This window comes from Piliocolobus tephrosceles, chromosome 11 (assembly GCF_002776525.5).
Source record: "Piliocolobus tephrosceles isolate RC106 chromosome 11, ASM277652v3, whole genome shotgun sequence".
Classification (NCBI taxonomy): Eukaryota; Metazoa; Chordata; class Mammalia; order Primates; family Cercopithecidae; genus Piliocolobus; species Piliocolobus tephrosceles.
Genome location: NC_045444.1, coordinates 123,597,767 through 123,741,398, shown reverse-complemented (window position 1 = coordinate 123,741,398; position 143,632 = coordinate 123,597,767). Strand labels below are relative to the sequence as shown.

General features: G+C 45.8%; 1 protein-coding gene across 4 annotated transcripts; it reads left to right on the top strand.

The window, feature by feature from the left end:
* Nucleotides 1-45,817: 45,817 nt before the first annotated feature.
* On the top strand, nucleotides 45,818-138,545 carry COL6A3 (collagen type VI alpha 3 chain). Of its 4 annotated transcripts, XM_023228725.1 has the most exons (44): nucleotides 45,818-46,074; nucleotides 64,324-64,444; nucleotides 65,969-66,586; nucleotides 72,959-73,561; nucleotides 79,974-80,558; nucleotides 82,244-82,843; nucleotides 84,140-84,712; nucleotides 86,398-87,006; nucleotides 89,090-89,695; nucleotides 92,224-92,838; nucleotides 94,100-94,699; nucleotides 95,350-95,687; nucleotides 96,978-97,056; nucleotides 98,028-98,173; nucleotides 99,824-99,916; nucleotides 100,480-100,533; nucleotides 101,490-101,561; nucleotides 102,267-102,293; nucleotides 102,405-102,449; nucleotides 102,567-102,620; nucleotides 103,072-103,134; nucleotides 103,776-103,841; nucleotides 104,267-104,320; nucleotides 107,026-107,061; nucleotides 108,563-108,625; nucleotides 109,403-109,465; nucleotides 110,797-110,859; nucleotides 111,781-111,843; nucleotides 113,333-113,383; nucleotides 113,612-113,647; nucleotides 114,134-114,196; nucleotides 115,447-115,509; nucleotides 117,122-117,154; nucleotides 117,240-117,276; nucleotides 117,382-117,393; nucleotides 117,491-117,984; nucleotides 120,021-120,117; nucleotides 121,031-121,729; nucleotides 123,358-123,460; nucleotides 125,986-126,377; nucleotides 127,647-127,910; nucleotides 128,969-129,067; nucleotides 136,834-136,998; nucleotides 137,743-138,545. In XM_023228725.1, the coding sequence occupies exons 2-44, from the start codon at nucleotides 64,354-64,356 to the stop codon at nucleotides 137,781-137,783; spliced, it is 9,528 nt and encodes a 3,175-aa protein (XP_023084493.1). In that variant the 5' UTR covers nucleotides 45,818-46,074; nucleotides 64,324-64,353; the 3' UTR covers nucleotides 137,784-138,545. The 4 variants fall into 4 exon arrangements, with proteins under 4 accessions (XP_023084493.1, XP_023084494.1, XP_023084495.1 ...); XM_023228726.1 differs by lacking the exon at nucleotides 65,969-66,586; XM_023228727.2 differs by lacking the exons at nucleotides 65,969-66,586; nucleotides 72,959-73,561; nucleotides 82,244-82,843 and having other exon boundaries at nucleotides 45,853-46,074; nucleotides 137,743-138,539.
* The last annotated feature ends 5,087 nt before the right edge of the window (nucleotides 138,546-143,632 follow it).

Here is a 143,632-nt window from a genome sequence, read left to right as displayed (position 1 = left end):
CTCAGAGCATGTAGAGTGGCCTCTGAAGTCCCCACCACTCCAAGAGCTGCCTGGTTCTTGCCCATTCTGACTCCTGGTCCTTCCATGCCTCCTTGGATTCAGGACATCCTCAGTTTGCTTAAGTTTTCTCAAGTTCATTGCTGTTGCTTGTACACAGAAGCCTTTAACTAGTTCAAGGTATAAGTCATTCATCGTGGATAGGGTGTGTGATGGGAGGTAGGGACACGGCTTGGAGGGTAGACAGAGGCTACGGATGAGAGGGTCTTCTCTGTCACACTTAAGGATTTGATGGTCAGTGTCATTGACAGAGTATTAATAATTTCCTCTCTCAAGAAACCAACAACTTGTAGGAATCATCATGTTATGCCAACGATGGAAATAGGAATAAGAACAACAGCAGCAACAATAACAACACCCACATTTAGCAAGCATGTACCATGAGTCCGGCATGCATATCATCTCATTTAATGGTCATAAGAACACCCTGAGGAAGCTACACTGACTCTGCTATTTCACAGGTGAGAAAAATGATATTCAGAGAAGTTGAGCTACACAAGTAATGCCCCACAGCTGCAAGTGATGGAGTCAGTGCCCAGTCCCAGGTCCGTTTGACGCCCATGTCCACACACTTCATGACTTGCTGTTTGCAGGCTTTTGATGCTGAGTCATTTCCTGTCTTTTGGTGAGTTAATCCCAGTCCCTTCCATCTTCACTGATAGGTCAAGTGGCTTTGTTACTCTTGGATTTCCCTCTGGGTTCTCCACCTTTGCTCTAATATAGCATCCTGAATTGGGCACAGTGTTGTGAAAAGAGCATACAAACTGACTTGCCCAATGTGGCCAATTTTGGCTCCCATAATGATGCTGTGTGTTCTCCTTCTTCACTAGGTGGGAACCAGCAGTTACGCAAGCAGCCTCCACCCTTCAGAGGAATGAATTCCTCTCCATTCCGGCCAATACCACAGAATACTCTGGAAAGAAGATGAGAGGTTGGTGTTCTGATGTTACTAAGCCCTCATTTTCTGGCTCAGTAATGCCCACTGACTTTTACAACCAGAAGGGCTCTGTACATGATGTATTCTGCAAACCCATCCTAGAGCAAGCAAGAAGGTGGGTTGGTTATGCTGTCCTCCACGGGAGGCTGTCCCAGTTTACACTCCCACCAACAGAGTATGGGAATCTCTGCATATGCTGGGTTCGTCCCGCAAAGGAAATAGATGAGGGAGCAGAGACAGTTAAGGCCAACCAAATAGTCACCCACTCCTCTAACTTCCAAGCCTTCCCCAAGTGGGGATCACATGGTTATTCTGGTCAATGGAATCTCAGTGGAAGTGACATGTCATTTCTGGGCAGAGGCATTTGAAAGGCATTGTACTTCCTCCAGTTCTCTCTCTCTCTTTTCCTCTGCCGTGATGCCTTTGGAGACCACAGGCTCCAAATGATGCTAGCTGTAAGATGGAGGAGGCCACTGGCCTGCCCAGGACTAACTTGATTGAGCATGGTAGCTGGTCTTCAAAGAGGGCCTCGATGAACCACGTCTCCTGATATTCACACCCTTGTGTCATGCCCTTTCCTGTTGAATCTGAGCTGGCCCTCTGATACCCTTGAACCAATGGAATATGGCAAAAGAGATGCTCTGCCAGTTATGGATCCAAGATGGATTCAAGCCCTAAGAAATCCTGGTAGCTTTTTCACTTTTGGGAGCCTTAATCTGCCTTATATGAAGTGTGGCTGAACTTACCAAGTTGGAAGAGAGGAGACCTGAGAGTACATGGAGAGAGAAGATCCTCAGCTATCTTAGTGTTCTCGCCATCCCTGTCAAGGTACCAAGTGTGTGAGTGAACCATCATGGATTTTTCAGCCCAGTTGAGGTCTTAAGGGACTGCATCACCAGCCAACATTCTGTGGAGCAGAAAGAACCACAGAGCAGAACCCGCCTAACCCACAGAATCCTGAGAGACAATAGAATGGTGGTTGTTTTGTCCCAGTAAATCTTATAATGTTTTGCCTATAGCAATAGACAACCAATGCAGTAAGAGAGTAGCTGGTGACATTTTGGCTACTATGACTTGGCGGTTTGTTGGAATAGTTAGTGTCTGCTTCCTTGAGGTAGCAGATGACTAGTGCATTATACCGATCAAGAGATAGCCTTGAGCTCAGGCAAAGGTGTAAAGACTGGGAGAATGTGCAGACACAACAGTTGTTCTCCTCATTGCCTGATTGAGTAGAAAAGGAGACTGAGAGCAGAGAAGTGACAGTGACTCTGAGAGTCCCAGCCTGTGACCATGAGAGGGTTCATGGTTTTAATGAGGGCTGGGGACCCAGGAACAGGAGTAAGTCTGCTTGAGGTAAGAAACTAGAAAAAGAAGGCATTCGAGTTTTGGATCTAAGGTGCTGATGGGCTCTCAGTAGGAAAGTAACCATCAGGTAGAGGGCATTTAACTTTGCTGCTCAGACGAGAGGCCAAGGCCGGACATAAGAGGGGAAGTGAGAGCTGAATCCATGAGAGAATGACACCCATGGAGAGAGTGGAGGGAAAGGGAGAAGGCAGAGGTATAGTCATGGAGAATGCCTTCATTGAATTGGCATCTGGGGAGCTAGCAATCAGGGAGGGAGACCAAAGAAGAGCGGAGACAAAGAGATAATTCCTCAGAGCCTGGGGTCAGAGAATTTCACTTAGTGAGCAGGAGTCAGTGGTATCAAAGCCTGTGGTAGTGCTAAGACGGGCACTGGCAGCAGAACCCCAGACTCAAGCCAGAGGCAATGGTGAGCAAAAAGTATTTGATCTTCATCTATCCATCTGCCTATCCCTTCATTTGTCCATTCATTCACCGATTCACCCACTTACCCATTCACCCATCCACCCATCCATCCACCCATTCACCCACCCAGTCATTCACCCATTCCCTCATCTACCCAGCCACTCATCCACCCATTCACCCACCCACTCATTCACCCACCCACCCATCCACCCATCCATCCACCCATTCACCCACCCCACTCATTCACCCATTCCCTCATCCACCCATTCACCCACCCACTCATTCACCCACCCACTCATTCACCCACCCACTCATTCACCCATTCACTCATCCACCCATCCATCCACCCATCCAACCCATCCACCCATTCACCCACTCATCCATCCATCTATCCATCCATCCATTCATATATCCATCCATCCATCCATCCATCCACCCACCCATCCATCAACCAATCTGTCCATCCGTCCACCTATCCATCTAATAAATCCTTGTCAGAGCCTGCCATGGGCCAGGAATGGGTATCGTATTAGGATGCAAAGTAGATGTGGTTCTGTCCTTTATTGAGAACATTTAATGGTTCCCCTCAAACCCTAATATGCCCAGATTTCATGATAAGTTCTCTCCTGCATATGAAAGGCAACAATAAAGATACTAACCACCATTTGTAGAGCACTTGTTTGGGACCAGCTGCCATTCCTTGTGTGTTATGTACATTGTACTACTTAATCCCCCCAATAACAGCAACATAAGGCGGAGACTATTTGGAGGTGAGGTGATTGAGAGTTGAGAGGTCTCAACTGAGGCCAAGACAGGGTGAGCATCTCATCAAAGCATGAGGTGGCCTTGGGAGTCACACTCATATTGTAGGTCTCCAAAGCTGATGGCCACTGACCCATGTTCTTGTGAGTGCCTTACGCCATCACCAGGCCCTCCTCACTGCCATTCACTGACAGGAGAAAGGGGCTCCCTTGCTCTGATATGGACATCAGAATTTAACTTCTCATGGAAGCAAAGCTATAGATGATGTTGAGGGGAACTGGAAAGGTGAAAACGGTAATGCATTTCAGATACTTTATTGAAGAAGGAGACATCTATGGGTTAACTTGGTGACCAATGAACATAGTTTCTATGGGAAAATGAGTTTCAAACTCCAAACAACTGACTTGGAAACACAGTCCTGGAACTCAGCCTGCATGTAAATCAGGGTCTGTCTGTAACTGTAAAAATTGTTTATTTTGAAAGTGGACCTAACTGGGCTTTCCTTTCCTCACTCTTGTTCTTTCTCTTACATTTTTTCTTTTCATTATGCTGTGCAAAGATCCCCAGACTTCCTCTTCTAGCTAATTGGCACTAACCACATTGTCCCCTAGCTGAGTATACATTTTTGTAAATACCCCCTAGAGGTTCATTTCATCGTGATGGAAAATGTAATTCTGTTTTCCTAAGTGACGGGATATGTTTATCCAGGGACTCCAAGTGGGCTCGGGTGGTGGGGCCAGATGGCTCCAGATGTCCTCAGTGTAACCCGAGGAGTTGAGCCCAAAGGCCCTCCCTGAGCCGCATGATGTGCAGCGAGGGCCAGTGTAGATGGAGCTGTCCACATGGCCCACATGGTTCTGCTCTGTGGAGGCCTGAGATGGTGTTGTAGGCGGGGGAGGGCTTGCTCTCGCTGGAGCAGTGGTGGGGCCCTCCCAGCCAGATGTGAGTCATGCCTATTTTTAGCATGCCACTCACCCAGGTGGGCCCGGCGCCACCCAACTGCTCTCCAGATTCTGTGTCTCTATTTCCAGAGTCGGATGGCTAGACCAGTCAGGGATTTGGTGGCATTTTCCGGCCAATCCTTCTGTACGTGTGACTCTCAGCAGGGTTGGCAATGGAAAGAAGGAAAATTAGCCATTTTGGGAACTGGTGACATTATGAGAGTGACATTTGTTTTATGGCTGTCAGGGCTTAGTAAGCCAGGGGCTGGAGTAGGGATGAGAAGTAGCTGTGCACTTGCCACCACTCCAACTCATCTACAGGGACAGAGGTGACTGACTGGTTACGATGCTCTTTCTCCCCTGTGCATGAATGCAGCTTCGGAAAGTGCCATGGTCAATTAGACATGTCTGTCTCTGGGGGTGGTGAGGAAATCCCCATGGCCATGCACTGCTAATGTGCCATCCTGGGTTGATGGGTGTTGAGACATGACTTACTTATTGTGTAGAATTTACTAATCTCTACCTTCTTGGCAGCGGTTTGTTAGTGTGGACAGAATACCTTAATTTTAATTTGGGGCTCCTTAGAAGCAGACCAAGACAAGAATTTGAGTTCAAGTTTACTTGGGCGGTGATCCCAGGAGGACCTGAAAGTGGGCCAGTGAGACAGGGTGTGCAGACAGGCAGGTGGCCACTGTGGCCTGCTAGGGTTCAGTCTCATTGTGGACCTTGTGGGGACTGAGTAGAGCATGGCTGAGAGTTGTCCCTCCCTAGGGCTGAGGAAGTAGGAGCCCCCATCTCCAGCCTGTCACTGAGTGAGGCTATCATGGTTGAATAGCATCCTGGTGCTTTTGTCCTGTCTGCCTGGGGGCCATGCATGCCTCTGTGTCCAAAGAGAGCTCTCAGACTGAGCTGCAAGGGAGCTGGTAGGAAGCTAGGGAGAGGAGTTCTGGGTTCTGGGTGGGATACAAGAGTGTCTGCTATGGAAGACCATTCATGACAGTGTCATGAAGTGGAGAGAGCACCCACTCTGGACTGCAAGAACTGGTTCATACCTCTGCCTCACTGTGCCATGGTAGATAAGCCACTCAACCTCTCTGGCAGCTGTAATCCCTGCTCTGTGACCTCAAGGGGCTGCTGCGAAAATGTTACCAAAGCAAACTTGGGGTCTGCTCGCCCAGGGCAGTAAGGACAAATATCCACACTGAGGTTTTGCAGTGGGAGAACAGAGGGCGTTTATTTGCAGGATGCCAAGCAAGGAGAATCAGACGCTTACACTTAAGACCCTAGGTCCTCAGTGGCTTACAAGCAAGGGCTTTTAAAGGCAGGGGTAAATTTCAGGAAAGCAGAAGTTACAGGCAAAATTGTAAATCAATACATGGAGGTTGATATGGTTTGGCTGTGTCCCCACCCAAATCTCATCTTGAAATGTAGATCCCACAATTCCCACATGTTGTGGGAGGGACCTGGTGGGATGTAATTGAATCATGGAGGTGGGTCTTTCCTGTGCTCTTCTCATGGATAGTGAATAAATCTCATGAGATCTGATGGTTTTATAAAGGAGAGTTTCCCTGCACAAGTTCTCTCTTTTTGCCTGCCACCATCCATGTAAGATGTGGCTTTGCTCCTCCTTGCCTTCCACCATGATTGTGAGGCCTCCCAACCATGTGGAACTGTGAGTTCATTAAACCTCTCTCCTTTATAAATTACTCAGTCTCAGGTATGTGTTTAACAGTAGTGTGAGAATGGACTAATACAGAGGTTATACATTGGTTTAACCTAAAAAGACGATTATCTTGAAACCTGGGAGCTTACAGTTCCTATAGGTGCATTCAAAAACTCCCTTATTTGCAATTGGTTAAGGAAGTGAAGCTTTGCCTAAAACCTTGGGGTCAGCAGAAAGAAACATTAAGATCTGGCCTGTGGTCATGATTTTCTCCAGGTCTCTGTGGACAGAGTTCAGTCCTCAGCTCCCCCCTTATCTGAGGCTGCATGCCAGCAGATGGATTCCGTGGGGGATTTGGGTTTCTGAAAAACAACTCAGAGACCTATGTTAAGATGCTGTCTTGATAGGAATCACACACCTTGTGGCTCTAACTTCCTTGGTTATTGTTTTAAGTTGTTGTTACCTTCTTACTCATCAGGTTGCTTATTTACTTCTGAGGACCAGCTAGGTGCCTGCAAATTCCTTTGAAGGAACTCAAGATTTTCTTTTATTTCCATGCTTGGAGACATCTGGCAGACCCCTAAGAGGGGTCCCTGCTCTGTCTCAAGAATGAAATGAGGTAATGTCTATGAAAATGCTTTGTTAATTTTAGAGATCTCTGTAAACATCTGTGTGAAGATAAATTTTGACTGCCTGTTTAACTCCAGGGAAATGCTAATTGTGATCTCTCACTTCCCACCTGCCACACAGGTGGCACATGGCCCAGCCTGGCCCAATGGAGTGTTCCCTCTTCCCGACTGCAGTGGTCGGCTCAAGAGGAGCACGTGACCCATGCCGGGCCAACCAGGGTCTCCCCTGGGATTGATATGTGGGTCCTGGGAGACAGAAGACCTCTGTCCTTGCCCAAGGAGGCTGTAAGTGTGGGGTTGTTGGTGGTCACTGTGTCACACTGGGGAGGCTTCCCTGGAGAATAAATCAAGGAGAGCCATGCAGGGCTGACTGGCAGAGAGAAAGACAGAGAAAGAGAGAGAGAGAGAGAGAAAGAGAGAGAACCCTGGCACAACCTTTACTGGGTCCCTGGACCCAGCTGTCACCAAATCTGGCACCATTCTCGAACTGTCCTGCTAGGTGAGTCTTTTTGCTTTCATCCATTGGAGCTGGGGTTTCTGGGATTCGTGGCAGGAACCCTGTTAACTGAGGATAGAGGCATTTGGAAGTGATGGGGAGCCTGCTGCGCAGGTGCTGGGTTATATTGGCTGCTATTGAGGGATCTCGAGGCAGGTACTGCCTGGCCTGCATCAGGTGTGGAATGGCAAGGGGCCCCACATTGACCAAATTTGCCCCAGGCGCAGTGGGGTTGCCTTTGCAACTTGTTGACCAGGATTCTGCCCCCCTACCCCATCCCTGAGGGGCCATATCTACTTGGCACCTGACCTACCAGTGGGCAGGTTCCTTAAGGCCCTTCCCCTTTCCCTGCAGGGCCTTAAGGTTACTCAGGCTTGCTGGTGTCTGTGATTCACTCCCAGTTCTGGGGAAGAACTAGTGCCCGCTGATGACTTAAGAGGCAGCCTCTCTCTGGGGATGCATTCGCAGCTTTGTTGTAGAATCTGGTATTCTCACATTTTCCTCCCCAAGTAACTCCAGCTGGGGAGGACAGTGAATGAGCAGCCCAGACACCAGGGGTCAGGCTTTGGGCTGGGTGAAATATCTCCACTGTCTTCACATTCATCCTTAACAAGCAAGTGAAATTTGCTTTCTATGACATAATCTATCACCATTTTACTTACCATCAAATAATGTTTTCAATGACTGTAGTCTGCCACCCTCTGCTTGGAGTTTAGCAACATTCCAGAGCGACGGGCGAGATTGAGCCTGTGATCTCTCACCCTTCCTAGTTCTGCTGGAGTACGAGGACCCTAGTGCCACAAGCAGGGCCCATGTGAAAGGGCTAAGCTGGGGTGGGGTCCCCGTGCCCTGGACGGTGTGTCCTGCCTCCCACTCCCTGCCCGGGCCTTTCCTTTCTCGTCTCCCACTGCCATCTGATGTGCCCTCCTTCCCTCTCCTCTCGGAGGACACGCTCCCCCTGGGGCCGCCCCAGGCACCAGCATCTCCCTCAGGATACCCTGGTTTTCCTAAGGAGCCCTTACCCACGTTCCCTCTGCCGCTGTCATGGGCGTTGAGCTGTGGCCTGGCCATCTTTGGGGCCCAAGTTCCTGGGGAAAGGAAGGATGCAAGGTGTTGAAGGCACCTCTGTCCCCGCAGCACAGAGCAGCCTGCCTGGCAAATATGTGGTAGGTGCTCACTAAGTGAGGCTGAGCACCACTCCCTGCAGGCCACCTCCCTCTCCGCTTCTCTGTGTGGGACTGGTTTTCCTGTGTGATCCGAGAGGAAGCGGTTTGGAAAGGCCTTAGGGGAGTGAACCTCCCCGAGCATGGCCAGCAGGAACTGGGGTGCTCAGGGGGAGATGGAACCAGCCACATGAACTTGCCATTAACTCTCGGGAAGAGGTGGGGGTGGTGCAGTCCAACAGCCTTGAGTGCACTAAGTGTTTGCAGTGATGGTTCCCAGCTGTTTTTCATTTTCGCAGGGGACTGAAGAGGAAATGGGTCTCAGCTGCAGCAGGAAGGGTCTTGCATTTAAAAAGTGAGGGACATGCTGTCACTCCAGAGACAGATCCTGGATGAGGCCCAAAATACAGAGATGCATCTTTAGGGCCATATGATGTGGGCTCTGGAGAGAGGGTCAGGAGCCCCAGGGGTGCCGGGAGGAGCATGGTGCCTTATCCTCCTGCGCAAGTGAAGGAAAATCAGCTCCTTCTTCCTCCCCACATGCCTCCCCGACTGGACCAGCAGAGAGGGCCTGCGTGGTGAGGGGGTGGTGATAGCAGGACATGCTTGTTTGGGCAGAGGTTTGGCCAATTCCTTTTTTTGTTATGGAGGGCTTGTGTGTGCCTCCAAGGAGCTGCAGCGGCCCCGGTGGGACTGGATGACGCCAGAAGAAACAGCTGTCGACTTGCTAAGGGTTCATCGGGGCTCAGGGGAGCTCAGGTTTTCCTCTGCGATGTGTGCTATAGAACTGCGTGCATCCTCGCATAGCGTGGGGAGCTAAGCGCTCCACAGGTTCCTCGTGTCATTCTCCGCAGCTCTGTGTGCTGCACACCAACTTTGATGCAAATTTGCCCAACTGATTTTTGACAAAGGTGCAAAAGTCATCTTGTCAACAAATGGCGACGGAGCTCACGGCCATCTGCCGGCAAAAGAATAAATGGGCAGTCTTATACATTAACTCAACCAGAATCATGAACTCAAATGCCAGGCATAAAGCCATGAAGCGCTTAGGAAAAGCACGGGAAAGAATCTTTGGGAACCAGGAGGAGGTGAAGAGTTCTTGGACTTGGAATCGAAAGCACAGCCCATAAAGTGAAAAAGTGATAAAGTGGGCTTCGTCAAAATTAATGGTTTTTGCTCTGGAAAGACGCTGTTTAAAAATAATGAACAGCTTTAGAGAAGGAGAAAACATTTGCAGACGGCAGATCCAACAAAGGACTGGTATCCAGAACATGGAAAGAACTCTCCATGCAGAATGTCAGTGGAGTGACCTCCCCAGAGGGCTGGGATGCCAGGCACTGCCCCTTCCTCTAGAACTTTCTTCAGTGAAGGAAACATTTGCTGGCCCTGTTCACTATGGTGGCCACCAGCCACACATGCCTCTCATCCCCGGTCACTGAGATTCGTCTAAGGGTGGGCACGTGGTGCAGGCTGGCCTCTCACAGCACCTCCTTTTGCTGCCCTGTGGCCTTGGCCTGAGACCCAGGGTGGGGGAGGTTAGTGCCCACCTGGCTGGGCATCACCACCTCCTGTGTAGCTTGTGTGTCAGGCCGGGCATCCCAGTGCCTTGTACTGTTGGCCTCACTGCTGTGCTGTTGTGCACAGTTGGGGTGGATGAAGCTGAACTGAGGAAAGGGTGAGGCGTGTGTGGGTGTTGAAAAGGTGTTCGGCTCCTCGTCTGTCAGATGTGGGCTTCGTCACTCCCTCTGTAGAATGAGGAACGGGCTTGCTGGCCAGTCAGTCAACCCCTGACCCGTGATTACAGCCAGACCCTGGACACCCCCTAGGGCCTGTTCAATGGTCGTTTATGCTTTTTCTCAACACCACGATGCCTGCTTTAAGAAAATGTTTTTGGCAAAAATGTATTGAGTATACAGGCTGTATGAAAAACTGCCTGAATTTGTTGGACTTGGGGATTTGGAAAGTTACCATGTTATCCGCTGGAGATCAGAACCCAGATGGCCACCTCCACATCACATTGTCATGTGGTACACAGCCATCATGCACTGTGGGCTTGGCTGGGGAGCTCCTGCCTCCCTGGACCTGCCTTTCCCTTGCTGGTGCCTCAACATGGGAGTTGGAGCTGTGCGCCTGGACCAGGGTTGGACCTTGTCCTTACTGCCCATGAGCCTGAGGCCTCTTCTCACACTCAGAGTGATAGCTGCAAGCTGGTTCCACTTTCCCACCTCATCTTCTAGAACTTTCTGTGTCATTTCTCTAGTCAGTCCTCCCTGGACTCAGCCTCCCCTCACACTTCCTCTGCCCCTCCCACTTGATTTTGTCCTAGCTCTTCTCACTTTAACACAACAGGCTCTCTCTTATGTATCTGAATCCCTTTCTAGAGTGGAACCTCCCTGAGGGCAGGAGCCTTAGCCTGTCTCCTGTCTCCCAGGGCATCAGAGAGCAGCATCCAACATGGGGAAGCTTCTCAACACATGCTTGGTGAATAAACGATCAAATGGAATGCCATGCACATGACACCATGCAGTCATTTTTGGCACAAGAAGAACCAGTTGGATCCGTATCAGAAAGCAGGCAGGACGGTGTGTTCCCTTGGCTGGAGAGCTCGAGAGCAGCCAGTGCTCTAGTGAGTGACACACTAGACTGGCAGGGTTTGCAGGAGTTGGTGTCATTTATGCAAACAGCATCAGCAGCAGCAGCAGCAGGAGATGGACAAAAACCGTTAACGGCCTTTTCAATAAACGAACAAGAAGACCCTTGGACCGCACTTCCTTCTGAGCTGACTTCTGTAAACACACGCCGGTCAAGCCCAACTCCCTGCTCCCAGTGGGGGCGTTTCAGCCTGGCTTCTGCCAAACAGGAAACACTTGGACTTCCTGAAAATGCTTTTCTTATCTTTGACCAAAGTGCTAACTTAGAGGATCTTGATGTGGACATTGGGCAGTTTGGGGAGCTGTCAAGAATTCCACGGAGGTCCCCAGCACACGGGGCGTCTCTCCAGGCCCAGGTGCTGGAGAAAGGAGAGGGCACAGCATGCTCCCTGGCTGGGTCTGAGGGAGGATGGAACCAGCATGGCCCTCCGGGGAGTGGGGAGGGGAAAGGAGCATGGTCGGGGGAGGCACTTGGAGAAGGCGAGGCCACAGATCAGACTTGCCCTCACCCTGCTGTTGTGGGCAGAGAAATAACAAGAAACAGTTGAATAAATAAAGCTTTCCACTCAAAATGGACCACAGACATGTTTTTCCACTTTTTTATTCTTTTTTTTTTTTTTTAAGAATGAAGAGAAATCTCCCCATCTGGGCATTCTGAAGGGGAATTTTATTTTCCTTCTTTTCTGAGTGACCTCTTCCAGCTTGGTAAAAAACCTGCTCAGATCAGGAAATATTAAGAACTGGTGGGTCTGCTTGTGCTCAGAACCTTCCAGATGTGAGGGAAGGGCTACCTGAGCCTGGGCCTTTGTAGAGAGATGGGCTGGAGTCACTGTGGCCCAGCTGCTGGGCTTCTGCCCTTCCTCTTCACCTGAATTCTAACGCGTCGGAGAGTCGGGGGTTGCTGGTGATGGATGAAGCTGTGATGGGGACCCTGAGCACCTGGACTCAGCTCCCCTTCCCATTTTCTCAAGCCCTTCCCTGGGCAGGGCTGGAAATACTTTACTAAAATGGCCCCTCTGCCAGCCCAGAGAGATCCACGTTTGCACCCTGTCTTGGAAATACTTTCTGGATTAGATGTGGGTCTTAAGCCCCTTGTCTCAGTACCCTCCTTGAGGAAGGACACCTGAAGGTCACAGCCTTACGTGTTCGGCCCCCCGAGGAACTGGGACACAGCCTGGCAAGGAGCAGCTTGGGGAGCTGCTGCCTTTGGTGATGTTGCCCCACAAGCCCAGTGTACTGTCCTCTGGTCCTGCCTAGTCTTGAACCCCTCACTCAGCTTCATTCCCTGCCCAGGCAAATGGCACTAGGGACAGCGACACGCAGAAGTTCCAGGTAACAGGACAACTGGCTGTCCTCAGGGGAGGGGTGGGCCCCTAGAGGGCAGGGAGAGTGAACGTCTTCTGGAGCCATGGTGCGGGGGAGGACTGGGGCGTCCACCTCTGCCATGCCTGTGAGAGTGCAGGAGAGGTCGAGGGCTTGGGGTCTGATTCTTGTCACTTTTGAAGGGCAGGGATCTGCCCTATTTTGTCTCAGGCTGTGTTCTCAGGGCTGAGAACAGCTCAGGACTCAAGGAATAAATGGGCAAAGAAAGAAAGTCCCAGCACCTCTAGATCCAAAGTCTCGACTGAAAGAAAGCTGTGTGGATTAAAGAAAACACCTTTGGAATCTCCAGATGTGGCTTGGACTTGGGCAATACTTTCTACTGAGTCGTTGGATTCCAGGCCAATCTCTTGACTTTTCCAGCCTCAACTGCTTTACTGGAAAACCTGGGAACGGGCGATGGAGCACACTGTGGAAGGGGTGGCTGTGGGAGAGTATAGAAAGCAGCCTGGTGGGTTGGGTGGGTTGCTTTTCCCTGGGGAAGCCCTAGCTGGAGTATTTATTACACGAGCAGGTTCCTCACACACCATGCTCAAATTACCCAGGCCGCTGCCATTTCTCCTTCTTTGAAAGACACTTATTTCTTGGTGAGAAAGATGGTATACACACGTCTCTGCCAGGAGAGCCTGGGAAGCAGTGTCTCTGGGAAAAATCTGGGAGGTCCACAAAACCCACCTGAAGCAAGAGAGGCAAGAGCAGTGAAGGACCAGAGAGGCCTTAGAGCATTGCCGACAAGGTCCAGGGGAACCCTGGCCACTGCCGCACTCTGCTCTATCAAATGCTGAAAGTTAAACCGGCCACATGAGCGAGTCAGTGGCCACCAGCATGGAAGCATCCTCTTGTTCTCATTGATATGGGAGCATCCTCTTGTTCTCATTGATTGGTAACCTGGTTCTTTCATTTTCATTTCATTTCCAGAAACAGGCTGTCTCCCCTCTGGAACAATAAATACACTGAAGTGTCATGAAAAGGTCTTTGAACTTTGTTATAGTTACTAGCACATGCATTTGAATTTTTTTCTTAGTTGTTCATCAACTAAAATTAGCTATTCATCAAAACCATAATGTAATGCTGTCTTCGTAGTAAACCTTCTCAGGGGTTGTCTCTGATGACAATGGTTTCGGTTTTTCCTAATTAATCTGTTCCAAATATTTGTCTTTGTAGTTTGCTCTAGAGTGAAGAGGGCTGCTATGGTCAGAATGTTTGTGTTCCCCCAAATTCTTGTGTTGAAATTCTAACTCCGTCTACAAAGAACTCAAACAAATTTACAAGAAAAAACAACCGCATTAAAGAGTGGACGAAGGATATGAAAGACACTTCTCAAAAGAAGACATATGCAGCCAAGAGACACATGAAAAAATGCTTGTCATCACTGGCCATCAGAGAAATGCAAATCAAAATCTCAATGAGATACCATCTCACACCAGTTAGAATGGTGATCATTAAAAAGTCAGGAAACAACAGGTGCTGGAGAGGATGTGGAGAAATAGGAACACTTTTACACTGTTGGTGGGACTGTAAACTAGTTCAACCATTGTGGAAGACAGTGTGGTGATTCCTCAAGGATCTAGAACTAGAAATGCCACTGTACCCAGCCATTCCATTACTGGGTATCTACCCAAAGGATTATAAATCATGGTGCTATAAAGACACATGCACATGTATGCTTATTGCAGCACTATTCACAATAACAAAGACTTGGAACCAACCCAAATGTCCATCAATGATAGACTGGATTAAGAAAATGTGGCACATATATACCATGGAATACTATGCAACCATAAAAAAGGATGAGTTCATGTCCTTTGTAGGGACATGGATGCAGTTGGAAACCACCATTCTCAGTAGACTATTGCAGGGACAAAAAGCCAAACACTGCATGTTCTCACTCATAGGTGGGAACTGAACAATGAGAACACCTGGACACAGGATGGGAAACATCACACACTGGGGCCTGTCGTGGGGTGGTGGGAGTGGGGAGGGATAGCATTAGGAGATACACCCAATGTAAATGACAAGTTAATGGGTGCAGCACACCAACATGGCACATGTATACATATGTAACAAACCTGCATGGTGTGCACATGTACCCTAGAACTTAAAGTATAATAATAATAAAAGAAATTCTAACTCCCAAGGTGATGGTATAGGAGGTGGGGTCTTTGGGAAGGGGATTAGGTCATGAGGGCGGAATCCTCATGAATGGGATGAGTGTCCTTATGAAATGGGAGTTCGTTCAGCCCGTCTACCTTGTGAGGACACAGCCGGGAGGCGCCATCTATAAACGAGAACGCGGGCCCTCACCACACCCCAGGTGCTGGTGCCTTGATCCTGGATTTCCACCCCCAAGAACTGGGATGCACAGATGTCTGTGGTTTATGGGCCACCCAATTTATGGCATTTTGTTAGAACAGCCTGAAATAAGGGCTCTGTTTGTACAACACTATAAAGTGAAAGCACCTTGATAGCTAGGTTTGAAGACTCCTTGGTGTCTTTGGCAGTTAATGTGCATTGATGTTAAACTTTCATCTGCAAAAGTTGAATTCTACATTGTTAGCAAAAAGGATGGTTGCTTGACTCGATATTAAACCTCTTTGTCCCGCCTCTCTGATTAGGAAATGTTTTTATTTAGAAAGCCTAACACAGGCATGAAAATCACGCCAGGCCCGTTCCTCCTCCAACAGGGGACTCTGGCTGGGGGACTTCCCTTCTTGGAACTGTGCCAGAATCTGAGGCTCCTCCAACCAGGTCCTCAGGATTGGGAGTTGCTCGGTATGTGGAAAAAATGCAGTTTTCTTCTCAAAAAACGTGATCCATGTGGTGGTCATCGGTGAGCATTCACTGAAGCCCTGAGGAGGGCAGGACTGGAGTCAGTGTTGGGGCCGACCAGGCTCTCTCCGTCCTGCTCTGTCACTCTTGCTTTGCTAGTTTATCCCACGAAGACGCCGTGCTCCCTGCCGTTTAAGCCTTTGCTGTGTGAGGCCCTCCCATGAACCCTACCAGGGTAGGGGTGGCGATGCCCCAGGCCATGCAGGAGGGATCAGGCAAGGCCACATTCCACAGGAAGCCTGGTGCCCAGAGAGCTGCCCAGCAAGGTGGAGCCGGCGGGAGCTGCTGCAGCTGGTGGGACCCGGAAACCAAGTCCAGGGAGAGTGCGAGCCAATTCTCACCCAGCCATACCTGCCTGCCATGGGGCCGTTGGGCCTACCCAGGTCGAGAGGCTTTTGTAAGCCGACCCATCCCTCAGGAGCTCTTTCCGTCATGGGGCACCTGAGTCAGCGCTGCCTACGGCAAGCCTGGGTGGGAGGGCCCAGATGCAGCATCCACATTTATTGTGGGTGAGTGACCCTGGGGCTCTGTTCTTTGTGGCCACTTGCACTTATGCCAGTGTCCCCGCCCTAGGGCTTCTGCACCTGAGCATGGCGCCAGGCGAGCTGGGGACTCTGCCCAGTGCCAGAGCCTGTGCCTCCCTGGGCTGAGAGGTCCTCCCCACCCAGACTCCTGTGGGGGTACATAGCTACTCCCACACAATAGCATAGATTTTGTTTCTCTGCAAAAAAGGAAAACCACAATTGCTGGTGCTGGTGTGTGGAAAGAGATGAACGTAAGAAGAGTTTAAAAATCGGCTAGTTCTTTGACAGAAAATTGCTTTATGAATCACTTTAATCTTGAATGCATTGATTATCATCTGAAGGCGCCGCGCAAGTGTTCACTGAAGTTGTGTTTCATGTGATGCAATGAATTATAGGCTATATAATTACACGCAAATGTTTGGGATTCAAGAAAAGTATCAGATGCAACACTTTAGATGCCCAGGGTGGAAAGCATCTAACTTTTTATGTGTGAGTTTTCCTTTTCCCGAAGGGACCATGGGCCCCTTGTGGGGGGGAATTATTTTCTTTTCTTTTATTTATGTATTTATTTATTTTTTATTATACTTTAAGTTCTAGGGTACATGTGCACAACATGCAGGTTTGTTACATATGTATACGTGTGCCATGTTGGTGTGCTGCACCCATTAACTCATCATTTACATTAGTTATATCTCCTAATGCTATCCCTCCCCACTCCCACCACCCCACAACAGGCCCCGGTGTGTGATGTTCCCCTTCCTGTGTCCCAAGTGTTCTCATTGTTCAATTCCCACCTATGAGTGAGAACATGCAGTGTTTGATTTTCTGTTCTTGCAATAGTTTGCTGAGAATGATGTCTTCCAGCTGCATCCATGTCCCTACAAAGGATATGAACTCATCCTTTTTCATGACTGCATAGTATTCCATGGTGTATGTGTGCCACATTTTCTTAATCCATCTGTCATTGATGGCATTGATGGAAATTTAGGTTGGTTCCAAGTCTTTGTTATTGTGAATAGTGCTGCAAAAAACATATGTGTACATATGTCTTTATAGCACCATGATTTATAATCCTTTGGGTATATACCCAGTAATGGGATGGCTGGGTCCAGTGGCATTTCTAGTTCTAGATCCTTGAGGACTCGCCACACTGCCTTCCGCAACGGTTGAACCAGTTTACAGTCCCACCAACGGTGTAAAAGTGTTCCTATTTCTCCACATCCTCTCCAGCACCTGCTGTTTCATGACTTTTTAATGATCTAACTGGTGGTGGGGGGAATTATTTTCTATGTCTTTGTGTCTTCACACTGTGCCTGACCCAGTGCTGAATATTTAGAGGTGCTTAATAAATGCTTATTAAGCGATTAATTTAGAAGCTACATGAGCCTTGGTTTTTGCTCTGCCTTCAGCGTTGTAGGGGAGTGTTGGGATAGACAAAATGGACCCCCAGAAATCAACTTAAGAACACCTGGTACACTGCCACATTAACAGTTGTAAAATATACCTGTGTTTCCCTATGCTATGGCGTGTCCCAGCCGCAATGATTTTCTTCCCACTCCACCAGCTCTGCTTCCTCCCAACCTTTCTCTCCCAGGTGCCCCAGATTCCCCAAGGCTGCTACTCTCTGTATACATTTGGATGTGTGGGCTGGAGACTGAGCAGAGAGTCCAGGTGTCCTCTGGCTCCTTTGGTCTGTTCTTCAGGTGGGCATTGAGGCCCCCACTGGATACTGTCCCCTTTTTCACCAGTGCAGCCCTCTCCTGCGGACACTGTCGTCAGTGTTGACCACACTGGCTGCCTCTGGCTGGAGACCCAGAATAGTGCTGCTGTCTCTGGAGTCCCCAGGTGCCCCAGCCAAGTGGCCTTTCTAAGAGAAAAGGGATGGCGCCTCCTCTTTGGCTTTGGTATCTGTGATTTGTCGATAATGGATGATTGTTCCCGTGGGGTGTGGTGACCCAGCCTGAGGAGATAGCCCGGAGACGGTGAGGGGCGGTACAGAGGGAGGAGGAAGTGATGGGCACAGGAGCTCCGAGGGGCCTGTGGAAGGGGTGGGGCAGGAGAGCTGCCGGGAGGCAGGCAGGCTGGGCAGCAGGCTCAAGAAGGTCTGGGAGTTAAGAGTATTCTCCCCTGGGCAGTTCTGAGAGACACAAGCGTGGACATTCCTGCTGTTTTCAATCATGTTTAGGCAGCTGGACTGTTTCTTTGGATGGGACTGTGTGTGGTATGGGGTGCAAGAGGAGGCTCCCAATCCTGTTTCAGGAGGACAACTGACTTTGAGTGTAGCTGTGCCTCAGGGGCTGGATCTTTGGAGGGAGCCAAGGGCAGGGTCAAGAGGAAAGAGGTAGGAAACAATGAGAAAAGATAACAATTTGTAAACTTCACCATTGCACAGTCTTAGAAATATAAACAATTTGGCTTGATTTCCAAAACATGACCTGAGAGAATTTAAGAAAGTCATGCTCAAGCTTTAAGGCACGATGATAAAGACTTCACGTCGAGATGACAGATGGCTCAGTAGCTGTATCTAGTCTGTCTGCAGCTGCATTAAATGCAGTCAAGAAGTTTTTAAGTTATAAACCCACAGAAAATAAAGAGATGGGAGAGGATCCTTCAAACAATGAGTGGGCCAGGCGCGGGGGGCTCACGCCTGTAAGTCCAGCACTTTGGGAGGCTGAGGTGGGAGGATTGCTTGAGCCCAGGAGTTTGAGACCAGCATAGGCAACATGGTGAGACCCTATATCAACAAAAAATACAGAAGTTAGCCGGGTGTGGTGGTGTGTGCCTGTGGTCTCAGCTACTCAGGAGGCTGAGACAGAAGGATTGCTTGAGCCCAGTAGTTTGAGGCTGCAGTAAGCTATGATAATGCCTCTGTACTCAGCCTGGATGACAGAGCATGGTCCTGTCTCAAAACAAAAACAAAACAAAAAAACAACCAACTCCCAACTCCCCACTACCCCTTCAAAAAAAACCATGATGAGCAATTTCAACAAATATTGGGAAAGTGGAGAGCAGAGGAGGGCGTTTTGTGGAGGTGCCTCATATGAACACTCGCAGGGGGCAGAGGCCTGCAGAGCCCAGAGATGCCCAGAATTCAGAGTGCCAGGTGTGGAGAAGGCTGTGGGCCTGCAACATGGGCACCACCCCATTCTCCTGTCCCTGGGGTACCTGGCATTTATGTACTCTTTCTCCCCAGCCCCTGACTATCCCACCTTCCCCTGCAAATTCAACCAACCAACCAATCAACCAACCAGTCCAACCAACCAACTAAGCATTCTGTTCTAAGGAAATTTAATGGGTTATTTTGGGAGGTCTAGAGGTTATTTTGGAAGGCACCGGTATTCCAGAGCCAAGCCCTGTGCAGTTTGACATTTAGTGACCCCTCCCCTGGACCCTGGTCCTGGGATCCTGAGCTGTTGTTTGCACCAGTGCCATCACCTGAAGTGAGATCTACCAGCTATCGGCCCCTTTCCCAGGCAGCTTCTATTACCTGCTCGAATAAATGAGTGGACAGTCAGGGACTGCCAGACACTTAAACTGGCAATGTGAAGGAGAACAGAGGAAAACACTCAGAAAGAAATGCAGAGGAAACGAGCATAGGGGCTGACGTGCCAGCCGTGGAGGTGGGCCACTCCGATCTCCTTCCAAGGGAGCCTGCAGCTCATGGGCAGCTCTGGCTGGGTGCCTTCAGGCACCGCCCGGCTTCTGAGTCAAGGTCACATGCTCCGCCAGCAGCCCCCAGCCAAAGATGGAGAACAGCGGTGGTACAAGGGCCACCCATACCCAGCTGTGTGTGACTTCTCTGAGGATGTGGTTGCACCAGAGCTCCCTGATGGGCTGGCGGAGCCTTTTCCTACCATCACAGTCCTCCTTCCTCTCTCTCCTTACATAGGTGTCACACCTGCATCAATATCTAAAGATGTTGTTCTTGCTTTTGTTTGCAGAGGACCCAAGAATCGGGTTTAGGAGCGGGAGGGAGACTATCCTAAATGGTGTAGGGCTATGGATAGTCCCCGGCACAAGATAGTGGCCCAGCAGTAACAATTTTAATGGCGGTGACTTGGACAAATGTCCCACTCAAGAGGGAAAGCCCTGACAAGTGTGATGATTCGATCTTTTGAAACATACAGAGGCAGCAGTGCACATGAGGATGGTGAAAATGGCTGGCTATTACTGCATTGCATTTCATTCTGCATTCACTTCCCAGATATGTAATTGAGGTCAATGTATTTGGCAGTGAGTTCAGCACCCATGCTGGATCCTTGGAGTGTGGAGTAAGAGCAATTGTGATGAGGAAGACCAAGCAGAGCACTCTGAAGTTCCACTCCCCACCCCCCATGACAGTGAATCACAATTCTACACTCTGGAAGGAAGGAGGATGGATCAGGGTCAGCCTTGAAGATTTTAAGAGTGCAGGATTGGTGGTCAGACCCACCACATCACATAGCTGAGTGTGCCTGGGGCAGTCCATTTTCACATGGAAATGGCACAGCTGGGATGGAGCCTGAACATGACCAGAGGGCACAAGTGAGCTATACAAGCAGTGGTTCCAGACGACCACATCCCCTGCCACGCTGGGCCAGTGCCCTCCCCCGGCTAGGACCAACAGCCCTGTGAGTGGGTCTGATAGGCTCTGCCAGAGGAGAAACAAAAAGTTGAAGCCTGGTTTACAGATGGTTCAGCTCAGAATCTGGAGGCAGGCTAGAAAGGCTCCTTCTCCCTTTGATCTTAATCATCACAGGCTTTTCTGCCAACACATCTCATTCTCTCTCACTCTGTCTTGTCTGCTTTGCAGATGACCCAACTCTCCTTCCCTCCCCCCACACATACACACAACCAGCAAGAACAACAATAAAAAAGAAATCACACAAATCCTCAAACCCCATCTGACTGAGCAACTTAGATGAATTTTGTAAAAAGATGATTTATGAAGCATGAATAGAGGGCTGTGAGAATAGAACAGTCACCACAAGAAGGTACAGTGAAATTAAAAGTGTGGGAAAAATATCAGCACAAGTGTTGGAAGATAAGTAGGAGAAATCTTCCAGAAAATAGTACAAAAAGACCAAGAAATAAAGAATACAGGAGAAAAGCCACAAAGGCTCAAGCCAGAAGCTCTGATGTTTGACTATCCGCAGTTTGAGAGACGACAATGGAGGGGCAGCTGCTCTCTCTCCCTGACGTGGCACTCGCACTTCCCTGCTCCTCTCCCGGATCTCTCTCCAGGAAGGGCCCTGTGACCCTTCTGGTGGGTAAATGTTGAAAGGTTACTGGGCAGGGGCAGCCCCGTCTTTCTTCTTCTTCAGAGGGAACTGCCTCCTACTAGGAGCATTTTCTACTCTGTCCACCTGTCAGGAGGTCTGCTGTTTCCCCAGTGCCACTGAAACTGGGTGGATGGGTCAGCCCAGTTCTGGATCTGTGTGATTTCTGGATCGGTCTCATTTCTGGAACTATGACATTTCTGGAGCTGTGCAATTTCGGGACCTGTCTTATTTCTGGAGTTGTGTCATTTCTGGAGCTATCTCTTTTCTGGAGCTGTCTTGTTTCTGAAGCTGGCCAGTTTCTAGAGGTGTGCAGTTTCTGGAGCTGCCCTGTTTCTGGAGCTGTCTTATTTCTGGAGTTGTGTCATTTCTTAAGCTGTCGTGTTTCTGGAGCTGTCTTATTTCTGGAGCTGTCCTGTTTCTGAATCTGTCTCATTTGGCTTTTGCCATGAGGCACATCCTCCAACTTGGTCTCCCCCAGTAATATAGGTGATGTTTTCTATCTCCCATCTGGCACTTCCTTGTTTTTCAATTTGTTTTTAATTTGTCCTCCCGTGCCTCAAAAAGACAACAAGCAAGGCCAGGGAGAATGGAGGGGAAGACATTCCCAATGACAGAAAGAGAGTGTGACAAAGATCACTCATGAAGAAATAAATACTAGGCTTCCCAGAAACTTCACCAGTAGCACTAGATGCTAGAAGCCAATGGAGCGAGTTCTAAAGGAAAAGGACTTTAGTTTATGACACCTTAAACTGTCGCTCAAGTGTGAGGGAATAACAAAGATGTTTTTACGCATGGAAGAGCTAAGCAAGTTTACCTCTCATGCATCTTCCCATGGGAGGTGAATGGAGGACATTCTCCCAAAAGAGAAGAGACTAAATCAAGAAAGAGCCAGACCTGACTTTTAGCAGTTGGTGCATTTAATTGTAAGAGCACCATATTCTCTGCAAGGATGGTGGCAGTGGGGCACAGGCTGGAGGGAAGGGCTGAGAGGAAGTCTCTGGGAAAGGAGGAAAGAGTAAAAGAGATAAAGCAATTGAGATCCTGGAGGGTCTTGAAAAGATATAAGGCAATTAGCAGAGTGCAAAAAGGACTCACATCCAGAGACAATTTCTTTTTAGTTACGTTGTTGGCCTTCCAGAGAAGGAAATGCAACACCAGCACTCTACTCAGCTGTGCGGTGACACACATTTACATTGTGTGTGATATCTCTGTGTAGTGGTGACAGGTTTTTAACATTTAGATTCAATTTTTGAATAATTTACTCCATATGGAAACAGCATTGAATGTTAATATGACCAAATTTTTAAAAATAATAAAATAAGAGCAATGATTCCACAAAGTAGAGTGGTGGAAGGTGCTGAGTAGGGGCAGAGGGAAGATGAGGGCATCATGTCTTGTTATAACATGCGATTCAAGAGGCATAGCAAGAGTTAGCGGTGGGCTGTTTTAGGCCCTTTCTTTTTCCTTATCTTTTCTTTTCTTTTTCTTTTTCTTTTTTTTTGAGTCAGGCTCTTGCTTGGTCATCCAAGCTGGAGTGCAGTTGTCCAATCAAGGCTTACTGCAGCCTTGACCTCCTGGGCTCAAGAGATCCTCCCACTTTGGCCTCCCAAAGTTCTGGAATTACAGGTGTGAGCCACCTTGCCTGGCCACCCTTTCAATCTATTAATGCAAGTCATTCAATTCTGGGAAGTTTTCTTGTGTTATTTCTTTCATAATTTCTTCTCTCCATTTTGAGGCTTCTGGGATAGATCAGTCCTTTAATGGTCTTATCTTTTCCCCTCCATTGTAAATTCCTTTTATTTTTGTTCCACCTTCTTGGAGATTTTCTCAACATTATTGTCTATCCTTTTTGCAATTTTTTTTTTTGATATGGAGTCTTGCTCTGTTACCCAGACTGGAGTGCAGTGGAGTGATCTGGGCTCACTGCAACCTCTGCCTCCCAGGTTCAAAGAATTCTCCTTGCCTCAGCCTCCTAAGTAGCTGGGATTACAGGCTCCCACCACCACACCTGGCTAATTTTTGTATTTTCGAGTAGAGACAGGGTTTTGCCATTTTGGCCAGGTTGGTCTTGAATTCCTGACCTCAGGTGATCCGCCCACCTTGGCTTCCCAAAGTGCTGGGGTTACAGGTGTGAGCCACCGTGCCTGGCCTATTTTTTTGGTTTTGATCCTTGTATTTTTAACTAAAGTGGCAGTTCAATATTCTGCCTTTAAAGAAATTAAAATAACATCTTGCTCTTGTTTTAAGAATGCATTATTTTTTCTTTCTTTGAGGTTATAAAATATAGTGGTTTTTGAGGGTTTATTCTGCTCTCTTTATTGCTTACTTTAACTCCTCCCCCTCCCCATTTGTTGATTGTCCTTGGTCTTTGACTTCTATGCCAGGTACATATGTAAATTTGGGGCCTCAGGATGATGGTGGGAGGGTTTCTAAACATGAGTAACTCGGGCTTTACTGCAGGGTGACCTGCAGGCCAGCTGGGTTGTTCATTAGGAACCCCCAGTGGTCAATCTCTGTGGCTGTTTTCTGTGGAGCAGTTTGGTTTCTGTAGAAAAGGACTCTGACTGCCAGCTGGGTTGGGGCAAGGGCTACTGGTGGTCTGGGTGAGGCAGCAGGACTGGGAATTTCCATGCTCAGCATGCACAATTTCCTTGCCTGCTAGGTTTCAGTCCAGCCACTCTTTTCTCCCAGTGTGCCTGTAAGTTTGGTTCCTTTGGTTCACTTTCCTTAGAGAATAAACCTCCTGTCTCAGCAGGAGTGGGTGGGTGTGGAACCCAGGCCAGAGGGCTCCTTGTACAGATGTTTACACCATGCGCTATTTCCAGCAACCCCCGCTCCTCGCCACCTGGGTGGAGGATCCACAGGCTACAGTACCTGTCACCTGCAGTTCCCAAGCCTTCCTGGATTTGCTTCTCATTGTTCTCTCTTCTACCGGCCTTAAGTCCCACCCTCTCTGGCCCTGCTGTAAATTTCCCATTCATTTACCTGCTTCCTGCTTTCATGTTGTGAATTGGGGTTATAAATATCATTTGCATCCCTATATCCCTGTTCTCCTTGCTAAAACGTGCTTTTTGAGAAAAGTTGGGAGTGGGAAAGCTTCTACTCCAGTATCTTAAAACTAGGACTCCCCGGTGTATTTTTTTAAATTAGAAATTTAAAAATAAAATGTAACAGGGCATTCATTCTCTGCACTCATGCCTGCTTTGAAGGGGTTTATCATGCAGCCTGGCCCCAAAGTTTAAGTACAGCAGCTCCTTTCTTCCTCAAATCCAGGCACGAAGTGGCCTGCGGGGCTGTGGGGCTGTCTCCCCTGGGTTCGGGAACAGTTAGATCTGAGAGGCTCAGCGTGGATGGGGACCTTGATGGGTGCACATTGTGGATGGATGGTTGGCAGACACCATCTGGAGCTGGCAGCCTGCAAGTCACTCTGGCAATGACCGATGCCTTAACAAGCTCTCCTGATGGGCGCAGCATCCACCAGGCTCCCGGGTCCCCAAAAGCTGTTCTGTGGAGTGGCCTTTCTCTGGTCCACTGACCGTGGCTGACTCTGGGGCTGCCCACAGAAATGGGCTCAGGTGCTTAGGTCACTCCCAGCCAGTGCCGCTTCTCTGACCCTCCCCATGTCCCAGTTGAGCTCCTGTCCTCACTGGGCAAGGTGCCATGGGACCCCTTCTAAGGGTGACACCCTCTCTTAGTTTCCTGTGGCTGCCGTAACAAATCACCACGAACTTGACTGCTTAGAACAACAGAAATGTATTTTCTCACAGTTTTAAGGTCCAAAAGTGTGAGATCCAGGTGTGGGCAGGGCTGTGCTCCCTCCAGAGGCTCTGGAGGAGAATCCTTCCTGCCTCTTCTGGCTCTGGTGGCTCTGGTGTTCCTTGGCCCCAATTTCTCCATTTTCACAGGGCCTTCCCCTCCTGATCCCCTTGCAAGTCCTCTCTCTTCCCGCTCTGTAAGGACACTATTTGTGGATTTAGGGCCCACCCAGGCAGTCCAGGATAATCTCATCTCAACTGTTTTTTTTTTTTTTTTTGAGATAAAGTCTCACTTTATTGCCCAGGCTGGTGCAGTGGCATGATCTTGGCTCACTGCAACCTCCTCCTCCCAGGTTCAAGTGAATCTTGTGCCTCAGCCTCCCAAGTAGCTAGGATTACAGGCGTATGCCACCACGCCCGGCTAGTTATTTGTGTTTTTAGTAGAGACGGGGTTTTACCTTGTTGGCCAGGCTGGTCTCAAACTCCTGACCTCAGGTGATCCACCCACCTTCGCCTCCCAAAGTGCTGGTATTACCGGCGTGAGCCACCGCACCTGGCCTTAAAATTCTTAATTATACCTACAATGACCCATTTTCCAAATATGGCTATATTCTAAGGTTCAGGGGTTAGAACATGGATGTACCTTTCTGGGGTCACCATTCAACGCATGGCACCCTCTAAACTCCTGACACATCCTCCTTTCGGCCTAATCCCTGCGGAAGGCGCTTTCTGCAGAGTCTCACTGATGCCTGTGAGGGAGGCAGCCACCTTGCTGGATCTCCAGGGGCCCATTCTGCTCCTGGGCACTCACAGGTGGGATAGTCAACGGTACAAAGGGGTGGCTTCTTCATTTGCGTTCATTTAGCAGATGTTTACCCTCCATGTGGCACAGAGCAGGTGCAGAGTGGTGGAGCAGCTTCTCTTCAACGTGTATCTGTTTTTCCCGTAGGATGGTGCTGCTGCCTGAATCCATCTTCAGGCTCATAAACCCTCTGCTGGACCCTGCACTTGGCCCCTCCTGGGGCTGGTCTTCCTCTGGGGTTGACCAGCTGTGTGGCATGGCCACACTCCCCTCACCCCATGAACGACTCTTTAAATACCCAGTCCCTGGTGACAAAACAAGAATTCAATGCCCCTCCTGGGTGAGCATTTCAACAGGGCAGAGCTGTACTCCAAAGAAGAGGCCAGCATGATAATTTGCAGCGGTGTGTAAAGTGAGACGGGATCATTTTGGTGGGGTGGAGGGGGGGTGTGTATGTACTACTGAAGTTGAGGTAATAAAAATGCACACGAACCCTTAAAAGGAATAGTAAAAATAGATGAGCAAAGACAGAGCAGAAACTAGATAAAGGAAAGGGGTTGGGGGAGAGTATACCAGAAACACTGTGTTTGTCCTCAGAAGTGCTAACATTTTCTGTTTGGAGCCTGTTGCCTAGTGAAATTCCACAACCGGGGCGTCATTCCTGCTGCGTGCAGGCTTCTCCAGAAGCCTCATGAGACCAAGGGCTTCTACTATTTTAATATATGGGTCAATGGAAAACAGTTGGAAATCTGGTAGTTGGTTAAAATTTCACTGGCCAGGCCCTTGTTTGAATAGACACATTTATAATTCAGTTAATGCTCTAGTAAAATTACACCAAGAGGTAGCTAGAAAATTTAAGGATTTTTTTTTTTTTTTAATTTTGGATGAGAGGAGAAGAGGAGGGGTCAGAAATGTCCAGCTGGGAAGGCACTGAAAGACCCTGTGGCTCACCCCTCCTTTGTTGGTGAGCCAGGGGACAGAACTGAGACCTGTCCTCAGGTCTTCTGGCTCCAGCTCCTGTCCCACTTCCCTGGCAGAGGTCGCGACTCTGCAAATGTGTTTTGCTTCAGAGAAAAAATTTGCTCCGACATTTAAAACTTCAAGTCTCACAAAAAAGGTGGAATTTCTAGCTCCTCTGAAAATGTTGGAAGTTCTACTGGCTGTGACGCTGTCCCTGTAAGGGTGGGCCAGCACAGCCATGTGGAAGCCAGGGGATGACCGCCCGCCTGCCCTGGGGCCCTGTGGGATTCGAGTCCTATGGTGGCAGAGGAAAGTTGCTCACCCTTAGTTCAGCTGCACCTCACCCAGCCAAGACGGCCCCTATAGGTCCTAAAGGGGCAAGGGATGCAGCCAGGGAAGCTTCTTGCAGACTCTCAGGTCTCTGAAGTCATTGTTGACTCCCAGGGGCCTGACCCCCATGTGCACGCCTTCGTTTATTATCTCCCAGGGTGATGTGGCAGCACGTGGGGCATGAGGAAGGAGGGTTCAGGAGTACCCCTGAATATGGCCATTACTGGCATTGTGAGCCCCTCCCACCATTTCCTACCACCCCTACTCGCTTTCTAGCCGCACGGAAATGTTTGTGGTTCTCTGCATCCACCACACGGTTCCAGGGCCCACGTCGTGGCTCTCACAGTCCCCTCGGCTGGGATGTCCTGCCCCCTCATGGCTGCTCCATTTGAATAACTCCTACACATCCTTCCAGACCCAGATCAAGTGTCTTCTTCTCCAGGAAGGCTTTTATGACCCCAGCTGAGCAGACTGAATTAGACCTTCAGGGGGGGAGCTGGGGAAAGGGTGGGGGCTGGTGGGGGAGGGGAGCTGGCAGTTTCAATAAGCACCCCCAGGTGGCTCTGACAGGCAGCCAGGCTTGCCAGCACTGCTCTGTTCAAAGCATCCTACAAAGGCCGTGCTTATTTATTTACTTTTGTAAACTTCATCAGTTCTTCCAATTTTTACCCTGAAAGTGATCCTTCAACCTCAGCCTCTGGGTAAGACACCCCGAAATGGACATGCCTAATGTGAAACATAGGTGCTTGATTGAGTTGGGCTATGATCGTCTGCAGAAGGTTGAGTAAAAGGGTGTCCAGTGTCTTATTTGTAGCTCAGAGAGACAACCTGCTGGCTACAGTGGTGAGAACTGATGTCTCCTCCAGGTGCTTTTGATGGGCCAGGTATGTTCCAATTCCTTTAAGTGTTATGCACATGTGCACTCTGCACTGTACGCTTACGTGCAAGTGTGACTATTATCCTTATTTTACAGAGAAAGACAGTGAGACCTGGGGAGGTTGAGTACTTGGCACCAGGTTACTCATCACACCTGATTTGATCCAGACCCTTTGGCTTACACATGTCTTAGGTCTGGCTCCCTGGAAACAGTGCCTGAGCAAATTCTCAGTGCAAGTGACTGATCAAGGGATGCCCATGCTGTGGGAGAAGGTAGTACAGGAGGGAGGGGAGCAGGAGAGGTTGGGGAGAAAGTGGGGCAAGGGGTGTGCAGGGGAAGTGCAGCTGAGCCGGCTCTCATGGAGCTCAGGAGCATTCACTGGGTTTGCCCCATAGTGCTTGGCACCCTTGCCTCTGCCAGTCTTTGGCTTTGGACCTTCCCTGGAGGGGGACATACTTCTTGGGACCGCTGGGGAGGGGCTGCTGTTGCTCAGGAATGGTTCTCCAGGGAAGGCTACCTGTGCAAGTGCTTAGTAGCACCTGCAGCAACTGGGAGATGGGCTCTCCCATGGACAAAGAATCCTAGGGGCTGGAGGGGGAGTAACCAATGATATGGCTGTCACAGCCCTCATCCTTAGCTATGATACAGAGTGCAGAGCTGTAAGCCATCCCGGCAGCTCTCAGCCTGGCCCAGACAATTCTTGAAAGGGAATGTTCCTGGGCTTTTTTCCCCTGTGATCCAGAATCTCCACTATGGTTGCCATCAATAGACACGATTACCAGGCACCTCTCTCGGGCGGTACCTGGATGGGCTTCCTTCCTTGGGAGTCTGAAGGTGGCAAAAGGGTGCAGAGGATATCCTAAGAGTTCAAAGTCCTTTGCCTGCATTGAGAGTCACACACAGGCGTCTGTGTTCTGCACCTTTAGCCCGTGGCACAGTCTGGCACATGGTAGCTCTCAGGGACAGCTTAGTGGCATGAATGAATGAGTGAAGCAATGATGCCATCAACCTTATTACCACCAAGTTCCTGGACATGCTGCTCTCCAGAAGGCCTACTGGGCAAATTCAAGGCCTCGTTATCTTTTCCTTCACCATCTCTCTAAGAAACGGGCTTGCAGCCCACTCGCCACCCCTCCCAGAGTTTGGTTGGCAGATTTGATGCAGGTCTTGGGTGTCTGTGCAAGTGATCATGTGTGTTTCCTGGGGATGCAGACTGCCAACGTGCAGGTGAGAAGCCACGGGGTAGTTCTCCAATGCCCAGTGACCCTACTCCGGGCTGGAGAGGTGAGTCGAGAAGACAGCGAGGTAGGGATGCTCATGCATGGTTACTGTTACTGTTTACAGCTTCTCGGCCATTCGTGGCTGCAGCCAGTGGAAAAAGGACTTCACCATTGCTTATAAACCATGAATCAGTGGCCGCCTTTGCTAACAGCTTCCTTGGTGAGTATCTCATTCACTTTGCCCCTGAGGGAGGATTGGGGGGTAGCTGGAACAAGGTGCGTCTGTGCCATTTCCTGTGAACGGTTGCCTGGCAGTCGTCTGCTCATCAACCCCAACGCAGCGCTCTGACCCCTCCCGGTCTGTGGCTGAGGTGGGTGGGTGGGAGGTGAGCCTGGCTCCTCTGCTCGCCTGCCTCCCTACTTACTCACTGCCATGTCATCTACCCGGGCCTGTCCCTGCCCACTTGCCGATGGCATCCTGGACCTGGGACAGCCTGGCAGGGAGCCCATGTTTCCGTTCCTCCCTTTCCCTTCCCCAGAACCTTGTTTATCTACCCCAGAGAGCCAGTATTCCCTCCTACAGGGGCTCATCCTCCCGCAGTGCTGTGGTCAGCAGGGGGCTGGACATAGAGAGGGGAAAGCTTATGTCCTGTCTGCGAGAGGCACATGGTCTTATCACAGTGTGCACAAGTGACGACACAGGGGTCGGGCACACTCCTGCTGCCAGCCCTGTTGCAGGAGGGCATCACTCTGTCTGGGGTGTCAAGGACGGCTGCACAGTGGAAGTGACTGTTAAGTGTCTAGGTGGAGAAGAGGGAGAGGATGTTCCAGGCAAAGAGAACAGTATGAATGGCTGTGAAGTTCCAAAGCTCTTTGTTACATGTGCTAAAACATTCTGAGGTCTTCAAGTCTCTTCTACTTACTCCTCTCAACCAATCTCCATGATAACCCTGGGAGGCCAGAAAGATGAGGACATTATTGTCATTTCACCACCGAAACATTGGAGGTCAGATGGAGTAGCCAACAATCCACATCCTCTCCTTCAGACCAGTGACAGACCCCAGCCTGCAGTGTTCCCCCAACTTCTCCATTGCTGGGTCAATGCACAAGATGCATGATTTCATTTCATTTTATTCCATTTCACTTCATCTCATCTCACTTTATTCCCCTTGCTTCCTGCTCCCCAGCTCTAGGCAACTACTGACCTTTCTGTCTTTATAGGTTTGCCTATTCAAACATTGCATAGGAATGAAATTATAGAACACATGATATTTTGTGACTGACTTCTTTCACTTGGCATGTTTCTGAGGTTCATCCATGTTGTAGCATGTATCAATACTTCATTCTTTTTAATAGATGATTAATAATCCATTGCATGGATATAACACATTTTGTTCATCACTTGATGGACATTTGGGTTGTTTCTACTTTTTGCCTATTATGAATAATGCTACTAAAATAAACATTTTTTTTTGGTTTTGCTTTTGTGTGGACATTTGTTTCCAATCCTTTTGAGTGTATACCTAGGAGTGGAATTGTTGGATCATAGGATAGCTCTATGTTGATCCTTTGGAGGAACTGCCAGAATGTTTTTTGAGGTGACTGCACCATTTTACATTCCCACCACCAGTGTGTGGTACTTCCACTTTCTCTGTATTCTCATTAATACTTGTTATCTAAGTCATCCTAGTGAATTGGAAGTGGTAGTTCTTTGTGGTTTTGATTTGCCGTTCTCTGATGACTGGTGACACTGGGCATCTTTTCATACACTTTTTGGCCATTTGTATATCTCCTTTGGAGAAATGTCTGTTTAGGCACTTTGCCCATTTTACAAATTGGGTTTTTTTTTTTTTTTTGGGTTGTGGGAACTTATGATATATTCTAGATACAAATCTCTCATGAGATATGTGATTTGCAAATATTTTTTCCCATTCTGTGGGGTATCTTTTCACTTTCTTAAAAGTGTCTTTTGAAACACAATAGTTTTAAAATTTGATGAAGTCCAATTTTTCTATTTTTACATTTGTTGCTTTTTTTGTGTGTCATATCTAAAAAAAAAAAAAAAAATCCATTGGCTAATCTAAGGTTGTGAAGATTTACCCCTATATTTATTTCTAGGAGTTTTATAGTTTTAGTTCTTATGGCTAGGTTTTTTTTTTTGTTGTTTTTTGTTGTTTTCTTTGACAGGATCTTGCTCCATGGTCCAGACTGGAGTGCAGTGGTGTGATCACAGTGCAGCTTCAACCTCCTGGGCTCCAGTTCCTCCCGCCTTAGCCTCCTGAGTAGCTGAAACCACAGGTGTGTGCTACCATGCATGGCTAATTTTTAAAAGTCTTTTGTAGAGATGTGGTCTCACTATGTTGCCCAGGCTGGTCTCGAACTTTTGGGCTCAAGTGATCCTCCCACCTTGGCCCCCAAAAGTATTAGGATTGTAGAAATGAGCCACTGCATCAAGCCACATTTAGGTCTTGGATTCATTTTGAGTTAATTTTTGTATATGATGTGAGGTAGGGATCAAAGTTCATTCTTTTGGATGTGGATATCTAGTTTTCCCAAGAATGATTGAAAAGACAACTGTCTCCTTTGGAGTTGTTTCAGTGCCCTTGTTGAACATAAATGTAAAGGTTTACTTATCAATTAAACATAAATGTAAGAGTCTATTGCTGGGACTTGTTGGATTCATTAATCTATATGTCTATCCTTATGTAAGTCCCATATGCTCTTGATTCCTGTTGGTTTGTAGTAAGTTTTGGAATCAGAAAGAGTGAGTCCTTCAGCTCTATTCTACTTTTACGTGATATTCTGGGTACCTTGCAAATTTTAGAATAGGTTTGTCAAGTTCTACAAATAAGTTAGCTCTTTTTTTCCTTGTTATAGATCCAAATTTCTGACATCCTGATCATCTTAAGCCCAAGGAATAAGCTCAGAATGGCAATGGAAGAAGTGTTAAGAATGTCAGATGCTAGGTCAGGTACAGTGGCTCATGCCTGTAATCCCAGCACTTTGGGTGGCTCAGGGGGGTGGATCACTTGAGCTCAGGAGTTTGAGACCAGTCTGGTCGACATGGTGAAACCCCGTCTCTACTAAAAATACAAAAAAATTAGCTGGGTGTGGTGACCCATCCCTGTAGTCCCAGCTACTCGAGAGGCTGAGGCAGGGGAATTGCTTGAATCCAGGAAGTGTAGGCTGCAGTGAGCCGAGATTGGCCCACTGCACTCCAGCCTGGGTGACAGAGTGAGATTTTGTCTAAAAAAAAAAAAGTCAGATGCTATAGAGACAGAGGCATGGGAAGCATAGTGAAGTGGTGAGGGAGTGGTGCAAGGTGAGGGACTCCAATGAGCATGGGCCCCGCCTCCTGTTTGGGTGCCTCCTTTCTGGGTCATAAGTGGATTCAGGGCACCAACAATCCCAAGAGTCCCATAGGGCTGCTCAGCAGGCTTTGCAAAAAATTCTCACCAAGCTAGGGACACATCTGGGTTCATTTGGGGCTAATAGGATAAAAGAATTTTGCCCTCAACCCTGTCTTTATTCTGCCTGTAACTTTCAAATCTGAAACTTGAGTTTCATATGTGTTTAGTATCTTGGAGACTTGTGATCTCAAGCAACTGTATAGAAGCTTCAACTGTTTGCATCTTGGATATGGGCTGAGGGCTGGAAAGCCAACAAGGACAAAAGGGCCAAAGAAGCCTATTTCTTTCCCCATGAACATTGCAGGGATGTGACTCAGTGTCTCTTCGGTGATGTGCATCACATGAGGGAAAAAACAAGGCTGATTTACCATATGGAAGAAGCCTTATTATAGTGTGTCTTCTACCAAAGATCAAAATAGTTAAAAAAAAAAAAAAAAAAAGTAAAAGCATTTCGAGGCTGAAAATAGGCAGAATAGGGAAAAAGTCAAGGTTCTCCTCAGGAAGTTTGTGGTTAAGGGTTAGAGAGTATGCAGCAGCCCACATGGAGAACCACAGAAAGATTAGAAGGTCATCAAGAGAGCCGGGACTGGCAGGGTTGGGAGCTGGAGGCTGAGGCTCTGCAGTGGATCTGCAGCTAGACCTTCCTGTGACAGTCATGGTCTCTTCTTGCCTCAGTTTCCTCATCTGTAAGATGAAGATTTGCACTAGATGCTCTCTAAGGAGGCTTTCAATGATGAAATTTTTGAATTCTATGGATTGACACATTTTGGTGTGACATGACGCTCTTCCGTTGCACCAGTGATTCAAAGAGACTCATGGGAAAGAGGAGGCTCAGGACACTCATCAGACAGAAGACTGAGTAGAGAACTCAGCACTTGCTTCCTTTGCCACCTGCCAACATCCAATCGAATTGTGAGGAGAAATGGTTTTTGTTGGCAAAGCATTTGTTCAATGCTAGGAATTGAGGAAGTTTGATTTTCTCCAGCTCCTTTACAGAATAATCCCAGTAAATGCCCTGATATTTTAAGAGGAGGGAGAGGGATAGAGAGTTGAGAAAGAGTTATGAATGGAGGAAGGATGCACAATGACTGCTTGGGGCTGTGGGGCTCTCTGCCCAGGCCCATCTGAATCTCAAGGACCTTTATGACTGAACTCTAGGTCTATTCGAAGTCTGTCTTCATCTTCCCTGCTTGGGAGTTTGTGCAGGGCTCAGCTGTCTGGGTTCAAATCTCAGTTTTATCACTTATTAGAACAGTGAGCTTGGTGAGATTTCTTAACTACTCCAAGCCTCATTTTCCTCATCTGCAGATGTCAGTGGTGACAAGGGTGTCTCATGGTGTTTGGTGAGGTTAGAGAAGGCAAAGCACGTGATGTCCCCAGCATTGAGCCTGCACTCAGTGCTAATCATTGCCACTTGAGGGAGATGGTGGGGGCCCCCACAGAATGCACAGAGCCCATAGCAGATGAGGCTTCCTGACCTTGGGGCCACTTTCTAGAGAGTGGGGCTCCTCCATGATGATGAGTCAGGGAGGCACCTGGTGGCAGAGAAGTAGTTGGCATTGTTGGGTAGTGAAGAACACCAACACTAAAACTGAACCTGAAACCAGAAACAAGACCCAAAACTCAGCTTGCCTGCTGTCCTGCCATTAACCAAGCAGATCAGAGGGGACAGAACTGCATCTTTTGAAAAGACTTGCAGCCATGCAGGAACTTTAGGGACTGGGATGGATAGCCACCTTGGAGGAGATGAGGGTAGGACTTCATATCAAAGGGTTGAACTGAAGCCATCCCAGAATGGCTGAGGGGCCACTGTGCTTGCTCTACACGATCTTTCACAGCCAGAGTAGAGACACTACTGGAACCCAGTGGTAAGGCATGTGGAAGGGGCTGCTTGGCACAACGTCATAGACATCTGGAAGAACAAGTGTGGGGACTGACATTAACACTAATGAGGCATGAATTGGGGATTTTCAGCTGCTGAGTCCTAACTCCCTTGGAGCTATGTAATGTCCGTATCTGAGAAGTGGGAGTGAACAACAATGATTCCTTGGCCTGCCCACCATTCAGGACTCATAAAGCTCATCCCTAATGTCCATCTTCAGAAGAATGAGGGCCAGTGAGACATGACCTGGCCTCGCATCTCTGAAGGGTGGTTCTTGGAGCAAGCATGGCCTTGCTCTCCTCCCCTTCCACAGGGATGGCTGTGACTTTTGTATACTCTGGCTCATTTCTGTTTTGAACTTGTTAAATTTTATCAACAGCTACCTACAGAAGATTTGTTCATTATACCTTTTCTTGGCCACCATATTTTTTTAATGGTAAGTTAAATCAAAAGAAGTCTTAAATGGTATTGTGATATGTAGACTCTTTGGAAAGTTATTATGAAGTAGAGTGTCAGGTGATATGTGAAAAAACTAGTAGAATCATTTCTTTCTTGCCCTCTCTTCCTTCCTTTCCTTCCTCTCTCTCTCTTTCTCTTTTTCTTTCTCTCTCTCTTTCTTTCTTCTTTTAGATGGAGTTCCATTCTTGTTGCCTAGGCTGGAGTGCAATGGCACGATCTCTGCTCACTGCAACCTCAGCCTCCCAGGTTCAAGTAATTCTACTGCCTCAGGCTCCCAAGTAGCTGGGATTGTAGGCATGTGCCACCACATCTGGCCAATAATGTTTGTTTTTTAGTAGAGACGGGGTTTCATCAAGTTGGTCAGGCTGGTCTTGAACACCTGACCTCAGGTGATCCACCCACCTTGGCCTCTCAAAGTGCTGGGATTACAGGGATGAGCCACTGCACCAGGCCCAAGTAGAATCATTTCTTTTAGAAAATAAGGGCTTTTACTAGACTTTTAGATTTAACTAGAAGTTTCAAAGAGCTCAATCCAGATCTTGGGGTGCAGATTAAAAGTGAAGAGTAGAATTAGACCTTAAGAGGCACAAGACTGAATGTATTTTAGGAAAAGAGAGGATGTGGAAAAAGAAGATCCTTATATTTGAGGAAACTGTCTTCCACCATCTTTGCAGTACACAACTGTTGCCATGGTACTACTAACCTCGTCTGTTAGTGAGCTCTGCTGTGATAACAAACAACCCCCAAATCTCAATGGCTTTGAACATTGAACATTTCTTTCTTCCTTATGTTGCACAAAAAGCGGCTATGGATTCACCAACAGCTGGGCTGGTGCAGCTGGACTCCAGGAATCCAGTATTCTGGAAAAACAGCTCCTATTTTGTATGTACTCATTTTGTAGCATGTAGAAAGGAGAGTTAGGGAGTTGCAGAAATTTTTAATGCATTTCTCATATATCACATTTTCTCAAGTTCCATTGGGTCAAGCTAGTCACACAGTCAAGGCTGGCAGTGCGATGAAGAATTAAAATCAGGGCCGGGCGTGGTGGCTCATGCCTGTAATCCCAGCACTTTGGGAGGCTGAGGCAGGTTGGAGGGTGGATCACCTGAGCTCAGGAGTTCGAGACCAGACTGACCAACATGGAGAAACCCCATCTCAACTGAAAATACAAAATTAGCCGGGCATGGTGGCACATGCCTGTAATCCCAGCTACTTGGGAGGCTAATGCATGAGAATCGCTTGAATCTGGGAGATGGAGGTTGCAATGAGCCAAGATCGCGCCATTGCACTCCAGCTTGGGCAACAAGAGTGAAACTCTGTCTCAAAAAAAAAAAAAAAAAAAAAAAAAAGACTTAAAATCTGCATAAAGGTGGGTTCGGTAAATCAATGATGATTAAAGGGAATGTATAATCTTCTACCAGGCAGGAGCCGCATATTAGAGGAACAATCATACCCTCCGCCACACCCAGCAGGTTGTCCTCTCTTTCCTGTAAACGGGGAAAAGCCACAGATACTGGAAATTTCAGATTGGCTTCGCATGGTGGATGGGACGCTCACCAGCCTGAATCCCTACAATTAATATAGTGCCTACTCTGTAAAAGGTGTGTTGAAAGAGTTAAAGAATCATGGAACACAGACACAGTTGAGATGATCATGCGTCCTGTTCTTTAGTAGTTGTTTTATTTGTACTGTCTCAGATTTTAAAACACAAAAGCTGCAGTTAATTTCATTCACAAAATATGGTACGTCTGGTGAGCAAGTCTCCAAATTATCTTTTGGATTTCTTTCCTAGCAGGAAAATTTCCCGGGAACACAGAATGGCTGTTCATTTAGGATTAATGAAAAGCAGATATTTATAGTTTAGTCTTCAGAACCTTCCCTAACTAAGCCCCGTGTCTTAAAAGAATGATGAAAAACACCCTTGGAAGGCATATTGGCATGGCATAGCTAAAACTTCCAGTACATGTAAGTACCAGGAATGACCTGTGAACAGCATGGGTCTCCTTGACAAGCAGTTCTAGTCCATAGGCAGTGTCCCAAGCCACTCCACAGTCTCTTCAAATTACCAAGGATGGGATTTGCTTATCAGTTTGTGATGAGGTTGGAGTTGTTTCAGAAAACACAATCTATCTGTTTTACTTATGACTAAGGGACTCAGTAGAATAAGAACAGATGAGAAAAAGGCATTTTAAAAGAAAGTTCTTCTTGCTTTGGCTTCCTATAGGGCAAATCCTTAAAACCGAGACATCAAGACAGAAAAATATGCACACAATTTCCTTCTACTGCTGTTTTGAAGGGTATGGTGGATTTCAAGAACGTGCCAACCCTTTGCTTTTTTTTATTTCTGTTTTAAAATGGTAAAAAGGACATATGTATATAAATTTATGTCAGAAAATTTTAAACTTTAAGCCCAAAATTCTCTCTCTCCAAATTGTAAAGTAGTGTTTGGGAACAAATAAACTTGATGCTGTTGCTGGGACCCTTTCCCCCAATTTCCATCCTTTGATCATCTTCAGAAATTTTGAAAACGAATTATTTGACAGGGAGCTACATTGTAAAAAATTTTTGTCTTGATTTTCTCTTTCTTTTCAAAAGGGATTAAAAAAAAAAAAAAAAAAAAAACCACAATCCAGCAACCCTCTGTCTTTCCCGAAGCCACTTTCAATTCTTTTCACTCTTTCTTCTGTCATTTTCCTCCCTGTGAAATGCTTATCCTGCTCATCTCAGCTTCTCCAGTTATAAATATCTCTGACTTCCTTCTATGGGAATGAGCGTTTCCTTGTCTTATGTCAGCCATTCCTCTCTCCCTGATAATTGTATCACAAATATTGTTTAAAGAATTCTTCAGTGTTTACATGATCACGAGAGCTAAAACGACCTCTTCTTTGGTTTGTTTGCTTGTGTGTGTGTGTGTGTGTGTGTGTGTGTGTGTGTGTGTAGAGAGAGAGAGAGAGAGAGAGAGACAGAAAGGGAGAGAGAGACTTCCAGCCTCCAGAACAGTAAGAAAATAAGTTTCTATTGTTCTAGGTGACCCTGTTTATAGCACGTTGTTAACAGCAGTCCTAGCAAACTAACACAGAGATTGTGTGTGCCCACTGCTGCCCAGGATGCTGGCCAATGGGGTGGGGGCTCGGCGGGAAGTACTTTCCTGAACCCCCTCCACTTCCGGAGAAGCACTTTCCCGGACCCCCTCCACTTCCAGGGAAGCACTTTCCTGAACCCCTCTCCACTTCTGCGCCTGCTGTAGGTCTCCCCAGGCCCTGTTCTCTGCTTGTTGTCCCCGGGTCTGGAGCTTCTCTGGTTTAATTGCTCTTGAAATTAATCCCAGGGTGAGGAGAGAAGAGTGGTCAACGTGGGGTGGGGACCTAGGGACTTAAGTCCTCCCTACTGAAACTCCCAACTCATCCCTGTGTTTTCAGCCTCAGCTCAGTCTTGGATAATAACGGGAGCCTCCAGTTCCTGAGCGATCTGTTATCCCTGCAGATCGGATTTCCAGTTTGCTCGTTCTTCAGGGATTCCTTCCAGGTGGAAGTGAGGGCGCCCTCTCCTGGCGTCCCCAGCATCCGCCCGTCCCTTCCCAGCCGGCCCCGTAACCCCGGTTCTCCACAAGTCTGCAATGAGATCCTTGAGGTCCACGCCTGCTTCATCTTGGCATCACCTCCACTTCCTAGGGCAGGGCTTCCCCACACAATAGCCCCTCAGTCACATTTGTTGAATAAGTGAAGGAATGAAGGAGTTGAGATGACTTTGAAGCTAAAATGAGTAGACATCTGACTTTGTGCCTAAGAGAAAATTCTTCCTAAGGCTAAGATTGTTAAATAAAGGAACTGGTCCACCCATCCTTTACACATGGAAATTTATATTTCAAACTGAAAAAAGCCAAATTGGCACTTTGGTTTCGTCCTATAATTATAAAACCAAACATCTCCTTGCTAAAATTTTTGAATTCCAACTGCAAAAAGTTTCTTGGATCATCTCACATTTGGGTTTGACATCCTTAAAATTAATCAGCTGAGCATAGTTTATAGCTCACAAAAATCTAGGGAAAATGCTATTTTTTTTTTTTTTTTTTTTTTTTTTTTGAGACAGAGTCTTGCTCTGTCGCCCAGGCTGGAGTGCAGTGGTGCAATCTCGGCTCACTGCAACCTCCACCTCCAGGGTTGAAGCGATTCTCCTGCCTCAGCCCTCCTGAATAGCTGGGATTACAGGTGCGTGCCACCACACCTGGCTAATTTTTTTTTTGTATTTTTAGTAGAGAAGGGGTTTCACCACATTGGTCAGGATGGTCTCGAACTCCTGATCTCATGATCTGCCCGCCTCGGCCTCCCAAAGTGCTGGGATTACAGACATGAGCCACCGCACCTGGCTAGGAAAATGCTATATATTTTAAATGGGCAGTTTTACACTGATTTTTCCTAGAGCCACCTAAAAGCTGGCACATTGTCTTTAATGCAATTTTCTCATCCTCCCCAAATGTCTGGGTTCACATGTCCCCCCAAAATTAATCATTCAAGATGAACATAAAATTATTTGTTAGACTTTTCTTCACAAGAATGTTTATTTTCATAAAGTGTTTCCCATACACTCAAAGACTCACTTTAGGATCCCCAGTCCTTGCCCATGTCTCCCTGGGTTGATGCTTTAGGAAACATATTTGACGTCTACTTTGTATTTCAGACTTTTGTGCTACTGAGAGGCAAAGACTTCCCTTCCTGCCTGTTTTACTTATTTATTTATTTTTTTGAGACTGAGTTTTGCTCTTGTTGCCCAGGCTGGAGTGCAATGGCATGATCTCGGCTCACTGTAACATCAACCTCCTGGATTCAAGCAATTCTCCTGCCTCAGCCTCCCGAGAAGCTGGGATTACAGGCTCCTGCCCCTACACCCAGCAAATTTTTGTATTTTTAGCAAAGATGGAGTTTCACCATCTTTTAGCAAAGATGGAGTTTCATCTTGGCCAGGCTGGTCTTGAACTCCTGACCTCAGGCGATCCACCCATCTTGGTCTCCCAATCCTGCCTGTTTTGATGAGAAAAGTGTTTTTAAGAAAAGTCAAGGAAAATCTAGAATAGCTACACTTTTACCACAGCAGAAGAAATGGTGGAATTACAGTGGGAATAAGTGTAATGGCTTGACTGATCCGCTAGTCCAGGACTTATTTCAGAAATGTGTCTTCTTTGAACAGATTGTATTAGTGCATCAGGCAGGACTTCTTTGGTTGTAAGTGTTGGGAACTTAACTTGAACTAGTATAGAAAGGATATCTGGAATCAGGAAGCCGATTGCATCCTCTTTCTCTCCTCTCCACTTCTCTCTGCTTTGCTGTCCTTGGCTGGCTTCCTTCAAATGGTAGCAAATATGGCAGCTCCTGGTATTATCAGAGAGGGCTCGAGACTGGCTGGCTCTAAGATGTAAGCAGGCAGACCTGGGGATGAGCTCACTAACTCTGGATCACCCGGTAGAGGAGATGCCAGAAGGTTCTCCTGGAAGATGGTAGCTCTCATTTGAACCCCTGGTCAAAGTAGGGGATGGGCATTCCTGAAATAAGAGAAGTGTTGGTCTAGACACATGGCCCAACAGCTCTCTGTGCATGGCTGGCACTACGTTTTCCTTCATAGCCTGGTATGTTTTAGTAGCATAAAGTGAAGTGCTATTTGGTTTTTCTCTCAGAAATTGCGGAAACAGCATCATTTGTGCAGTAGACTGGAGTAGGAAACATTCACACCAACATGTCCATATGAAGTGCTTAGGGAATGGGGAGGGGCAGCTGGTCCATCCTTGTTCCTGAGCCTGTTTCTGGGTGGGGCTGAATCTAGAGGTGGGAGCTTTGAAATGTGCAAATTGGGGCAGGGAAAGAAGTTGAGGCTGGAAATGAGGCAGAGATGAATACAGTTGATGCAGCCCAGATCCCTGGGGGGTTATTGCTGGATGATTCTGGACATTATTGAGCACAGCTACCACTCACTCTGCAGAGGAGAAAACCGAGTTGCAGGAACCTTAGTTGATGTGCCCAAAACCTGTGGTGAGTTAGCAGCAAAGAAGGCACTAAGGCCTCATTCCCAGAGATCTGCTCAACTTTCCACTCTTAAAACAGGCACAGGGATGGAATGAAAAACCCCAGTTGCCCTCTGGCTGTGGGGTCATTGGAAGCCTCAAGTCCTCTTCCTTGGTTGGGCTTCTAATCCTTCTTGTCTTGAAACAGGCCTAGTTGCCTCAGTGGAGCATTTTACTTTATGCTGATTTTGGAATCTCACATACCTCCTCTTCAATAAGAGGACACTCCAGCCTCACTGCAACAAGCAAATCTATTAACATGATCACAGATCCATCACTGGGAGCTGGTTGGGAGGGTGAGAAGAGTGGACTTGAGCTGGCCCTCCAGGAATAACTCCCAGGACATCCCAGCAAGAACCCTCTGGTCTATTCTGGGAGGTGGGGAAACAGGAGCCTGTACTGGAGAGACTGAACTTAGGAATGCACTGCACAGCTGCAATCCAGGGTTTAGAGGATAAAGATGGAGGCACCCTTCAGCAACTGTCTGGATGCTGGGATGTGGGGTGTGGCAGATGCTGCTGCTGTGGCTGCAACTTCCCTTTGAGTCCCAGAGACTGTGATGGAATTCGGATGCTGAGTCTGCTACACTGTCTGCCACTACCTCTTAACATTCAGGAAAATGGAGTCTTCATATTGGCTTCTCTATGACTGCGTGTATGTTCAAGTTCCTACAAGCAGAGCCTGAGATGGGGTGCTGTGCCAGTGATTACTGAGGGAGAGCTCCCAGGGGAAACCTAGAAGGAAGGCAGGAAGGAGGATAAGGGCAGGAGAAGAAGCCAGGCAAGGGGTGGGTTCTGAGAAGTCAGGCTGGTCCCATGGGAGTGCTCTGCAGTGGGAATCCTCTTGCCAAGTTTTTCTGGCCCAGAGGCAATGGAGTGGAGTGTCGTATCCCACATTAGACATCATTGGCTGTGGGCCACCCCAAGGGAGATGGGCTATAACCCTGTACTAGTTATCAACTGCTGTGTAACAAATTGTCACAAACTTAGCAACTTACAACAACATGCATTTAATATCTTGGGTCAGGAGTTCGGGCCTGGCTTCGCTGGGTCCTCTGCTGGAGTCTCAGAGGCTAAAACCTCAATTTGGGAGAATACATTTCTTTGTGAAACAGGGAATATTTTCAAAGCTCACGTAGATGTTGGCAGAAGTCAGGCCCTTGTGGTTGTTGAGTTGGGGTTCCTGCTTCCTTGCTTGTTAGGAGCTGCTCTCAGCTCCCAGAGGCCCCCACATTTCCTTGCCATTGGCCCTCACAGGATGGCAGCTCACTTTGTCAAGACCAGTGTCTTAGTCCATTTGGATGGCTGTAACAAAATATCATAAACTTGGCTTAAACAACAGAAACTGATTTCTCATGTTTGGGAGTTTGAGAAGCTCACGATCAAAGTGCCTGCAGATTCAGTGTCTGGAGAGGTCCTGCTTCCGGGCTCATGCGCAGCACCTTCCCTCTGTGTCCTCGCATGGTGGGAGGATGGAGTGGTCTCTGAATGTCCTCTTTTATAAGGCACTGATCCCATTCATCAGTGGAATGATGATCTTCTCCTCTATGACCTAATAACCTCCCAAAGGCCCGATCTCCCAATACCATCACTTTGGGGGTTAGAATTTCAACACATGGATTTTTGGGGGCCCTGACATCCAGACCCCAGCAGTCAGCAAGATAATCTCTCCCTGCCGTTTCCTAGGACAGAGTCTTCTGTGATCCCTGGATGACTTCCCGTGACCCAACTGTAACCTAATCTAGGGAGGGACACCATTCATCTTTGTCATGTTCAAAGGCTGGAATCAGGGCTCAGCTTCCATTCGCACTCAAGAGGAGGGGATTACACAAGGGCTTGACTCCTGGGGGTCATCTTAGAATTCCACCCACCCTACATACCCCAATGTCTCCAGAAGAGACAATTCCCAGCATCCGTGAACAGTCTCCCAGGAAAGGGCACGGGAGTGAACCACTAGCATTTGACTCTCATATGAAGGGGTTCTTGCAGAGGCACTCATGGGACCTTCCACACTATCCTTGCCCATGGGAGAAAGGCCAGCCAAAGTCACAGAAAATCACCATCCCTCAGGCCACCTTCCAGCCTGAGTATCTGGGTGGGGAAGCCTTATCCCCATCAGGGCCACAGCCACAAGGGGGCTTGGGAAATGGAGTTCTGAACTTGCTAACTTGTATAGTTAAGGAAAAGATATGGGAAGAAAATGGGAAGAGGTGCCAAGGGCCAGTTCAAGCCTGCAGTGAAGGGGAAACAGAATTGAGAGATTCCATGACTTAATGAGGTCCCACTGACGGCCTGGCCTAGATCCAGGACTCGGGCCATTTAGGGCAGCTCCAACTTTTGAGGTTGTTTTCCTCCTGGGATTGGGTGGCAGAGAGGAACTGGAAATGTAAGTGGAAATCCACATACTGGTGACTAAGGAAGAAAGCTGCCATAGAATCCAAATTCTCTCTTGTTAGCACGAGGGAGGATTACCACGAGTTTCTGGAAGTTTCTAGAGCCATGGGCAGTGCTGAAGAGGATCTGGATCATCAATGATTAGGTGCAGCTAAATATTAAAGATTATGGTTTCCTACTGAATGAGAGCTTTTATTTCTTTAAATCTTGTTCTAAATGATTTCTTGCCCTTGCTATTTAAATACAGCCATCCGTTGGTATCCATGGGGGATTGATTCCAGGATCCTCCATGGAGACCCAAATCCACAGAGGCCCAAATCCCTGAAATAAGGTGGTATAGTATTTGCACATAACCTACGCATATCCTCCTGTGTACTTCAAGCCATCTCTAGATTACTTATAATACCTAATACAGTGTAAATGCCATGTAAACAGTTGTTATACTATGTCATTTAGAGAATGGTGGCAAGGAAAAACATCTGTACATGTTCAGTACATATACAATCATCCACTTTGGAAAACCATTTTTGAACCACAGTTGGTTAAATCCATGGATGCAGAACCCATGGATACAAGGTCGACTGTAATAGAAACTTTCAATACCAAGGAATGCATGTGCCTAGTGATTTTGCGAAAAAGAGTGTATTTGTACTTGCAAGAAACCGTGGAGTGGAAACACCTAAAATGTGCTTGTTCAGTTAACTTCAGTTTGCTGAGCTGCTTGGAGCACAGGGTTGTAATCAAAGGTTGTCTTCTTTGCAGCAGACGATGTTCTGGGAGAAATAGTCCTCCCTAGTGCTGAACTTGCAGACTCTAACCACGGGGGTGGCAGCAAGTATCCCAGGTCTCTGTAGGGGCCTGAGTCCATGCCTGCACTGTGTAGAGAAGATGAGGGCAGAGAACTGGATGCCCCTGGAGGGGAGTGTTATCCTTCTACATGGCACGCAGGCAGCGCGGTTCTATACTCGGAGCCTCTGCTCAGAAGCCCATAATTCATGTTCCATCCTTGTTCCCTACCCCAGTGCTCTGCAAGTGAGCCCTTCAGTGCAGTGATGGGTTGGGTCCCGTTATGGGAGAGGAAGGGAGCCCTGGAGCTGCAGAGGGGAGCAGGCATTCTCTCTGGGGTACTGCCTTCTTTCTTCCCTAAATTGGAGGGAGATAATCCATGGGAAGGAGTTAATGATTTCTTCACTCTTCAAACTTGGTCCAGAAGGATCTCAAAGTCCAAAAGACCCTTTGGGATGTCTCTTGATATTTCACATTAATGGACTTTTCATAAGGACCACCTGATGGGAGAGCAGTGAGAAGTTTGGGGACAGCCAAGGCTGGAGTTGTCATTTGAGCTCTGATACTAATGCAGACCGGACAATGACAATGTCACTTACTCTCTCGGAAATCTCTTTCTTTCTTTCTTTTCTTTCTTTTCCTTCCTTCCTTCCTTCCTTCCTTCCTTCCTTCCTTCCTTCCTTCCTTCCTTCCTTCCTCTCTCTCTCTCTCTTCTCTTTCCTTTCCTTTCCTTTCCTTTCCTTTCCCTTTCCCTTTCTCTCTTTTCTGGAGTCTCACTCTATTGCCCAGGCTGGAGTGCAGTGGTGCCATCTTGGCTCACTGCAATCTCCACCTCCTGGGTTCAAGTGATTGTCCTGCCTCGGCCTCCCAAATAGCTGGGACTACAAGCGCCTGCCAGCACGCCTGGCTAATTTTTATATTTTTAGTAGAGACGGAGTTTCACCATGTTGGCCAGGCTGGTCTCCAACTCCTGACCTTGTGATCTGCCTGCCTCGGTCTCCCAAAGTGCTGGGATTACAGGCATAAGCCACCGTGCCCAGCCTGTTTCTTTCATCTGTAAAATGGGGCCACAATTTCACCTAATAAAAAAAAGACATCTTTCTATTTAAAAGGGCTCAGGGCATTGATGTTTGTGATAAAGGAGAGAATGTGTATTGAAGTGTTTTGAAATGTACAAAGCTTTCTAGAAACAGAAGTTCTTATTCAAGAATTTTCCTGAATCTTTGGCAAGATAACCATTTTCATTACCCCGTCTGTGCCTAGAATGGGCCTATAAGCTCCACAATCAGAATCATTAGATATAGAAACTAAAAGAAATGTAGTCTCCTTTTTTTGCCTTTTCATTGGTGAACAGAGCTTTGGTTAACGGAAAACCAAGACGATTTTAATTGCTGGTTTTTCTATTTGAAAGGGGAGGTTATTAGTAGAAGTCTCAATTCAGAAACTTCAAGAAGAAATGGGAGGGTGTGGTGAGGGTAAGGGGGGGACTGCATTTCCTGTTTTCCTTTCAGATGGTGTTGGAAAACATTGCAGGAAAACCATGGATACCCATGAAGAAATTCCAAAATTTATTCTTTTTGACGCCAAGGGCCCAGCCCAAAAGGTGACGAGTAGGAGTGGTCAATTTTTTTTAAGAGTTGGGGCTTGCGGGAGTCCAGCTAAACGCTTGTAGGATGAAGACAGAATTCAGAGGGTGACATCAGCCCGAGCAGGGGCCAGAAGAAACAGAGTGGAGGAGTCTGGTTTCATTTACAGTTTGGGTCAGTTCTGCAGTGAGGAGGGGGAGAGGAGGGGTCAGGGACGGAGGAGGAGGAGGAGGAGGAGCTGGAGGAAGCCCTGACTGGTATCCCTGGCCCCAGTCCAGTTTGGAGCTCAGTCTTCCACCAAAGGCTGTTCAGTTCTCCTGGGCTCCAGCCTCCTGCAAGGACTGCAAGAGTTTTCTTCCGCAGGTCTGAGTCTCCACTTCTGTGGTGGAGAAAGACTGCAAAAAGGAAAAGAGACACAGTGACTGGGAAAAATATGCATCCTATTCAAACCTAATTGAGTCGAGGAGCCCAGGGACACACACGCCTTCAGGTTTGCTCAGGGGTGAGTGTGATTTCTGTTCTGTTTTTCCAGGTTCGGGGCTAGAAGGAAATGCTCTCAACCTGAAGTGACCGTTTCTAGGTAGCTTTAGTGGCTCTTATGTTCACGCTGTTCGCCAGTTTTCTGTACGTGTTTTAGGTCTCTGGAAGATTCTGCTGATTTTTCTTTCTCGCCTTGTGGCAGTGGGGTTTCCTTAACTTGGTTAAGGTTGTGCTTGCCTAAGAGCGTGAGCGCTTTTCCACCACGCGTCTGTGGCTGCTACGCGCGCCCTGTGCATTCTGGGCGGCAGCGTGTTTTGGCCCACGATTTATTTAAGTTACCACCGCCTTCTAAAACTCATTTGGGATCCGCTTAGTTTGCAGAAGCGTCTTTGCCGGGGACTAGCAGAGCTCCCTGCCGAGCGGCTCTGCTGGGAGATGTGTTCTGAGCTCTCGGGGTGGTGACACTAGGTTAGGATGCAACAACCTGCGTGGGTTTTCAGCCCAGGGCCGCCCACGGGAAGGTGCTGGTGGAGCACATTGGCTGCTTTCACGAGATTGGAGTGACTCTGGTGCCCAGGATGGGGGCCAAGTAAAGGGTCCCTCAGTCATTGCCATCAGGCTTCTGTCTTTTCAGGATACCGATGTCTCTGTTGGAGACTTTGTCCCTTGGGGTTGCTTAAAGGAGTTGCAGGGGTCAGAGAAGAAGAAGGAATTTGGCATTTGGGCAGCATGCTGAGTGTCTAAGGCAAGGCCCCTGGGGCTGCAGGGCCAGCCCATGCTGCACAGAGGTGAGGCCAGTGCCAAGCTGGGAGGCCCCGAGGGCTGTTCCCTGGCCCAGAGGATGCAGGGTGGGGCTCGAGTCCTCTCTTGCTGAGGATGGAACACGTTCACTGACAGTGGCCAGCCTGTTTGGGGAACCTGTTTCAAGGGGCCTACTATGTTCGAAAATGAATGGGGATTGAAGTATGGGTGGAGTCACTGGGAGGGACTAGGCGGTGGTTGAAGAAAAATCTGCTTCCACAGGAAGCCCCAGGAGCCAGTTTCGTGGCTGGTGCAGACCCCAGGAGCAAAGTCCTCTGAGCGCAGGGGAGTCTGCTGCACGGGATGGGGGAGCAGGGCTGTGGCCCCGGCTGACCAGCTTCTCTCCCCACACACAGCTCACCCCGATGAGGACCACAGGGTGCTAGAGCTGCAGGGTGCTCAGAGCTCACAGAGATGGTGGATGATTAACCTGGGATCCCCCGGCTCCCCAGGGTCCCATTCTTAACACTGTAAAACACTGAACCAAAATGGTTTTAAAATTGAAGTTACATTGCTCCTAAGCAAAACTATATTGAAAACTGAGTGGGTGGTCGTTGATGACATTACTGGGACTTCTGAGGTTTTTGTTGGGCTAAAGATAATGGAAGAGATTTTTGGTCAGAAGCCACTGATGTAGTCGTTTCCTGGTTTTCAAAATGAGCAACCAGGGGCTCTGAGATGTGGAATTCCTTGCCTAGGCCACGGTGCGAGTGTCTGAGATGGCAGTGAAATCCTTCCCCATTGCAGGAGAGCAGACAAGCCAGCGACAGAGGATCCCAAATAACTCATATCTAGTTGGGAAAACTACTTGGTGCTCACTGAGACTCTATCAATGAACTGAGAAAGAAGTGAGGTGGACTGTGAGAGGGCGCATCGGCTCTGTGACCAGAATCCGGGGCTGGCCGCCCTGCTCAGGCCACCTCCTGGGGGTGGAGGGCCCCGAGGGAGGGGACTTGGATGCTCTTCTTTCTGAAGTGGGCTGTAGCTGAGGATGAAAGCCTGGGGTGGGGAGGCGGGGCTTTGACAGAGATCAGGATCTAGGAACGGCTGCCCGTCTGGACGTCTTTGTTTAGGCGAGGGTTTCTTGTAACCCAGAGGTTTACTTCTCTCCTTTCCTCACGCATGGTTGACAGAAGCCAGGAAGCAGACACCGAGTGGAGAGGAGGGCTTGGGAAGGAATTCCATGTTGGGGTGAAGTGAGGCTGTCCTGTCTTTTCCTATCCAGGCACTGGAGGGTGTGGCCACAGCACCTTTCTGGGAGGTGGCTGGGGAAGCCTCTAGAATGTTAGCCCTTGGCCCCGCTCTTCCCCTGCTTGGCAGGGAGCGTGTTCCACCCCACCAGGGTTGTGGCCCACAGGTGAGGAGATGTGTGGCAAATGTCCAAACATGGGGTCTGAGTGGTATTTTTGATACAAGGTAGGCATCTTTCTGAAAAATTGTCTTCACTTCGCACTTCATTTTATTTCTAAAGCGTTCAGGACTCAGCAAATTGCACTGACTTTATCATAAGTGCCTTTTGTGATTTCCTATCCTAGAACTTAATACGTCCCCGATGAGAAAGTAGGAAGAAGCTCCTCTCTTCAGTCGATTGTTGATTTGTGGTTCCAACGAGGCTGCTCATCCTGACCTTAGTTTCAGGGACGGAACCCATAGACGCGGATGCCTAAAGCCGGCTTGAAACAAGACCGCCTTCTTTGGAAGCTTTGGAAGCTGGCGGTGACTTTTTGCCAGCGAGGCTTCATTTGTTTCCTTGCTCAGAGTGTTTAGACAACTGGATCAAGCGTAGGCTTCATCAGCGGTTGATATCACCTCCCACTTTTATGTGAAATTCCATGTTTAGGATTTAAAATTCACCGGCAAGTCATGAATACTATTGCGTGACACTTCCTTGCAGGCACAGTAGCAACTTTAGCAAAAATTTTTATTTGAAAGTTCAGTTTTGTCACTACTCTTTTTGGAAGAAGCTGAAAATCTAGTATCTCTCGGGGAAGAATCGCAGGTGGTTTCCATCTGACGGGGATGTTGTGTACCAGGCAGCTTTTTCGCCCTGACTTAAGGGAGCAAATTTTCACGGCGTCCTGGCTGCGGCAAGCAGGCAGTAAAAACACACTGCTGCTACATAAATAGCTGACGATTTGAGAAGGGACCTGACATTTAAAGAAAATCCTATTAGCTCTAGCTAAGGAAATGAAAGCCACAACCATCCAAATTTTAAAGCAGGGGAGCTTTAAAGTTTCCTGCTAATTCAGACAGCTATGAACTAGACAAGAATGGTTATCTTCATTCTCGCATTTCTAGATACAGCGTCTCCGCTTCCACTGTAAAACTTCGGTGGAATTCAGTGTAAAAATTCAGTGCAAAGAAAGGACGATCCTACTCTTTAAATAAAAGACGTTGCTTGCCGCATCTAATGTGTGGTTACGAATGTCTTATTTGCAGGGAGTATTCCACAGGTCATGATTTTGCAGAGATATTCCCTTCAAGAATTCACTTTGTTAATTTTGAAAAATATAATTTTAATACATTCTGGTCTTATAGTCCATTTTGGGAAGGAGATGAAATTTTGAGGGCTGGGCACTGTGGCTCATCTCTGTAATCCCAGTATTTTGGAAGACTGAGGCGGGTGGATCGCTTGAGCCCAGGAGTTTGAGACAAGCCTGGGCAACATACGGAGACTTTGTCTTTACAAAAATAATTTAAACAATTAACCAGGCATGGTGGCACGCGCCTGTGATCTCAGCTATGAGGTTGAGCCTGGGAGGTTGAGGCTGCAGTGAACCGTGACTACGCCACTGCACTGCACTTCAGAGCCTGGGCGACAGAACAAGACCCTGACTCAAAAAAAAAAAAAAAAAAAAAAAGAAATTTTGAGTTAGCACGTTCATCCTGGTCTAGCTGTTTTTGAAAAGGCAGTTTGGTTTTCTTTCCTCTAGAGGGAGGTATATCTCTGCAAGCTCCAGAAAAATCTCTGAAGTGGTGCCTGGATTCTCCCAGGGTGGGGTTTCAGGGTTTGCAGTGACTCAGTGATGACCATCTCAACAGAGCTTGTGGGCAACTTTAGGACTGACATTTCCATACATGATTATCATTATTATATTTATTGTGGCTGTTCATAGTAACTGAAGTGGACACACATTAGAGCTTTGCTTTTCTTCTCTGTGCGGGTGTAAGTGTATTGAGATGAAATTGTGCCATGAAAGGAGGCAATCTTTGTTCTCAAACAATTGCATTACAAGGGTATTCAGCAACTAAAACATTTTATAGGAAGCATTTTACCCATATCTAATCACAGAGGTTTAAATGAACAGTCAGGTGCTTGGGAACCAAAGTAAGTTTGCATATTCATGCCATTGTGGGTCCCTGTAGAATTACTGCATTTTAGAACTGTGAGGGTGTTCATGACATGTCCTTTGATACTTTCCCCAATGGACAATGGGTTTTAACATACTTTTAAAAATTCACACAAGCTGTAATTGTGCATGTCTCATCTTAAATATTTATTAATACAAATATAAATTACTGATGCTCAGATTTATGTTTGTTAGCTTGAGATAACCAGTGTTAAGACCCTGAGGGAGATAATTCTAGCTCAGAGCAAAAATAATAATAATTATAAAAACAAAACAAAACAAAAAAAACCTAACCCTTTGGTTGGTCTTTGTGTTATCATGTTTACTTAAGTTTAACAAGACCTATTGTGCATCACGGCCTTGAGCGCCGAGGTTCAGGGAGTGGATAAAAATGACCAAGACATGGCCCCCTCTCTTCTGGTTGGCAAACATATAATTTCTGTTTGGCTAATTGAAATATCAAAAAAACGATCACCTTGGTGGACGGTTTCTCCACGCGTTTTATGCTTCAGATGAAGACAGAGAGCTCAGAAATGTATGCCCAGCGACAGGGCCACAGAGCTAGTAGCAGAAGTGTCTGATGTTTCCAATATGCAGACATCTTGGACTCTGGACATTTCAAGGGGGACAAGCCTTGAAGAGTGTATTTTCGGGTGCCGTGTGGAGAAAAGTACTCTTGCCATTCCCAGTCTTCCTTGGAGTAACCTCTTTTAAGTTGATTCAGCAGAGGAGTAACTGTTGTTTAAAAAAATCTGGAAAGAAAAAGGAGAGAAGAAAAAAACAAATACGAAAAGTTCTGCCAAACCCTCTCCCAAAGGCAAACTGTTAGTCTTGTAGGGGTCTGGCAGCATTTAGCACAGTATGATCCTACTGCTCTCCTGAAGTTTAAAACTCATGAAATACAGAGAAACGTTTGACAATGTGAGTGGCCACGGATAAGTGCAATGGGAAATGTTTCTGTAAAACCCCCGGTGTGTACTATACGTTAAATTTTCAGGAACCCAGAGCATCAGGAATTGGCCACTGGAAGGAAGAGCTCATGGCTCGGTTTAATTTCAAAATTAAAAATTGAACAGCAGCTGGAGTTGACTCAGATCTCAAGGGAAACCATTCCAGGAAACTGGTTTTTCACTTCTGGAATCTTCATTAGTTGATTCAGCAGCCCAGGGCCGGTACCCAGAGTTAGCGCCAAGTCAGCTAAACCCACAGCTGGCCCGGCGGTGCACCAGGGTGCTCTGTTTCTAATTGGGGCTGCAGAAAACCCATCACTCCTCAGAGCCCAAGGCAACAGATGGAAGAGAGCAGTTGCAGGACTTTGGCCTGTTTGAGCAACAGACAAGGAGCATTCTTTTACACAAAAGGGAGGCTGGGAGAGATCGGCAGACCATTGCTGACAGAGGCAGTAAGGAAGTAGAATTTCCCAGGTTATTGCAATAAATCCAGCATGGATGATATTTTATCAGATGTTCCAGCTTGATTTTTGAAAAGGTTTCTATGTTCAAGAATAATTTTCTCTTCTCTATTTGATTAGGAATTAGACTAGAAAACAAACAAAATACCTAACTTTTCTTTTTACAATGGGAGCACCTTTCAGCCATTTTAACCATTTACGATGGAACACCACAGTTTTGGAAAGGTCAGTAGCACCCAAGTTCATTGCCAAGAAGGAAAGAGACAGGAATAAGTGCCAAGCTCCAATTTGGATCCAGCAGCGTCATGTGGCAAGGGGTTGGAATGGAGTGGGCATTTGTGCAATATTTCTTGAAGCATTTTCTAACGCACTCTCTTCTTTAACGTTGAAATGGAACTAGTCTCTGCTTGATGTTTATAATTAGCAGTGTAAGTGCAGACAAAATCTCGTCTGGCTGCCATATATTTCAGAATGTGGAATGTGTTTTACATTTGCCTGGTGGTGTCTAGCTTTTCAAATCACACCAGATATGGAACTTTCTGCTTCATGGTTATTATCTTGAATGCTAGGAATATGTTTTAAAGTAACTTTTTCAAATATCTGGGCAATTAATCTGGAGTTTCTTAATTGCCTTTGTAATGGGAAGGAGACCCACCCCTGAGGAGCTTGGCTGAAGCCTGGCCGGAGGTCGGCATGTTCTTACAGGCGCTGTCATTCACAGAGTGGGGCATTGCTAGGGGATGTCCAGGCCCTCTCTTTCTGCATTGCTTTGTTATAATCCACGAGTTGCAGGACAGGTGTTGCTTTGTTAGATTTTTCCGGGAAGAGCCGAAGATCTCAAATTGGCTACTCCAAATCTAACAAGGACCACAGTAGGTGACAAAATACCCCAGTAGGTAACAAAGGAGGTCTAGTTACCCTGCCTGATGAGAAAAGTTTTAAAATGTTGCTATCACAGGACACACATTCAGTTTGGGTCAAACAGATCACTGTTCTAGAGTATTTTCATAGAATAGAAATTTGAAGGCCAGGTGTGGTGGCTCATGCCTGTAATCCCAGCACTTTGGGAGGCTGGGACAGGAGGATCCCTTGAGCCCAAGAGTTTGAGACCCACCTGGGCAATATAGCGAGACCTTGTTTCTACCAAAATTCAAAAAAAAAATTAGCCAGGCATGGTGGCACACACCTGTAGTCCTAGCTGCTTGGGAGGCTGAGGTGGGAGGATTGCTTGATCTCAGGAAGTTGAGGCTGCAGTAAGCTCTGATCATGCCACTGTATTCTAACCTGGACAACAGACCTATACTCTGTCTCAAAAAAAAAAAAAAAAAAAAAAAAAGAAAAGAAAAAAGTAAAAAAGAAATATGAAATCCAAGTTGTTAAATAAACAGGAAAAAACCAAATTTTGATGTATTTCTTGGAGCTGTTCCAAAACACTTACTTTTGAGGATTCTCCTTTGGGTCTTTCAAACAGCAAGAGCATATTAAATTCCACTCTCCTCCTACCCTAACTGCAGGACTTAATAAATCCTTTCTTAGCTTCCTCCCTGAGGTAAAGAATGGGGACTCCTTTCCCAGGATTCAGGCAAAACAAGAAAGAGTGAGAAAAAGAGAAAGAAATGGGCATTCCTTCTCACAGTCTAGGAACGGGTGTGGCAAAGGCAAGGGTGGATGAATGCCTCAAATTTACTGAAATTTGACTTTTTATTTCACAGCCAGTGTGCACAGCTCTCCCACTGTGGTCTTTGACTATTTCTAGTGCTCCCATTTTAACCATGACAATTAGGAACTAATAGAAGTCCCAGAACTTGATAGGAGGGACAGACTGATTTTAAAAAGCAATGCTTGGAGAAAACCAAAAAAATGACTTCAAAATGGAGCTCTGGATTTATTTGAGTCTTTGTTTTAAAATTATTTCCTTGTGTGCATGTGTGTGTCTCTTTCTTAAAAAAGATTTCCAGACATGGAAAATGAAAAAGGTTTTGAGTAGGCTGAATGAAAACTAATTTACAGAATTGCAAGATAGCTTGGGAAATCATATTCATTGGAATATGATTGAACATGATTTCAGGTTGAAGGGCCATGTAGGGCAACCTTTGTAATGAAAGGTATCCTTTTAAATTTCAAAGGGATAGAAACTAGATGGGAAAAGGCACCTCAAATCCTTTTTAGAATGAGGCAGAGTAAACAAAAAGATGAATAATCCTAAATAGAAAGATGAGAATGAAAATGTGATGAATGTCTCTTATTGAATCTGTTGCCTTTAGGACACAGAATCTGGGATGAAGGAACAGACCCCTTCCAGCCCAAGGGTCTCAAGTAGCCAATTCTGAGTCTTTTTCATATTTGAAAGAATGATAGCACACAGCCGAATTCTATTGACATAGAATCTGTGGTGTGTCATCACCAAGGAAGTCTATTTCTTCCCTAAAAGACATGCGGAGTTTCCTTGAGATCTGGGTCAAATCTGGCACAGCCTCTAGGGTTTCCTGGGGTTCTTCCCACGAGCTTTGGAAATGCTAACTTGGGTTAGGTTTCTGGTTCTACCTTGTTTTATCTAGGTAGCTTTGAACAATCACTTTGGCTTGCTGGGGTTTCAATTTCTCAGCTCTAAAATGGAGGGAAATCAGCCATTGGGCAATGGGGAGGAGGATGTGAAGTTCCACCCACAAGACAGAAGCCCAGGAAGCGTTACTAGTGCTCTCCTCTCTCCTTCCTCGGGGAGGGTGGTGTTGGCCAGTGAGCGGGGATGGCTGCCTCATTCCTCCTCCTTGAAGTGGGCGGGTGGTCATTTGGAGAGATGGTGTTTGACATCTTTTAATAATCTAAATGAAAAAGTTCTCCAAAATTTGCTGCCAGGGAATTTCGTTTTTTATAAATGGAGACTCCAGGACATGATAAACAATAGAAGAGAGTTAATTGCAAATGAAAATATCAGCAAATATTCAACAACTGGGCTAGGAGCCCACGAGCCACAAGACCTGCTTCCCGCATGATGGCAGGAAAGTGTGTGGGGCCAAAGGCGTTTTTCCCACCTGGGAATTCAGCTCAGCTGAACCACATGAGTTCTGAGTCATCAGTGGAGCCTGGATAACACATTGTCCTACAGGCATCATCTCCTGTCCTTTTCAGGACTGGAAGGGCTCCTTTCCTTCTCTTCCCTCCCCTCCTCTTCCCTCAATATCTGGATATATTCTGGATAAAATAATTCCTGTGCACAGTGTATTTGTCCCATTACTTTGTGTCCCAATGGGAAGTATCTCCATTGAGGGGGTTACTCTTCTAAAGATTCATATCTTGAAAATAAAAACCTTTACATATGATTTTCAATGAACTAAAGGTTTGTTTTACTCACAGAATTGTTGAAGTAAGTGAGTGACGTCTTAGAAAGGCTTCCCAGATTTTATTTTGTAACTATTCAGATTGTATTGAGCATTCTAGAAGACGAGAAAGGTAGTTTTGGAATTGCTCCAGAGTGAGCCCACTCAATGCTTTGTATGTGACAGAAACAGTGGATTCAAAGGTGTTCACTGTGTGAGGGATGGGAATGGTGAAGAAAACTATTAGCAAAACCTGCTCAAGGCATAATTCATTTGTGCTCTTTGTCAATGCTACCTGCAGAGGAGTCTTCCCATCCCAGACTCAACAGTGAGGGGACAGCTCTCATCTTATCACATGTCCTATTTTCTCCACCTGGATTACAAAGCCGAATGCTTTACAAAGAGCTTCTCTTGTGTTCTTATTCACAAACAAGATTACCGCTTAAAATCATGCCTCTTGAACATGGATTAAACATTTAAAATAATCGAACTGGATCTTCCTGAAGATTTGCATTAAAATTTTTAATTGAAGCAGTGATGCTTAAACTTTGTGGGGTGAGGAGTGGCACAACTGCCTTTTAGAATCACATACAAACATGGACGCTTATCCCCAGAAAAACCCTCATCCACAGATGCAATTTTGCACTCAACTGTGGGAGGATCATAGACTCTTTGAATCTGTTGATCCCATATTAAAACATTGATCTAGACCAATTACAGTAATACAGTTTGTTTTGGAAAGAACAGGCCATTTACCTGGAAAGAATCTAGCAGGAAGTTTATATCTTTGCTAACAAAAATTGACTCTCAAGTTTGATAGAAAGAATCAAGAATAGCACATATGAAATGTACTTTTATATTATTCTAAAGTGTATATCATTATTTAATTGAGGTCATACAAAAAATTAGATATTGCAATTTTTGTGTGTGTGTTTTTTTTTAAGAAACACTCAGGAATGGGTCTAACAGACTGTTGGGAAGAAAGGTAGAGCTTGGTGGAAAGGTCTGGAAGGTTCCCAGGGTTGCATGGGCTTGAGGGATTCCTAGAGAGTGAAGGGGCAAAGATGGGGCTGTAGCACAGTGGGGGTAGGGTCATCCTAAGTGGAGGGAGGAGAATGGGCAGTCCAGCTTGTCAGGGGTCCCTGAGCCCTGCTGTGCTGGGACTATGCTAAAACTTGGGAGCATTGTCAAACCACAGCATAAGCACTGGAGACTGCTCTTCTACATTGTGTTAACATATATCCATGTCCAAAAGGCAGTGACCATTGCAAGGCAAAAAAATCAGGCTGAGCTTCTGCAATGCTGCCATTATCACCAATCATTGCTGTCACTTTGCTGCAGAAAGAAATGTGTTCTGTTGATGGCTGGCCTCCTGAGCATCATTAGAACAGCATTCCTTTCTCACTGTTGATATATTTCCAAGAGACCACTGTATTGACAGGTGGTTCTGTTTTAGCTGCTGAGATCACGCCTTCAAGTTCTCAGAATCTGAATCACAGGGTAGATTTGTTTCAACACAGGTGGTACTTTTTGTTGATTTTTTTTTGGAAATCCAAAGCCACATGGGTCCTGGTGTTCATTCCCTTGTTTATGGCTTCATCTGTCTCCATCTCACCAATTTTTCGCAGGTCAGGCTTAGGGCCCACACTGTGTTCCATCTTCCTCATAGCTGGGCCACACGATTTGGACTCCAGCTTCTCCCTCTGGGCCTGACCTCAGTCAGGAGGAATTCCATGGCAAATCCATGGGACTGAGCTTCAGGTTTCCTTTGCACCCACTTAGCTCCTGTCCTTGACTGGCAGTCTCAATAACTCCCTGTGGCTCTCCCTCTACTTTTGCTAAGTGCTCCATCTGGACACTAGTCCGCTGCTCCATTCATGGCAAAGTTACATCACTCATCAGCCAGACAGACTCCCCTCTGCTATCAATCTTCAGATGGCAAGGCTGAGAACATTAGATCATCCTCATCCCTGATTTCATTAGTTATATGGGGAAAATGGAATTCCTGTGCGACACAACAGACAACCATAAAGACTTGCAGAGCCCATGGGGGCACCTGTGGGGAGAGGAAGGTTAAGATAGAGATACAAAAGCTCAGGCCTTGGGTGGAGCCAATTCCAAAGCTCAGAGGATACTAGTCAGGGCAGAAGCCATATTTGCACCGGGTCTGAATGTTAATATTAGATTCTTTCCCACTTTCATGAGACTCTGATCTTCTTTGCCAAACCCTAACATTTTGCATGACATATATTCTTTCCTTCTTTTCTTTCCAAATCTTATTTAGAACTAAGGGCAAACATCGTGTTATTTGAATACAGTGGCATGTAGACACACTCTAGGATGTTTAGTTGTGTTATTTTCTCCTTTTAGCTCTTAAACTCTATCACACCTCAGAAAAGAGGCTGCAATTACATCATTCCTATTAAATTGATGGCTACATTTTAGGGGTAGTTACCCATACTTTTAAAACCTGGCAAATGATATTTCCTGTCCTCATTTCTATTTTAATTGTGGTAAAAACCATATAACCTGAAACTTACTATCTTGACTATATTTAAGTGTACAGTACAGCAGTGTTAACTATACGCACCTTGTGGTACAACAGATATCTACAACTTTTTGATCTTGCAAAACAGAAGCTCTATACTTATGGAACAGTAACTACAACTGCCCCCCACCTCACAGCCCCTGGCCAACACCATTCTAAGTTCTTTTTCTAAGACTTTGGCTACTTTAAATACTTTCACATAAATGGAATTATACAGTAACGTATTTGTCTTTTAGTGACTGACTTGTTTCACTCAGCGTAATATCCTCAAGATTCATCCATGTTGTAGATAAAAGGATTTCCTTCTTTTATAAGGCTGACTAATATTCCTTGTATGTGGCATGTATAAGACTTAGTATAATACAGTAGGCTATGCACGTGGCTCACGCCTGTAATCCCAGCACTTAGGAAGGCTAAGGTGGAAGGATCTCTTGAGCCCAGGAGTTCAAGACCAGCCTGGGTGACATGGCAATATCCTGTCTCTACTAAAAATACAATCCTGTCTCTACTAACAATACTACAGCTGGGTGTGGTGGTGTGTGCCTGTAGTCCCATTTACTCAGGAGGCTGAGAAGGAAGGATTGCTTGGGCCTGGGAGGTTGAGGCTGCAGTGAGCTGTGATCATGTCACTGCTCTCCAGTCTGGGTGACAGAGTGAGACTCTGTCTCAAAAAAAAAAAAAAAAAAGAGAAAAAGAAATAAAGAAAATTACAGCATAAGTGGTGTAATAACAGTGCAAAGTCCTAGGAGAACTGTAGGAATAGCAGTTAATGAATTTAACAAATATTTATTACACACCTACAATGATACAGACAGGCATTTTGCCATACTCTATGCTCAGAGTGTGGCTGAGCTTCAGAATCCTGGAATACTCTTTGTTTGTGATAAAGCAGACTTGGGAATCTATAATCAATTTCATAATTGCAAAATTCCATTGTGTGTGTATATATACATACATACATATATACACACACACACACACACACACACACTTAACCAAGGAAGAAAAAAACCTGTGCACTAAAAACTATAAAATACTGTGGAAATAAATTAATTTCTTTATTCATCTCATCTATTGATGGACATTAAGTTGTTTCCACCTTTTGGATATTACAAATAATGCTGAAATGAACATGGGTGTGCAAATATATCTTTGAGATCCTGTTTTCATTTCTTTTGGATATACCCAAAAGCGGGATAGGCAAATTATATGATAATTCTGTTTTTAGTTTTCTGAGGAACATTTATACAATGGAGGCTATCCTTTCTCCATTGTGTGGCTTTATTGAAGCTCAGAGATCATATATATGAGGTTTTATTTCTGGGCTCTCTATTCTGTTCCATTGGTTCATATGTCTGTCTTTAAGTCAGCATCATATTGTTTTCATTACTGTCATTTTGTAATATCTTTTGAAATTGTAAGTATGAGGTCTCAAGCTCTGCTATTTTCCACCCCCTCATTATTGCTTTGGCTATTTAGGGTCCTTTGAGAGTCCATATGAATTTTAGTATTTTTTTTTTTTCTGCAAAAGATGCCATTGGGATTTTGATAGATATTGCACTGAATCTGTAGATTGCCTTGGGTAGTATGAACATTTTAACAATATTAAGTCTTCAAATCCATGAACATGGGATGCTTTTCCATTTGTTTGTGTCTCTATTAATTTTTTTCAACAGTGTTTTATAGTTTTCAGTGCACAGGTTTTTGCTTCCTTGGTTAAGTTTATTTCTGAGTTATTTTATTATTTTTCATGGTATTATAATGTGATTATTTCTTAATCTCCTTTTTGGATAGTTCGTTGTTAGTGAATAGAAATGCAAATGATTTTTGTTTATTAATTTTATATCCTGCAACTGTGCTGAGTTCATTTATTAGTCCTAATAGTTTTTAAAAATATTTGGAGTATTTAGGATTTCATACATTTAAGATCATGTCATCTATGAACAGAGTTAATTATACTTCTTCCTTCCAATTTGGATGCATTTTATTTATTTTTCTTGCCTAATTGCTCTGGTAAGGACTTCCAGTACTATGTTAAATAGGAGTAGTAAGAGAGAACATACTTGCCTTTTTCCTGCTCTGAGAGGGACAGCTTTCAGTTTTTCACCATTAAGTATGATGCTAGCTGTGTGTGTTTAATATATGTTCTTTATAGTATTAAAGTCATTTTCTTCTATTCATAGTTTGTTGAGTGTTTTTATTTCAAATCATGAAAGGGTGTTGAATTTTGTCCAAAGCGTTTTCTGCATTAATTGAGATGATAATGTTTTTCCCCTTCATTCTGTTAATGTGGCATATCACATTGATTGGTTTTCATACATTGAAACATCCTTGCATTCTAGAACTAAATTCCACTTGGTTATAGCATATAATCCTTTTAATGTGCTGTTGATTTGGTCAGCTGGTATTTTGCTGAGAATTCTTGCATCAGTGTTCAACAGGGATATTGGTCTGTATTTTTCTTTTCTTGTCATGTCTTTGATTTTGGTTTCAGGATAATACTGGCCTTATAAAAATGAGTTTGGAAGTGTTCCTTCCTCTTTAATTTTTTTGAGAAAAGTTTGAGAAGGATTAGTGTTAATTCTTCCTTAAGTGTTTGGTAGAATTTTCCAAGAGTGACATCTGGTCCTGGGCTTTTTTTTTTTTTTTTTTTTTTTGAGGCGGAGTCTCACTCTGTCGCCTGGGCTGGAGTACTGTGGCCGGATCTCAGCTCACTGCAAGCTCCGCCTCCCGGGTTCATGCCATTCTCCTGCCTCAGCCTCCCGAGTAGCTGGGACTACAGGCGCCCGCCACCACGCCCGGCTAGTTTTTTGTATTTTTTAGTATAGACGGGGTTCCACTGTGTTAGCCAGGATGGTCTCGATCTCCTGACCTCGTGATCCGCCCGTCTCGGCCTCCCAATTTTTTTTTTTTTTGTGGAAGATTTTTGATTACTGATTCAACCCTGTACTAGTTTTAAGTCTGTTCAGAAAATTTTTTTATTGCTTCATGATTCAGTCTTGGTGGATTGTATATTTCAAGCAAATATCTAGTTTTTTTTTCTAGCTTATCCAGTTTCTTGGTGTGTTATTGTCCTCCCTTCTTACAGATCTCATGGAGTCTCATCAGTCTTTCCAAAGTCTTATATAAACAGTTTCACGTGCCTGATTTGCTCTCATTTCCCCTTGCTTTCTTCAGGGAATTGTCAAATTATTTCTGATGCACGGGATATAAAACCAATTTAGAAGCATTTGGGGTTTTAGAATTATAAGATGAAAAAAGTCACATTTCAAAATCTGACATATGCTTGATAACCAAAAAGATGTTTTTGATTTTCATTCACACTGATGCTGAATGCCTTTACATGCTGTAATCTGTGAAACAGACTTCTTTTTTTTATTTATTTTATTTTTTATTATTTATTTATTTATTATTTTTTAATTATTATACTTTAAGTTCTAGGGTACATGTGCATAACGTGCAGGTTTGTTACATATGTATACTTGTGCCATGTTGGTGTGCTGCACCCATCAACTCGTCAGCACCCATCAATTCATCATTTATATCAGGTATAACTCCCCAATGCAATCCCTCCCCCCTCCCCCCTCCCCATGATAGGCCCCAGTGTGTGATGTTCCCCTTCCCGAGTCCAAGTGATCTCATTGTTCAGTTCCCACCTATGAGTGAGAACATGCGGTGTTTGGTTTTCTGTTCTTGTGACAGTTTGCTAAGAATGATGGTTTCCAGCTGCATCCCATGTCCCTACAAAGGACACAAACTCATCCTTTTTTATGGCTGCATAATATTCCATGGTGTATATGTGCCACATTTTCTTAATCCAGTCTGTCACTGATGGACATTTGGGTTGATTCCAAGTCTTTGCTATTGTGAATAGTGCCGCAATAAACATACGTGTGCATGTGTCTTTATAGCAGCATGATTTATGATCCTTTGGGTATATACCCAGTAATGGGATGGCTGGGTCATATGGTACATCTAGTTCTAGATCCTTGAGGAATCGCCATACTGTTTTCCATAATGGTTGAACTAGTTTACAATCCCACCAACAGTGTAAAAGTGTTCCTATTTCTCCACATCCTCTCCAGCTAACCTTCAAACCCTAACAGTGAAATGATGATGATAACTCAGTCTCCCTAGATTATATGTATTTGAGTTTATTAAATCAAATGGAATTTCTAATTTAACTGTAGTCTACACTATATCATTTCCAATATCAAATAGTACTTCCTGAAACTCAGTGTAAGAAAAAAATGACAGTATTAACTAGTGTCATGAAAGTTCATGCTGATAATGAGATTGAGTCTGGTCCTTCCCCTGGGCTTCTCTGGGGAAATGTCAATTGTCTACCCATTCTAATTCTCTCACTTGGTGACAGGGAGGTGGCGAGCTCCACCATCAAGGGACATGGGTCCCGCTTACAGTTAATGGAGTCCAAGAGAACAGATATTTGCAAGCCCAGTGACCTGGGCTCAGTGGAGGCCTGGGCAGGTGGAGATGCCTTTGGTTGCTGCTTCAGAGGAGTAATCACTTAGCAAAATTAGATGCATGGAGAGGAGTAGTCGATGGAATATGTTTGGGGAATTCTGGGTGAAATCAAGTACAGCAGGTTTCTTTATTTTTCAGAACTGCTATACATTAATGTATACTGTCACTGTTCCAGAAGGAAGCTTGGTATTCAGCACTTTCCAAACTGTGTTGTTCATGGAACGCCTGTTTTTCCCCTTAGAACATCTAATGGAATGGGTGTTCCATGGAATGTGCTTTGGAAAATGCTGATGAAACCTAAGTTGTTGGAGAATGGTAGTTAGAGTTCACTTGCCATCCATTCTGCGTCGGACATTTACTGAGCAGCCTGCCACACTCCTCACAGAAGGCTGGAAGAGAGGCATGGCTATCATTGTTCTTTGTTGTAGAGGAGGAAATGGAAGCTTTGAGCAAGTATACCACCTGCCTGAGGTAGGGTGTGGTGGATCCAGGATCCAGATTTATCTGATTCCAAGCACCTTATCTTTCCCTAACATCACTGGCTCCTTTTCTGATTCCTAAAAAGTCCAAGTTCAGGCTAGCAACATCAAAGCATCAAACTGAGCGTGGGGCCCTTCAGGGCACAGGGTCCTGTGGGCAGCCCTGGCTGTGGTCTAAGAAAAAGTTAAGGGAAACCAGAATCCTGCATCAAGGAGAGGAGAAAAAAGGTGCTGTCTTGGCAAGGGGACTTCAGCCTAGACAGAAAGACCTAGGGTAGCTCTCTAGAGGGGTCTTAAGGGAGACCCCAGCCCCCAAGCTGATCTCTTAGATTGGAGATTGGAGAGTGAAGAGGCTGTCACAAAATCTTGTGGTAGGAAGAGAAGGTGTTGGCAGGGGAAAGGTCTGATAACGCACCTACTGAGCTCATGTCAACATAAACTTGGCTGGTGGGGCATCATGTGTGCGGCCCCCAGAGGCCCGTGGGTATGGGAGACTGTGCAACAGAGCAGTTAGCCTCCAGGTCTGCCTTCACAGTCTTACTAATTAAATCACCCTGGGCTCATTCCATTGTGAGATTGGAGGTTGGCATACGGCAGACTTTCTGTGGAGGAAAAGTGCTAAATATTAATAGAGAATACGGACAAGGCTTGACATGGTCCCAGCTGTGTGGTTGGGTTGCGTTTGGTGTGATTTGGGCAAAGCCCGTTCTCTCTCTAAACTGAAGCTTTCCTCTGATGTTCTTTTAAACACAACTTACAAACTTAAGCTGGGTGTCAAAACCTGACACCTTTTGTGCCTGTGAGTGCCTTTACTCCTGACCCATTTCCATTCTGCTCTTTGCTTAGGAATATGCTATGTCCAAATTGCTGCCCACGTCACTTTGGGTGGAAAAAAAGGTTTAATTGCATAGCTTTTAGCTGTGCCAAAGTAATAGTCACTGGATTCAAAAATTCTCATTTATATGTTTAATCAAAACTATCTTTCATAATGGATAAAATTTTCATTCATTTGTAATTTGAGAAAGAAAGAGAGTATTTTCAGATTGTGGAGAAACTACTATGGAATGCTTACTTTCTGAAAATGTAACTGTGTTCTTTGAACTATGTTTAAGAATGTCCAGAGAGGACAGTGAGCAGTCATTACATGTGATCTATATTCTGCTAACAGGAAGAGATCTGAGGTCACCTTAGACAGAGAGCTCTTCACTTCTCATTTACCTATTCTTTACTTCCCTCCCACTATCCCTCCTCTCTTTCTTTCTTTTTTCCTTCCTTCCTTCCTTTCTTCCTCTCTCTCCTTTCTTTCTCTTTCTTTCTTTCTTTCTTCCTTCCTTTCTTTCTTTCTTTCTTTCTTTCTTTCTTTCTTTCTCTCTCTCTCTCTCTCTCTCTTTTCTTTCTCCTTCTCTCCTCTTCTTCTGGTTCTGTTTCTTTCTCTTTTCCTTCCTTCCTTCCTTGCTTCCTTCCTTCCTTCCTTCTTCCTTCCTTCCCTCCCTCCCTTTCTCCTTCTTTTCCTTCACTTCTTCATTCCTTCCCTTCCCTTAACTTTCTTCTCTTCTCCTTTCCCTTCCTTTCCCTTTTTCTTTTCCTTCCTTCCTTCCTTCCTTCCTTCCTTCCTTCCTTCCTTCCTTCCTTTTATATATGCATATATGTGCACATGTATGCATCTATATCTATTTTTGTCTATCTGTCTATCTATCGATTGATCGATCATCTATCTATCTATTTATCATCCATCCTTTTGCTGCTGGTTCAAAGAATGAATCAGATACAAAGTCCTCTTGGAAGTCTAAAAAAAGACGTGGAAATCATGGGATTTTGATGGGTTTTGCACAATGAGATCCAAAAACTGATCATTCCCTTTGCCCTATTTTCTCTTTTAGGTTCGTATTTGGTGCTTAGACAAATTCAAAATGAGGAAACATCGGCACTTGCCCTTAGTGGCCGTCTTTTGCCTCTTTCTCTCAGGCTTTCCCACAACTCATGCCCAGCAGCAGCAAGCAGGTAAGAGCCAGAAACGTCCCTGATTTTGTAAAAAGAAATAGCATTCTTTGATTTTAGATCTTAGACATCATGCACTGACATGGAGCTTAGATATGATTTTAAGGTAGCTAAGCCATTTATTATAGGAGAGTCAGATAGGATAGTTATAGGATTTATAGAGCTTTTCAGATACTCTTTATCCAGTGAGAGATGACCTATTTTTATTAAAATTTGGGTTTGGTGTCTTGGAATTAGCTTAAAAATGATTTGTTTTTACACTGGATGTGAACGGAAAGTTTGTATCTCAAATGTTTTACCACCTGAAGGGACTTTCCACATTTCTGGCATTGGCTGGTCTCTGAGCACATCACCTAGGGAGAAGTCAATGATTGAAAGTAAAAACTATTTTCCCTGAAAAAAACAAAGATCACCCTCTCTCTCTAACTCCGGATGCAGAAAGGCATTTTCATCTAGGATCATTGGATCTTTAAGATTTCTGTTTCCCAAAACAAATTAAAAACATTGATTCTAATTAGCTCCATTAGGAATTTGATTTCAGGGTTTTAGAAAAGTGGGAAATGCTTCATGCATTGCAAGCTGAAAAGGACTGAGGTGGGTCTCCCTCTCCTTGACCCAGAGAGCTGGGCCTCTGAGGGATTCCTCCTGCAGGCCAGGTTGCTCTTAGGTGGGGGGAAGTCTAGTGTCACTTCAATGGAAGAAGAACGTGGGTTGGGGCATCAGGTCAGCCCGAGGTAAGTAGAGTCCAGGAACAAGCCTGGCTCACAGCTGCAGGAGGGCACCTCCTGGGGCGGGCCACTGACAGCCTGATACCCTGAGCTCCTACCCTTGAGGGAGAACTGGGTTCATCTGGAAACGAGATAGATAATGTTTGACATCTATGAATACTTTTCTGGCTCTGAAAAATATGCAGTAACTAATTAGAGTACCTTTTGTTCATGCTCAAAAATCTGGAAAAAATAAGTCTTTTCCCTTCTCTACATTTACACAGGTCCTCCTCTCTTAAAGAACATGTATTTGTTATATTTATTTTTCATGCAAATTACCCAAAGCATTGGGGGTTAGTGAATGGAAAATAGCAATTTTTACTTTTTCTTTTTGTCAAGGCCCAGTTTCATATTCCAAATGAAAGAATGAATTTATAAAATGATGGTTGGTTGTCTGTGATAAGACTTCCTTGTGGTTTAATCAGGTGGGTCTTGGGGCTCAAACTGCCACAGGGAATCAGGCTTGAGTTAAAGACAGCCCAGGAAATTGTTTCTTCAATCTGGAGCATGCTACTGGTCCATTCATGGTGGTCTCTGAGTATGGAACTTGGGCTAGTGACTGGGCACCAGTAGCTCTTGAGTGCATGGGCCCAGGTCCCTGGTTCCCAGGTAAGTGAGTCTACCTTCCTGTATTACCAGTGAGGTGTGAAGTGTGTAGTTACAGTACAGTGTAAACCAAATTTGTTTAGGAAGGCTTTGCACTGATAGGAAGTAATTGCTTACATAGTAGAAAAATCTAAACCAATGTCTTTTTTTAAAGATGTCAAAAATGGTGCCGCTGCTGATATAATATTTCTAGTGGATTCCTCTTGGACCATTGGAGAGGAACATTTCCAACTTGTTCGACAGTTTCTATATGATGTTGTAAAATCCTTAGCTGTGGGAGAAAATGATTTCCATTTTGCTCTGGTCCAGTTCAACGGAAACCCACATACCGAGTTCCTGTTAAATACGTATCGTACTAAACAAGAAGTCCTTTCTCATATTTCCAACATGTCTTATATTGGGGGAACCAATCAGACTGGAAAAGGATTAGAATACGTAATGCAAAACCACCTCACCAAGGCTGCTGGAAGCCGGGCCGGTGACGGAGTCCCTCAGGTTATCGTAGTGTTAACTGATGGACACGCGAAGCATGGCCTTGCTCTGCCCTCAGCGGAACTTAAGTCTGCTGATGTTAACGTGTTTGCAATTGGAGTTGAGGATGCAGATGAAGGAGCATTAAAAGAAATAGCAAGTGAACCAGTCAATATGCATGTGTTCAACCTAGAGAATTTTACCTCACTTCATGACATAGTAGGAAACTTAGTGTCCTATGTGCATTCATCTGTGAGTCCAGAGAGGGCTGGGGACACGGAAACCCTTAAAGACATCACAGGTAATGGCAATGCCACCGAGCTACGCCGTGCCCTGCTGTTCTTGGGAGATGAGCTTGGCAACTGCTGGCCTTAAAGCAACAGCTTGGATGGCGTGCGGGCCAGGGAAGAGATGAATGTTCACAGGTTTAAAAACAAAGGTTTAATTTGGAATATTCTTCCGTAGTCTTCTCCCCAAGTAGGGCATTCACCTACATACAAGAAGAGTCTTTTTCTAAACAACTAATATTTTCACTCTAAAAAACCCCACATTCTAACATCATGATCCCACAAAGCACTCTGCCTTCCTTAGAAAAGAAAGCCTCAGAGTGGTGAGATGTGCATCTGATCAAACCCCTCTATCTGGTGTTGGGATCTGTTTCATTTAAGGAAAGCTCCCTGTTGGACAGTGCATGAACTGAGAGGGGAGCGAGGGCATCTGTTTTTGTGTCTGGTGGACTAGCAGAGAGCTCCTCTCTTCTACTCCATGAAGTTAATTTAAGAGTGTTGGTAGAATCGGAATTGCAAGAAACCTCAGCTATGATCCAGTCTAGATCAATTTGGAAGAAATTGAGTCCTGGATGATTAGTGACAGCCAGAGCTGGAGGCTGTGCATTTGGGCTGTAGGTCTGGTCTTCTTACTTGTCCTCCATGTGGTAATCATGGCTGTGCCCACAGCGACTCTTCTAATTCTAATGGCATTGATGAGAGCCACTCTGGAAGTATTGAGAGCACGTGGACATTGCATTGATGTGTCACGTGCTGTTGCATGTACAGAGACCGTTGGCTGACAAGTTATTTAACCAGTTAAGTCCATTAGCTCTCCTTCCAGGGCTAAGTGCCTAAATGGCCAGTGGGAAGGAATTTGACAAGTAAAATTTCAGACTATACCATATCACAGCAACTGTGATGAGTGCTCAGAGTTCACCCACTAGTGATGGACAGAGCAGAGGGCCCTCCCCTTGTTAGAAAATCAGTCCATGCAGCCATTTGATAGCTGGTAGTAGAGAATTCTGGGTGGAATGAGCAGGAAATGAGAGAGGAATCCAAGGGGAGAGTTGAGCTCCAGAAAGGAGACACACATGTTCTCTGAGATGGAGGGAAGGGATGAGAAAAGGGGCTGTGTTTCCAAGATATTCAGGTGGAAAAGAGGCACATTGAGAGAGAGTTCAAGTTGAGTTGACAGCCATCATCTCAATAAAGGAGGGGAGCAGTGGGGCTTAGAGTCTTGGAGGGATTGAAGTTATTTTTGATTAACTGCTACAGGGATGTGAAGAGGGGTCACAAAACATTCAGGAAGCAATTGCTGATTTGCAGTGGTGTCCAGTTGCTATCAGAGATTATGAGTCAGTGGGCATCTCCATTAATGTGGATCCCTGCCTTTCTGCAGATGTCTCAGGCACTCCCAGGGTCAAAAGGGTTCCCAGAACTGGAACTTGCAAAGAGGGAACAATAGAGAGGACAGAAGAAAATTTTCTCAGTAAGGAAATCCAGAGTGGTAGCTAGTAAATTCCTAAAATAGCCTGCCATGGTGTCCTGGCAGCGTGGGGAGCTAATGAGAACTAGAATCGGCCAGGAGACCTCTGAAGAGCCAGAGGATGAGAGGCCGGGGCTTGGAAGGAGAGCCCTGGAGACAGCTGAGTATGCAAGTCAGAGACACTGCTGGTGTGTAGACAGGGAGACCTCCAAGGGCCAATCTCAGGGCTGGAGGAGTTTCCAGTGGTGCTCAGTGTAGTCCTCAGATGTATAGGAACTGTAGACAGCCAGCCACTGCAGAAACCAGAGAGGCTGGTGCTCACAAGCGTTGTCCATACAGTCCTTAAAGTCTGGAGATGACCACAGAGACTGCAATGTGGATGCAGGCTGAACATGATGTAACTAAATCACGTAGGAAGGTTAGAGACTCTTCTGTGTATTTAGTAGGCATGAGGAAGTGGATAATTCTTTGAATCAGAAAAGAATGAGTGGGCAACCACATGGCATAGGGGAACTGATCATAGGAAGCAAGATTTATGAACAGACTTTTCTCCTACACTTTTAAAAATGGTTACCACCAAGACAGCCATTGAGACAGGAGGTAGGAGGTCAGGTGACTGATGGAGAGTCAGTCTCTTGTGAATACACAGGGATGGTGGGGCAAGAAAAAGAGATTTGAGGCTTGGAGGCACACATCACTCTATAGGACCACATGGGAGGGACAGCAGAAGAGCTGCAAGATTGCAATCAGAATAATGGAGCAGTTGTAGAGAAGCAGTACCAGAGGTCAGTTTTTCATAACAAGGATTCAGAAAGCAGGAGCTGAAGAGAGATGACCTGACATCAGCAGAAAGGAACCAGCTGTCTTGGGCAGGCAGAGCTTGGTGAAGAAGAGGGTTTCAGAACTAGTCAGCCCCAGGGTGTTTCAGCAGTTTGTTCATAAAATGGTTTTCCCAGTGGTTACCCCTGATTTCAGCTTTAACAGGGCTGGCAGTGCTGATGCCCTTACCCAGTGGGTCTACTTCTCAATAGGAAGGAGTGAGAGGCAGTTCAAACACTGAAAAGTGTTCCCTGCTTCCAAATGACAGGCCTCCCCCCTGGCATTACCACACAGGCATCAGTCCTGCCAAATGACAGGAAAAGGTGGGTGTCCCCAAGAGCACCCCAAACCACTCCAGTTACCAGGAAATGACAAGAGGGTATCTACAATGAACTGCACTGCTTGTTACCATAGTATCAATATCATTAATTCCCTGATCCATCACATTTTGGAGTATAAGGATAATAACAAAGACCTGTCAAAAAACAGTGAAAGGGGCTCATGCCTATAATCCCAACACTTTGGGAGGCTGAGGCAGGTGGATCATCTGAGGTCAGGAGTTTGAGACCAGCTTGGCCAACATGGTGAAACCCCGTCTCTATTGAAAATACAAAAATTAGCCAGGTGTGGTGGTGGGCACCTGTAATCTCAGCTACTCGGGAGGCTGAGGCAGGAGAATCGCTTGAATCCGGGAGGCGGAGGTTGCAGTGAGCCAAGATCATGACACTGCGCTCCAGCCTGCGTGACAAGAGTGAAACTCTGTCTAAAACAAACAAACAAACAGTGAAAGGGACCAGTAGAGAAATGGAACATCTTTTATTGACATTTTGTTATACTCACAAAAATAGCTGGGTTTGCCTTTATGTTTAACCATTATGTAATGGACAAACAATAAGATTACCATCATGAATGTTAAATGAAACTACCAACATCGTGTGTTTCCACACAGATGATAAAACCTTTGTTTTTATGCCAAGAAAGCATCTCTGTCTTCTAGTGTCCAAGCCACTGGCAGCACCAGGGCAGAAAATTAATCTGTTCATGTCTCTTTTCTAATTAACATCACTCTGCAATTCCTCCTAGTACCACGTCCCACTGCATGTTCCACGGCAAAAACATAGAATAATCATCCTAGGAAGAATAGTACATCTCTGCTTATAGTTTTTGGAAAGGCAGTTAGAAGGGCATTATAGAAATTGCAGTTAATTAGGGCTGCTCTTCTTACTACCTGTCTGCTAGGTAACTTCCCCATAGAGCGTTCTTGATTATAAAACACACATATGTGTAAAATTTGAACAATCACCACAGTTGTCAATGAACTCTACTGAAATAATCAATCTCTAATGGTTGTGTTTTAAAAAATCCCTCTATCATTCTTAAAAAAAATGAATATACCTGAGCTACAAAACCTTTATTTTTAAACAAAAGCTAAAGGTGACAGGGAGGATTTTGGTATCAGCTTTCTTTCCTCTGTGAAGGATGAAGAATTTTTAAAATTGTAAAATATATCTACAATTTTGTGTTTTGCATAGGAAATAAGAATGTGAACTTGTTTTTCTTAATGAAAGGAGGCATCACATGAGCTAAGAAAGGCATTGTGCCCACACCAGTGAGTTCAGGAAAAGAGCTTCCAGGGATGTCGAAGGAAACTGTGAATTTTCCTTGGACACTGTAAAACTTTTCCATAGAAAACACCATAGAGGCTGTGATACACAAAGCCTAGAAGCAGAAAACCAGACAACTTTAAAGCTTTCAAATTGTGCATAGATCTGATTCCTCGTAACATTAACATTGGTCATTGGTCCGCCTTGCTGTACACAAGCACACATGGCCCCTGTGTGCCCTTGAGGCTTCAGCTCTCCTAAATAACAAAGCATGCCCTTGTATGTCCCATTATTGTGTGTGTAAGAGGATAATGTTGTTATTCAGTGATGACAAATTATCCAACGTGTTTCTATGACCGGTCACTGTAGATGTTCAGTCTTTTAGAAGAGAATGTTCAAGGATTTTCCCTCAGGGTTCATTTATCTTACTTGCACGATTATAAATTTCAACCCAAAAGTAAGTTACAAATGGAGAAGAAATAGTGTTATCCTGTGGACTTAGGGATCATTTAAAAAAACTTGACTGTATTCATCATATTTAATCCTTCTTTTAAATGTTTTGATATGCTGAGGAAGTGGCAAACCCTCCCATGTCCTTTGAGGTCATTGGTTTAGGCCTGGGAAATGTTGAGGAATTTTGTGGGATTTGTGGAGCCTCTGTATTATACAATGATGTAGGCCATTTCTATGGCTTTCTGTGTAATTCACAACCCCTGGCACCACACCCTCTTGAAGATCCTTCAGGAATCGTATATTTTGGCTGAACAGTGGCAAATGCTTTGGGCTCTAATCAAGGGCCCAGTCTTATATAAAACTTTTGTGTGGCAATCACTAAAAACACAAGATCCAATTACTGTAGCACAGCAATGATCCTACTCATTATATCTTATAAGAAGGATTGTGATAGCAATGTTGCCTGGTTAATGTATTTCCCTGTGCAAAGAATTAATCTGCAAATATATTGTCAGGAACTTTTGTGTATATTAGGAAGGGAAGAGAGCAGTTCCAACCCTGGCAATCTCTGTTTCAGTTCACACAATGAGAAGAGTTCGGATAAGAATGTAGCGGAACTCCTCAATTTGGGAACTCCTCACTCCCAAAGAGAGACAAGCTTTGGATCATTTTCTACAGTGAGAACAGAAACAATTTTATTGGCACAAGGAAACATTAATTTTAAATATAAAATGTTCACTGTCATTGAAAATTCAGAGATCAGAGTAATGGTCTTACCTGTAATATTACCGTCATTTAAAAATGATACCCTGAGTGTATCTTTCTGGAATCCCAGAATATAAATAGATAAGCTCACATATAAATCTCTTCTTCTCCCTAACACATACTTATCAAAAACATCGACTAGAATAATTGTGCTCTTCCTTGAGTTTAAATCAGCCAAATTTAAACATTCGAACTAAGGCTGTGAAATCTCTGGCCCTGGGTTTTAGATTTCTTGATCCCTATTCCTCCCTCAGGGCTGTTGTACATCCCCGTTCTCAGTATCAGGATAGGAATTCTCTGTTCGCCATTATGGGGGAGAAAACAGGTCTTGGTCAGCTGTTTTTCTGTCCCTTGTGTAACCCCAGGCTAATTCTGATTGGGGTTTATTTGATGCTCATGGTCATTCTAGGTAACTAGTTTAGGATGTCATAAAAACAAGGTTGGATAATTATGTCATGACTGGTTTAATATCATTCTGCTTAACATTGTTCTGCATTAGGTGACTGAATATAGAGGCAATGACAAAATAAATGAACAAAACATCCTGCCTGATCCCAGACCTGCATTTGAGTTTTATACAACTAAACATCATTTGAGAAAAAAAAAAAAAAACACACAAAAATTTCATCAAAGTGATTTTTACATGAAAACTTTAAATGTAGTTTGAGTTCTGATTCACCAAGTTGCATGTACAAGGTCATTTTGGCTTTTAAAGAAAAGAAGAAACAATAGTTGCTTAAGGCATCGAGCAACATACTGGGCTGAGGAATCACCAAATCGTGACTGTTTTGTAGCTGTGGATTTGTATAAAAATTTTTTCTAATCATTTGAGAAGGCAGGGGAAATGACCAAAAATTAGAAATCATCTCTAAAGTTTTCTTAACCTACTCATTGATTTTCCCTGGTAGGTTTGGTAGCGGACAATTCATGCAACTACATTTCCCAACAAATTTAGTGGAAATTTCTAGACTATGCACCCAAGATTCTCCCCTCAGAAAAATGAATATGATGTTTGGAAATTTAACTATGAGGGCGGCACAAATGAAAAATTGCTATAAAGGTCCCTTTTTTACACCATGATTCCTAAGAGGTTGCCTCTTATCCATTCAGAATGCAGAACTGAAAGAGAATTTCACATTCCTTCATCAACATGTGTTTTGTTTGCCCATATTTCGTGTTTCTTATTGGTTTCCAAAGAAACATGTCAGAACACTGAATAATGCATGTGGTCACTTGTTCTAATGCTTTCACATTTTTTGCATTTCTTTCTTTTAAAGCACAAGACTCTGCTGATATTATTTTCCTTATTGATGGATCAAACAACACCGGAAGTGTCAATTTCGCAGTCATTCTCGACTTCCTTGTAAATCTCCTTGAGAAACTCCCAATTGGAACTCAGCAGATCCGAGTGGGGGTGGTCCAGTTTAGCGATGAGCCCAGAACCATGTTCTCCTTGGACACCTACTCCACCAAGGCCCAGGTTCTGGGTGCAGTGAAAGCCCTCGGGTTTGCTGGTGGGGAGTTGGCCAATATCGGCCTTGCCCTTGATTTCGTGGTGGAGAACCACTTCACCCGGGCAGGGGGCAGCCGTGTGGAGGAAGGGGTTCCCCAGGTGCTGGTCCTCATAAGTGCCGGGCCTTCTAGTGACGAGATTCGCTACGGGGTGGTAGCACTGAAGCAGGCTAGCGTGTTCTCATTCGGCCTCGGAGCCCAGGCCGCCTCCAGGGCAGAGCTTCAGCACATAGCTACCGATGACAACTTGGTGTTTACTGTCCCGGAATTCCATAGCTTTGGGGACCTCCAGGAGAAATTACTGCCGTACATTGTTGGCGTGGCCCAAAGGCACATTGTCTTGAAACCGCCAACCATTGTCACACAAGGTATGTATCCTCTTCTCACCATCTGTGTGGGAGTGGGGTGTTGTGTGTGTTGGTTTTCGTAGACGTAAGGTGGGCACCAGCATGATTCGCCACAGGAGAAGCTGTAAGTACCCACAGTCCAGTCCCTCCCTGATGAGCTGGGTCCTGGATGTCATGTTTGTGATTGTTGCAGTGTGCGGAAAAACTAAAGACCAATGAGTGAGTGAAAGCTCTTCTGAGAGTATGAGTTGCTGAGAAAGTGTGCTTTTAAGGCTAATTCAACAAACCTGTTGCTTTGAGATTATTAAACATCACCATATTAACTACTTATAATCCAGTCTTTCTAAAAATGGGCTTGAGGGGCTCATTAAAGTTCTGAGAAAGTTACTCCAGGACCATGGCATTGGGCTCTAAAAGTCAGTGTTAGAAGTGTGCTCAGAGACAGTGTCTTTCCAAAAGCAGATGGAGTGAGGGTGTCTCCTCAAAGTCCTTTTGTGCTAGGGTGCTGAGAGTTACACTTCTGAAGGTAAGAAATAACAGTGCAATCACTTGATGGAATATTTATGAAGTTTTTTTTTGTTTTCCATTGCTTGTCAAGTGTAGGAGTAATTCTTTTGAGTGGCAATATTAGGATACAGGCTCAAATGGAGGGCCTTTGGCAAAACAGCCAATTGGAGTGGTTTAAAAAACAAACAAACAAACAAAAAACACAACCAAGTCACATAACAAATACGCACTTAACAAACATAGGAGGTGTGGTGGGGGCATCAGGATACATAGCCTGCTCCACCTTTTGAACTGTTTTCTGAGACATCAGTCACTTTTCAGACCTATCAATTTCATTACCTAGGTGAGGCCAATAGGATGCCATTTGGTAAATGAGGGACACAGTGGCCCCCAACAGTTTCCAGAAACACCCAACTCACTTCCAGTGTTGCTTATACACTGGGATGCTCTAACAAGATCAGTCCTTGAATATAAGACCTTGTTCTTCATTGTCCTTTGAGAGTATGGGCTCAATGAAAATTGGTGAATGGATACCAAGGCTCCTATGAGACTCTGATAATCATCTGCAACAAATCATCTAAATTTTCTTGGGTGAAATAACACACTGTCACAGCTCTTATATGCTAACTTTATAAATAAAGTCTGGGTCTATAGGATAAATATTGTAATAAGATACTGCTTCACCCATTGTATCAGTTACAATTGATAAAGGGAGGTTTTCCTTTGATAAAGGAGTGACAATAATTTAAAAATAACCCTTTTGGAGACTATACTGTTGTATGAAATTAAGAGTAGAACATTTTAAAGTCTTGATGAAAAACATCACTATCTATTTAAGGAACTGACATCTACTTAATAGTGCCTTGCTAATCATTAGCTCTAGTTGCTGCATTCATGTAAAGACAGCATCACCACATTTCCTTGCAAGGGTTACAAAATTCACCCTGAGTTATCTCAAACTTGCTTCAGATGAATTTAAACCGTGGCTTTTGTTGTAATAAAAATTGCAGGTAGAAAGCTCAGGCAATGGCATCTGTACTTAATCTGTACATTGGAACTGTGATCTGGTGATGTAGCAAGAAAAGCGTATGTGAGCCTTGCCTTCTGGAGAAGCCTGTGCCTAGCATTTATTTAAGTTTGAAAGGCCAATTCCGTGTGGCTTAGCTTTTGCTGCATACAGTTTTCCAGCTTTTCCTCTCACTTTATGGGACCACAAAATTGGCCCGAATTCTTCAGATGAGCTAATAGGGAGACTAGAATTTTGAGCATAATGTTCTGAGTGCAAATGGAGATTGAGAAGCAATGGAAACACAGCGTGCAGGACTGCCTGCCCAGTGCCTGGAGCTGCTCACGCTCATTCCATCATGGTGCCGTTGTGTGACTCTGGCAGTTAAGAAAATAGTCAAGTGAAAATTTACGACCTGCTGAGGTTTCTCTGAGCTTGCATACTTTTGGTGTGCATCCTGAAGTATAGAAGCCCAGAGATTTCCCTATGTTTTGCAAACACCGAGGATGCGACATGGCTGTAGATGGGAAAGCTGGTCTCTGGTCCTGGGTCTTATGTCGTGTGATCCTGCGCAGGTCAAACTTATTTCAAACTTAAATAAATGCAACTTCTCTGGATTTTGATTTCTTGAATTTATGACAAAGGAGGTGCACCAGATGAAGACATGTCTGTACCAGGAGAAGTTTCAACTTTTTAATGAAAATGGGCAGAACATGACCCTTGTTTCAGTTTTTCGCTATAGCTAAGTAGAGTTTCAACCCCTTAATTACGAACATCATGTTTAATATCAGCGATTAACTTGTAAATATTCAACAAATATCCTTGACTATCTGTCATGTGTCAGACACTATGCCAAGCACTGGAGATATGGTGCTGTTTAATGAGACAGATGTGGCTGCTCGTCTGTTACAGGATAATGGGGAAAGAGATAATAATATAAACTAGTGTCCAGGCAAAATATTCTGAGCATGATAAGTTGCAGTGGGGCACTCAACAGGGCTGTGATAGGAAGACTGGGGAAGAGAATTTTAGATCAGGTGGATGGAAGGCCCTGAGAAGGCATGGGACCCAAGGCAGACGAGCACGTGGAGAGCAGGGGAAGACTGCTCCAGGCAGAAGGAAGAGCAAGAGGGGTGACTCTGCAACACAAAGGTGCTTGGTCTCTTCCTAGAACTGTCAGAAAGCAGTGTAGCTGGAGCACACTGGACAGGGAGCCTGACGGGGAGCCAGGTTCAGGCTCCCTGGATGCGTGGAAGCTGGAGAAGCAGCTGCTATAGGAGGATGAGAAGCCACAGGGAGCAGGGCCTGTAGGTTGGGAGCCAATGGCAGAGGCAGATAGGATGTGGGTTAGGGGTAGGGGCAGGGGCTCTCCTCTGAGGGCTTCTATTTTCTCAGAGACAGATGAGGAGGCCTTGGCACGGTGGAGGCAGTGGCAGAGGGCTGAGCAGAGAGCACAGCCATGAGACAGTCATTCTGGAGGACAGGACAGTCAACTTCCCATGGAGGCATGGGAGGATGGAGGGCAGGCACAGGTCTCCTGATGGGGGTCTGGAGTTCTGAGTGTGGCAGGCAGGTACCTGGTTGCGTGGTCTTCTCCAGAAATGTCCCCTTCTTGGGTGATGCATGAGGAAGACTGCGGGCCTGATGGAGGCTTTGTCAGGAGAGTCTGATGGAGGTGCAGGGACGAGGCATGGAGGACAACAGAGAGAGGCGCGGGAGGAGGGCTGAAGAGGGTTGTGCCGTGTTGGTGAGGAGTAGCAGGACCTTCAAGTTCATCTCCCAAGAAAACAGTGAAGTCAGGCCCCACAGACCCACATGAAAGAGAAAAGACAGCTGTGTTTGGGTTGATATTTATGTCAGGTGGAAGGAAGTGTGGATGCATCCCTGACATGGCTCACGGAAGGGTCACCTGTGAGAATCCCAAGGTTTATATCATTAGGTCGGAGGAGATTCATGGTGCAGCCTCCAGAGAAATGAAATGATTCTGCAAAGGCTAGGTGACTTGCGTCAGAGTCATGAAGCAAACACAGGAATTCAGTTGTTCTTCCAGTTATTCAATATTTTTCAGTGTTTATTGTATTTGGGTAAGCATGGTTTTAGGTATATCATCTATTATGAGCTCCCACGACTTGAATAAAAATCAAATGTAAATGACCTCTTACCTAGTCAAAGGGGACTCTGCCACAGAGCCTCTGGGAACCAGAGGTGCATTTCAGGGTTCCCAGAGCTGAATCCATGTTGGGTGCAAGGAGACTAGGCCAGTTGTTTCATCAGATCTGGAAGGTAGTCCTTCCCACTGGCTCATCGGGAGAAGTTTTAGTGATGCAGCGGTAGGAGGAGGGAAAACGTTGGGGCGGGGAGGGAAAATGTCGGGGGAGAGGGAAAATGTGGGAGTGGAGGGAAAACGTTGTGGGGGAGGGAAAACGTGGGGGGAGGGAAAACGTGGGAGGGGAGGGAAAACATTGGGAGGAGGGAAAACGTGGGGGAGGGAAAACGTGGAAGGGGAGGGAAAACATTGGGGGGAGGGAAAACGTGGGGGAGGGAAAATGTGGAAGGGGAGGGAAGACGTGGAGGGGGGAGGGAAAACCTGGGAGGGGAGGGGATGATATTTATCTTCTCCCACCCCAAGTGTTGTGCCACTGCTGGTACTTATAACGAATAATATAACTATCTGGGCCAGTTGGTATAGGAGCAAGAAGCTTCTCAGGTCATTGTTACATGAGTATTTGTCTATTTTTCTGTCATGTGTGATACACATAGTAAATACATGAGTGGTAGATTCATGGTATAGCGTATATGGAATTTATATGTGTCTCTATACGTGTGTGTGTATATCTATATATATACATATGTATATTCTCTCTAATGGTACAAAGGTATAAGAAGTCTTCTAGACATCTAAACATTAGTTTTATCTGCAAAGATATTTTAAGTCAAAATCAAAGGGGTAACCCAGACAGACAGCATGTTCTAAATTAAATGAAGAAAGGAAAGCCCAGAATCGATGTTCATAACAATGACCATGAAATATCGAGGAAAGGTTCAATGATATTCTGCACACATTGTTACACCAGTAGGCAACTGGGTTATTGTATTAAGGACGTTGATGCATAACATGTTACCCTTCTCTTAGAACATATACCTCGTCTTGATGCTGCAGGTGAGCACCCAGATGAGGCACTATTGTCCTAAAACGATTTCTTAAGGCATGTATCAGCGATTCTCACCCCAGGTCTCATGCTCCCAGCCTCTGGTCCAAACAACTAGAAATGAACTGCATTTCAAAAATGTGTTCTAGGCTTGATGTGGTGGCTCACGCTTGTAATCCCAGCACTTTGGGAGGCCAAGGCGGGTGGATCACTCAAGGTCAGGAGTTTGAGACCAGCCTGACCAGCATGGTGAAAGTCCATTTCTACCAAACCAAACCAAACCAAACAAAACAAAAATTAGCTGGGCATGGTGGTGCGTGCCTGTGATCCCAGCTACTCAGGAGGCTGAGATGGGAGAATCGCTTGAACCCAGGAAGTGGAGGTGGCAGTGAGCTGAGATCGTGCCACTGCACTCCAGCCTGGGTGACAGAGTGAGACTCTGTCCTAAAATAAAAATAAAAATAAAAATAAAAATAAAAATAAAAATAAAAATAAAAATAAGTTCTAGAAGGTAGCTCTGATTCTTAGAAAGTTCTTCCTTACCTTCATCCCAAACTTTGTTTCCTTAGTCTGCTTTTACAAAATCAATTTGCCATGCAATCTATCTGATGGTATATAGTAGCGGAGGACTCTTTTGCAAACAGCTTATCTCAGGTTTAATCATTTATGTTCCTCTACTTCTTGGAAGCTCTGTCAGGTTTCTGGGTTAGGTGTTGTGGTCTAATAGAGTTCATGGTTCTTGCAATATGGGTGGGGTGCCTACACGTGGATATGGCAGTTCACAGTCACTGTGAGACAGTGATCTTATTGAGATGCTTTTGTTTTATGGTTTGCCTTTAAGTTATCACTGTCATAATGTATTACTTAAGACCTTTAAAAACAGGTCTTTTTTTTTTTTTTTTTTTGAGACAAAGTCTCGCTCTGTCACCCAGGCTGGAGTGCAGTGATACATTCCCGGTTTACTAGAACCTCCTTCTCCCGGGTTCAGGCGATTCTCGTGCCTCATCCTCCCAAGTAGCTGGTATTACAGGTGTCCACCCCCACGCTCAGCTCATTTTTGTATTTTTAGTAGAGATGGGGTTTCCCCTTGTTGGCCAGGCTGGTCTTCAACCCCTGAACTCAGGTGATCCACCTGCCTCGGCCTCCCAAAGCGCTGAGATTACAGGCGTGAGCCACTGTGCCTGCTCAAAACACAGATCTCTTAAGTGAAAAATGTTGCAGCACTTGCTGACTTTGGTGCTAATTTCCTTTTTATAAGTTTTGTGTTAAGTAATTCTTTTGCCTGTCAAATGAAGACATGAAATAGAGAACTGAGAAGAACAGGGATGTGCTCTTTCAGCGTGTGCACTTGACAATGAGCATTTTGAAATCAAGACTGTGAGGCAAAGGGTTCTCTGAGCAGACATCAGTGGTTTCTTTAATTATTCAAGCAATGGCTTCACTCTGGCCAAGTTGTGTATTTGTGGCAGAAAAGAACTTACTGCATTTTCAGTGACAGCATACAAAACAGGTGGCTACTAAAACTAAATTTGTTTTGTGCAGCTATTTTGTAAAAAGTACTGACTGGGCAGGGTGGAAGGGGAGCCAGCAGGTGGGGAGGCAACTGTGACGTATGTGTTCGTTAGGACAAATTCCCTTTGGGGCAGCCCCGTGGTCACATTGGCCACAGTAAATGGGGGTGTCCTTTAAATGGAGTTAGCTTTGTAGAAAGTCATTGTTGATTGTGCTTGGTAAGGCCGTTCTAATTGCCTTATAATGTTGCCACCTACAGTCATTGAAGTCAACAAGAGAGACATAGTCTTCCTGGTGGATGGCTCATCTGCACTGGGACTGGCCAACTTCAATGCCATCCGAGACTTCGTTGCTAAAGTCATCCAGAGGCTGGAAATCGGACAGGATCTTATCCAGGTGGCAGTGGCCCAGTATGCAGACACTGTGAGGCCCGAATTTTATTTCAATACCCATCCCACAAAAAGGGAAGTCATAACCGCTGTGCGGAAAATGAAGCCCCTGGACGGCTCGGCCCTGTACACGGGCTCCGCTCTAGACTTTGTTCGGAACAACCTGTTCACGAGTTCAGCCGGCTACCGGGCTGCCGAGGGGATTCCTAAGCTTTTGGTGCTGATCACAGGTGGTAAGTCCCTAGATGAAATCAGCCAGCCCGCCCAGGAGCTGAAGAGAAGCAGCATAATGGCCTTTGCCATCGGGAACAAGGGCGCCGATCAGGCTGAGCTGGAAGAGATTGCTTTCGACTCCTCCCTGGTGTTCATCCCAGCCGAGTTCCGTGCCGCCCCATTGCAAGGCATGCTGCCTGGCTTGCTGGCACCTCTCAGGACCCTCACTGGAACCCCTGAAGGTACGGTGGGGATGGCTTCAGACACACAATGGGGTGGTCTCCAGGCAGGACCTTTGAGAACAAAACAAAATGAAGTGTGTTTCTGTTTAGCTAAGAGACCACAAGTGATGAAAACAGCAGCAACAAACACGATTTATTTCAAGTTACCGTTTGCACTGGATTGAGGATTGTATGGTTTGAAATGCCATACAATAAAATTTCATTTAATAAGAACCGTATGATTTAAACCGTAGGACCATGGGGCCAACTGTCTTTGAAGCTGCTGGCCGAGGAGGTCACATCTCAGTTCTTATTGCTTGTCAGATCCCTGTGTTCTTCTGTTTCTACTGGTGATTTCTGTCCAGCCTCCTCCCCACCACCGGGATGTAGCTTTCCTTTCCTGAGTTGACCATCTACTTCTAAACAGCCTCAGTCTGAGCTGTTTAGGGCACCGTGTCCTCAGTTTTTAATCCCTCTCTTCTCTCTCATTAAGGGATTACCCTCAATGGGAAAGCATATTGAATGGATAAGTGCAGAGTTCAAAGCTAGTGGTTCTTCAAATCCCTCATTTAATATGATTGTCAGTGGAGAGTTATTTTTAAAGATATTATACAGATATATGAGCTAATGAGTTGAAGAAATACAATTCACCATCCTTAATGAAGAGAAGATGAGTATCACAGAATGACGCTTTCCCTCCTTGCAGACTCGATGACTAGAGGATTGGCTGATGCATGACCCATGCTGCCTGGATGCATGCTTTCTTTTCACACTCCCTGGTCTTCTAAATCCATCTCTTTCTCTCTCTCTTCTAAAAATTTTCTTAAAACTTTTAATCAACACTTTCATAGCCAAAGTTCAACTTAACCTAGGATACAATTAGTTGTGAGGTCTAAATTACAGTAGGGCATCAGGGAAGAAATAAAAAAATAAAATTTTAAAGGCACATGCTAAATGTGTTGGGTCAAATATGCTATTTTGAGAATTATACTTTTTATTCTTGATGTGTATAACTTCGGCCAAACCTAGCAAATTGTCTCTTTCTATTTTACTGTGTATTTATGGTCCCATCATCTCACTTTTGGGGGAATTCCCTTGTTGGATGATTACCTAGCAAGACTGTGACTTCCTAATAGAAGAGTCCCAGTAGAAAATGACAAACAGGGAAGTCTGAAGAAGACTTCAATATGAGACCAGACTACTTTTGTTTCTTTTTTTTTTAGCCTTAAGGAACTCATGTTCCTGGGTTAGTGAGGGCTAACTGCTTCTGAGCTATGGATGGAAGACCCTCTGTTAGTGGGTAGAGGTGAGCCCCAGAGGACCTAGCCAGGCACACTTAAACCTGTCTGGGATGAGTGATGTGGAATGATGCAGCACCTTCATATAATTCATTTTTAGGGAAGGAGTGTTTTGTTTCAAGGATTCGGATCATTTTTGTTGTTTGTAAACATTCTAACTTTGATGTTGCAGCTCTCTTCGAGCCAACTTGGTTTTGTAAACTTGGCTACCAATATGTCTCACAAACACCAGCCACCACCAGAGGAAAATATGCAGCCATCTGCCATATTTTACAAGACGGGCATGCTTTGCCACACTGACTCTCTCTGTGTTCTAAATGTTGGCATGTGTGCACGTGTCGTAGGCACACATGATAAAACTCTCCGTGGTTGTCTATGTCTCACTTTGTTTTCTGTGCTTCACTGCAGTTCACGCAAACAAAAGGGATATCATCTTCCTTTTGGATGGATCAACCAACGTTGGAAAAACCAATTTCCCTTATGTGCGCGACTTTGTAATGAACCTAGTTAACAGCCTTGATGTTGGAAATGACAATATTCGTGTTGGTTTAGTGCAATTTAGTGATACTCCTGTAACGGAGTTCTCTTTAAACACATACCAGACCAAGTCAGATATCCTTGGTCACCTGAGGCAGCTGCAGCTCCAGGGAGGTTCTGGTCTGAACACAGGCTCAGCCCTAAGCTATGTCCATGCCAACCATTTCACGGAAGCTGGCGGCAGCAGGATCCGTGAACACGTGCCGCAGCTCCTGCTTCTGCTCACAGCTGGGCAGTCTGAGGACTCCTATTTGCAAGCTGCCAACGCCTTGACACGCGCGGGCATCCTGACCTTTTGTGTGGGAGCTAGCCAGGCGAGTAAGGCAGAGCTTGAGCAGATTGCTTTTAACCCAAGCCTGGTGTATCTCATGGATGATTTCAGCTCCCTGCCAGCTTTGCCTCAGCAGCTGATTCAGCCCCTAACCACATATGTTAGTGGAGGTGTGGAGGAAGTACCACTCGCCCAGCCAGGTAAACCTCCCCTGTTGCCGGGAACTCCCTCTTCTTCCTCAGGCACCACCCTGGTGGGTAGTTGGCCAGTCTGAACTCAAGAGCATGGTGGACTGTAGAAAGACAATTGTCTCCCTTCCACTGAAATAGTTTGAATGGGGACTTGAGACACTGTACCAGCAAGGTTGGACTCTGTCTAAAGGGTGTTCACGAAGGAAAGTCTAGAACATCCAGCTTATGTTCTGTCCATTTTGCCTCACCCTTTATTCAGAAGGATTTTTTTCCTCTGATGACTGTGAGGATTCTGGAGTTCGAATCCCGAGTTGGGGGCCATGGAGTAGAGAGAGACAGAGAGAGACATTTTTCTTACATGAGTATGCCTTGGGATTATTTAAACATTGAAATTGTTATTTTTACATGATTTTTAAGTGTTCAACATCTGCTGTATCTAGAAAATTATTTGTTATAAAACAAACAAAGGGTGCATCTTCATGCAATGGTAAAATGGTTTCTAGGGGAAGTCTAACTTATTACTATTATTGCAGATTATTATGGTGGTAAGATATGGTTGTATTAGATCTACTAGTCTGCTAACATCACACAGACAAGTGGCAAGACTAAACCCATTGAAACCTAATCAAAACAGTTCTAAGAATTGTTTGAACTGAGAATGATATTTACATTACATGTTGTGGCACCATAGGGCCTGTCATCTGTGTTTCCTATTGTCTCATTACAACAGATTGGGAAGCACTGACAAACAGCCTGACCCACACAGCAATAATGGGCACTATTGTGGGGTCTTGGCTCGTAACCTCAAATTTAATGATCTGATCATTCAATTACAGCAGATTCATGGCAACCCAGTTATCTTTGAGTGGTTGACTCATATCAGCCCCCCCCTTTTTTTTCCTAGAGATTGAGATCAATTTTTTAAGCAAAAGTATATTAAGTGCCATGTTTTCAATACTTTTATTTGTAACAGTTTGAAAATGCTATCTGTTTTCCTGGAGTGATTGCCACCTGATGTAAGAACAGAACCCGTTGGGGCTTTTCCCTGGCTTGCTTTCTTAAAGAAGCATGATGCTAGATGGGATAGGCTGATTTAGTCACTAGTTTTGTGCAAATATGCACTGCTTTGAAATAGGACATTTTCAAGACAAGTGGTATGAATTTGGGTTTTCTCTTCTCTTACTGGCACAGTGGTCATCAGATGAGTTATGCTAACTCCCATTGTCAAATGGTGCTGGGCTGAAGTCACTTTGGTGCCTGTTATGCTCTTGTTCCTCATTGTATCCTAACCTACCTTTGTTGCAGAGAGCAAGCGAGACATTCTGTTCCTCTTTGATGGCTCAGCCAATCTTGTGGGCCAGTTCCCTGTTGTCCGTGACTTTCTCTACAAGATTATTGATGAGCTCGATGTGAAGCCAGAAGGGACCCGAATTGCGGTGGCTCAGTACAGCGATGATGTCAAGGTGGAGTCCCGTTTCGATGAGCACCAGAGTAAGCCTGAGATCCTAAATCTCGTGAAGAGAATGAAGATCAAGACGGGCAAAGCCCTCAACCTGGGCTACGCTCTGGACTATGCACAGAGGTACATTTTTGTGAAGTCTGCTGGCAGCCGGATCGAGGATGGAGTGCTTCAGTTCCTGGTGCTGCTGGTCGCGGGAAGGTCATCTGACCGTGTGGACGGGCCAGCAAGTAACCTGAAGCAGAGTGGGGTCGTGCCTTTCATCTTCCAAGCCAAGAATGCGGACCCTGCTGAGTTAGAGCAGATCGTGCTGTCTCCAGCATTTATCCTGGCTGCGGAGTCGCTTCCCAAGATTGGAGATCTTCAACCACAGATCGTGAATCTCTTAAAATCAGTGCACAACGGAGCGCCAGCACCAGGTACGGTAGAGAAATGCTAGTTGCTTCTGCCACTCGGTTCTCTAATGCATGAGTTGAGGGTAGGCTGCTGGCCACTGGTCCTCAGATAGAAGCCCTCCTTGAGTTTACAGGAAAGGTGGAAAATTAATCACCTGCTGGTTTCAGCAGGAACAATAGAATATGAGATTTCTTTCCTTACTTTGATTCTCTAGCTGCTCTCGCAGGAGAATCAGGGGGAGTATTTTTAAGGGCATTAGATTATTTCATAGTAAGACATGTTACAAAGATTTAGATATCAGTGGTTAAAATCCTTTTTTAGAAACAGTTTTTACTGTGCACATAATAAAAGCCATATCATATGGTTATATTGTTATCAGTCCTTCATTACATTCATTAAAAATTAAAGGATTAGAAGAGGCAGATAAATTTCCATCATAAACTCTGCATTAAAATCCTACAACAGCTAATTCACACTGCCATGACTTTTCATTTAACCACCTTCATTCGGTGATAAAAATGCAATGAAGAGACTAACTTCCCCTATACGCCTTTTGATGAAAAGCGGAGACTCCAGAGCCTCTCCTTTGACTACTGGGCCCATTGGCCATTGGCTTGGGATGGTAACTCTAACATGTGGGTTCCATTTCCTCCCATTAACCTACTTGTGACTTAGAGCAACTCACTTGAAACCTCCCATCGATAAAATGCTAGTGGCTGTGCAGGTGCTGCCATCCCATATCTCTCCTCCCATCGCAAGTTTTTTCTTGAATACACCTTTGAAAGCTAACAATACTCTTCAAGCACTGAAAAGTTCAAAGATAAAAGGGGTCCCTATATTGGTGTATTAGTTTTCCATTGCTGTTATAACAAAGTAACACAAATTTAGTGGCTAAAAACAAAACAGGCCGGGCGTGGTGGCTCACACCTGTAATCCCAGAACTCTGGGAGGCTGAGGAGGGCCCTTACCTGAGGTCAGGGGTTGGAGACCAGCCTGACCAACATGGTGAAACCCCATCTCTACCAAAAATACAAAAATTAGCTGGGCTTGGTGGCGGGTGCCTATAATCCCAGCTACTCTGGAGGCTGAGGCAGGAGAATCACTTGAACCCAGAAGGCAGAGGTTGCAGTGAGCTGAGATTGCGCCACTGCACTCCAGGTTTGATGACAAGAGCAAAACTCTGTTCACACATGCCCCCACTCCCCCCCAAAAAACTTATTATCTGACAGTTTTGAAGGTTGGAAATTGGAAACCAGTGTTGCTAAGATAAAAACAAGGTGTCAACAGGCTGTGTTCTTTCTGCAGGTTCTAAGGGATTCTCCATCTGCTCACCTTTTCCAGCCTCCAGGGGCCGCCTGCATTCCTTGCCTCCTGGCCCTGTCCTCCATTCTCAGTGCCAGCAGTTTGGCACCTTCTCTCCTCTCTGACCTCTGTTTCCATCCTTACATCTTCTGACTCTGAGCCTCTTACCCTGTCTTATAAGGACACTTGTGATTGATTCCATTGGGCCCACCTGGCTAATTCCAGGGTCATTCCCCCATCCCTAAATCCTTCACTGAAGCACACCTGCAAAGTCCTTTTCTCAAGTTCAGAGATTTGGACTTGGATATCCTTGGGGTGCTGTTGTACAGCCCACCTCGCTGATATGAAGTTGTTGCCACTCGCTGATATGAAGCCTGTGTGAGTTACCAGGCTGTCCTCCTCCCAGTTTCAGGCGAAAAGGATGTGGTGTTTCTGCTTGACGGCTCTGAGGGCGTCAGGAACGGCTTCCCTCTGCTGAAAGAGTTCGTCCAGAGAGTGGTGGAGAGCCTGGACGTGGGCCAGGATCGGGTCCGTGTGGCCGTGGTGCAGTACAGTGACCGGACCAGGCCCGAGTTCTACCTGAATTCATACATGAACCAGCAGGACGTTGTCAACGCCATCCGCCAGCTGACCCTGCTGGGAGGGCCGATCCCCAACACCGGGGCTGCCCTGGAGTTTGTCCTGAGGAACATCCTGGTCAGCTCTGCGGGAAGCAGGATAACGGAAGGTGTGCCCCAGCTGCTGATCGTCCTCACGGCTGAAAGGTCTGGGGATGATGTGCGGAACCCCTCCGTGGTCCTGAAGAGGGGCGGGGCTGTGCCCATCGGCATTGGCATCGGGAACGCTGACATCACAGAGATGCAGACCATCTCCTTCATCCCAGACTTTGCCGTGGCCATTCCCACCTTTCGCCAGCTGGGGACCGTCCAACAGGTCATCTCTGACAGGGTGACGCAGCTCACCCGCGAGGAGCTGAGCAGGCTGCAGCCGGTGTTGCAGCCTCTGCCGAGCCCAGGTACGCAGGGAATTCTTTGTGTCCTCACTCCGTGTCATTGTCTGGGGCTACTTGTCTGGACTGTGGGCCACAAGGTATTTTCAATTTTGCTTTTCCTGCCATATGAAGTGAAAACTAAAATTACAGGAACATTTAGGAACCCGCATGCCCTTTTTGGCCTCGATGGGCAGAAATGGCAGAGGTTCAAGGGGGGAGATGCTAAGATTCATGTTTTAGGGCAAATTAAATTCTCCAAAAGGGACATATATGCAGCTTGGAGTTCAGACTCCTTAACTTTGCATGAAGGCTTCTGTCTGGATATCTGAAGGGAGGGGCCGTCTAACTGATAATGCCTGTTCCATATCAGTCCTGAGTTCCCCTGGTAGGTTTGGCAACAGCCTTCTATGAGGCAGGAGGCGTCTGACCAGAGACACTCTGCAAGCTGGGACAGGACATAAGACTCTGAAATATTGGTATCTCCAGAGCTAAGGTGTGAAGACGATTTTGACTTTGCTTGGTGCTGAGAAGCAAGTGTCTTAACTGGCAGGAAGACCACCTGGCTCTTATGACCATAGTTTGTTCTATTTCCTTCTTCCTGTTCCCTCTTTGTAGGCCTGGTACAATAAACTAAAAAATGGTGGGAGCCCTGGTGCTGAGAAGGAAGGAGGGAAGATATATCCACCTCTCGATAAATGCCCTCCAAGGGTCACTCTCCCGGGGTACTCAGGTGGGGGGGTCTCACAGTGGCGAAGGAGGCAGATGCGGCCTTGCTCCCTTGTACCCACTCACCTGCCTGCCCTTCCAAGAGGAGAGAAAAGAAGGAAAGGTGGGAGCAGTGGAGGAAAGAGTAAAAGCAAGTGAAAGGAAATCACCGCAGGATACAGTGGGTGATGAGGGTGGTGAGGATGACTATTTGGGTGCAACTGAGAGGGACTTGGTTTCTCCTCGCTGGTGTCCAGGGCAGAGAGCAGTGTGGCCCACCAGGTTTCTGTGGGATGCTCCTAAGCATTTGTAATCAGATACATTTGGGCAACAGTGGGATAAACAAAGTGAAAGAGATGTTCTTTCTCCCTAATTAACACGCTTTGTGTGTCTCCATCACAAGACAGGAAATGCAACATTTCCAAAATGTATCTGCCTGCAGGAGGCCTCTGTTATGCTGTGTCTTGGCCCCAGGTTGCCGAGAATGGACTTTGGGAATATTGTCACAGTGCGGGTGCAGCTTCTGTCGTCAGGAACGTACATTTCCACAGCCCTGTGGCTCTTCGCCCACTCACTCTCCTGTGCTCCAGAGCAGCTTCCCTCTTTCCCTCTTCTCCTATTTGGAGGCTTCTCTCACACCTCTCCTGACCCAGCTGACTCTCAGCTGGTAATCTCAAGCCCCATTTCTCCAAGAAAATGCAAGTAAACCTGAAGAGAGCTGTCCCCGGCCACGTCATCCCACGGTTCCGTGGGTGGCCTGTCTCCGCTTCTTCTGCTCCCTTTCCTCTCACCTGCTCAGTGGCACCATCTGCAGTTTCCTTTCTTGCTCTTGTGCCACCCTTTCTCCACTGTACTGGATGGTTCCATCCATGATAACAAGCATTGCTTCTTTTCTCATAAACACCCTCCCTGATGCTCTACTTCCCCTGTCAGCAGCACTTGTCTCCTTTTAAAGACTTATCTATACTCTAAAGTTCCTTTCCTCTCATCCTCTCTGAGCCCACCCTCCTTTGTCATTCATCCTTGCTCCTCCCCCAAGTGCACCAGTTGAGGTCACTCCATCTGACAAGGTCCCTGCCTCCGGTGAAGCCCAGTGGCCGACCCTCCGGTCCCTGAGCAGCACCTGCTGCGGTGCAGGTCCCCTCCTTCCAAAGCACCATCCTCACTAGTCCTGATGCAGCTCTTCTGGTTTCTGCCTCCCTTGGGTTTTCATCCTTTGCTCCCCTTCTCTCTGACATGTAAACACTGAAACACCCAGGACTCCCACTTCTTGGACTTTTAACAGTGGTGATTGGTGTTAGGATCCCCTGCCTGTGACTCCATGACAAACTGGGCAGTGGTTCATGAACGCTAAGAATTTGGTGACGATGAAGGTGAAGCCATGCTCACGTTTATTTCGCAGGTGTTGGCGGCAAGAGGGACGTGGTCTTTCTCATCGATGGTTCCCAAAGTGCCGGGCCTGAGTTCCAGCACATCCGCACCCTCATAGAGAGGCTGGTTGACTATCTGGACGTGGGCTTTGACACCACCCGGGTGGCCGTCATCCAGTTCAGCGATGACCCCAAGGTGGAGTTCCTGCTGAACGCCCATTCCAGCAAGGACGAAGTGCAGAACGCGGTGCAGCGGCTGAGGCCCAAGGGAGGGCGGCAGATCAACGTGGGCAGTGCCCTGGAGTATGTGTCCAGGAACATCTTCAAGAGGCCCCTGGGGAGCCGCATCGAAGAGGGCGTCCCGCAGTTCCTGGTCCTCATCTCGTCCGGAAAGTCTGACGATGAGGTGGATGACCCGGCGGTGGAACTCAAGCAGTTTGGTGTGGCCCCTTTGACGATCGCCAGAAACGCAGACCAGGAGGAGCTGGTGAAGATCTCACTGAGCCCCGAATATGTGTTCTCGGTGAGCACCTTCAGGGAGCTGCCCAGCTTGGAGCAGAAACTGCTGACACCCATCACGACCCTGACCTCAGAGCAGATCCAGCAGCTCCTAGCCAGCACTCGCTATCCGCCTCCAGGTGAGATGTGGGTGTCGGAAGTTCTCCTTGGAGTATTTTCCATATGAAAAATAACAGGCTCAAAGGCCATGGTCCTCAAGATAAATTAAATTAAAATAAAGGTTGTGTACCCTTACCTTTATGGTTTTTTTGCTTTGTGACAGGGTCTGGCTCTGTTGCCCAGGCTGGAGTGCAGTGGCATGATCATAACTCATTGCAACCTCTGCCTTCTGGGCTCAAGTCAACCTCCCACTTCAGCCTCCTGAGTAGCTAGGACTACAGGTGCATACCACCACGCCCGGCTAAGTTTTGTATTTTTTGTGGAGATGGGGTTTTGCCATGTTGGCCAGGCTGGTCTCGAGCCCCTGAGCTCAAGTGATCCACCTGCTGCAGCCTCCCAAAGTGCTGGGATTACAGGCGTGAGCCACCGCGCCCGGCACCATTATGTTCTTCATGCCCACCAGCCAGCCCCCACCAGGACACACCTGTGATTGAGCAGGTTGGGTCTATTGCTCACAGAATCCAGGGAGAATGCATACTGTGGTGAAGCATGGGACATCTCCATAGGAGGGTGGCGGGAAGGACTGAGGGCACTTGAGCTAGTGGCAGGTCATTTTGTGGAAGGCTTAAAGAAATGGAACTTTGGCCTGGATTGGATGTTGTCAAGATGCGGAGGTGATTATGTAGCTGTACCTTAAGTCTCATCTAGAAGCAGGATGGCTCTGGTATAGATTGAGAAGAGCAGTCACTCGTATTAACCAGGATAGGGGGTGTTTTTGTCCTTTTTGTGGTTTGCACCATGTTTTTCTTTTTGTCTGTGTTCAGATAGGGTTACAATGTATTCTCATTTTCATCTTGCCCCGTCATGATCACACAGTGGACTTGTCTATTGTGGGGGTTCCGTGAGATCATGTGTGCTCTACAGGAGAACCCCAAGGCCATGTGTGCTGGACCAGCTCCCTAATGCAGGGGCTGATTCTCTCTTTCTTAGAGTAAACAGCTCCATCACAGGAGCTGCTCAGCTTCCACTGTGCTGCATGTACACTGTAAATAGCCCAATTGTGTATGAGGCAAAGGGCAGGTTGAAATGTGTGGAGTGGCAACATGCAAGTTTAATAAAATGGCATCTGAGGAGTACCTAAAATTCTAACTAATAGGAAAATGTGGCTCATCTTTCTCAGGATCTTTTGATTAATTTATTGTTAAAAATGCACTAGGCTGGGCGTGGTGGCTCATGCCTGTAATCCCAGCACTTTGGGAGGCTGAGGCAGGCTGTTAACGAGGCCAGGAGTTGGAGACCAGCCTGGCCAGTATGGTGAAACCCCATCTCAACTCGAAATACAAAAATTAGCTGGGCATGGTGGCACACACCTCTAGTCCCAGCTACTTGGGAGGCTGAGGCAGAAGAATCCCTTGAACCTGGGAGGTGGAGGTTGCAGTGAGCCGAGATCACACCACTGTACTCCAACCTGGGCAATAGAGTGAGACTCTATCTCAAAAAAAAAATATTTTAAAAAAATGCACTAATGTAAAGAAAATTAGTCAGGGTGGGTGGGGGAAGCTGGGCACGGTGGCTCATGCCTATAATTCCAGTACTTTGGGAGGCTGAGGCAGGAGGATCACTTGGGTCCAGGAGTTCAAGACCAGCCTGGGAAACATAGTGAGACCCCCATCTCAAAAAATAATAAAAAAAAATTTTTTAATGAAATTTTAAAAATAATGGCATGGGCATGGTGGTGTATGTCTGTAGTTCCAGCTACTTGGAGGATGAGGAGGGAGGATCACCTGAGTCTGGGGGGTCAAGGCTACAGTGAGCTATGATTGTGCAACTGCACTCCAGCCTGGGAGACAGAAAGAGGCCTTGTCTCAGAAAAAAAAAAAAAAAAAAAAAAAGGAAGTAGAAGGAATAATAGTGAAAAATAAAAACTTTGTATAAATGCTAGAGATGTGTGAGCAAAAAGGAAATATGAGGACGCAAATGCCTGGGGAGCATATATGTGACCCCTTGGATATGGCACTGTGTTATGCTTGCCCTGCTCCCGTGGGCTGAGCCTGGGCAGCACGCTGGGCTGGCGTTGGGCTCCTCAGGGATCTCGCTTGCTGAGTGATAGCTTTTGACAAGGCAAGGACCTATGGCTTCAGCTGTTTCTCTTCTTGTGCAACAAAGATGTAGACCCCAGTGTCCTTGGTCTCTTCTGGTAGCAACAGTTCATGATTCTGTAGATTACGGTAGCCCAGGATTGATTTCTAAAATCTGCTTACATTTTAGAAATCAGTAGTAACCCAGACCACAATGCCAAAATTTAAATAGAGTAAATTCAGAAAGACACGTTTTGGATAACTTCAAATATTTCAAGAAGCAGAAATTGCTTTGGTGTGAAAGGTTCAATTTTTAACAGCTAATTTCAAAAAGCCCAAGATACAAACAACACATGCATCTTGGGATATAATTTTAAGGTTGATTAAGATTATGGTGCAAGGTGCACACCAAACCCAGGCGAGGGCTACTTACACACTGAACGTTTCCCTTTTTCTTCTTTGATCTGCAGCAGTTGAGAGTGATGCTGCAGACATCGTCTTTCTGATCGACAGCTCTGAGGGCGTTAGGCCAGACGGCTTTGCACATATTCGAGACTTTGTTAGCAGGATTGTTCGAAGACTCAACATTGGCCCCAGTAAAGTGAGAGTTGGGGTTGTACAGTTCAGCAATGATGTCTTCCCAGAATTCTACCTGAAGACCTACAGATCCCAGGCTCCGGTGCTGGACGCCATACGGCGCCTGAGGCTCAGAGGGGGGTCCCCACTGAACACTGGCAAGGCTCTCGAATTTGTGGCAAGAAACCTCTTTGTTAAGTCTGCGGGGAGTCGCATAGAAGACGGGGTGCCCCAACACCTGGTCCTGGTCCTGGGTGGAAAATCCCAGGATGACGTGTCCAGGTTTGCCCAGGTGATCCGTTCCTCAGGGATTGTGAGTTTAGGAGTAGGAGACCGGAACATCGACAGAGCAGAGCTGCAGACCATCACCAATGACCCCAGACTCGTCTTCACAGTGCGAGAGTTCAGAGAGCTTCCCAATATAGAAGAAAGAATCATGAACTCATTTGGACCCTCTGCGGCCACTCCTGCACCTCCAGGGGTTGACACCCCTTCTCCTTCACGGCCAGGTACATGCTGTGTGACCCATGACTGCAGAATGTGACATCAACATTTTTTTTTTTTAATTAAAAAAATTCAGTAGTCATTTTTAAATAATTTTCTTCTCTCTGGGTTGTTTCTGCAGATAATATTAGAAATTAAATACTGGAAAAGTAGTTCCATTGAAATTGCAGAAGGAAGCATATTATTGATCTTCCATCACTCCTGAGATTAATCATAGCCCCATTGAAAGGTTCTGTAGTGTTGCACTGAGTAATTACAAACTCATTGGGTCTCAGAATAGGATGGCATCTTTGAAATCAGCCAGTCCATGCCCCACTGAACATGACTTTGAAGTTGGCCCATGCCCAGTGGCCAGATGCCTACCATAGTCTGCGTTCCCTCATTCCTTGGCCTGGTAGGACCATCAGGGAATACCTCCCTGGAAGACTTGCAGCCGTCCACCTCAGCTTCTACCCCATGCTCCTGGTTCTCACCCTTGGGGCTGCAAGAGCAAAGTGGACCTCTCCACCAGCCCATATTTTTCTTTGCCCCTCCTCCAGGCAATTGCCGTGTAGACATCTGAAGCAAACCATTAGGGTTGGTTCTTCAAAGGGGAGCCATATGCCTGTTTCCCTAGCTCACTGCTCCCCATCAGGCTGCCCATGGCACATCTCACATCCCTTATGCTGTCTCTCATACTTCCTCCTCTCTACTCCAGTCTTAATTGCTTAATTAAGGTAATCAAGAGATGACCCTCGACCTCACTGATATTCAGCCAGCTCCCAAAAGGCTCTCAGACCATCCTCCAAAGTTTAATGGGATCTCTTCCTATTTTCCAATCTATTTCTCCCAGTCCTTCCTTGCCTTGCCCCTAACACACCTCTCTTCACTTCCAGGCACCGTTTAAAATTCTTGACCACAAAGGAAGCTTCTAGTGGCATTTCCTAAAACACCTGAGATCACAGATGTCAAAGCCAGGTCCCTATTGAATTCTTGTCACAATGATATTTTGCACGGGATGACTGACGTTCTCTGTCACTGAGTTTTCACAGAGTGTGACATCAAATAATTTTTCTCCTTTCCTTTTTTAGAGGATTTATCATTCATCTTCTTATATTTAGCATGTTTGGGAGCTGCAAATTCAGGAACTACAGACTAAAGAGGCATGGATTTGAGTTAAGGTTTCACTGTGAATAAATTATCAGGAACGTCTTATTTCAGTTATTTAATTTTACCTTTGGATCTGGAGACCCAATCTCTTCTTATTTTCACTTTAATCACTTCTAGAGAAGAAGAAAGCAGACATTGTGTTCCTGTTGGATGGTTCCATCAACTTCAGAAGGGACAGTTTCCAGGAAGTGCTTCGTTTTGTGTCTGAAATTGTGGACACAGTTTATGAAGACGGTGACTCTATCCAAGTGGGGGTGGTCCAGTACAACTCTGACCCCACTGATGAATTCTTCCTGAAGGACTTCTCCACGAAGAGGCAGATTATCGACGCCATCAACAAGGTGGTCTACAAAGGGGGAAGACATGCCAACACCAAGGTGGGCCTTGAGCACCTGCGGGTGAACCATTTCGTGCCTGAGGCAGGCAGCCGCCTGGACCAGCGGGTCCCTCAGATAGCCTTTGTGATCACGGGAGGAAAGTCGGTGGAAGATGCACAGGATGTGAGCCTGGCCCTCACCCAGAGGGGGGTCAAAGTGTTTGCAGTTGGAGTGAGGAATATCGACTCGGAGGAGGTCGGAAAGATAGCATCCAACAGTGCCACAGCATTCCGTGTGGGCAATGTCCAGGAGCTGTCCGAACTGAGCGAGCAAGTTTTAGAAACTTTGCATGATGCGATGCACGAAACCCTGTGCCCTGGTGTGACTGATGTTGCCAAAGGTAACTCCCATTGTATGCGTATTTTCCATCCTTTCCTATTGCTGTTTGTGCCTCTTTAGTTGTCTGGTCCCTGGCGCTGACTTCTGGAGTCCTTGGGCATTTGTTTGCCTCATACATTTACTTATACCTAATGGGACAGGTCCTGACACGCACCTCACCACTGCCTAGGGCGTTCTTCCAAGATAAGAGCAGAAGTCTATTGCATTTTGCTTTTGTAAGATTTACTTTTCTCCCCTATTCTTTAGTCCCTCAAACAACTCAGATTTATTAATTCCTGTTTCTATTTATAGATTTATTAGATCAAGTATTTGAGATCAGAGTATTTGATTTTCAAGTGCTTTTAATCTAAAGCACAACCTTGGGATGCATCTAAACACTGATGGTGTATTGTCACTCCAAAGTTGATTAACAATACCAAAAAAGCCAACTTTAAAAAATAGCTTACCATTTGGCACCTAACAGCCACCCTCATTTCTGTCTGTGAGGAGGTGGATCGAATTGCTTCTCAAAGCTCACACACACAGAATCTCATTTTGCACTTGAGTGCGACGCCCTGGTCCTCTGCCTGGGTTGTCCCTGTTGCTGGTATAAGTAGAGTTCATCTCCTCAGCCTCAGCTGAGAACTCATCACCTACATTTCTCCTTTCCAGCTTGTAATCTGGATGTGATTCTGGGGTTTGACGGTTCTAGAGACCAGAATGTATTTGTGGCCCAGAAGGGCTTAGAGTCCAAGGTGGACGCCATCTTGAACAGAATCAGCCAGATGCACAGGGTCAGCTGCAGCGGCGGCCGCTCGCCCACCGTGCGTGTGTCAGTGGTGGCCAACACGCCCTCAGGCCCGGTGGAGGCCTTCGACTTTGATGAGTACCAGCCAGAGATGCTCGAGAAGTTCCGGAACATGCGCAGCCAGCACCCCTATGTCCTCACGGCGGACACGCTGAAAGTCTATCAGAACAAGTTCAGACAGTCCTCGCCGGACAGTGTGAAGGTCCGTGGGGCCCCTTGGTTTGGGTGCTCCCTGGGCAATTTCCAGATTTTTACTGGAAAGGAGGAAGCTTCTTCCCCCAAGTTAAATCCTCCTCATGTTTAACTGGATTGTTAGTGCCTATATGGAAAATTCCTTACTTATTAACTGATCTAATGTCATGTACTATCGTCCTCATTTTGGTAGTCTTACTTAAGCTCTAAAAAGATCCTGGAAATCAGTAGTTTAACTTGAATGAGTTGAATTTGTGATTGATTTATGTTTAATTATAGTCCAGTCAGGTATGTTCTCCACTTTCATTTCTCTGTGTGTATGTGTGCATGCATGCATATGTGTACATATATGCATATATATTGTGTAGACACACACACTATGTGAGTTTGCTAGGGATCATCATGAAGTACTACAGCCTGGCTTGCTTTTACAACAGACATTTATTTTCCCACAATCTTGGAGGCTTGACATCCTCGAGATGTTGGCAGGGCTGTTTCTCCTGAGTCCTCTCTGCTTGGCTTGTAGGCAGGGGTCTTCTCCCTGTGTCTCCACATGACTTTCTCTCTGTGCATGTCTGTGTCCTAATCTCCTCTTCTAAAAGGACATCAGTCATACTAGATTAGGGTCCACGCTAATGACCTCATTAACCTTAATTACCTCTTTAAAGATCCTATCTCCAAATACAGTCCCATTCTTATGGTACTGGGGGTTAGGACTTAACATACAAATTTTGAGGGAACACAACTTAGCCCATGACACATGCACAAACACACATGCACCCCCACACATGCATGCACACACATGCACCCACACACATGCAGGCACACATGCATGCACACACATGCACCTACACACATACACACCCACATACCCACACATGCACACACACACACAAACATGCATGCACACACATGCACACACAATGTACCCACACACAGGCACACATATGCACCCACACACATGCACACACACATGCATGCACACACACACATTATTTGCAGAAACTACATCTTAGAAATATGAGAATGAGATAAATTGCTTTTATTGTCATTGCTGCTTGTCTTTTTTAAAAATAAATTAAGCACTCAAATGTACTTCTCCATTTTAAGTGTAATATCAAAGGCCTGTGAACATGGGTCATCACTCCTCAACTTGGGCCCTCAGTTTCCTTAAGTGTAAAATGAAGGGTTTGAGATAGCTAATCTCTCCATTTTCTATCAGCAGTCTGCAACAGTCAGCAGTTTTCTATCAGCAGTCCTTTTTCGTCTGCATGGGGTTTGACAGCTCTCTTATCTTCAGGTGGTCATTCATTTTACTGATGGAGCAGATGGAGATCTGGCTGATTTACACAGAGCATCTGAGGACCTCCGCCAAGAAGGTAGGTGCCAAGGCTTTTAATCATGAGAAGTAAACCCTTGTGAGGCAAGGTGTGCTGCTCTGCTGGAGAGAAACCTCTCTGCTAAGGCAGTGCCGCGAGGGAGCAGCACGTCTTGGGAGACTCTTCTTCCCAGCATCATGGCCCTTCATCAGCCGCTTGGAGCTGTGGGATGGAGCTAACAAAAATTCCTTCTGTACTTAGACAACTTTACTGCTGTGTTGTGGCTGTTCAGGTAGTAGAATGTTCAGAAAGCGTAGTAGAATGTTCAGAAATGTGTTTGCAAAAGATCTTGAAATATTGATTCATTTATCTTCATCATATAAACTAGGAATTAATTACTAACAAAAATACATTGCTCTATTTTTGGTTTGCAGTTATCACAGTTCAACATTTAATAACAATACACCTAAATAATACAAAGAAAATAATGTAAGCAATGATGTACCAAACATAAGGTGACCGGAAAGCAGTCACGCCTGTTATCAGATGTGATATTTGACTGTTCCCTTGCTTTGGTATTTGGTAGCACTGACTATCAGAAAGTGGATGCCATTACAGAGGCGCAGTTTATCCCAAGAACGTTCTATTTATTATCTTACTTTTCCCAAGCAGTGGAGATGAGGCTGCTATTATCTGATTTTGGAGGTGTTAGTATTTTAGTTCTTCCCACAGCATACTCGTATTACAGAGGGCCTGAGTTTGAGAACTCATGCATGAATATACTTCATGGATGTCACTTCCTATAGTTTTGGTAATAGGTTTACTTCTTGACATACTGGAAACAATTATTCAGCAGAATCCAAAGTTTCAGTATTTCAAGTATTCAGAGTAGCCAATTAACTTGATTAAATATATTCAAGTTAAAAGCTACATTTTACACTGAAGTTTTCTTTAAAAATGTAGTCAGGAAAAAGGACATTGCAGCTCCCACCAGCCTAGGTGAGCCGTATTAAATGTGTCTTTCTTTGCAGGTGTCCGCGCTTTGATCCTGGTGGGCCTTGAACGAGTGGCCAACTTGGAGCGGCTAATGCATCTGGAGTTTGGGCGAGGGTTCATGTATGACAGGCCCCTGAGGCTTAATTTGCTGGACTTGGATTATGAACTAGCGGAGCAACTTGTGAGTTTTTTATGTCTTTATACACAAACCAGTTTAGATGCCACACCTTTTGGCATTTCAAGAGAATGAAGTTAATTATTACCAGGTGAATGGGGGAGGGGTGCCTTGGTGGATAACTAAATTTATTTAATTCACTTGGGAACTGCCTTGTTGCCATAACATGTGTGAATCTGGAAATGGAGATAGCAAATCGCTAGAAATCCAGCGAGCTGGAAGGGGGTCCTAGGCGCGCTGAGGTTGTGGCCTTAGCATTTTCTCTGCTCCCTTAGCAACGGCCTCTTTTAACACCATCGCTGGGATGCAAACCATCGAGAATGGCCATCCTCAAACAGGAAACTGTGTCAAGAACATCTGAAATCTTGCATGATAAAAACAAGAACATGCAGGAAAAGAAAGGCTGTTTCTGGGTGGATAAGTGCTTTAATTGTCCTCTCTAGTTTCCCTCTGTGTCAACAAAGCTCCCTCCGAGGCTTCTAATTCTGCCCAGGGCCAGCCTCTCTCAGCTGCGAACTCCGAGGTTCTTGTTTTTTGAGATGGAGTCTTGCTCTGTCACCCAGGCTGGAGTGCAGTGGCACAATCTCGGCTCACTGCAAGCTCCGCCTCCCGGGTTCACACCATTCTCCTGCCTCAGACTCCTGAGTAGCTGAAACTATAGGCGCCCACCACCGCGCCTGGCTAATTTTTTGTATTTTTAGTAGAGACGGGGTTTCACTGTGTTAGCCAGGATGGTCTCGATCTCCTGACCTTGTGATCCGCCCGCCTCAGCTTCCCAAAGTGCTGGGATTACTGGCGTGAGCCACCGCACCTGGCCTAACTCAGAGGTTCTTTGGTGGTAGCAACAGTGGACTGTGGCTATGAGAATGGGATGAATGGACCCTGCTCCTTCCTTTCTTCCCTACTTCTTTGCAGGGCTAGAATCAGGATTTTTTTTTACTGGTGGAAGTAGGTTGAGTTAGCTCACAAGTCTGGGACATGGGAGAAAGGGAAAGCTCTTGGAACCTCATTGGAAGAAAGTGCATGTGCCCACCATTAGTTATCGGATGGAAATGTATTTGGGCACGCTCTTTCCCACATTAGGTCAGGGGCTGGTTGGGATGAGAATGTAGAGGGTGTCTGTGTGACCCGGAGTTGAGAAGCTTGTGGCTCTGAGGCCAGGACCACTTGTGCCTGCTCCCACCAGGGCTGCTCTGGAAGCCTCTTTCTGGGCTGGTACCATATCCCGTGACTCTCACCCTGGTTCCAAGGAAGGGTGGTCATGGATTTCTGTTCTGGAACCACCTTCGGTCTTGGCCATCTGCCATTTGCTTGGCTTTGCACTTTGGAACTGGAATATATGTAAGCTATAGTTAAGATGTGACAATGGAAACTTCTAGAAATAAGGTCCAGCCTGAGGTGACATTGTGCATAAGATCTATCTTACTTTGGTTGTTCTTTACTTTCCCACTGGTGACTTCCCACCCGCACCCTGACTGCCAGGAGCTCGGCCCTCCTGACTTTGCTGGTCAGCCGTCCAGCAAATGTCACCTGGAGGGACTTCATCTCGCACTGTGAAACCCCCACGCATCCGATTTTAACCCTTAACGCATATTTGTGATTTTCTGCTGGGCGTTTCTTGAGATCTGAACATTTGGTTTCTCTTCCTTTTGGTAGGACAACATTGCCGAGAAAGCTTGCTGTGGGGTTCCCTGCAAGTGCTCTGGGCAGAGGGGAGACCGCGGGCCCATCGGCAGCATCGGGCCAAAGGTACGGTGGCTTTACCCTTGCCCACCCCTGAGATGAGCTGTCAGAAGTCTGACATTACTTTGGTGTGGTAATTTCTCTAACAAGAGAATGTGGAGATGAAGGAGGAGATGAGAGACCATTTCTTACGTTAGAAGGAGGAGCTCTGAGGGGCAGACCCGTGTGCTGCTCTGCTGGGGCCTGTCCCAGTGAATTTGGTTCAGGCGGAACCCTCCTTTTGCACGGGATAAGGGGATCTGTGCTTTAACATCTTGGTCCTTCATTTCATAAAATAATGTTAAAGTGAGCTGGCGTCCCTGACAGCAGCCTGGCCGCCAATGGCAGCCGGAACTCGTAGCATTTGCTCTGAGTCAGTAGGAACTAACAGGCTTTCTTGGCAGAGCAGGAGCCTTGGAGGTCCTGACAGAGAATCATGACATGGCGTAGTGAGGGGAAAAGCAGTAACAGGGAAAGCCATGCTGAGTTTTAGTGCTGCTCTGCCAAATGAAGGGGGGACCCAGGGATCCTTACTCTAGAACAAAGAAGACCACGGGATTTAACAAAGGACCTGATTTACTTTGTTTCAGGGTATTCCTGGAGAAGACGGCTACCGAGGCTATCCTGGTGATGAGGGCGGACCCGTAAGTAAAAGTTGTTTTAGTCCCTAAAATGTCACCCCCTCCTTGATCCTTACCCATTGGGATTATATTGTGGATTTCAGCATTTGTTCAGTTGCTGATGGCTTTCCCTTTGGGAGAAAAATTAATTTCTAATTTTCTTAACAACTTTGCCCAGATGTCTAAGTACAATAATTGAAGTATGACACATGTGTCATGAAGGGTGGGATTTGTTCTTACTCTATTTCAGAGGGAGGGATTGATTGGTTTCTGAGCTAGAGGGACACCGAATTTGCACACCCAGTATCTACTAGATTAAGACATGCAAGTAGAGATGGGAGTGAGCTGAGGGGTGAGGGCATAGTAGGAAACCTCACCAGGGCTGTAGGAGTTACCCTGTTAAGGGCAGTCTCCGGAGGGAATGTTGCTGGATCAGATCATCAGTGTCCGAGGGTCTTGAGGATGGACAGACCCCAGTCGCAGGGTCCATGGGAGCAATGCCCAGCATAGACGCCTGTCTGGGGAGCTTTGGGATACTCGATCAAGGTCCAGCCCTGGGATAGGGGACAGAGGGGCCCACGAGCAACAGTGCGGTCACCAGGGCCCAGCCGGCAGGGCTTGGCTAGAGAACAGGGAATCAAGCATCACTTGGAGGAGCTGGCAGGCCAGTAGGTCTTCCCAGGATTCAGCACCCACAGAGACACGGCGCTGGGGGCCACCCACTCTCAGCCTGCAGAGCAGTGCTGTCTGCACTGCTACCCTCCCAGATCGCACTTCCTTCAGCGAACTGCAGGTTCCAGGCCAGGCCTCATGCAGGAGCCCAAGAGGCTCCCTGGCTCACGTAGCCTCGATCAACGTTCCCCATGGTGCAATCTGCTTTCTGCTGCATGCTGTTCACAGTACCTTCACTGCTGCAAGCCCGGCGGAGACAGGGTGACGAAGGGCTCCAGCTTGCAAAATGCCTTTGTCTCTCACAATAGGGTGAGCGAGGTCCGCCTGGTGTGAACGGCACTCAAGGTTTCCAGGGCTGCCCGGGCCAGAGAGGAATAAAGGTGAGGTGTGGGTGATGGGCGTGTTCGCGTGGGGAGGGGTCAGGTGACTCGCAGTTTCTCCAGATGCTGCCAGAGAGGGAGGCCACGGGCCCAGGTTTCTTGACCTCAGCATTCAGCAGCCCGTGACCTCTCATTGGAAGGCAGTTCTGAGTGGGGTGGGTTCAGGAGTAGGGGCTGCAGCTGGTGGGGAACCTGAGAGTGGAGAAATAGTTTCCTATGGAAACGTGAAGGAGCCAGGAAATGCTCACCAGGAAAGAACATGGGCCAGGGTGGAGGGAAGGCTGGTGCCCACGGGTCCAGCCCTGGACCGTGGGAGCGGCCGGGAAAGGGAGTGGACTGAGAAGACAGCAGGGGGTTGAAGGCTGGTGAACTTGCTTCTCTGTTTGCTGAAGTCTGAAGGCAGGTGCTGAAGGGAAGGGCTGCAAAGTTACAAAGTCAGCTCCTTGCCCTGGGTTTTGGGCCCCCGCCCCCCGCCCCCCTACCCAGGGAGCCAAGACCACCCAAGCATTCAGTTCGAGTTTTAGCTGTAAAACACTGCACGTGGTGGTGAGAGAGGACTCCAAAGGGGTGGGACTCTAATATTAAATTTTCAGACACTGCAGCGTTCAAATGGGGTGGGGCGGGGGAACAGCCCTCGGCCTCTTCTGCCCAAGGGACCAGCCCTGTAGGAAGAGCTAATGCTTCCCCTGTCCTCTTGCCTTCCAGGGCTCTCGGGGATTCCCAGGAGAGAAGGTACGCAAGCTTGGTTTTGTTTTATACATGGAAAACTCTCCCTGCGTTTCTCCTTTCTTCCTTTGCCAGAATAGCTTTCTCTACTTACCTGTCTGCCTTATTCCCTCTTAGGGCGAAATAGGAGAAATTGGACTGGATGGCCTAGATGGTGAAGATGTAAGTGATTTTACTCTAAGTCCAAACTGCTTTTGGATCTGAAGATTCCAGAAACTAACAACTCAGTCTATGATAGAAATTGCAGCAGGTGTGACCTTTAATCCTTGTCTTTGGCAGGGAGACAAAGGATTGCCTGGTTCTTCTGGAGAGAAAGGGAATCCTGGAAGGAGGGTAGGTGTATTTCCACAGTGCTGCTGTTATGGAAAGAATATCAACATTTCATTTAGGGAAGAGTTATTTCCTTTCCTCATATATGTCAATCCTGCTTCCTCCAGGCAGCCTTCCCTGACTTCCCCTGTGGATGCACACGTGACATCCCCTCTCAGCTCTGACACATTACAGTACATTTTCTCATTTGGAGATCACGTCCCATAGGGCAGGGACTGAGTTTGTTTTGTTGTAAATAAATCCCCAGTGCCTGGCACAAAATGGGTCCCCAATAAATATTCATGGATTTACTAAACGAATAAAAAATATGTGGAAGTGAATTTGCCTTCATGGTGAATGAATACATTGTAAACATTGTTCTAGTTAAGATTTATGAATTGAAGAATGTGAATTTTAGGGTGAGATAAAAATGGAAACAGCTAGTTTTTAGCATTCACTTGTGCTTTTTCTTTAGGGTGATAAAGGACCTCGAGGAGCGAAAGGAGAAAGAGGAGACGTTGGGATTCGAGGGGACCCGGTAAAGAAGATTTCTTTATTGACGATTTCAGACCTGAGCCTGGGGGAGAGGGTTGTTGGGAATGTGGGATGAAAGGAAGAATTCTACTTTTGAAATTGCTTTAAAACATGTTGATAAAATATGTGCTTTGTCTTTTTCTTGCAATTTTGGGTTTTGGGGAGATGTATTTGTTCTGTTGCTAACCAGATAATCATTTGCAAGTCCTGTTATACAAATATCTGAGAAATTTCCAAAAATGTGGTATCAGGGCACTTTAAATTTGCTTTTGGAAAAGAGAAGAGTTTGCAGCTTTTCTCATTTTGTGGCTCTGTAAAACCATTAAGCAAATGAGCGGTACATGCTAGCCTCCTCCTCCAGTCCATCCTGCCTCTGTGGTTAAGGATAAGCAAGAGTGAGCCTGGGGCGTCCTCCTCCCTGGGGAAGAACCATTGCCCCTGTTTGGGGCTAAGAGTGCTTTGCTGATCCCGTGATTGGATTCTGTAAGAGCTGTATGGATGTAGCCTGGAGGGGCTGTGGTCGACGGGCTTGTCCCTTGGAGCCTTGCATGCAGGTCCTTGCTAATATTTCCCTGACCATTCAGTCCAGTGGCAGCTCCTTTCCTTCCATATGTGGCTCATTTCACTTCCCCATGTCGCTTTCAGGGTAACCCAGGACAAGACAGCCAGCAGAGAGGACCCAAAGGAGAAATCGGCGACCTCGGCCCCATGGTAGGGCGCTGCATATTCCTAGACTCTCCCTGTACTGAGGGCTAGAGAAAGGGCACGGTCCTTGGCTCATCAGAAGCCACAGAGGCCAAAGACGTGGCCTTTAACACTGCAGAGTAGCCTAAGATTAGGAGCAGAGTCCCCATGAAGGAAGTCTCTGTGGGGAACCAGAGTGACCCTTGCTAAGTGGGGCTTCTCAGCAGAATCTGTGCCTCTTAGATATTTACGGAAGGTGCTTGTTAAGCCAAAGGCTTGTAGAGGTGGGAGTGTACTGAAGTCCAACACATCTGGCAAAGTGTGCAACTGTCCTGCAGACAGGCTCTTCCTCTGTGAATCGACCCCTTTCCCTGCAATGTCTTGTGCAACATTTCAGAGCTAGACATTCTTCTCTGCAGATGAGAATCTCATGCTAATTTTCCCCCCACTAGGGTGTCCCAGGGAGAGACGGAGTACCTGGCGGACCTGGAGAAACTGGGAAGAATGTGAGTGCCATTAGAGCTTCGGGGAGCTCTGCAGCAATCCTCAGTGCCCTAAGATCTGCCCAACTTTACGTGGTGCATGGTTACTCCGCAGCTCTTTACTGAGTGAATGTAAAAGGATTTCTTTTTTTTTTTTTTTGGAGACGGAGTCTCGCTCTGTCGCCCAGGCTGGAGTGCAGTGGCCAGATCTCAGCTCACTGCAAGCTCTGCCTCCCGGGTTTACGCCATTCTCCTGCCTCAGCCTCCTGAGTAGCTGGGACTACAGGCGCCCGCCACCTCGCCCGGCTAGTTTTTTGTATTTTTTAGTAGAGACGGGGTTTCACCGGTTAGCCAGGATGGTCTTGATCTCCTGACCTCGTGATCCGCCCGTCTCGGCCTCCCAAAGTGCTGGGATTACAGGCTTGAGCCACCGCGCCCGGCCTAAAAGGATTTCTGAAACGGTTGTTACTCCAATCTATTTTCATTCTTATAATTTCCTTGGTGCCTCATCTCTTCTCTCTCCCCAATTCTTGCTCTCCCCAAAAACATACTGAAAGATGCTTTTAAAAATAATATCTTTGCTACTTTCAAATATCGGGCCAGATTTGATCCAACTAAATATTTAAGAAACCCAAATGGAAATCCTAATACTGGGGGAGGGAGGGAATAAAGGGCAAGGAGGCTGAGGGGGTTGTAGATCTGTTATTTTTGTAATTATCTGTGGGTTTGTGGGGGGATGCTGTAAGTGAAATAACAAAACTAGATTTATTTCTTTTCTGGTGTATTGCATCTTGCAATTTCAAAACATTTCAGAAATATCTGTAGCAGAATAGTTCCTTGTATGCCTAATCCTCAGTCTTGTTGAAGAAATGCTAAAGTCAAAGTGATGTGAATGATCTTTCTGAAGTCATCCAAAAGCTTCCAGGGTCTTCCTTGTAGCTGGGAGGTAAGACCCCTGCTCAGGGAGGCAGTGGTGTAGAAGTTGGTAAACCCTCAGAAGAAATTCAGGATGCTGGTGGGTGCCTAGGAGAGGTCTCTGCTCAGAAATGAACAGAGCACAAAGGCTGCAAGCTGGGGCTAGGTGTTGGGAATTGGGCCCTCAGCCACGCCCTGAGGGGCAGTGGCATGTTCAACCCCAGCACTTGGGCCAGTAGAGTACGCTGGGGTGAGGGGCTGTCAAAAGGAGAGACTCACCAAAATCAAATGAAGGACTACGGGCATCATTTTGCTTTGAAAATTCAGAAGAAAATAGAAATTTTGAAAATATCATTTTAAAATGTTTGAGCACTATTTATTTATTTATTTTTAATAAATGGTAAAGACCTGGATCAACTGCTTGGAAGTGAGCATTATTTTTGAATCATGCTACATAATGAAAAAGAAGCTATCTAACAGAAAAGAAGAAATACTCATCAAATGTTACAATGGGCTATTACAACTCAGCGTGTGAGCAGAGCCAAACCTTTTCATGAAATGACTTAAAATTGAGTAGTTCATACAATTAATTTCAATTCTCCACACAAGGTAGAAACTGGATTTGAATTCGGTTTCAGTCACGGGCTCTTGCGGACTCAGTTCTTCTTTTTGTGGCCTAACGACTTGCTATCTCTTCCCTAGGACCACAGTGCCAGGCTCAGGCCAAGTTGAAATGTGTCCCTCCCGCTGGGCTTTGGCATGCCTACATCCACTTTTTAGAGTCTCTGCAGGCAGCCTCTGGCCTGAGCAATGTATCATTGAGTGCTGGTGGACTCTCATGGAACTCTAGCATGTCTCTTTTGGGAGGGGCCAGTCCAGATTGTTGGTTTGTAGAGGAGAAGGGTGTCCCCTTCTCTGAAATTCTCCATGGAAGGTGGCCAAGATCTTCCACTGAAACAGGTGGCACTACAGTGAATAATGGCAAACTGGTCACCACAGATCACTGGGCTGGTCAACTGGAAGCAGAGAGTGAGGTTCCTAGGTTGCTGTAGCAGATGGCCGAGCCTCACAACAGAGCTGGTGGGTCACAGCCTCTGCAACACCAACCCTAACTTTGCAAAGACCGCCCAGGACATTCATAGAGTCCCACCCCAAACCTTTCCACTGCCGAGGAAACTATTTTGAGGTGGAAATTAATGGATTACTTGTAAAGTAAGCCCACATGTTTGAACTAAAGGTCACCTCTGGAGCATCCAGGAAGATGTTGCCAAGGCATGAGCCCTACCTAAGTACACGAGACGTTTAGGTGCACGTGTGTGCACTTCAGATACTTTACTTAACCGAGTGTGTGTTGTGTTTGGCCAGGAACACCTGGAGAACTCGGGACTCCCTTCCATTATAATTAATGTATTTCATGACTTCTCACTACAGTTGGGAAGATGGAAGAAAAATAGACAGGTTGACATTCCCTTTTCACATTCCTCATTGGAAACTGGCTGGGATCTTGCAGCCAAAAGGAGTCATTATTTCGCTTGGCAGGTCTGCAGTAATTCTCAAAACTTCCATTGGGTGATTAACAGGAGTAGTAAGGAAGCAAAACTTCACCCAGATGAGGGTGGAGGAAGGGTGTCTGTGTGTGCGAGTTTCCCCAGGGCTGATGAGGCGTGATTTCTGCTTCTTGGCACAATGTGGGTGCTTAGGAAGATTCCCCTGAGTAACCGCAGATTAAGAGGGTGAAGTCTGAAAGAGCCCTAGGCCCCATGCCCAGCAGCCCATGCTCCCCCTCACGGTTTGTGGGACTTTTTCTTCCACAGGGTGGCTTTGGCCGAAGGGGACCCCCTGGAGCTAAGGTGAGCCTCATGGAGTGCCCTCAGGAGACTCTCTTCAAACAGCCCAGATGCCGCCCAGTCCAGGAGTGAAAAATACTCTCTCCTGTGAACCCAAAGCTTCGGAGACAGATGCCAATCAATTTAGAAAGTTTGTTTTGCCAAAGTTAAGGACATGCCCGTGACACAGTCTCAGGAAGCCCCGATGACACCTGCCCAAAGTGTTTGGGGGCACAGCTTGGTTTTATACATTTTAGGGAGACATGAGACATCAATCAGTATGTGTGAGATGTACATTGGTTTTGTCCAGAAAGGTGGGACAACTCGAGGCATGGGAGGGGGCTTCAGGTCATAGGTAGATAAGAGACAAAAGGTTGCATTCTTTTGAGTCTCTGATTAGCCTTTCGCTGAATACACAGTTTACAAGAACAGTCACCTATGCCTTAGTTAGGCTTAGTGAAAAATAGGCTAAGGAAGCAATTGGATATGCCTTTGTCTCCTGTCAGCAGAGGGATGACTTTCAGTTCTGTCTGTCCTTTGTCCACAAGGAATTTCCCTGCAGGAAGAATGTGAGGGAGGTATGCATCTTAAAAAAAAAAAGAAAAGAAAAATCTGACTGGGCACGGTGGCTGACACCTGTAATCCCAGCACTTTGGGAGACTGAAGCAGGCAGATTACCTGAGGTCGGGAGTTCGAGACTAGCCTGACCAACATGGAGAAACCCCCATCTCTACTAAAAATACAAAATAGCCAGGTGTGGTGGTGCATGCCTGTAATCCCAGCTACTCAGGAGCCTGAGGCAAGAGAATCACTTGAACCCGGGAGGTGGATATTGAAGTGAGCCAAGATCACGCCATTGCATTCCAGACTGGGCAACAAGAGCGAAACTCCGTCTCCAAAAAAAAAGAAAAAAAAAATTCTTTGTAGCTATCTTATTTAAGAATAGAATTGGAGGCAGCTCTGTCTAATGCAGTTACCAGCTTGACTCTTCCCTTTGGCTTAGTGATTTTGGGGTTCTGAGATTTATTTTTCTTTCTCCTTGGGCTGTCATGGCTCCTGAGCCTCTTTCAGCCATCTCCTTAAACTTAGCCTCCTCTGCAGAGTCTAGAGAAAATGGTGCCCAGTGGGAACTTGGGGTCCAAGTACAGGAAACATGATTGAGGCAGTAGTGTCCTGGGCGGGCGCCTCTTCCAGAACGTGCCCACCTTATCTGGCCATCGGCAACATGCAACTTCCCGGTGTCTCGGTCCTCTGCTTTAGGTCGAAACGATCCTTGTTTCACAAAGCTGTCTGAGGAGAGGTGAGGCAAGAGTGAGGAACAATTGTAGAAGCTCAGGGAGACAGCTGACTCCTGTGTTCAGCGTCTTGTCCTGGGGTTACCACTTTGATCATCTGTTACCTCTGGAAGAACTGAATTTTCCCTGGTTGCTTTCCAAGTCCCTGGCCCAGAAATGACTGTAGAGCAAAGAGCTGACGTTGACAGGAACCTTCCTGACTCCTCCCTGCATCTTCTCTTATTTCAAAGGGCAACAAGGGCGGTCCTGGCCAGCAGGGCTTTGAGGGAGAGCAGGGGACCAGAGGTGCACAGGTGAGTGCTTCCTTGTGTGACTGCACGTCCTTTGATATTTTCACAAATACCCTGGTAAGCTCTTTGTAAAAATGATTAGGTGGCATTTATATCACGGAAAGTTAACCATTTTAAAGTGAACAATCCAGTGGCATTTAGTACTTCCACGATGCCGTGCAAACATCGCCTCTGTCTAGGTTCAAAACATAGTCTCGAAGGAGACCTATACCTAATAGCAGTCGCCCCCCCCATTGCCTTCCACCCGGAGTCCCTGGCAGACACTAATCTCTCTCTCTTTATGGATTTGCCTGCTCTGGACATTTTGTATAAATGGAATCATTTGCTAGGCAGCTTTGTGTGTGGGGCTTGACGGAGCATCATGTTCCACACTGAGCTTCATCCACGTTGCAGCATATAGAAGCACTTCATTCCTTTTCATGGTGGAAGGATACTCCGTTGTGTGGCTGCAGCACACTTTGTTTATCCACTCATTGGGTGATGGACATTTAGGTTGTTTCCACCTTCTGGCAATTGTGAATGATGCTTCTGTGAAGATTCTCCTACATGTTTTTTTTTTTGAATGCTTGTTGCTTGTATACATTTAAGCTCACTTGCCTATTCACATTCTGGATTGAGGCAGCTGCTGCTGCAGCTGAGATGGAGAATTGTGGGTTTGGGTGGCCTTTTTTGGCCGGCAGAAGTGAGGCTCCGGGTCCTGTGGGACGGGCAGAGGCCATGCAGAGGCTTCTCACGGAAAGTCACCTCATTAGCACTCACGTTGGCCTTTTCCTTCCTCAGGGCCCAGCTGGTCCTGCTGGTCCTCCAGGGCTGATAGGAGAACAAGGCATTTCTGGACCTCGGGTAAGCCTGTCCCAATACCAGGCCCCTCTCTAGCTGAACAGAGGGCACGTTGTCAGGCAGGCTGAAAGTGTTTTGGATGATGCTCTTGTAGACAGACCTCCCTTTAGCTCTCCTCTTTGGCAGCACAAACCCCAGATTTAACCTCAGGCCTTGCAGTGACTGGATACTTCACCCTAAGAAAGTAAGAGTTTCCTTTTTTGGTGCTCCAGGGGCCTCTAAGTCTCAGTTCTGCTCCCTCCAAGCGTAGGCCCCTGGGTGGAAACCAGGGGATGTTCTTGAGATGGAACCATGGAAAATCTAAATCCCCCAACATGCTTAGATTACGCAAGGTATTTCACCTTTGGTCCCCGGCGATAGCCCCTTGTGCTTATGTATTTTGTATAGTGAATGCCTCAAGTTCACCCTTGAGTTCAGCACAGAAGATGGTCCTTAAACTTACTGTGACTGTGGATGTTATCATGCATTGTAGCTATCAGCAATGATGAGCAGAGACACATTGTCATTGCTGGGCTAGGATCAGGTGTCATGGAACTACATATTTGAGTTTCCCTCATGTCTGAGATGATATTGAGGGAGGTATCCTATCATTTGTTACCAAAAAAATGACTAATAAACTGATAACAAGCTCAATATGTTGCTACATAAATGCACAAAAATATTTTACGGTGGAAGGGGGCAGGAACTTGCTTAGAAAGTCCTTCTCTAGCTTGAAAGCTGATAAATACATATTTTTAGAGGTTTTTTAAAAAACATTTACTTAACTTGTAGTTCATTAACAATTTAAGATGGTATAGATGCAAAGCTATTCAAATAGTTATCCAATAGCTCCAGAAACATGTATTGATTTGCACTTTTTCACCACCTATTTTAAGTTATTTCTGGGCTAGGTAGACTGTACCACATTTTAAGAGTCAGTTTCTTCGATCAGTTTGTTCATTCACCTAACAGGCTTTAACAAACCCGTATGCACCAGGTGCTCATTGTGAATGTGTGAAAAGGGAGGCAGGATAAAGTCACATAAAATCTGGGAGCTTGCTGTCCAGTCAGGAACCTAGGATATGTATATTCATAACTGCAACATGCGTTAATTTGTGAAAACTGGCACTGAGAGGTAATCCTCATGTTTTAAATTTGTGCACGCCATTTCTGTGTATGTTTAGATTTGAGTCTGTACCCCTGTGCTCAGAGCTGAGTGCTTGGGATTTGCAGGCGGGACAGGTCCCATGCCCCTGGTGGGCTCTGACCTCCATGCAGGGGAGAGTCAGCTTTCAGAGACAATTTGCTTGAATGGTTGACCACTTGACTGACACATTCCTCCCCTCCTGCTCCAGGGAAGCGGAGGTGCCGCAGGTGCTCCTGGAGAACGAGGCAGAACCGGTCCCCTGGGAAGAAAGGTTTGTCTTGAGAAAGGTAGAGCTTTCCTGAGGACAGGGACCAGCCAGGCACACACGCCCCCTCTCCCTCTTTTGTCTGTCTGTCTGTCCCTCCTCTTCAGTACTACTGGTTCCCACTGCAGCCTCCCCTGTTGATTGCGGCTTGGCCAGTGGGATTATTGTCCCCCAACAATTCCCACCATAATCCCCACTACCATCCCTGCCGCCAACCATCCCTGCTCAGAGGGCTGGCTTTCTCCTGGCCACAGCCCTCCATCAGTGGCCGGCTTTTCTGCTCCTCTCTTGCTTGGCTTGTGCCGATAGTGCAGCACCCTCTGAGCCATCAGAGCAGCTGGGCAGTGCTTGGCACAGTTTCAGCATAATATGGAGTGAGCAGTCTTTAAACATACGCAGTGCACGCACAGCGGCTCAGCTAATCACATTTAGATCATCCAAGAGCCCCGACCCTGACTGTTCTGGATAACAGCAAGTCTGCTACATGAAGGCTACCTGAGAACCTCCTTTCTATCAGCTTTGAGATAAATTACGATTTGTCATGACCAGTCTGAAAGACTGCCTGTTTTCTGTAAAAGAAATGAGTTCCTGTGAATCCACGATGGTCTCTGCCTGGAGGGTGTTGCTGGGTTTCATGCTGGGCTCAATGTCTGCCACCTTCTGTGCCTTCTTCTCCCAGCTGTTACTCTCTCTTCTCATCAGCCTGTCCCCCATGCCACGCTGGTGAGAAGGACAAACACAAACCCTCCTGGATTCTTTTCTAGGAGTTTGCACATGAATGTTGCAATTTAGAAAATCATTTCACTGAAATCTCAAAGGTAAAGTCAGCACGTTGCAGCACCCTTACCTAGAGTAAAAGCAGGGCTTGGCATCACAGTGTAAGCCAGCCTTAGGCCACAGGGTCTCAGCCATGTTTCTCGTGTCTAGGGTGAGCCTGGAGAGCCAGGACCAAAAGGAGGAATCGGAAACCGGGGCCCTCGTGGGGAGACGGTAAGGTCACAGCACGCTCGGGGCCAGGTTGTCGCTCACTCTTTGCTCGAAGGTGCAGGAAGCCAGGAGAGGGTTCCAAATAAAGATTAGCCTTGCTTCTTGTGTTATTGGGGATATGGCTGGAAATAGTGAAACTTGCTGCTTATCCATGGCAAATTAACACGTTTTATTGTATTGGCAGGGTTAGAGAGGTGGGTGGGCAGCGCGTAGAGACATATTTTCCCCTGTGTTTTTCCTGATACAAGGGAATGTAGAGGCTAATGAAGCTTAAACCACCTTCATCTGAGGTCCCGCAAATGCTTTGCAAGCATAACTAGATGAAGCTTTTCTGCAAAGAAGTAAATGTCATTTGGGTTAAAATGGAATTGGATTTGATTAGATCTCAATCCAGATGGAAACAATTTCTTTTGAATGAGACATCTTAGGAATAGAAATTAGTACTCCAGTAACTCATTTTTCAAATGCTATTTAAAAACGCCCCAACAATTCACCAACAATAATTTTGTAATGTACATTTCCACGTTACAAAAGAATACAGAAATCTACAGTCCATTGTAACTTTTTGCAAAAGGAATCATGACACCTAAACACCATATGAAAGGACCAGGTTGATCTGACTGTTTTAATCCCAAGCTTTAAAATATTTTTCTTTCTTGCATGTTTTTCTTTTCAACTAACTGAAGTTTAAAAACAAATCTATTTGTATTACTTTTAATCTCAGAAGCACAGGGAAAAAAATCAGACTTTAAAATCTATTCAAACCATTGAAGGAAATCTCTTCCTGATTCTGTTTCTATTAATTTGGGTCAACAGATCTCTAGTTGTTGATATCTGATGAAAACCGTAAATTAACTAAGTGGCAAGTTCCTACATATGTTAGAGATAGTAATGGACAATTCATAGAAGTTCTTCTGATTCTTTTGAAATAATTAATGAAGTCCAGTTCTGAATGCTCCACATGAGAGAGCAACAGGAACAGATCTGAGCATGCTGGGGGGAGGTGTTGGAAAGGAGGGATCTGGGAGTGATGACTTGGAAGGAAGGGAAGGGATATGGGGAGGGGGAATATGACCTGGGCCTGAGAGATGGAGTTCAGTGTTCTTGTTTTGAAGTAGAATCAAAGACTCATGGATGCATAGAATCAAAGTCACCATCAAGATTCCTGTCAATTCTAAGATTCTCGGGGTTGATGAGTCTTTGATTCTACATCCAAACAGAATCTTTACCCAGCACTCCCAGCAGTTCTTTCTATGTTGGTCTGCCAGTGCCATTTTGCTATGGGAGTCCTTTGAGCCCATCGCCTACAGAAATGGTCTTGTTCACCCTTGGAGGATAGGACAGGAGCAGGAAGTGTGCCTACTCCTGTACCGTAGTCTGGAAACATTTCAGGAGCTCAAGATCCACTTCTCAGGGCAGCAGCAGGGCAGAGACGGTGGTTATGGCGCACCACGCATGGCAACCTGTAGTCACATCTCTTTTTCACTCTTAGGGAGATGACGGGAGGGACGGAGTTGGCAGTGAAGGACGCAGAGGCAGAAAAGTACGTATCTGCTGAGGATTCTCCAAGAGTCCTTGTTGCCAGGAGGCTCCAAGGACAACTTCTGATGTGTTGTGTTTTAAAAGAACTATTTCTTTAAAAGTTGTCTTTGTATTTGAGTGAGTGTTTTCTTTTGATGACTCTGCAGACATTTCTTTCTTTCATGGTCAATTTATTTTAGATGAATTTAAATTAGAACCGAGTATTCAATAATGTATTTATCTTTTATAGGGAGAAAGAGGATTCCCTGGCTACCCAGGACCAAAGGTAAATAATCCCCGGTTGGTTTAAATCTGCATCACGATTCAGCTCTGGTATGTCCACAGACTGAGAGTCAGAATATCTTGGCATTAGGCATGGGTCAACCACTCAGTTAACTGGGCTACCCTGAGAAAGACCCTTCCTCCCCTAAAACACTCTCATCTGTCAAGTGGAGGTCACAATACATACTTGTCCTGGTGCTTATGAGAGTTAAATAATATATACCGCAATCCAAGTACTCTGTAAGCTGTGAAATGCTATAACCTATATGATAGTATCATTACTGATTAAATAAATGAAGACTATCTGCAAATACCACAAATATACTAGTAACCCACTGGAAAAGTGAATCAAACCACTTGGTTTGATTCAACCACTTGGTTGCCCTGGAAAAGTGTGGCCCACATGTCCCCTGGATGTCTTGCCCCGCGGACCCTCAGTGAGATCTTCTGTTCCAGAGCTTACTGTGCCACTTCTCGGCTTTCTTCCCAGGGTAACCCTGGTGAGCCTGGGCTAAATGGAACACCAGGACCCAAAGGGATCAGAGGCCGAAGGGTAAGTTTGCCTGGGCCTTGGCTACAGGTGAGGAATGAGAATGGATGTTTCAACGTGATTAACTGCCGAGGCTTTGACAATTATCCTTCACTTGCACCCTGGCCAGGGATAGCACAGAGAGGAAGGAAGGGACTCCTGAGCCCCAGACCAATGTCCTCAGGGCACCGCCATGGCTGTGGTCCATGGCTGTCCTCCTGCAGGTGTATTCCTCCAATTCACCTCCAGGGTCGCCAGCCCAGCTCACTCCAGGCACAGCACCCACCTACAGTCTCAAGTCTCATTATGGGTGACTGGGAAGTCTGTGCAGTCAGTTTGGGCCATGCCCACCCAGACGGTCAGGCAACGGGGTGAATGAGGCATGGAAACTGCTTCTGAAGCGTCTGGGCTCGTAAGCGAGCCAGGCCAAGGCCACGGGCTTTTCAGCCTATTGGTGCTGAGATTCCACTTCCTTAAGCTACTTTTGACCCTGATAGCTCTTTTCTTTTTATTCTTTGTGTGTGTGTGTGTGTGTGTGTGTGTGTGTGAGTGAGACAAGGTCTCCCTCTGTTGCCAAGGTCTTGCTCTGTCATCTGGGCTGGAGTGCAGTGGCGCCATCTTGGCTCACTGCAACCTCCATCTCCTGGGATCAAGCAATCCTCCCACCTCAGCCTCCCAAAGTGCTGAGATTACATGCGTGAGACACCACACCTGGACAGATTACTCTTTTCAATGGATGTTTACTCACTCTCCTAAAATGGCAGAGTCTTCAATTAGCAAATTGTGGCCTAGATCTGGGTAAATATTGCTAACAGTTATTTTCAGCCTGAAATGTAGTTTAAAAAGAAACATGATTATCCTATTAATTTGATCAGTGAAGACAGTCAAACCAGATCATTTAATACCCCAAAGAGCTTTAAAACATTGGATGATTAACTACACTGAACACATTAGCTAATTCATTGTCTGTTACCTATTCTCCTGGGAGTCCTTAGTAATCATGTTAATGGCTCTTGGGAAAGCATCTGACTTACCTTAGCCTGGCAGAGAACATAATCCCTCCATAGTTGGTGGGGGACTCCCATTGGCTTTGTTGAGGTTTCTTGTCCCTAAACTTGAATTTAAGAGACATGTTAGCTCACTTAAAGTGAGAGGTTTCTCGTGGTGATGAAGTCCCTTGGGTTAGATCACTTTTACCATCCCTTCCAACTATAGGAGCCTTAACCTCTCCACTTTCTGACACAATTGAACAATGTTTGTTCTGCTCCCTCTAGGGAAATTCGGGACCTCCAGGGATAGTTGGACAGAAGGGAGACCCTGGCTACCCAGGACCAGCTGTAAGTATTTATCCAGTTCTGACCCAGCCACCTGGGGCTGGGTGCTTTACACATGGTCCCTGAAAACTTCCCACCACTGCTTTGCTCACGAGAAAGTGTGCTCTGTGTATATTTGCTTGGTTGTCAGACCAACTCTCTGACATCATGATGCAGCAAAGAGATTTTGAATTTTAGAGTAACAAGAAACTTTTTTTTTTTTTGAGACGGAGTCTCGCTCTGTCGCCCAGGCTGGAGTGCTGTGGCCGGATCTCAGCTCACTGCAAGCTCTGCCTCCCGGGTTTATGCATTCTCCTGCCTCAGCCTCCCGAGTAGCTGGGACCACAGGCGCCCGCCACCTCACCCGGCTAGTTTTTTGTATTTTTTAGTAGAGACGGGGTTTCACCGGGTTAGCCAGGATAGTCTCGATCTCCTGACCTTGTGATCCGCCCGTCTCGGCCTCCCAAAGTGCTGGGATTACAGGCTTGAGCCACCGCGCCCGGCCCAGTAACAAGAAACTTAAAAAAAAATAGGTTTCATGGGATCCTGTCATCTAGGGAGTGTTGTAATTTGCCTTTATAGTTTCCTGGCATAGGTGCATTTGAGATTTGTATAGAGGAGAAACCAAAGAGGGGAAATCTGAATACCTTTTGCTCGCATCTTACAGAAGCAGTGCAGTTATGCCAGGTCTTGGTTTGGCAATGCTTCCTTTGGTCTATGAAATCCCCAGGGAAGCTCCTGATTTGTGGTTAAAGCCCACTAGTCATGCCGCCACCAGGAGCCAGGAGGGCATCCTCCCACAGCCCTTCCAAATCTCTTTATGGCTAATACCTTTGTTTTCTTATTTGAATTTCTCCCTATATTGTCCCTCAATATTGAAATTGATGAGTTTCAAAAAATAATGGAAAAGATAATTCAGGAGTTGGAAAATCATTCCTAGAAGGAAAGGTTCAGGGCTTAGTTTAGATGAATTAGGGAAAAGAAGGCTGGTCAGGTGGGTCTGACTGCTGTCTTTAAGTAGATGAAGTGTTGGGGGCAGCACATTAAGCCACTTGCTGCAGAAGACCAAGCAGGCAGAAATGGCCCCCTGGAAAGACAACTAATGGCCCGTGAGATGCCTGCTGGACTGTCAGGGTGGTGAGGTTTAGGGATAGGACACTGAGGGAAGCCTTGAGTCAGTCCCTAGAGCTCCTCGGGGTGGAATTCAGCTGGGATGCATTAGACATGGAGGGAACCAGGACACCTCAATGATCTCTCACTGCCCCTTCGGCAGGGGCGTATCAAGCAAGCGTGTGAGAGGGAGCTCTTTTCTCAAGAGAAGGAGAATCTAGACCCAGGCTCACTAGTGGGCTTTACATGGATTGGTGGTGAGCTTCCTGGTTTCAGGACCTGAGGCTATTTCAAAAGCCAAATGACCTCCCTGGGAAACACATTTGCTCTGAGAATCTTTTCTCTTTTGTTTTGCAAGAGAAAAAATCAGGTTTATAGGGAGAGGCTGTAAACAATCAAGGTTATCCAGGGGCCCCTTTGTTTTGCTCTGTGTATTTCTTCGGTGGGGGGGTGGGGGGAGCAAAGGCTGTTTTTTCAAATTCCCCATCTACTGTGCCTCTCAGCCTTTCCTTCCTTGGTTTTACAGGGTCCCAAGGGCAACAGAGGTGACTCCATCGATGTAAGTTGCATGTATCCAGAATGACTCATTACCTCATGAGCCTTTGATTTGCTCTCCTTACATATTCTTTCATTTTCTTTTAAAGCAATGTGCCCTCATCCAAAGCATCAAAGATAAATGTCGTAAGTACACGATTTTCTGTTGTCTGACAATGCATATTTTTACATTTGAAGTTCTCACATGGTAGAGTAGTATCTCACCCTTTCTTCTCTTTGTTTCTTTTCTAGCTTGCTGCTATGGTAAGTTGATTTTGGTGACTTTTTCCTAAGGAAAGGAAGCCTCCCTTTTGTAGTAAGTACGGTTTGTCTTTAACCCTCCACCCTTCGCTTTCCACAGGGCCCCTGGAGTGCCCCGTCTTCCCGACAGAACTAGCCTTTGCTTTAGACACCTCTGAGGGGGTCAACCAAGACACGTTCAGCCGGATGCGAGATGTGGTCTTGAGTATTGTGAATGACCTGACCATTGCTGAGAGCAACTGCCCACGGGGGGCCCGGGTGGCCGTGGTCACCTACAACAACGAGGTGACCACAGAGATCCGGTTTGCTGACTCCAAGAGGAAGTCGGTCCTCCTGGACAAGATTAAGAACCTTCAGGTGGCTCTGACATCCAAACAGCAGAGTCTGGAGACCGCCATGTCATTTGTGGCCAGAAACACATTTAAGCGTGTGCGGAATGGATTCCTAATGAGGAAAGTGGCCGTTTTCTTCAGCAACAGGCCCACAAGAGCATCCCCACAGCTCAGAGAGGCTGTGCTCAAGCTCTCAGATGCAGGGATCACCCCCTTGTTCCTTACGAGCCAGGAAGACCGGCAGCTCGTCAACGCTTTGCAGGTCTGTGCTCTGTCGGTGCTATTGCCATCTCCCTTTCTTCTGGGGCTCTGAGAAGGTTCTCAGACACGCCCATGCTCCTCGGTGGCTTCATGTCCCATAGCTCCTACAAGGTCCCCAGTGAGTCCATCTGCCTGAGAACTTCTCTTGTGAGGTCTCCAGGACAGCCTCGTGGCCCCAGCACTACAGGGACTCCTACCTGCCTGTAGCACTGCCCCCAGGTTCCTCCTCACAGGTTGACAGCTCTTGCCGGTTAGTGATGCTAGTGTTAGTGACACCCTCTATCTAGTAACAAGATGGTGTGGCTTGTTTGCTTTATTCAACACGTGAGGAGGACCTGGACGTTTGGATCAGTCCTGTCTCCTCCCAAGATGGCCCCATGTGCACACTCTGAGCTGTGTCTTACTGGATGTGTACTGGGCATTCGCTTCCCATAACTGGCTGGTGAGGTTTGTGTCATCCGTCTCACCTCATGGATAGGACGATCCTGCTGTTAGTGAGGTGCTCGTGAGAGGCTAGGACCCTAGTCCATTAGACTCTGAAACCCATGTGTTGACAATACCCATTCCACTCTGTCCCAATCAGCTCTGAAGGTGAATATCCAGGGTGGCCCTGGAGGCCTGCAGTCTCTTAGTAAGGTCCCCAAAATTACACCAACTCAGCAACCCCGATCTATACCACTGTGCAAAGCTTTCTTCAGCCAGGCCCCAAGGGCAGCCCACAGGGAGGCCAAGTGTCCCTTGTAATTCTATTAAATAACTGGTTTAATTGTGTGTGTGTGTGTGTGTGTGTTTTCTGAGATGGAGTCTTGCTTTGTCACCCAAGCTGGAGTGCAGTGGCGTGATCTTGGCTCACTGCAACCTCCGCCTTCCAGGTTCAGGTGATTCTCCTACCTCAGCCTCCTGAGTAGCTGAGATTACAGGCACTCGCCACCATGCCTGGCTAATTTTTGTATTTTTCTTTTTTTTTTTTTTTTTTTTTAGTAGAGACGAGGTTCCACCATGTTGGTCAGGTTGGTCTCAAACTCCTGACCTCATGATCTGCCTGCCTCGGCCTCCCAAAGTGCTGGGGTTACAGGCATGAGCCACCGCACCCGGCTGACTGGTTTAATTGTTATATCAATTAATATTTATTCCGTGCAGTTCTGGTGATACTGTTCAAGACAGATGGGTGATGGATAGGAAGGAGTCCAGCCAGGAGTCAGGAAGGCTTGGCCTGGTTCCATACTCCCCTCACCCATTTAAAGTAATGTGCACACCACTTAACTTCCCTGCGTCTCAGATTTGTCACCTGTAAGTTGAGGCTGGGGCAAGATGATTGCTAATGTTTTTCCTTCCACATTGGATATTCATTGGGAATCCAGTGTTGAAGTTGGGCTACTGGCCGTGTGCTCCTGTTGGGGGGTTCATTCACATAAATCTGTCCTTGTGTGGGCTGAGGGACTCAGAACCACATGAGTTTCTTAGCATGGTTTCAACAAGATCAAAAATTATTCGTTCATAATGATTCACTCATTCATTCAGACTACCTATTTGTTAAATGAATCATTACCAATCGTATGCCAGGTACTCCGATAGACAGGACTCTTTGCATCCACTGGGAGTGATTTTGTTACTTGCTTTAACCACACCTGAGAGGGTGGGGAAGGGATGGAGCTCCCATATTGGTGCTAAAAATAATGAAAAGATTAAGTTCCTACTATTTGCCAGAAGATACACCAGGTACTAACATTTATTATCTAATTTAACCCTCCAAATGACACCATTAGAAAGGTATTACCCCCCATTTTATGTCTGAAAAAAGCTGAACCCCATTTGAACAGGATATGAACTCCAGCTCACCCTATTAGAATAAAACCTATGTCTTTCTATTATACTCAGAGTCTAGCCCCACCCCCAAATGAGAAGGTATTCCCAATACTGCCCTATTGGGAGGTTAATCTATTTTATTGATGTGGCTTTGATGTACTCCTCTGCCATATTTTCAGATATGACTGATCATGTACGCCCCTACTAAAATTGTTCTCTTGTTTAAACCAGATCAATAACACAGCAGTGGGGCACGCGCTTGTCCTGCCTGCAGGGAGGGACCTCACAGACTTCCTGGAGAATGTCCGCACGTGTCACGTTTGCTTGGGTAAGCTGTTCATCTAACAGGAAGATCTGCTCAGCTGCAATTGCAAAACATAATATCCATAGGAGAGTGAGAGAATAATGATGATCTGTAAAAAGAGCTTGAGTTCAGTTGATTCACAAAGCCTCCTATTTACCAGTGTAAATACTACTGCAGCAGTTTCTGTATTAAAAATGGACCTCCCAAGACAGAGCTTCTCTTTGATGGGGAATAATTCATTTTATAGTTAACAAAGGAGGAGGTGGGTTCTGCTTAAGTTTTGACATTAGAATCTAGAATGAAAATATTTGGCACTAGTGACATTCTAGAACATATTTCTTCAAAGAGTGGCAAAGAAGTAATTTAATGTTTCTTTTCTTTTAAAAATGCCAGCACGTGGCATACTACAAAGATTTTATGTTACTGATTTGTTTCATCTACTAAGTGTTAGGTGATGGAAACTGAAATCTGGCCATAATCAAATCAAGGCAGCAAGATTTAAATTGGTTTTGGTTTTGATCCTTTTTGCTTCTTTTTTTTTTTCAGACAGAGTTTCTCTCTTGTCGCCCAGGCTGGAGTGTAGTGGCACAATCTTGGCTCACTGTAACCTCCGCTTCCTGGGTTCAAGCGATTTTCCTGCCTCAGTCTCCCAAGTAGCTGGGACTACAGGCATCTGCCACCACACCCAGCTAATTTTTGTATTTTTAGTACAGACAGGGTTTCACCATGTTGTCCAGGATGATCTCGATCTCTTGACCTCATGATCCGCCTGCCTCGGCCTCCCAAGGTGCTGGGATTACAGGCATGAGCCACCGCGCCCAGCCCACTTTTGATCTTATGGGATCATTTTAATCACCCAAGGCTTCCAGCAGATTGATGAGTTGTGTATCCTGCTGTGGGTGTCACAGAATAAATGGGCTGCCGTGCTTCTTTCTAGACATCTGCAACATTGACCCATCCTGCGGATTTGGCAGTTGGAGGCCTTCCTTCAGGGACAGGAGAGCGGCAGGGAGCGACGTGGACATCGACATGGCTTTCATCTTAGACAGCGCTGAGACCACCACCCTGTTCCAGTTCAATGAGATGAAGAAGTACATAGCATACCTGGTCAGACAACTGGACATGAGCCCAGACCCCAAGGCCTCCCAGCACTTCGCCAGAGTGGCCGTTGTGCAGCATGCGCCCTATGAGTCCATGGGCAATGCCAGCATGTCGCCTGTGAAGGTGGAATTCTCCCTGACTGACTATGGCTCCAAGGAGAAGCTGGGGGACTTCCTCAGCAGGGGAATGACACAGTTGCAGGGAACCAGGGCCTTGGGCAGTGCCATTGAATACACCATAGAGAATGTCTTTGAAAGTGCTCCGAACCCACGGGACCTGAAAATTGTGGTTCTGATGCTGACGGGCGAGGTGCAGGAGCAGCAGCTGGAGGAGGCCCAGAGAGTCATCCTGCAGGCCAAATGCAAGGGCTACTTCTTTGTGGTCCTGGGCATTGGCAGGAAGGTGAACATCAAGGAGGTATACACCTTCGCCAGTGAGCCAAACGACGTCTTCTTCAAATTAGTGGACAAGTCCACCGAGCTTAACGAGGAGCCTTTGATGCGCTTCGGGAGGCTGTTGCCGTCCTTTGTCAGCAGTAAGTCCTGCGTGGCACTGCATGTGCCCTGGCCTGGCTTTGTGCTTGGGCTGGGAGGAGTGTAGGAACAGTCATGGAAAAGACAACCGATGTGTTGACTGGAACTGGTTCATTCATTTAACAAACATGTATTGACACCTGCCATATGCCACAAATGCTTTTAGGAGCCAGAGTAAGCAGGGAACATGCAGACAGACTCCTTGTTCTTATTGACTCGTTTATCCCACCACATTTGACCGAGCACCTCCTAGCCATAAGGCACTCTTGGTGTCCTTAACAGTTTACAAGAGGGTGGGCCAGTGGATCAAATGCACGTTTATTATGCATGACATAATAGGCTGGCATGTCGCAAGGAAAGTGATTTCTGTTGGGGGCACTGGGGAAAGCTTCTAGAAAGAGTTGCTTTGATCTGGGTTTAGCCTCCAGTGCTGTGCTTGGATACCACTGGGCCTTTGCTCATGGGACTCCCCCTCCCTGGAATGCTCTCCACTGCACTTCAGCAGCAAACCCATTTTCATCTTCAAAGCTCATTTCCAATGGCTTCTGCTCGCCGTGGAGGCTCCCGCTCCCAAGGCCTGCTCATGGTTAATGCGGACACCCTACTTAGGGCACCTTTACCTGGCCTGTGGATCATTCGTTTGTGGTCTGTGGTCCCCTAGACTGCTCTTTGAGGAGCTGCAGCCCATTGTAGTTTCCAGAGCCTGTGTATAGTGGGCAGCCTAGGGTCAGTACAGGCAAGGCTTGGAACAAATGAGGGGGATTTATACAGTATAAATAAACATGTATATACTGAATGCTTATTATTTAAGGGAATGTTGAGGTGTATGAAACCAGTATTCACATTTGGCACCCAAAAGACTCAGGGAAAAATGTGAAGCAAAGGTAAGCCAGCAGGTTCACCGGCGGGTCACTGCTCCTGTCTTCCTAAATGGCATTTGATTGAGTGGGTAGCATTTGATTGAGTGGATATTTTCTTATAATGTAAGTAGCTAACTACTGATTTCATTTAATTTTTGGTGTATGTTTTGGTTGGTTAATTGCTATAATGAGAACATTGTTAGATATTATTTATTATTGTCTCTTACTTTCTCTCTGCCTTTATTTTATAAATTGAAAGATGTTTTCATAGAACAATATGAGCTTCATTTTTAATGATTCTATTTTTCAATATGCTGTTCCATACCTTTTTTTAGGGGGGCACAGATCCTTAAAAGAAGGAATTTAAGGAATTAATTAAAAACAGAAGCTTTGTTCAACAAAGCATTGAGAAAATATGAAAGCAGTTGGATTATAATCTGATGTTCCAGAGACTAGAACTTTCAAACTCTTCACTTGATTTTTCTTCTATCCCTGTCTTCTCCCTCACATTGAATAAATATATTTTTAACTTAATCACCCAAATATTGCCAAATAGAACATATTGGCTTACCATGTTTTATGGATCAAATGCCATCATACTTTATGTTTAAAATCACTGGACATAGTTTGTCTGATGTGGTTAATTCAACAATAATTATGGGCTAAATAAATGTTATGTGATTCATTTAACTCGCTAACGGATTAATTTTAATTTTCATATTATTAGCATGCAGCTCAATTGTTTTCTTTTCTTTTTTTTTTTTCCTTAGGTGAAAATGCTTTTTACTTGTCCCCAGATATCCGGAAACAGTGTGATTGGTTCCAAGGGGACCAACCCACAAAGAATCTTGTGAAGTTTGGTCACAAACAAGTGTAAGTGATTATAATTATTGTCTTAAAAATTATAGTGCTGCAGGGATTGCACAGGTCCTCCAACCAACTCCTGAGTTTATGGGATGAGGACCTTGAAATCCAGAAAATGTGACTTCTCAAAGGTAGTGTGGGTCGTGCTTCTCAAATAATCTGTTTTATCAGTTAGCTTTTGCCGCATAACAAGCTACTCAAAACTTAGTGGCTTAAAACAACAACCACCTATTTATTTACTTACTTAATTAATGTATTTAGAGACAGAGTCTTGCTGTGTTGCCCAGGCTGGAGTACAGTTGTGCAATCTTGGCTCACTGCAAGTTCTGCCTCCTGGGTTCAAGCAAGTCTTGTGCCTCAGCCTTCCGAGTAGCTGGGATTACAGGTGCATGCTGCCATGCCTGGCTGATTTTTGTGTTTTTCTCAGTAGAGATGGGGTTTCGCCATGTTGTCCAGGCTGATCTAGAACTCCTGAACTCAAATGATCTGCCTGCCTTAGCCTCCAAAAGTGCTGGGATTATAGGCATGAACCACTGTGCCTGGCCAACAACCACTTATTAAATTTGTAATTCTGTGGATTAGCAATTTTTGTCTGGGTTCAACTGGGTGGTTCTTCTGTTTTCTACTTGGCTCCCTTATGTTTGTGGTCAGCTGCTTGTCAGCTATAGAGCTGCTGGTCTAGATTGGTCTCAGCTGGGCTGACTCATCTCTGTTCCATGTGGTCTCTCATTCTCAGTAGGCTAGCCTGGGTTTGTTCACAAGGTGACCTGGCAGGGTTCCCTGAGAGAAGACAGAAGTGTGCAAGGCCCCTTGTGACCTAGGTTAGAACTGGCACACTGTTACTTCTGCCACATTCTATTGGCCAAAGCATGTCCAAAGGCTAACCTAGATTTAAGGGTGGAAAACTAGGCTTGATGGAAGGACTTGCCACATTACATTGTAAAGGGCATGGGCAGAGAGAAGGTAGGTAATTGAGACCGTATGTCCAAACAATCTGCCGTATCTGGTGTGAAATGATTACATAAAAGGATTGAATACATCAAAAAATGGACTCTATGTCTTTTAAAATTGTTAATGCTGTGATAACATGTAATAATGGTAATAATAGGAAGCCATGTGCATGTTCTACTGTGAAGACTGAGGGGAGGGATGGGAGTGGGCAGGACTGTGGCACCCATGCTGATGCTGCTGCTTGGCCCATGTGCCATGGTTCATGCCCTGCTCCATCTCGGGTGCCAACTCTAGGAGCAAAGAGGGCAGTGGAGCCATGTGACAAAGGGCTAGCTGGGGCGGTGTGGCCACAGAAACTGAGCTCCTGTAGTGTGTCAGCAACGTGTGCTCCTTAAGAGAATGTCACAGTGGGTCATGCTTTGGAGGGAAGTGCAGATTCTGCAGATTCTGAACTTCATGCACAGATGAGATGTGAATGCAAATGATCCTTGGAAAATTGCTATCTGGCTTACTACTGGCTGACTCTCAAGATGGGGAAAGAGAGCCCATCTCTTCTTACTGCAGACCCTTCTCTCTATCACCACTTAAGTCCTTCAGCTCTTTCCTTTGACCTCAGAAGGAGTGGCTTTAAATCTCAGCATAGCAAGAATGAATATCATTGCTAAGGCAACTAGGACCTGTATCGTGGCACTGGATGCTTCATTTAGCTTTGTAGCCTCTATTTTTCTAGGCTTTAATGGTTCCTATTATTTCTCTGAAACATTCCCTAAAATTGACTTAACCTTTTTATCTTTTGGAAAACAGAAAGAATGAAGTAACCTAGTATTTGAAGTCTTATGATATTAACTTGAAAATACATCAAGATATGATTCTAAAATAATACATTTTCTTCTAAGATCAAGAAAGCTACGAAGTGTGGGTCCGTGTTGTTGTGTCTGTTTGATTAGGTTGCTATTCTCTCTAGATATTGGTAATGGATCAAGAAATTGTAAAAAAAAAAAACAAAACAAAAAAAAAACACACATACACAAAAATTAAGACAAGTAAAAATATATGTATATACACTCCCAATAATAAGCCCTGGAGCAAAATAGTACATGCTAACTTTATAATTTTCCAGCTCAACATAGCATTTGATTGAGTGGATAGCATTTGATTGAGTGGGTAGCATTTGATTGAGTGGATATTTTCTTACAATGTAAGCAGCTAACTACTGATTTCATTTAATTTTTGGTATATGTTTTGGTTGGTTAATTGCTATAATGAGAACATTGTTGGATATTATTTATTATTGTCTCTTATTTTCTCTCTGCCTTTATTTTATAAATTGAAAGATGTTTTTGTGGAACAATATAAGCTTCATTTTTAATGATTCTATTTTTCAATATGCTGTTCCATATCTTTTTTTAGGGGGGCACAGATCCTTAAAAGAAGGAATTTAATATATGCACTACAATACATAATCTATAAAAACTATTGCATGCATTTTGCTAAAACAAATTTAATATAGTTCATGGGGTTATGTCTTTGTTTATTTTAGATAGCAGGCAAAAGCAGAGATAATATTTAATTTGTCTTAACAGAAATGTTCCAAATAATGTTACTTCAAGTCCTACATCCAACCCAGTGACGACCACAAAGCCGGTGACTACAACGAAGCCAGTGACCACCACAACAAAGCCTGTAACTATTGTAAATCAGCCATCTGTGAAGCCAGCTGCTGCAAAGCCGGCCCCTGCAAAACCAGTCCCTGCAAAACCTGTGGCTGCCAAGCCTGTGGCCACAAAGACGGCCACTGTTAGACCCCCAGTGGTGGTGAAGCCAGCAACGGCAGCGAAGCCTGTAGCAGCAAAGCCAGCAGCTGTAAGACCCCCCGCTGCTGCTGCTGCAAAACCAGTGGCGACCAAGCCTGAGGTCCCTAAGCCACAGGCAGCCAAACCAGCTGCCACCAAGCCAGCCACCACTAAGCCCGTGGGTAAGAAAGCCCTTGCTAGGGCTGCCGTCTTGTGACATCCTCATTTACTGCTCCAGGGTGTGTTCCTCAAAGCCTGCATATAACACACTCAGAATACAGTCCTTGATCTGGGCTTGTACATCTGGGTGATGTGTTTTAAGAGGTGTTGGTTAGGGGTTCCAGCCTCTGCCGCCTCCCTTCTCCCACACCCCATCCTGTGCCCTCAATCCTGTCCTGGGGTAGGGATGGGAAGCTCTCATTCTCTCTGGAATGTCAGTGGGGGCACAGCTCACCTCACCTGGAAATTGAGTTGTCTTAAACTAAAGGGAAAATGTTCCAGATCAAAATAGGGTTTTAGCCCCTATTTAGGGAGTGAGAGAGACAGAAAGAAAAAGCCTGCAGTTGGTTCTTAGGCAGCAAGGCAGCTGTTTCTGGGCTGGTGTTTGGAGCCGGACTCGCCTACCTTAGAATATGACTTGAAAAGGTCTGGGAGAGCCCTTTGCAACTGCAAACTTTGTCCCTGCCTCATACCCACAGAAAAGGGGCCCTAAGCTGTGTGTTGTGGCAATGTTGGGTGTTCAATCCGGTAGCCTGAAAAGTGAGAGCTTGGACCGTTAGTCGTTCCCCAAGGCTGAAATCTATGCGCATACCGACCATGAGAAAAATATTGAAAGTAATGGCAAAACCCACAAGTACTCTGCACGAACTCAATATATTTCAGACTGAATTAGATACAAAAGGTAGATGGCTCTAATGAGACCAAGAGTATGTTATTTTATCATTTTATTAAAGAAGACACTGGAAGACACTATCGAATGTCACAAGCTATAAAGGACGGCCCACGATAAAATGGAAATTATCTTCATTTTATGAACAGTATGAAAGAGAAAGCAGTATTCCTTTAAAAGAATTTCATGTCATACCCTAACATTTTATGATTTAATACATTTTAAATTACGGGGCTCATTTTGTAGCAAACACAACTTATGATTAGTATGCGGGGTTGTATTTCCAAAGTATCTTCTTAACAGTGGAGATTTTTAATAGAAAAAAAGATAGTTGATGAATGATGAGATTTTTCATTACTGTGAATTGCACACTTCATGTATGCTGATAGATGATAAGAGCAATATTTTTTAGGGGCTTGAACAAGAAATTAGTTCCCCACCTCACCTAAATTTCGAGTCAATTTGTCTGTTAACACATCCCTTTCAGATTTCCTCTCTCGCTCATGCACAACAGTCATGGAGGGTTTTATTTTTTATCTTCACACTCTGATCTATCTTCCAGTTAAGGTGTCCCGAGAAGTCCAGGTGTCTGAGATCACAGAGAACAGCGCCAGACTCCACTGGGAGAGGCCTGAGCCCCCCAGTTCTTATTTTTATGACCTCACCATCACCTCAGCCCATGATCAGTCCCTAGTTCTGAAGCAGAACCTCACAGTCACCGACCGCGTCATCGGAGGCCTGATCGCTGGGCAGATGTACCATGTGTCCGTGGTCTGCTACCTGAGGTCTCAGGTCAGAGCCATCTACCACGGAAGTTTCAGTACAAGTAAGTACATGATCGGTACAAGTCAGTACCTGATTTCTATGTAGAGTATCAAATAGGACACAAAGGAGACACTTACTTGTTGAATCTATTCTGAAATAAACACAAATTAGAAAACAAAACAAAACAACTTAGCCTGGGTGCTTTGGTGGCACCCTAACTTTATAAAACACAGAATGGAAAATGGGATTCCATGTGGGATGCAGTCCTCTGGGTCCTGGGCTACTTTATGGAGGAAGCCAGATCCACGTCACCTGAGCACAGCCCTTTCCAACATTGCACCCTGGAAACATGGCTACGTCTCCGGGCGAGGGCTCCTGGTTGCCCACTACCCTGTCCAGGTTTCCACATTCAGGAAAACACTAGTCAGTCACTGGCCCCTTAGGGAGTAATGGAGGTGTACCTGAAGACTCACCACCCCAGGCCTGGAGAATGTCCATAGCTGAGTCTCCCTGCTCTGATCTCACCATAGTTGGGCTCTGCCTTGGCCGGCTCTTGTCCCCAGGGCTCCCCCATTTCACTGAGGCCTGCATTTGAGTGCTGTCCCAGCTTTTCTTAATTATTCATGGTACCCTCTCTCATCTTTCTAAATTCTTCTGGGTTCCCCCCTCCCATTCTTCTTGACCCCCACTGCTCCAGGAATGTGAAGGGGAAGGCTCCTCTTTTCTTCAGGCCAATGCTATTCAGATCGAGGAACCAGCTTGAGGAAAGGGAATTCCCACCAGTGCCCTGGATTAGGCCCATAGAGATATGAGTCCAAAGACCCAGTCAACCCTAGGGCTCTATTTTCCTAGACAGCAGCAGAAGAGGCTGTGTGGGAGGTGAGAGGACTTGTTCGGAAGTTCAGGGATCCCCTCCAGCCGCTTATTAGCACGTGGATCCAACTTGCAGTCCACAGCGTAAGTGGTGGATATAGAGATGTCTTGGATCTCTGTCTTTCAATCACCGCTCCCCCACATAAGACATTAATCACAGCAGGCAACCTTGTATCAGTCACTAAAGATTCCCAAGCCCTCCAGTTTCTGATTTACCTACGAGTTGCATGTATTTTTCTTTTATAGAGAAATCTCAGCCCCCACCTCCACAGCCAGCAAGGTCAGCTTCTAGTTCAACCATCAATCTAATGGTGAGCACAGAACCGTTGGCTCTCACTGAAACAGGTGAGTTGTGAAACTATTAGGTCCATTAATGGCACTAAGAAAATACCCATCCAAAAATGTTAAAGCTTTGGAAGACTTGATTCCAATTTACCTTCTTGGGTTCTAAGTTTTAGCCCAGGCATGACTTCTATGGGGAAAATGTCCACGTCAGCTCTGTGCAGCCCAACATCATCTTATTCTGCAAGATCCCAGGTGTAAATGGAGTCTTACTTTACCTGTGACCAGACTCAGTGAAAAATTGATGGGAGGTGCTTTTGGGGCTATCACTAGAATTCACGTATCCATTAGTCATTTCTTCTGTGCCTCATACTGGGACTCGAGTTGATCTGTGGTCTGTGATGCTGTGAAGATTGACGTTTCATTTACTCAGTGATTTAATCTAAGTTTAAAAACCTGCTTAGAAGAACACGAGACAAATCTGGCTGGAATCCATGAAATGCATGGGTTTGAATCTGACCCACGGGGTGTTCTGGTCCTAACATCCTAAGCACACACCCCAGCTTAGTGTGTGAGTCTGTGATACCCTCTCTCATGGGCTTGAGCCCCAGAGCGTGTGCATGGTCTACGCCAAGTTAGTGACTGGTTAGTGTAATTCAGGAACTGACAGCTGTTACTTGCTTTTGTTCTTGGGCAGTGAAACTCTGAGAGGCCTGGAATCTGCTCTCAATCTGAGAGCAGAATGTGGACTTGGCTTGTTCATCCGTGAGAAACTGATTATTAAAAGAGTTGATAGGCTTTGTTGAAGAGTGTTCAGCAAAGAATGATGGTACTAACAGAAAAAATGGAGATTCCATGGGAATTTAGATATAATACTGTTTTATAGACCTGAAGCAAAAACTTTCTGCTAACGAGGGGACAGTTCATTATCTTCTGGTGTATCATCTACCGTCAGGAGGAGGACAGCATTTCTCTTCACAATGCTCATTTCTGTAATTGATTTTAAAGGCATTTGTTGAGTGAGCCTGTTAGGCGACCCCACCATGGTGCTTGAGCTCAAAGACAAGCCACAAAGAACACAGCAGATTTCCCCCAGAGGTGCAGGTCAGGACAGATTCAACTCTAACCTCAAAGTTGCTGAAATCTGCATGTGTCATTTCTCACTCAATGGTTAACTTCACCCTGAATACGGTGTGGGAAATATAAAATGTTTAGCCAGTTTAATGCTTCATTGAGAGAAAATGACTTGGAGTAAACTAGAGATCAGAGATCAATACTGAGTAAACTAGACAGCAAGATTTGGGGATGTTTTTGATTCTCTTATGTGTGGTCCAGAAGGGACAAGATTGTATAAACAGTGCCTAGTTAATATAAATAACAAAATCTTTAAGCAAGGGTCTGGCTGGGCTGTTTTGTTTTTCTTTACTTTTCTTTTCTTTTCTTTTTTTTAATGTTGAGTTGTGATCGAGTTGCTCTTGATCCAGACCTTTAACACTGAGATCGCCTGTCTACCTGTGATAAAGAGAAAAGAGTTTTTGAAATTAGGACTTGTGTTTCTTTCAAGGCTACAAGTAGTTGATACAGATGAATCTAAATAAAACCTTTCTCCTTCATACTAATTGGGGCATAACCCTCAGACCCAGGATGTGAAAGTCCTCTCACCATTTCACATGTGTGTGTGTGTATGTGTGTGTATGTGTGTGTGTATGTGTGTGTGTGTGTATGTGTGTACACGTGCATATGTGTGTTTTCCTGCCCAGAGTGAAGACATAAATTACTTTTTTTTTAAAAAAAGAACAAGGCCCTGCATAATTGATCTCTGATCTCTTAAACTTAATTACTTCATAGTAACAAAACAAGCACTGAACATAGCTTGGCCTGATGCATGTTTGTTGGTGTACACACAGGCATGCCAGTTTTGAGAGCTCTTTTTGAATTATTAGGTTGGTGCGAAAGTAATTGCAGTTTTGCCACTGAAAGTAATGGTGACAACCGGAGTTACTTTTGCACCGACCTAATAAATGGGACATTTACTTAAAAATGTCTAAAATTCAAAATGGATAACCAGAATTAGGAGAGGAATGCTTATCCCCCCCACCCCCTACCAACCTCTCTCCCTCCCCTCCTCACAGTCTCCTATAATTGTCGTTTTAACCATTTCCCCTGGGGCGGGGGGAAGATCTTTTAATGGTTTATATATTTTTGGATATAGAAAAAGGAGTGACGATGAATCACTCTTTATTAAATAACCTAAAAAAATAGTCACTGCATGCTCACTCAGGAGTTACATGTGTATTTTGCATCCATATTCCAGTGACCACAGTATGCATTATTTCTCCAAATATACATTTTCTAGACCATTCAGGCAAAACGAAATTTTACAAATATATTTTCTATATTTACATGTGTGCATTTTAATTCCTCTCACTTTCTGCAGCATCTATTAATTAGAAACATTGACAGAGATGGGTCCCTTTCTTAGTATTAAATAGTAGGTACTATCGTTTGCTTTTTTACTTCTGTGAATAAAAGATGCTGTCTTAAGAGCCCGTATTTTTCAGAGTGTATCAGGTTGGATTCTGGGAACCTGGTGACCTGTGTTTGCATCTGTGAAGGAATTTGTGGGCAGAAACACTCGGAAATGAAAAGGTTCCTAGTCCGGGCACCTAAGGCGGGGGAAGAGGAGAGGACCAATGTGACCACTGGTTTTCATTTGCATATGTTAATGTTTGCCCATTTTGACAATAACATTGAATAGACGCTTGTTTATCAGGAATTTGAGTCAGGCATGTAATGCGAGGGCAGTCTGGTTAGGGGATTTTTTGTCCCCCACAAGGTCTGGCCCTGTTTGGTGTGTGGCAGGGAGACTCTCGCCTTTGACATGAAGGTTGATTCTGTTAACAGACCTTGATTCCGTTAATATGCCTAGGGCATCATATACTGAGGGCAACCACTCAGGATTCCAGCTTTGCAATATGACATGATTTGATTTTAAATGCTTAATACTTGTATTTTTAAAAAATAAAACCGAATGAACCCCCACAAAAATATCTCACTCTGCTTTTTGCTTTGCTCAGCATCTAAAAGAATTATACTGCAGCCACTTTTCTGTCACACATCTGCTGCCTGTAAGTGGCACGGAGCAGCAATGGATCTTTCATTCATGACCATGGCCTCCTGAAAGCATGGGTGTGTTGGGCCTTTCTACCACCTGCTTTGTCACTGCTGATTTTGACAGTGCTATGTAGTTGCTAATTTTGGTTTTAGGCTTTTGTTACTGCCTCCCTCTTCTCTCTTCTCATTTTTAGCTAAGGAAGCTTTGGACAGATATTTTCTATGCATATTACTACTAAAGCTAAGACTCTCTGAAGTGTCTAAGCAACAACAACAAAAATCTAAGTTAAAGTTTACTTTTTGTAATATTACAAAATGAATCCTAAATTATTGGCTTAATCACATGTGTTAAAGAAGTTTCAATGCAGAAACCAGACAAAATAACTAACAAAATCATCATGTCCTTTATTATTTATTCTTGAAATTAGCAATCTGTAGAACCGATCGCATTTTGTCCAAGTAGACATGACTGGGCCAATTGTATACCCCTGAAGGAACCATCATTTTGTGTTTACTAACATTTTATTTATTGATTCTAAGATGCACTTTTTTTTTTTTTCCATTGAGACACTTCTGAAACTGAAATGTGACTTAGAATTGACAACAACATATCATGGTTTATTGGTAGTATTTTGTGTTACTTAGTGGAACATAAAATAATAGTGCACCATAAAATTAAGATATCTTATATTGGATGGAATACAGTATTTGGTTAGCCATGTTCCATGTGAATATATATCATTGATTAGCATAAAATGGTGTATTTGGGGAAAATATCTGACTTTATGTTAATAATAATTTAAAGAACAAACTAATCCCATGGCTGAAGTTAGTTAAATAGCTACAGGGATTTGGGAAATGGTCCTCTCCAGGCTGTCTGTTGTTCATTGCTGTGTAAGGATGTTTTCTGGTTAGTTGCCGGGTGGGGGTTACAATGAGACCAAAGGGATGTTTTTTATCCTGAAGTCTTAATAAATAGAAATCTGTTGGTCAAGATCTGAAAGAGTAAAGGGTCCAAAATTTAACCACAGCTACATTTTGTAGCTGTTAAAAATTGGCCAGGTGTGATGGCTTACACCTAGAATCCCTGCACGTTGTGGGGCCGAGGCAGGAGGATCACTTGAGGTCAAGAGTTCGAGACCAGCCTGACCAACATGGTGAAACCCCGTCTCTACTAAAAATGCAAAAATTAGCCGAGCGTGATGGCTCACGCCTATAATCCCAGCTACTCTGGAGGCTGAGGCAGGAGAATCACTTGAACCTGGGAGGCGGAGGTTGCAGTGAGCTGAGATCGTGCCATTGCACTCCAGCCTGGGCGACAGAGTGAGACTCTGTCTCTAAATAAATAAATACATTAAGTAAGTTAAAAATCTAGTAAGTTTCCTTGGTACCCTTTGAACTGACCAATGCTCAAAATGTAGACGGCAGAAAGTGTTTTGGTTCAGGCAAAACATACCTGCATCCAAGGTTTGGAAGCACTTTATACCATAACAACAATGCCGAGTGAGAAGGTGATTGAATTTTCTTGTTTTGGACACCATTAAACTGATGAGGAACATGTTGATGATTGCAGTGTTAACACCTCTCAGTCTGCCTGCCTTCAGTTTGCTCAAGGAAGTACTTACATAGTGATTTGGAAATCAATATGTTTGGGAAATGTCAAAGCTGATGCCTTTAAAAATGCATTGAAACACGATGGGAATATCAAACTATGAAAAAGACAAGATTTGCCAATCAATATGTTTTCCACTTTGAAGGATACATTTTTTTTGCTGATTATAAAGTTAACAGATATGCATTGTCAAGCATTCAGGACGTACAGAGAGATATGTTACACGATTCTCATTGTGACAGCATTGCTGGCTTTTGATGAAAACCAACAGTGACCCAGTGCACAGCCTTCCTATTTTTTTTTCTATGAATATTATTGCTTGTGGGAAGGTGCATGCATTGCACAGGTGCATCCACTCCCACAAATATTTATTACAAAAACGGACTGTGGTGCTTAGGGTGCCTCGCACCCTACTGTTTTTGAATGGTTGTTGTTAGGATGTTCTAGGTAGGCACTTATGGCTTCTGGGAACAGGTGGGATTCCCAGAACAGGGTCTTAACCTAACACTGTGCTTGCCTCCATTTCCTCTCATCTGTTTGGATGCTTTCCTGAAGCCCCATGACCAATAGTAAGGAAGTTTCAGCGGACAGTGGTCTGAGTCAGGCAGCCTTTTACCTCTCTGTTTTCCAAGCAAACTTATGTACATTGTTATTCTAGGTTAGGAAACTGGGGAAGGTTGTGGATACTTTTCAGTCCCTATTGTCTTTTAGGCTCCCATTAGGTTCTCAATAGTAAGGAAGAGCAAATGAAGGAAGACTCAGCCAAGCACTCCTCTCAGATAAAGAGAAGGCTCTAGCTTCCTACAGGTTATGCCTGGGGGGCAAACTCATTTCAGAGGGAAAAGATGAACAACCATTGCATCCAAAGACAGGTGGTTCGAGGGAAATGTCCAGGTTAAGTTCAACGAGGGCAAGCCATCTCCCTTTGTACTCCAGGACATGTAAATACTTCTTCTTCTTCTTCTTTTTTTTTTTTTTTTTTTTTTTTTTTTTTTTTTTTTGCTTAAAACAGTTGCTTTAACATATGCATTCATAGCTGAGGAGAGTCCAGTCAAAACGATGGGTCTCAGAAGTCAAGATGATGTGGAGTTTGCATTAGAAGGCTTCTTAAGAACATAAAATCCCCCATTTTCATACTTCAGAAGTGGAGAAGTCCAAGTTTTTGTCTCTGAATAGTGCTGGGTTCTCACTTCACTAATATATTTCTCTCGGTTTTCCAAATATCTGCTTGTCCACAGTAACAGTGTCCTTATTTTCCACTAGTAAATCTTAGAGTCTCAGCAGTGACTCTCACTGAAATAAGGGCAGAAAACACTAGTGCCATGGTGTGGAACTAGAGGGTTAGGGTGGAGATCCAAGGAAGCTGGAGAAGCCCATCAGACAGGGAGTGGAGCACGCTGCTGTGAGGCCGTCTGCGGGCTGGGTGTCCGAGGGTCTGGGCAGACCTCTCGTGACTGGTTCAGCAGAGCCTAGGGGACTGGGAACTGAACAGCTAAACACAGATGGTCAGGACTGAAGTGCACCTGAAACAAATAAAATAGAGCAAATAGGATCCATTGGCCAACACTCTGGGAAGGAAGGAAGAATAGGGAGATCATGACACAGGCCTCACTCTAACAGGGAACCCACTGGTAAATGAGGAAGAAGTTTTGATGGTTAAATAACCTTGCCTTGTCAGTTCCCTCCAGGACCTTCCTTGAAAGCCAGGCATTTTCCTTCAGTTATTGGCATATTTGAGAGAAAGAAGGCTGTTTTTGTAAATTGTCTTCATTTTATTCTGACTTCCTAGTGTCTTTAAAGGCTCTCTGGGGGACCGCTGGCTTTCTGGGCCCGGAGAGGGTCTGCGACTAGGAGGTGTTGTAACTGTGGAACCACCAGCCACCAGCCTGGCATTTGGGTGACAGCAGCAACCAGGAAATGTTTTAGACCAATTCTGAGCCTCAGTCCTATGCACCTTTGAGTCTGGCCCATCCTGAGTGATCCAAGCTATGATTATCCACTGAAGACTTAGGTTTTCTTTGTCCTTTTTGGGATCTATCTGCAGCACAGATGCTCACCACCTCCGCAGCTGTGAGCAGCCTGCCTCACTGGGGACAAAGGAGTTGGAGAAGTAGCCCTTTGTGGGGAGAGCTGGATAATTCCAGCCTGTTAGCTACTCACAGGAACACGCAGAATTATTGGCTCCAGGGAGTTTTGGAGAAAGAAGGTTTACGTTTTCAAACTTACAGATAACAGTTGACATCAATGCTTCTCTTTCCCAGAACAATCTGGAGTTTGCCAGAAAACTCTGTAAACAGGAGTCGTGCTGTGTGTGAACTGTAAACTTTTTTCACAAGGCGTCGAGGGGACCTTCGCTTTACTTTGCAGCTGGGCTACATCAGACGTGTGCATTTAAAACATAAACTTCCTTAACTGGAAAAAGAATGCTTCTCTTCTTCAAAATAGCTCTGCTCTGTGACATTTTTGCCGTCATGAATTTTACATCAGTGCTAGCTCTTTGTTTTACGTGTTTCATTTGGCAGGTCACAAAGGCCCTTGGCTACCACACATGCATGCGTACACACACACACACACACACTCATAAATGATTTTCTTTTGTGCTTTACCTTTAATTTTCAGTCTACTTGGCTTGTAATGAAAGGTAGAACCTTATTTTTGATCTATATTCCAACAGAATCGAATTTCCTTTTTGCCAAGAAATATAAAACCCTGAGGTTTTAAAATTTGGTTTCTTTTCTGGGGATTTAACATGGAAGGATTTGGAGGGCAAATGGCCCAGTGATTGGAAAGGAGAAAAACAATTCATTTCATTTAAAATTATTCAATAACCATTGCCAACATTTGGGATTCTGAGTGCTGTTTATGAAGCCCTTTCATTGATACAATTTCATCTATCTCTCACAATGCTGCAAGTGATTCCTATGTCCATATGGCAGTGAGGAAATGGAAATTCGAGCAGGTTTAGGGAGTTTTCACCTGGAAGGAAGCTCTTCCTTTTTCTCCTTCTACCCACAGTAGGTTCATCAAACTATCAGCCCCGGCACTGGGAGCAGAGTAACACACACGTTCTCATTAATGTCCTTTTCTCATGTTGTTATTAAAGATATATGCAAGTTGCCAAAAGACGAAGGAACTTGCAGGGATTTCATATTAAAATGGTACTATGATCCAAACACCAAAAGCTGTGCAAGATTCTGGTACGGAGGTTGTGGCGGAAACGAAAACAAATTTGGATCACAGACAGAATGTGAAAAGGTTTGCGCTCCTGGTAAGTGATTCTTCCTTGTGTTTATGGCTTTTGCAAATAAGAGAAGAGATTCAGGGCAATAAGTCACCTTGAAAAATAGTAGAAGTGCAATTATAAGACATATGAAAAAGAAGATAAATTGTATCCTCAGATAAGTAAGAGGTTCAAATACGGCCCATGACATTTCTTTTTGAATTCCTATGTTGGGTTTCTAAAAACATACTCGTCCCTCGTCATTCTTCAGAAATGTTATTAAGCTGCTGTTATTTGTAAAATATTGCACCAAAAATGATTCCTGCGAAAATAATATAATGAACAACTACAGATAACACCAAAGATCAATAACCCCCACAAATTTATCTTTAAATAATTTTGCTTCCTATAAATAACAATGTTGTCACTGGAGCCATCCAGTATCTCCATTGTATTGTGCAGTTCAACTGGTAATAAAATAAACACTTTGAACAGACCCTGGGGTCAGTGCCAGAATGGGGAGAGTTCAGTTCGTATAAAGGCCTGGTAGATGGTGCAGGGCAAAAGAATGGAATCAGATTTCACAGACATCCCCAGGCCCCAGGCCAAGAAGGTCACAGAGGACCATTGATGGTACTGAGTAGAAAAGTGAGACAGGTGATGGAAACCAGAGGCTGCGGGACTGTGTCATGATAATGACAGTGCCCTTTTGGGTCAGTAATGTGGCTTTTCCTCTCCTCTCTCGACTCCTCACCTCACCCCACCCCACCCACCCCCTCTCTCGACGCTCAGTGCTCGCCAAACCTGGAGTCATCAATGCGATGGGAACCTAAGCGTGGCTGGCCAACATCATATACCTCTTGAAGAAGAAGGAGTCAGCCGTCGCCAACTCGTCTCTGCAGAAGCTCCGGGTGTAGATTCCCTTGCACTGTATCATTTCATGCTTTGATTTACACTCGAACTGGGGAGGGAACATCCTGCTGCATGACCTATCAGTATGGTGCTAATGTGTCTGTGGACCCTCGCTCTCCGTCTCCAGGCAGTTCTCTCGAATACTTTGAATGTTGTGTAACAGCCACTGCTGGTGTTTATGTGAACATTCCTATCAATTCAAATTCCCTCTGGAGTTTCATGTTATGCCTGTTGCAGGCAAATGTAAAGTCTAGAAAATAACGCAGATGTCACGGCTACTCTATATACTTTTGCTTGGTTCATTTTTTTCCCTTTTAATTAAGCATGACTTTAGATGGGAAGCCTGTGTATCGTGGAGAAACAAGAGACCAACTTTTTCATTCCCTGCCCCCAATTTCCTGGATTAGATTTCAAGCTAATTTTCTTTTTCTAAAGCCTCTAACAAATGATCTAGTTCAGAAGGAAGCAAAATCCCTTAATCTATATGCACCGTTGGGACCAATGCCTCAATTAAAGAATTAAAAAAAGTTGTAATAGAGAATATTTTTGGCATTCCTCTAATGTTGTGTGTGTGTGTGTTTTTTTTTTTTTGTGCAGGGGGGAGGGGATTTAATTTTAATTTTAAAATTTTTAGGAAATTTATACAAAGAAACTTTTTAATAAAGTATATTGAAAGTCTCCTGAGTGTGGCGTTCTTGGCTGTCTTGTTGCTATAGCAGCGATTGTCAGACTCACCCCTAGGCTGGGGACACTGGGCTTGGTTCTGGTCCCATGGACCTGGGCAACACCCTTTTGTTTCCAGTGGAGGAGGCAAAAGAGCTTTATCAGCCAGTGTGCAAAGAGACCGGGTGGAGACAAGCATCCCCCGCTTTGTAGATTCAGCCCCACACGCTCCAGTGCTCCATGGCCAAGTGGAAGGTGTTCCTGCTGCTGGGTCCCGGCAGTGTTTCTGATTTTCAGAGCCAGGCTGGCTTCCATCTTTTCCTCTAACTCTTGGTTGCCCCCAGAGCCTCAGCCTCCTCCCTTCTTCCTCTCCACAGTGATCCTTTCCCAGGGGGTTGATTTGCTGCCTCTCACAATGGCTGAGAGATTCAGTGTTTCCCCACAACCCCGTACCCCTTTCCTGGAGTCTCAAAGACAAAGCACAAGATCTTTCATTTTTTTGTTTTTCTTAAAGACTTTTTTTTCCTGTCTTCAGAAATAATACAAGAAACCAACACATGCATGCTCAGGTGGCACTTGAGTTCCACTTATGAAGGAAACAACTTATTGGATAAAATACATATGTCCTGACAAGTGCTGAGGGTGGAATTACAGGAAACTTGGGTGTCAGCAAAACTGTTTTATGTGAAATCAGGGGATGAATTTGCCAGTTGGTCTGTTGGGAAAGGAGAGAGGAGTGTGGCCCTTTTCAGAAGCGCCACTTAGTCCTCACAAGGCCGCCATGACCCCCTCCCCAGTCCTCTTCTATCTCAGCAGCTACCATGGTGTGCTCAGGTCAGTGTGCTCTGAGCAGTGGCCCTTGGTGACCAACCCTGGGAAAGTGGAATCCTCCAGGCACCCAACACCAGCCTCTTACAAGAACTTGAGCAGCAGAGGACTCTGGGCCCAGCTCCCATAGCGATGGACCGAGTGCTGCGCTTCCCAAGGGATCCCCCTGTATTGACTTGATCTGCTATGGACCTACAATGAGCATTGCAATCTGGTTTTCCTTTTTGGGTTCCTCTGGAAGCAGCTCCTGGGACTAAGGATATGGGTGTGAGTGGTTTATTTGGGAGGTGAAGGAAGTCACAGAGTGGCTGAGAAATGGAGAGTGAGAAAAGGAAGGGGAGAGCACTGGTAAGAAGTATATAGTCAGCATCCACTGTGGGTGCCCAGAGCCTAATCCCTCGGGAAAACCCTGGGAGCACCTGTGGCACTGCACCTCATACCCCAGCAGAGGGGTAAAGGAGCTGGGGTGAAGTTTCCATGGGTCACTGAGACATTCATGCTCTGGTCCTCTTGGCTTGCAGGCACCCTGGCAAAGGGACCTTCTGTGGTGTAAGAAAATGTTCTTGGCAAAGACCTGCAGATACTCATGTGTAGAACTTGGGGGAGTAGTCAGGCCCAAGGTACAGGAGTAGGACACAATATTTGTAACATACCTAGATGGTCTGCTCAAGGCATGTTACAGTAGACTGGAGCAGGGCCCATCACTGGGAGACTCACTTCCAAGGGCTCCAGAGGTGGAACCCTCTCTCCCTTTCCACCTCCTATTGCCAGCACGCCCATCCCTGCCATTCTTGGTTCACTCTATCCATGCATTGCTTCTCTGTACGTGTCCCTGGGCTGCTCAAGGTTGCTGGGACAATCACACCCACTGTCTCACCTGAGTCAGGAGAAGCAGGAAGTGACGGAAGTCCAGGTGAGTGGCTGGTGAAGCTGCGTGTGCTGCTAACTTGGGGGTAACGCAAGGTGCTCAGGCGGTGGATGAGCAGTTTTTCCATTTATTCCCACAGAACAAATAAAATCCTTCGTTGCATCATCTGTCCTAACTTAGGGTTCCGCAAAACATGATCTGAGCTGCAGGATTCCTGACCCCTTGACAGCTCGTGGATTTCTCTTCCCAAGACGCGTCTTCTGCCAGACTATGTCAAGGACTCTGTGTCCTTCCTTGAACCCTGACATGTCCCTGATCCTAATATCTGCTCAGCTCTCTCTGGGGAAGCCTCCAGCCTGGCCTGTGGAAGGTGACCTGCCAGTAAAGAACACCTGTTTTGGATTTTGTGACTAAGAAATAAACTTCTATTGAGGTAAGAGACTGAGGTCTTGGGCTGTTTTAGCAGCTGGTGTGACCTTAGCGAACACAGCACACCTTTATCCAGAAGTCTTTGTGGGTCAGGTGCTGTTCTAGGTGTTTCACCCACATCTTAGATGGTGCCGTTCAGTAGTGGTCATTGTTCTGGTTTTAGAGATGATGAAACAGAGGGTCAGAGTGGTCCAGTTCACCCAACTATGTTCTAATGGAGGATCTGGGCAAGTCATGATGACCCAGAAGCCCTCGAGAGCTCCAAGGTTGACTCCTGTGGCACCCTCACTGCCATTCTCTAGATGTTTTTGGCTGTTTCTCTGGAAGTCAGATCTGAGCCATGTGTCTTTTCCAAGAACAAAGCACGCCCTTTGCATGACCTTCCCCAAGACCTTCCATCACTCTCAGACAGCGAGTCTCTATCCTTCTCCTTCCTTTCATTGTAGTCTTTTCCATCTCTTCTCATTATCCTGAGCTGCTCTGGCTTAGGGAAGAACTTGGAGAAGCTGGGGACTCTGGCACATGTTGAGGGCTTGCACAGAAGGTGGCCTGGGCTGAGTACAGCCTGCCTGGGCTCCAAGGCCGAGTCACGAGGATGTCTTTGTGCTCAACTGTGAGCACATCTCAATCCTTTTAGCAGCAGCTTTGCTGGGTTTTTAAATACAAGTGCTTTCTACTTTTATTCCCTCTTAACAATTTTCTGCATGATTAAAAAGAAATCACAGCACTTATGAATGGGTGCCAGCCTTTTGTAGAAAGCCAGTGTTTTGAACCCTCAAGAACCGTTTTAAATTTCTTCCCCCATGGTGATTCATTTTTAGGAGATGGTTTGTATTTTCCCGCCAAATTTCCATGGTGGTCAGATTTCCAGTGGGCCCTAGCTGCTCTGCTTGAGCCAGGCTCTCAGGGTTCCACCTATCTGGATGTGGCTTCCAGAGAAGCTGGGGACTGCTGACGCTGCCAGGCCAGGGGGCCCGGTCCAGAGGCTACCCTCTGCCATATCCCTCTTCGGTTTAGTTTGGGTCTGAGCTTTGCTGCTGCCCGTGCCTCCCCTTCCCTGGGAGCTGAATACTGATGGTGAGCCGCTGTAAGAGCCATGGAATTCCTGGGGTCTTCTTGTTTTCTTGGAATCATGCTCTCCAGCATTGGGCCACCCCTCAGCATTCCCGAGACCCCATGCAGAGCCAGTTCAGAAATCCTTTTCCATGGTATTACCGATTCTTCGACCCAACTTTATGGTGGGCATAAAGTTGCTAAAGACCAAAGCACCAAAGAAGTAGTATTTTGGAATCTAGTTGTCAAAGCTTGAAGGCATTTGGTCACGAGCGATGGGAAAAGGCCAGCGATTCAAGGGCCTCTGTGCACGATGGGGACACCACCCAAGTATCGCTCAACCTGGAAAGCTGATATTGTTTTCCTGCCTATGTCAGATGTCTCTGTGAAAATCATGCTGCTGTTGCAAAAAGGTCATCTGAGAGAAGGTATTTGGGCATCTGCAAAGGGAGCTGGCTATGCATGTTTGATTTCAAGAGAATAGTAAATTCCCAGCATTTACATGAATTTTATAAGAGATGTTAGAGGCCGGGCGCGGTGGCTCAAGCCTGTAATCCCAGCACTTTGGGAGGCCGAGACGGGCGGATCACGAGGTCAGGAGATCGAGACCATCCTGGCTAACATGGTGAAACCCCGTCTCTACTAAAAAATACAAAAATCTAGCCGGGCGAGGTGGCGGGCGCCTGTAGTCCCAGCTACTCGGGAGGCTGAGGCAGGAGAATGGCGTAAACCCGGGAGGCGGAGCTTGCAGTGAGCTGAGATCCGGCCACTGCACTCCAGCCCGGGCGACAGAGCGAGACTCCGTCTCAAAAAAAAAAAAAAAAAAAAAAGAGATGTTAGAAACAGAAATAGCAAAATAAAAAGAAATTGGTGGAACTTGTATATCTGGGAAAGAATATTTCTTTGGAAAGACTCCATTTAAAACAGTCACATTTGATAGGAGCTGTTGTTGAAGGGTTGACTTGTCATTTGTAAACCAGCCTTATTTTGAGTTCCCCGAAAGCAGATCCTGACCAAGTTTTGGCTGCAGTCATTTGTCTGGGAAGGTGTGTGGGAAGGACAAATGAGGCCACTGAGAAGCAAGGCAAAGAAGTGGGCAAGTCAAGGGATGGTGCATTAACAAAAAGCATGTTATCCTTGAGAGCAACTGGGGCTCAGTCCCCCTGGAAACCCACTGAGAAATTGGGGAGAATGCTATGAGGAACAGAAAGCTGGGCGTTTATGGACTGACCCTCATCTCTTTTTGGGTGGAGGTTGTAGTAGTCACCATTCCCTAGAGGTACAGGACTAATAGGATAGATGTATATATGAAAGGGAGTTTATTAAGGAGTATTGACTCACACGATCGCAAGGTCCCACAACAGGCCGTCTGCAGGCTGAGGAGCAGGGAAGCCAGTATGAGTCCCAAAACCTCAAAAGTGGGGAAGCTGACACTGCAGCCTTCAGTGTGTGACCAAAGGCACGAGAGCCCCTGGCAAACCATTGGTGTAAGTCCAAGAGTCCAAAAGCTGACGAACTGGGAGTCTGATGTGTCAGGGCGGGAAGCATCTGGCACCGGAGAAAGATGAAGGCGGGAAGACTCAGCCAATCTAGTCCTTGCACGTTCTTCTGCCTGCTTTATTCTGGCTGCACTGGCTTCTGATTAGATGGTGCCCAAACAGACTGAGGTGGGTCCACCTCTCCCAGGCCACTGACTCAAATGTTAATCTCCTTTGGCAACACCCTCACAGACACACCCAGGATCAATACTTTGCATCCTTCAATCCAGTCAAGTTGACACTCACAGGGGTTGACCTGGGGGCATTACACACCAGCATTTTGAGGCTACCCTGCACACACTGTTGCTAGAAAAGTCCTCGGCAGAGAAGCAGAGCTATGTGGGCCACTGAGGTGGAGTGCTGTCAGCACACCTGGAACCAGCCAGCACAG

Coding starts and splice junctions, on each gene's coding strand:
- COL6A3 (XM_023228725.1), top strand. CDS start 64,354: ATGAGGAAACATCGGCACTTGCCCTTAGTGGCCGTCTTTTGCCTCTTT. Junction 104,321..107,025: donor CTGGAGAAACTGGGAAGAAT/GTGAGTGCCATT, acceptor TTTCTTCCACAG/GGTGGCTTTGGCCGAAGGGG. Junction 109,466..110,796: donor AAGGCATTTCTGGACCTCGG/GTAAGCCTGTCC, acceptor CTCCTGCTCCAG/GGAAGCGGAGGTGCCGCAGG.